Source organism: Strix aluco, chromosome Z (genome assembly GCF_031877795.1).
Source record: "Strix aluco isolate bStrAlu1 chromosome Z, bStrAlu1.hap1, whole genome shotgun sequence".
In the NCBI taxonomy this organism is placed as follows: Eukaryota; Metazoa; Chordata; class Aves; order Strigiformes; family Strigidae; genus Strix; species Strix aluco.
In genome coordinates, this window is record NC_133971.1 from 64,111,458 (window position 1) to 64,233,353 (window position 121,896).

Here is a 121,896-nt window from a genome sequence, read left to right on the forward strand (position 1 = left end):
CCACCGCCATCAAGATATATGCACATACTCATACTAATGAAAGGCTATAACCTGCAACTTCATTTGATGGATGTTGTACTGATTTCACTGGGAGTCTTGAATAACTATGACCCAAAGTAAGTGAAATGTACAGAGCAAACAGATCTTTACATTTCTACGTACTTTACAAAGACCAGCAAGCATTAAGATTCTCACTGGGCAGATCCAAAAAGATTATGACTTTCAGTAAAGTTACAGAGGCAGACAAGCAGTTATGAAGCTGGGGGAAGAGCTCTGTTCTGACATGCTCTGAAAGCCCTGTCTTCCACGTTTCCCATCAGAAATTATGCAACTGTAGGAGGGTTGAGGAACTGTTCAGAACAGCCTCTGTCTGATTTTTGTACAGCATACCTATAAAAATCCCAAAGTGCAATATTTTTGACTTTTAGAACGACTGGATTATTGCTGGTTATCCCCTAGGTCCTGACAAAGCAAAGAGCTTAAGCATCATTGTTAACCCCTTTGACTTCAATGAGCTTTGAGTCAGTTGCTTTTTTGTATGCATACCCTTTATTGTAAATGTTTTCTGATGCAAAACAGAGTCTAAGCTGGTTGCATTGCCTACTTGCATACAAATTCTGTAGTTGTTTTTTCTTCATGGTTAGTTACCAAATCCAGAAGCATGGGACCTGTTCAAAGTATCCAAGGCAGCATCTTATCAGCTAGCACCCCATGTATGCGATATAATATAAGTGATGATGTGATCCTGTGAGGAATATGGTACCCTTACACATCACCTCTTCTTTGGAGATAAACATTGAATATCTTTGGAGCGGTTATATGAAAGAAATGCCCTACTTAAATGCAAAAAATGTTCATTCTGTTAAAGTTCTTCCTGTGATTTAGAAACAAAATGTATGAGTTTGTGACTGTAATTGCTTCTGCAATAGAGTATAGTGTAGTATTTGCTTTATTTAAGAAAATTTCAGCAGGGTAAGCTAAATGTTTAGTTAACATGTACAGTTAAAACCCCCCACAAAATAAACCCTTTCATTTGTACTGTACCTATAGAAAACATAAACTTCAATCAAGTATTCATGAGGAATTCAGCTTAAAAGTTAAGCTGACCACTTCCGCAAGTCTACCACTATTTTATTTCACAGCTATAAATAGCTGAACACATGACAAGATGTTGTTTCTATTTAGGATAAGCAATCGTTCTGATTTCACTCTACTCCTAATCATTTAGTTCCTTTTTTATATCACTTTGCCTCAGAAATGTTTAGTGTGAGAGGAGATCATCCCGTATGTACAGACATGCTAATAACTAGTTTCAACATTTGATGAAAGAAAATCTCAAATAAAAATATTGCACAAACAGAAAAGGCTTTGCCAGTAGGTCTTATCTACAGCAATGTAGGTATGAATGTATTTTGGAGGAAAAAATACTTTTCATCAATACTTGACTTATGATTGTAATGTTTTTCACATTAATTTCATTCCAAGTTGTATACAAGGGAGTGAGAACGGAATGAGATTGAGAGCGTTTTACCAGTGACCTTGGAAATAAATTAGAGTACTCACGGAAACTATTTCTCTTGAATTAAACATAGTAAAAAAGCACTATTTCCCAAAGATGTAACCAAATAAACAGTATGCAGAGGGGATACATGAGAAAAGCAGTTGAGACAGACAAGCAAGTAAAAGAAATACAGATGATGTATGTCCCTGAAACTTAGAAGATGTCTGAGTTGAAAAGTGAGCATTGTCGTTAATACTAAAGTCATAAAACAGGTTGTCAGATATGTGTGAGGACTATGGAAAAAGTAAATTATTAAACTTTTCCTAAGCCTTGAATGAAAAAAATTGTTAATTTTTAATGAATATATCACTGAAAGAATGTTTGTACGAGGATGCAAATAACTTTGCACTTTACTGTGTTTTGGTTCCTTCTAAAGAATGGTATAATGAGTATATACCAGTTGTGAGAAAACAGAACAAAACCAACATAGGAAGGAAGAAAAAGGGCCTTGAATACAGTCTCTCTCCCAGACCATTTCCAACTTGTTTTAGGAGCAGGAATGCTCTTCTGGATGAAAGCGTTTGCAATAATTTTCTGTAAGTGTAACCCACTCACTCTTGTATCTACAAAAGTAAGCATCTCTTGTGGAACTGTCAGCTGAATAGTCAATGAAATAGCTTAAATCACCCGGATTTTAGCCAGCTTTATTGCTGGTTTTCCTTCAAGGCTATTGTCACTTAAGGATGTTACAGTTAGCCTGCTGTCCCCATGCCCCTCCCCTCTGCCCCCTGCTTTCATGGAAAGCATCAGGGTGGCACAGTGTGAAGCCAGCAGCTGCCACATGATGAATTCTGTATGTAGCTCTGAGTGCTCCATATTGAAAAGCAGTAGGATAAGAAAAGGTTCGTATAATCCAAACAAAGCAGATGATCCACCAGCAGAAGTGGCATGGAGGCAGGAACATGTACCCTGGAGCTCCTCACTTTGGAAAAGTCTGACAGTGGTCCATAAAAGTCAGAAAGGACAGGGAAAAGGCAAGTAGGCAATGACTGTTGATTGCCTCTTCAAATACAAGAATTAGGAACCATCTAACAAAACTATGGTCTGACAGGTTCAGCTAAAACAAAAGTGAGGTAGATTAGGTAACTTCTTGCCCAGGAAGCAGGGAGGGCTGAAAATTTTCATGTATTCAAAAAGTGACCATAAAAACTTAACAGAAGAAAAATCCAGCAAGGCCTATTAAATATATGGGAGGAGTCCTTGGAGTGGCAGTTACCGGAGGCTGTGACTTTTCTTGGAAAGTATTATTACTAAGTGATGTTTCTGTCCTTTGTTCTTATTTTAGGCATCCAATGTTGGTGGCCATTTTCTGCACACTCTCCACTACTCCAGTTGTTTCTGTTGTTCAGCTACTCCAGTTGTTTCTGAAGATTTTGAAACTACAAGACTGATACTGCTTGTTGCTGTCATTTTCTTAAATTTTTGCAAGTATCACTGCATCTGTCATGATGATTGCAGCGCTCTGCCACTGAAGGTATAGCAAATATCTAACTCTTTTCCAAACAGGACGGATTCACAGAATCACAGAATCAGCTAGGTTGGAAAAGACCTTGAAGATCATCCAGTCCAACCATCAACCCAACACTGACAGTTCCCAACTACACCATATCCCTCAGCGCTACATCGACCCGACTCTTAAACACCTCCAGGGATGGGGACTCCACCACCTCCCTGGGCAGCCCATTCCAATGACCAACAACCTGTTCTGTAAAGAAATACTTCCTAATATCCAGTCTAAACCTTCTCTGGCACAACCTGAGGCCATTCCCTCTTGTCCTATCGCTTGTTCCTTGGTTCAAAAGACTCATCCCCAGCTCTCTGCGACCTCCTGTCAGGGAGTTGTAGAGGGCGATGAGGTCTCCCCTCAGCCTCCTCTTCTCCACACTAAACAACCCCAGTTCCCTCAGCCGCTCCTCGTACGACCTGTGCTCCAGACCCTTCACCAGCTTCGTTGCCCTTCTCTGGACACGCTCAAGTCATTCAATGTCCTTTTTGTAGTGAGGGGCCCAAAACTGAACCCAGGAATCGAGGTGCAACCTCACCAGTGCCGAGTACAGGGGTAAGATCACTTCCCTGTCCCTGCTGGCCACGCTATTTCTGATACAGGCCAGGATGCCATTGGCCTTCTTGGCCACCTGGGCACACTGCTGGCTCATGTTCAGCCGGCTGTCAATCAACACCCCCAGGTCCCTCTCTGACTGGCAGCTCTCCAGCCACTCCTCCCCAAGCCTGTAGCGCTGCTGGGGGTTGTTGTGGCCCAAGTGCAGCACCCGGCATTTGGCCTTATTGAAACTCCTCCAGTTGGCCTGAGCCCATCGCTCCAGCCTGTTCAGGTCTCTCTGCAGAGCCTCCCTACCCTCGAGCAGATCAACACTCCCACCCAACTTGGTGTCATCTGCAAACTTACTGAGGGTGCACTCGATCCCCTCATCTAGATCATCAATAAAGATGTTAAACAGGAGTGGCCCCAAAACCGAGCCCTGGGGGACACCACTGATTCCCAAGAGTGCAGGTTTGATTCACTGTAGCCTTTTGGCAATAGCTGTCCTTATCCCTCAGGATAATTTGGAAGTCCCCATTTCTCTCGTCCATTTTGGTACACTGAAGTGATACTCTAAATTTGACTGCTTTATGCTTAATTAGCAAAATCAGTGAGCCTCGCAGATAAGAACTGTCATTTATGTAATAGTTTTCCTTCACAATAAATCAAGTTGAATTTCTTTAGCATATTTATTCTTACACTTTTTAGGGATTATTTAAAAGATTCCATGCAAGTAGCCATTTCTTTGTACGCATTAGATAGTGGTTTTCCTCCCATTTGCAGGTAGGGTGCAGCCAGAACTTGGCTCCTTGTGCCTTGCTGGCAGCCTCCTCTCCTCACGCACTGGAGGACCACAGCTTGAGAGGCTACCATGGAATTCAGCCCAACTAAACTTGGTATTTATTGTGATGCTACTAATTTATTATGCCAAGAAGGTTAAGTGAGCAGCTTTACAATGAGGTAGGAGGAGGGCTGTGTGACAGAGCAACTGTAAGTAGAAAATACTGCTTATTGCTGGTACTGACTTCAGCTGAGTGCTTACATGCAGCCCTGGATCCAATGGAAAGAGGAAGGCCCCAAGAGTTGGATTAAATAGGGCAGCAGCTGCCAAAATAAGCAAGTCAGGTAGCTTACCTGGTGGAGCCTTGAGCACTTCCCATATACAGACATCAAAAACTAGTGAGTTTCACAACTCAATCAGATGGATCACAGATCACAATCAATATCACAAACAGGAGACACACAGATTTGTTTTGAACTTCCCTGCAAAAGACTAAGAGGAAGTTTCTGAAACTGTCTGAGGTGTCTGAAGAGGGTCTAGATATTTCAAGCACAACATGCACATGTCAGCATCTGTGCTAACATGTGGTATATACAGTATTGTAGCCTAACTATATGTAGCCCTGGAAATTTTCTTGCCTGAAGATCAGTGCTTTGATCTTTTGGAACAGAAGTGAATCCTACATTTAATACTATGTAACTACATTTAATATTACGCAACTCCTCAGTTGCTATTTTCCCATTTTTCAAATTTTCTTTGCCATCTATGAAAATGGTAATCAAGCTGATCACATTGTATTTGTGCTTTTTGCATCTCCTGAGCATATGAGGAAAAAATGCACCAGCTAACTGAGTTAAAAGAGTGAACCATTCACTTTAGTTGCCAGGGGGAAAGTCAGAAAAGGCTCCTCAAACTTTTTGTTTTTTAAAGGGAGGAGTTATTTTTCCACATTCCTGTAGGTAGAGACTAATAGCACTCTCTTACACATTTAATAGAGGGGCACAAAGAAATTTCCAAGCACCACTGAGAACAAGCACCAGAGTTTTGACTGACTTGACAACCCTGTTCAAACTAACAGGAAACACTGAAAAAACTTCTCGCATACAGATTATTCTGTTCCTTTGATAAATACAAATATAAATAAATATAGTAAAACCACCACCATTTATATAGGCGCAGTTTTATGATTCCAAAAGTAGCTGTAAACAGATCCTCTAGAGCAGGCATATTCCCTACAGGACTGAAGCAAAATTCCTACCATGTGATCACAAATTATCTTGTGCCTCAGAATAACCTCATTTACTGTGGAACTCTTTTTTTCAGCCTTGTTCCGTTGTTGAGACAGCCAGTCATGGGAAACAGCAGTTAAAACACTCCTCCTAACACGTTGTGGGAAGAGTCTTTTCAGTTGCTACCATGACTACAAGATATAAGCCAGAGTCATTGTTTGTTATGATTGTAGCTGTGCTGAGCCTGTTCGGTTTTTTGGTTTTTGTTTTTTGGGTTTGGGATTTTGGGTTTTTTTGGTTTGTTTTTTTTTTTTTTTTTTAAATCAACAGCTGTTGCATATGAGTGAAATTAAATCATGTGTGAGGCAGATATAAAGTGTAGGATTTTTCTAATTCAGGAGTATCATGCTGATATTTCTATCTTGTCTGTGGTCCAATCTCTGATCTTTGTTATCACCATACTCTAAATACAGAGTAACACCTCTAATTGTCCTGCATCATTAAAAAGGATATCAGAATGTGTAACTTCATATGGATAATTTGAATTATACTGGGAATTACAGAAGTGAGTTAAGTCTTAACACTTGCAAACTTTGCCTTGGTTTAGAGATGCATTTTCTAAAACTAATGACATTTCTGGCAATCTGTATTTGTGCTTTATTTAAGTCATATTATCCTCTGAATTAATCAGATTTATCAGATTTATTCTGTGTGGATTTGGTATCAGTCATTCACAAGCAATTTCCAAAATAAGATCAACAAAGAGATGTGGTGTAAAAAATAAGGACCTTTCTCTTTTTAACTATAAGGTTGATTTGGGTATCTTTGTTGATATTTCTAGTTTGAAGAAGTTACTTTTAAGTATCTGGACTATAAGAAAATCTGTCATGTATTTGAAGTGAGGCCTCTGTACCAATGACTACTTCCATATATCTGGTTAAACCATAGCATAGGATGCAAGAAGTTGGTCCAATGCTACCTTCTCTTTTTTCGGCCCCATTTGGGCAACAACAGAGGTAAACCCAGTTCCTAGGGTAAGTTAAAGCAGATCCAGTATTCCTTTATTGTATATGAACTGAGATTATTTCCTCAAATAGTTCTCAAGTGACTTAATGCTTATGTTGGTTAATACTGCTGTTAATACAGTCTAGCAAGGGTTTTGATCCAGAGCAGAAGCCAAGGCAGTAAATGTGATATGGTGTGATATTGGATAAGACAGTAACTTCTTTGAGGTAGCTTTTCCTGAATGTAACACAGAGAACTGAATTATAAAAAGTACTATCAGGTAATATTTTGCTTTTTATTTTCTTCCCATTTCTAAAAGCTGTTTTTCATGGGTACATTTTCAAAATACACGTAACGATAGTTCTGACAGGTATTTATCACAAAAAAAAAAATATGGCCAGTATGTGTATTCCTCTCCAGAGAATTTTCCATATTTCTGCATTCTCCTTTAAAAATGGTGTAAAACAACATGCTTGGCATCCCTAGATCAAATATGATTAGTCTCTAAACATCCACTTCCTTAAAAAAAGAAAAAAATCAAAACTCTGTTTATCTTCCATTTCATGTGAACAGTCATGTAATACATGTTCTTAAATGCATCCATGACCTTAGTTAAACTTTACAGTGCAGGCTCTTATTTTCCATTGTTTCCTTTCTGACAGTGCTGACAGTAAGCCAAGTGAGCAGAGAGAATCCCTATCTTGATATTTACTGAAAGGTTCATTAAGCACATCACTTTTCCAGAACTGAATTATTCAGTTTCACAAAAGCATATGGAACAGAATACTTCTGAAAGAATCTCCAAATATCAGTTATCTATTTACTCGCAAGCCTTAGCATATTTCTGAATGTAAACAGACTGAAGATTTGTTAGTAGGGAGAATACTGGATGACAAATTCTTGGGTAAAATTATTTACAGGAAGATAGGAAATGAGTCAGAAATCGCAGGAAAAAATAGCTATCTTACAGACATCTGAATAAATGTCCAAAACCCTTTTTTTTTTTCCAGATAGAGAAAGGAAGGGGAAATGTATCAATAGGAGTTACAAATCACAAATTCCTAACTTCCTTCTTAGCTGCATACCAGCTTTGTCTTAAACTTCTAGTGCTAGGCACCAATGGGTAAAACAGGCAAAGGAGAAAAATTTGCTTTATTTTGTATATTAAAGACTCCTTGATGCAGACACTGAATAGAACTTGAATAAGTAATTTGCTCTGCGTCTGAAATTCTTTGGAAGTTTCAATAACACTGTACAGAAAAGGTTTTTGAAAGCTGCTTCAGGAGCTTTTGATATGCTATGCAGAATGCATTTTCATATGCTAAGCAGAATATCAGAACAGTTGGTATGTAGTGACTACAGTTTTACATGTTAAGAGGAATCCAAAAGGTTCATGAAGAGAATATTTACTTATTTCTAGGTTTTATCTTGGTAAATAAAATGTAGAAAATAAGGAGAGTTAAAAGTGTGGAGGCAAGCTTGAAGACTAAAAAAAAAACCAACTTTATGCTCTTCCATTTGCTCTAAGAAAGATATCGGGGCACACAATCCCTAAGTAACATTCTTTAAATTTACATATTTCAATAAAATGTCTTTCTAGTTGAGGGAAAGAAGATTTTAATAGCATCATCCAGTACATTCTTTTGGGATGACTTGCTGTTCACATGAGGCAATACATGAGATGGATGTCTTCCTGTGTTCTCAACTCTCTCCCTCTCCTTGGTATCCAAGAGATACTAAAAAGTCTGTGAGACTCTTGATTAGGTCAAGGGGAGAAAGTTCCTTTCTAGTCAGAAATTTCAAGTGTGTAAAGGACAGGGGAATACTGAGGATACCTTTGATGATACATTTTTCTTTTTCTAAACAGGTGAGAGGGACTCTTGCTTCTAAGATGTAAGTTTGCAAACAACATCAAGTTGGGTGGGAGTGTTGATGTGCTTGAGAGTAGGAAGGCTCTACAGAGGGATCTGGACAGGCTGGATCAATGGGCCAAGACCAACTGTATGAGGTTCAACAAGGCTCAGTGCCGGGTCCTGTACTTGGGTCACAACAACCCCATGCAGTACTACAGGCTTGTGGAAGAGTAGCTGGAATGCTGCCCGGCAGAAAAGGACCTGGGGGTGTTGGTTGACAGGCAACTGAGTATGAGCCAGCAGTGTGCCCAGGTGGCCAAGAAGGCCAATGGCATCCTGGCTTGTATCAGAAACAGTGTGGCCAGCAGGACTAGGGAAGTGATCATCCCCTTGTACTCGGCACTGGTGAGGCTGCACCTCAAATACTGTGTTCAGATTTGGGCCTCTCACTAAAAGAAAGACATTCAGGTGCTGGAGCATGTCCAAAGAAGGGTAATGAATCTGGTGAAGGGTCTAGAGCACAAGTCTTATTAGGAGCAGCTGAGGGAACTGGGGTTGTTTAGCCTGGAGAAAAGGAGACTGAGGAGAGACCTTGTTGCTCTCTACAACTACCTGAAAGGAGGTTGTAGTGAGGTGGGTGTTGGTCTCTTTTCCCAGGTAACAAGTGATAGGATGAGAGGGAATGGCCTCAAGTTGTGCCAGGGGAGGTTTAGACTGGATATTAGGAAAAACTGCTTCTCTGAAAAGGTTGTCAAGCACTGGAACAGGCTGCCTATAGGGAAAAGGTTGAGTCACCATCCCTGAAGGTATTTAAAAGACATGCAGATGTGGCACTTAGTGACATGGTTTAGTGGTGGACTTGTCAGTGTTAGGTTTACAGTTGGACTCAATCATCTTAAGGGTCTTTTCCAACTTAAGTGATTCTATGATTCTATGTTTCTATGAACATGAACACAGAAAGAAAGGGCTTGCTTCTCCAGATAGTATAATTAAGTAAAAAAAAAAAAAAAAAAAAAAAAAACAAAAAACCAACGCATTTGTTCATACAGTCAAGTTTTACTGGCATAGTATAGTAGAGTTCTTATTGCCCTTACAGAAAAATTGGTCAGTTCCACCATGTAGAGGAGCTTCCATGCTGCAGAGAGGACCTATTTTTAAGGTCTTTTCCCAGATTTGGAAGATAGGAGGGGTGTGGATCTTTTTCAATTGAACTGTTGTAATTTGTTTTAATAATCAGCCCTTTAACAGTAATTAGATCCACTCTGACATCTTTATTTCCATTTTAGCAGGTCAGCTTATAGTGTCACAGTCCACAGATCCATTCTATTAAAACAACCGAGGAACATCTCTTTCTCTTAGCCCCAAGAGAGCACCTACATCCACAGCTCTAAACCATTACTCTCAACAAAGCAAGCTCTTTGAAAAGATGCTGATTCCCTGACCACTCCATTATCAGGAGTAATGGAGCAAGGCAATCTGACTGTAAATTAATTCACACAGATTGAGAATAGATTGAGATATATTTGGAAAAAGAAGTACATGTCAATCAAATCTCACTTAGAGAGACCTTTTTCCCCAGAGTACCTATAACTTATTTTTATTGTAATCCTCAGGTACACATACGTCAGCAGTAAAAAAATCCAGCACAAATGGCAGTACAGGCTTTAAAGAACAAAACCTGCTTATAAACTAAGAAAAAACATACACAGATGAGTAATGAAGTCTGGTGGTTTTTTTAACATAGGCCTGCTTAGGTTAAATTACTAAGATTATATTTGTTGCTGCTCCCCAAAAGCAGCATCAATAATTGAGTTACATGCATATTTAAATGCAGAGATGCTCTTGCCTAAAATTAACTCCAACTTTGACTGTGGCAGAATAACTATCTTCCATTGTGTGATGGTCCCGGACTGTGATTTGGCAAAACAAGCAGAAAATTACCTAATTGATTCTCTGTACTCTTCTTCGTTTATTTCAGTCTTCCCAAAACTGCAGAAAAGTATTTCAGGTATGTAACCTATACTTTAGACAGTCTGTGTTCCCTTAGAAATATTACTCACTGAAAATAAGTACTTAGAGTATTTTCATATCAGAACAGCTCAAGCCCTTCTTTTATAGTTCCCAGAATGGATGATCACAAAATGAATAGCCAGGCAGTATTGTTATGGTATCACCTGATGTTAGACCTTGTGCATTATTTACTGTCCATCACTGCAATTATATTGCACATACAGAAAGATCCTAGATCTTCCTCTAACAGTCTCATATTTTAGGACTTCTTTTAATGTGATTTAATCACCTTCCAAGGTCCTCTGTGTATTTGGTCTTGCAACTTTCTAATATGACTATTTCATCTTTGAGTACTTATTAGCATTAATGACCTGCCTCTTGGTTGTTTATAAATGTTGTTAAATAATGTCTGGTGAAGTTAGTTAGTAGTTTTCCTAACTGAGGAGGAGGGTAGGAAAAATTTAACTTAAAATTAATTCAGAATTGACAGTTTTATAATATTCAACAGGCAATTTTTTTCAGAATATTTAGGATGTAATAGATCATTGAGAAGTCAGACTCTTCATTTCAACTGCCGCAGTCATTGTCCAAGTCTGCTGCAGATCAGACCCTAAGTATTTTAAGTTCAGCTCCCAGAATGCAGAAATGCATAGCATCTGAGAAAATGTGACTTGGCCAGCATTGCATATCATGTTTTTATTCAAGGTGACATTCAAGTACCATGAACATGAAACTGTTTTTTTTTTTTTTCCCCCTGGATTTTATTTTGCTTGATTTGTTACCTACTTTTGCTTACATGCAGCAAGTTACACAGCAAGACTCTAGATTTCTTATAACTTGAAAGGCTAACACAAGTATATGATATTAGGTATGTAATGTATGCATTATGTATTCTGGTACAGATTTACTATTTGTTGAATAAACATTTCAGATGTTAGAATTTTTAACTTTGAATAAAATTTACAAATTAGTTCTGCTATTAGGTTAGTTATTAATTATTGGAATGCATTTGAAAAGTTTGAGAGTCCAGTCACTGCCTATGGATTCCTAGCAATGCATATTATTTTGATAATGTAGTTTGAATACACTTACTTAAGCTTGCACCTCTAATTCTGTGATGTATGATTCCTAAATACTGAAAGTGAGTTAATGTACGTATGTGTGTACATCTGGACACAAATGCAATTGTATGGAACCAAAGTTCTGGTGTCTGAAATACCAGTTTAAGCCAAGTATTTCACAAACTCTCCTCCTAAAATTAATGTAATGGATTATGCTGTTCTTCCAGACATATAGCTGAAACAACAGTAGGCTTCATTAATTAATGAGAAGGAAAAGAGAGAAAAGAATCAGCTTATCAACAAATACATTCAAGAGTTTAGTCATAATAAGGTGCTCTTACCACCATGTGAAATTTCAGGATACAGGATTGAGCAAAATGGGGTACAGCTTTCATTTTAAAGGCTGGGTACTGTTGAAATTTCTCTTCCACAGAGAAGAGAATTTAGTTTACCTTCTGAATTCTCACCAGGCTGAAACTTGCCAGCCAAATCCAGTTCAAATATCTGATTTTCAGGTCCCATTAGTCCAATATGTATGCCTTTTTAGCTGTTCATTGGTGAAAATCTATGGAGTTTTAGAGTAATTTCTCTAAATTGGATAACTTCCATGTGTAATCATAGTTCAGTCTTAATTGCTATAGGTGCCAGCCTTCTCTTTCCACCTTTGAATCGAGTGCATGTTCTGTTTTACAGTTTAATTTAAAAGCCAGAAAGCCATTTAAAACATCTGATAATCCCAACAACTGTATACAGTTTAAAGAGGTGGTGAGGAGGGAGGGGTTGTAGAGCTATATTGTAGTTTTAATGATATAAATAAGCACTAGTACAGTTTCTTGATTCATCTTTGCTTATAGTGATGGGGTTTTTAATATTATAACAGCATTTGAGGACTTCAAGCAGGACTGAGTTCTCATTCTGTAACACCTTGTGCAAACAGTAAGAAACTGTCTACTGAAAAACCTCTGGTCTAAACTGAGACAATAGTAGAATCATGAAGAGAAGATAAGAAGTCATAGAAAAACTGTGATATCTAATTGTTATATAGCCAACTGTTGATTATCTTAATGTGTTTGTATACTTCTGATTAGCTTTATTTTTATTTATTACACCTTTCTGACAACATATAATACATGTTTGAGTATTATATACACAAAATTTGCCAATATGATAATATATACACAGACTTTGCCAATACACACAGAAGCCCAGACTGCATCGTCTATATTACAGACCATCTCTTGTCATCAACGACCACCAAACTAAGCTGTTTTACAGATAAATCATTGAAAGATGCTTATCCATGCTTCTTACAAAAAAGCCTGAAAATATTAAGAGCAAGTTTAAAAGCTTATCTTAATAAGAGTAGTACTGTATGAGTTCTGCAACATGCCTTAGCAGCTAACTCTCACATTACTGCAGCATGTTGACTGGAGCATGACAGTTCAATTTCTCATACAACGTAAACCAAGCAGATCTGTGCAGCTGGTAAAAATTATAAAAAATAAGAGAAGTGAAAATCCCTTAGGTTGTCTTTGGCCTTCTGTCCAGCAAAATAAAGAGAACCCATGATTGACAAAAGATGTAGCTTCATGTTTTATTATGCTTGTGGAATTAAGACACTCTTGTCTCAAAAAAGAAAATGTGATATTCTTCTTGATCCCCTGCACAGGGAGTTACTAGAGGTATTTGTTTTCAGTGACTAAGCACTGGGTTAGCAGAGCAAATCATCTGTTCTGGTTGAAAGTGTTTGGCTTTAGCCTGTAAATAACCAAGCACATTTTCAACACATAAGAATCCTGAATTGCATTAATTAATTCAGGAGACATCACAGTTAAAGAAAATGTGTCCTATTGATTAAGTTCTTGGATGGGAATCAATGGCTTCATTGCTTGGACGTATTAATTCCTAAATATCATCACTGTGGCTTTCATTACAGGGAAATTAATAGATTGCACATGGCTGAGTGAGATATACCCAGGAAACCAGTCACTTAGAATGAATGTACAGTCCTTCATGACTTCAGCTGTCCTGCTGGTGTTCTGCAAAATGGGGGAAAAGAACATACCTGAAGGCCCTGATTCACAACTGACATTCAGTCTGACCTCTCTTCCACACAGCATGAAATGAATATGACAGGCTGTGTGTTTGTATGGCTTTAGAATATATGCTACTGTGATAAATTGACAGACAAGATGATCAAACCGAGGGGAGGAAACAAGGAGATGCAGTTTTGGTAGTTTTAGGGAAATCAGATGGTTTGACAAAAACTTTTTTCACTGAAAAATGGGAGATTTTTGAAACTTAACTAGAAATGAGTTGTCAGATATATTTTCCTGCTCTCTTTTCTTCTTTCTGTTTCATCCCATTATTCTTTTTCACCCACTGAAGACAATGTAATGTAGTATTTAGGGTTTTTTTCCCCCTGTTTCCATTTGAATGTTTTTCCAAGTGAGGAAAGATTGGCGAAAGAGAAACAGATTACTTGTATTTTTAACTCAAATTTTCATATTTTTATAGCTTGGGAGTTACCTATTCTGCCACACGCAGTTGCAAAAGAGAAAGAAAAGAGGAGAAAACTTAATTTGCATTAAAAAAATCATAGTGTTCTGGAATGAAAATCAGAAAATGTTTTTACTGAAAACCATTCCCTTTCTTTTCTTTCTAAGCACTCCAGTTACAGGAGGTGTGGAGTTTCTAGAATGTAACATAAGTATGAACTATGCAAAATCTTGAGACACTGGACTAGAACTAAATGTTGCCTTCATCTACAAAGAGGAGAGCTCTTTGGTGATGTCCCTAAACATGGTGGTAACACTGATGGGGGCACTTGTCAAGTGGGCTGTTATTGTGGAATTGCAGTGTGTTTGGGATGCTTCAAAGCTACAGTGTATTAGCATACCACACTACCTTGTTTTGTTTAATGAGTTCCTTGGGTTTGTTTTTCTTTTCCTATCTCTTCTGTTCCAAAAACTTAATTGCCTCATGTTTTTATTCCTTCTTTCAGTGCTTTTCTTCTAAATTTTTGTTCTGTAAGGAGCAAAAAAATCTTTCTGAAATAAAGATGAAACTGGTCAATAGTTACCATTCAGGAAATATGACTGACTCACGATACAATCACCTATGCAGCGGCTACTGCCATCCTATTCAGTATAAACTCAGTGACAGAAATTCTATGTTGTTTAAGCTGGTAACGGCTTCAAATGACCATGCAGGGGCTTGCAAGCTCCTGAACTATTCCCCAGAATGACCTCTCTTGGTGCACCACTGGGTTAAAGTACAGGCTTCCTTGGAGCAACAGCCTACCTGCATCAGATCTTGCTTCACTCTGTGGTGGGTGTAGTATGCAGTGGACCCAAGAGCTAGCACTACCTTAAAAATGTAAGCATTGCAGGCAGATTCTTTCCTCAAACACTCTGCAAGCACAGTGTACCTTTTTTACTGTTTTGTGCATCAAGAGTAAAAATTAGAAGAGCAAAGATAACATTATATATTTCCTAAAGTATTTAAAATTCCGAAGACTGTCATTTCTATATCATCCTATATAGCCTCCAGTTTCCAGAGTTAGAAACAGTTATTCTACTTGACATCATTATTTGGTAGCATCGATGAACACATGGTTGAAAATGTTTTTTCTCCAACTAACAGGGAGCTGGATTCCTGATGTTCAGAGTATGCAGACTGTTGAAAAGATAAATAGCGCTGCTCTATTAACATCTCAATGAACTTACTGAAAAGCCCATCAGATGTCTTAAATTCACATTTCACATGTGCTGAACAGTTTTGTTTCTTTTACATTCCTTTGAAGTCCTTATATGCAAAAGATCATCACAGAATTTTTTTTTTAATCTCAAATATTAAGAGCAGTTGCATGTCTGACTCAAGGCATGTTACTGACTGCTGATATATGGCATACCAGAGAGAAAAAAAAAGTACCAGGCCTTTATCATAAACACCACCTGTTTCAGAAACTGTCAGTCACCAGCTTTTTGAACTTCTCATTTCATTACAGACATGGCATTGAGAAGGAGGAAAGGGAGCTGGGGAAGGACAGAAAGATTTCAAGACAAAAGCTCCAAAAACAAACTGCAGTTTCCTTCCAGCCTGGGGTGTACACCAGAAATATCCCTGCCTGAAACAAAGGAGGGAGGAAGGGTGACGTTGAATTTTGTGTTTTAAAGTCTGTCTCGATTCCACATGAGCATTTATTATAGATCAGGCCTGAAACATAGTTATTTCTGCACCAGCACAGATGAGACCAACTTGTTTCAACATTTGTTTCATAAAATAATTTCGCAGTTTCAGAGGCACACCCTTAGATGGACCATTTCTATGGTCCATTTAATCTGTGGGATTTATGACAAATATGAAGGAACTCAGTTTTCAATCTAAGTCCCTTTGACAGGGATTTTGGTAATACCTTAAAAAACTGTGTGGGAACTGAGTATTTAACTCAGATTTTCAAAAATTCTGTCCTTATATTGTAGTTTCAGGAACTGAATTCAAAACTCCATAACTCCGTCAGACTCACTGATTAATAAAGTGAGATGAAGGCATTTAATTTTTCATGGTAGCTGTTCAGATGGGATAATTATCTCTAAAATGATGTTAAAGAAATAGCTCCTTCATGATGTCAGTGCAGAAGGCTAAGAATATTTTATGGAAATTTTATCTTATCACACCAAGTTATGGATCCTGGAAATATTAATACTGTGGATTGGCATTTTTGTTCACAGAACTTCCCATGGGTCAAGCTTGAGAGCCATAAGCAATATTATTACTTACTCTTGATTTTTTTCTGGAGCAACTTAAGTGGTGTACATGGGTTGGAATACTTCTCAGATGGTTTTTTGCCCTCTCATTCTGGATATATGGATGGAGAGGCATTTACTGAAGAGTTCTTTAAAAAAGGACCTTATGAGCTGAGAGCAATCTCTGCACCTTCAGAAAGTCCAATGAACTGGGGTGCTAGAATTCTGGGACAAGAAATAGGAGTGATTTAATCGCTTGTATCACTGTTTTCAGTGTGCAAACAAGCTTTATGACCAAAGACTGTCATATCACTAAACTGTTTAATAATATAAGAAATAGTATCTTAAGGACACTTGTGCTGCTTAAGAGGAAGTAAGCACTGTAAGGCACATTGAAGGCCTTAAAAAGCAACATTGGTTTGTTATGATTATAATGCATATTTATGTCACTTTAGTTGTTATAGACTCAGAAAATCCAGACAAAATGAGTCATCCTGGATAATATTCAAAACCTCCCACATACAACTTGGAAAAACCTGTACTTTATAAATATATATCTATATTTATATTTTAAATATTCTACCCATTTTGTAGAGTTACTGTTTGATATCCTGTTGCCTTCATGTTGCAAGAGCCTCAAAATGGGTAGGAGTACCTTCCTATTAATATATACATTACTGAGAAAACTAAAAAATTCATAGGAAATCACTGGTATTCTAGTACATGGTGCAGACTGGAATTCAACTTCTGATGATATAAGCCCTAAGTGAACAGGAATGAAATATTCTAAAGTACTTAATACATCCCAGAACTGCCACAGAGCTACAACCAGTAACTCCCCGTGAAAAGTGGGTACAGTGACATAGGCTCAAGCTGAACTCAAAGAACTCTATGGACATCCAGTAAAAATTACTTACATCTGTATCAGATATTGAATCATACTAAAAAAGCATCATTTAGTTTTTTGGATCAAAGCTGGAGAACCCTATGCTCTGCTACATCTTTACTGTTCTTGGCAATGTTCCTTTAGTCGATTTTTCTAGAATCAGGAATAGATGCTTTATTTGTATGTTTCCCCTGTGCATATCATGGATGATAAAACCTTCACTTGAAATCATCTGATAGTTAGCTGATTTGTATAGTATCTAAGACAGTGAGCTTTGTAGCTATACCACTTATTGCTCCCTCATTAGGTACTACTGACTGCCAGTCTAACTTGTGACTAAAGGAATTTTAGTTTAAAGGTCACAGTGTTTGGATTTGTTTTGTTGATAATCAGAGGGAATCCTGTGTCCAAATATAATACTGGGACCTTGGTAAAACTGTCACATCTAACCTTATCACCACTGTACCAGTTTTCACATGTTATTTCTGGTTCTGAACGCTGAATAAAATGTGCTGTTATGGTATCTAACAGACAATGGAACCTCACAGCAGATTATGAACTGCTGGATTCTTTTAAAAATTATGCTGGCAAATATTTAAGTGTGGAGGGTGCCCTTTTTAGAAACTTGTTTACCCACCTACTAGGTTCTCATAATCTGTCTTTTAATTTCTGTATATTTATTGGATTCTGACAGAAAGTTGCAAAACATGCCTCTGACAATTGCATACATTCAAACACATTTAGATTGCACTTGCCTTAAGCAATTCAGTGCTGTGAAGTTATGTAAAAGACGAGAAAAAAACCTGTAAACTAAAAAAAGAGACAATGTTCTGTCAACTTCAGAAACACACAGTCAGTCAAACACTAATGCCAAATATGCTAAAGCAGTGGAAAGACCCCGAGCTTTATACGTCAGCATTCCAGTATCTTTCACAAATGGTTCTTGCAGCTTTGGACTCATGGAACAAGAAGACACAAGACATCAATATTCTCCCTAACTATAACAATAAAATCATATGTCACTTGGAATATGAATTTATTTTCTCTGTTTTATATGCCGGATAAGTATTTCCTAATGCATTAAAATGTTTGGAAATATATGTGGAGCAGTGCTGTGTCAGTGAAAAATATATTGGAATAGTATCATAATCATATTGATCTAAACGTAAGTGAGAAGTAAGGTATGTAAGGTTTCTCTCATATTTTATTTAGTCAGCTGGAAAAAGATCTGCACAGAATTTTCTAGCATTTAAATAGTTGACTTGATTGGCTTAACAGGTCATCATTTCCTTTTTTCTACAAGAAGATAACCAGCATTCACATATCACCTTGCCATGATAATTAGTATTGGCACCTGGTTCCTTCTTACTCTAACAGTAGAAGGCATAAAAGAGGTGCCAGTTATGCCAAGAGGGAAAGATAGAGTATGACAGAAATTGTAATTTTAAGGAAAAGCGGGTGGAAGTCCCTAATATGATTAAAACAAGGAATTACTTAACAAAAGAAAGTACAGTGACCTATTTCTATCATAAGTATTAATTATGACACTGGTGTTTCTCAAGCAGAGCACTTCCAGTGCACAGAAGATTCTCCTTGCAAAATCCATTGAATAAAAGAATGAGAAAGTGTGGAACTGGCTACCCAATAATTTGAACACGTGTGCCTTTTCTCTGCATGCTGGCATGGCTTCTTGCTTGAATTTAGTAATGCAGAAGATTTAAGCTGTCAGTTACATGTAAGGGTTAAGAACTCCAAAAGGATTTATGATCTCTGTGCAGTCTCCAGGGAGAATAAGCGGACTGTTCCCTGCCAAAACACTCCTAAGCTGCCCTGCAGTGAGGAGTGTTACAAGAAAAGTACTAGAGTTCGACAGGGGGAGGGGGAATACCAAAGGAATAGGGAAATGCAACTGTCAGCATCTTACCTGTTATGTCTATTCTCCATTTTCCAGTGTACTTCCTTGTTTCTTTCAGGAAATGTATTGTAAAATTGACTAAAATTTAATGTTATGTTTACTTAATTCAAGTTAGAGAGTATCAGTATATCTTCTGCTGCATACAGAAACTTCCTTAGAATAATGAACTTGAACTTAGAAATAATGAACCACTATATTACAGTCTTTCAGTGTCTGAAAATCTGCAAATACAATTTGGTTTCAGCTTCTATCATTTCGGTATTAACTAAAGAAAAAGCTTCTGGAATTATCACTGTCTAGTCTCTTGTCAAAATATAATCATACTGTCTGCTTCCCCTCAGCCCCAGTAACGTTTGCACAAATTTATCAATCAGCAAAGGTCTTTCAATCACTAATTTCTCAAAGGCTTTGTGAATGGGTTGCTGAGAGGACAGAAACCCCAGCAGAGGAAAAAACCTGTGATTTGATTACAGATTTGCAGTTGAGACAAACTTTTTATGTGCCCCAGCTGTGTGAAGCCTCCAGCTGGAAGAATACATATCTTTTTAAACATCAAAATCAAGCACTAACCATAGTTCATTCATCCTATTGCTTGCTGAGCAGTTTGCTTTTCTACAGCTGCATTCAGATTGTGGCAAAGGTGAGGGTGATGATAAAGGTTTACAAGAGTTTAAGCTAACCCATATGTTTATTCGTGCAATTCATATGATTTGGGTTAGCTCTTTAAAAACAGTCCACTCAGCATTGAATCTGCTGCAATAAGAGTATGTTCAGTAGGGGTCAACCCAGCCTTGAAAGTAAAGGGGGTGTTGTTTCTCTTTGCACAGTTCTTCCCCATTAGTGATGATGAAGCAGTGTTTTGTCAGTCCCAGAAAGAGAGGAAAGCAAGCCAAAGGGAGGGTTTCACTATCTGGTGCAGGGAAGGGCCAGGAGGACTTCACCTGAATAGCCTTTTCAAGCATGATGTTGCGTGTCCTCACTTGTGTAGCAGTTTATATCTTGTTTGCATAAGGTGTGTGAACGAGATGCATCTTTCCTATGAAACAGGAGCATTTCTGTACAGTTATGTAATAAAGGTATTGGCATGTCTGTCTGCATGCCTAATGCCAAAGGAAAAGGAGAATTGTGTCTGAAACTGGAGGAAATGAAAAAGCATAAAACTCCTCTATAACTCCACATTAAATTTCTGTGCATCTTTGGTCAAAACCGTTTCACATTATAAAACATTGGCAATAGGAAATGCAGTCTGGTGCAAGTTATGCACAAACAACCTGACTGTGACTTTGGATATGCTATGCAGCCCTGAGTACTGCTAAAATTGGGTAAGCAGGGAAAGAATTTGATACCTCTGTACGTTAAATTGGCTCCAAAACACATCTTAGTATATCTGTGAAGTAATTTTCTTATTATTTCATTGGGTGTTTTAAGAAAACAAGCATCCATGTGTAACAATTCATAAATAGGGTAAAAAAAAATGATCACAGATTACCTAGAGACTCAGTTTTACCTGAACTCTGTGATCTGGCACGGTTTGGGTTAAATTAGCTGTCCAAATGACTCATTTAACCTGGACCATTACATTGCAAAAGAACTGTCCTAGAAGGAAATTAATGTGTTGAAGGTACGATTTAGCAAGACCCAGGATGCTTGTTCCAAGCAAATAGGCGGTTTCTTTATGGAACACATGTATTTTTGGATAGACAGTGCCATAAGGAACTGTAGGAGGATAGCAGATTACAAGCCAGGATCTCAGAGAAAGTCAGAGGCGGGAAACAAGCAGAAGAATTCATGGGGAATCTGTCTATATCCAAAAGCCTCTTTGGAATGCCTCTGAAGTTAAAAACTGAGAAGATAGAGAAGAAGAGAGACAAGCTAATATATTTTCAAATTACATGATATTTTTATTGTTATCCCCATCCCTTCCATGTCAGAGGTAACAGCTTCATAAATTTTACAACTGTTTTTGTCAGGAAATTAACTGAAGCAGTACTGCAGCATTCCCTTTTTCTTTTAGTTCCAGTGCTGAGCCTCAGTGTCAGTCCTGTCACCCTTCAACATCTGACTCAGCTCCTCTTCCAGGCAATGCAGGATTTTTTAGCCTTGTCTGAATCCCTTTATAGCATGGTTCCTCCTGTAAGTGGGCCAGAAGTCCACGGCAGATGGCTGATAGCAGCTGACTGCATTGTGTCTCTAGTCACTGATGGAATATGCATAAAATTTAAACTAAGAATATGAAATATGAAACAGTAAAGCAATCACAAAATTATGATGAATACAGTTCCTTCCAGCATTTCACTGATAGACACTGATATCAGGGTATTTATTAAAGAAAGATGGAAAAGCATCTTAATATTTCTTCTTTCCTCAAAGATACTCTCAGGATTTGTTTTTTAATCTAGTGCTTTAGTTTTGTCATCTCAAAATCAGATGACAGTAATTTTCCTGTATTTCCTGACAAATTCTCCTATAGTTTTCCTGTTCTGGAGTATGGCATTTCTTGGGATTTCTTTTCAACTATTTTTACCTTTTGAAAGTTAGATGTCTTGTATAAATGAATCATCTAGGTGATGGAAAGACAGGCACTTTCCATCTAAGATTTCTTCTTAAAGTGACAATCATCCACTTTCAGCACTTAACTCTCTCCATTAGCTTAGTGTGAGAATAGACAAGTAATTTAAACTTGATTAAATTTGGATGGTTTAAATTTGGATGGCTAAAGTTAGGGGTCATAAATCCCATCCTTAGAGACTTTAACAGCAACTTAAGTGACAATTCTCTCTCTCTTATTTCCAAATGACTACGGTTTAGGAGTATTTCTAATTGCTGATGCCATACACTTCTTGTAAATGATCCCAAAGCAATCAGATGTGAAACCAGTTCATAAATATTTGTTGAGAATAGAAAAAGCAAGCCAAACTTTTTTGTTCCCTTGAAGATTTTAATGGTGTTCATGGATAGAAGGGAAATTTGTTACTAATTTGCGGCAATTTCTTGTAACAGAGGAGGATACTTTAATCTTCATTGGCATTGTTTTGTAGATTGAATCTCTTAATAAAATTTAGCAGACCTGATTGCTGTGTTACAGAAGAGGCCGTGTTTTCAAGCTGCAGTCACTAAATCTATAGTAGTTTAGTGTCAAAGAAGTATGTGTTTAGAGCTTTGGTTAGAACTCAGTTTTGCTGAAGTTAATTATGGGAGAGCAAGCCTAATTTACAAACATATTATAATATTGAATTATCAGCAATTCAGATAAATCAGTCTGTAAGTGGATAGCTTTTGTGATCTCTCAAACAAACCATTGTGGTCAAACACTGTTTCTTAAAGGTATTTATCATTATACATTAATGTCCAGAAGATGTTCAGAACACGCAAACTGACCTCACAATATTTTTTTCTGGTCAGTATTAGGATATTCTAAATATTCTGCCTACATTGGCAAGAGTTAGAAAGGGGAATATAAGAATTTTTTAATCAAAGCTCTGTTTAATGGTAGAGCTCAGTTTGAGATGCATGCCATTTAATTTTCCTAAGCTGAGTTCTGATACTGCTACTGAAGTGCAACGGGAGTCTCGATTATCACAGGAAAATCTGTTCCTAGATATCTTTAATTGACTTTGGAGGATCGGGGGATGCTCTTGAAAGCTCTGATATGAATGGTTATTTGAAGTTACCCTCAAAGACAGCAGCAAATCTAGAAACAAAGCCTACTTATTCTCAAGATGCCGTTTCAAGTATTTTTTCTGGTTTCTAGGATTAGCTTTGTACCACAAAATTGGGGCAATTATAATTACAAAATACCAACATCTTGTGCCTTAAATGCATTGTGTATTCAAGGGAGTCCTGGATGCATAGATGAAATTCCCAGAGACATTCACAAATCAGTGTAACACTTAAGTTTTGTTTACTTCCATAGTTCTCTTTTTTGTAAATCACTAACTGAAATAACCGATTTCTTACCAGTAATGAAAAAAAGCAAACATTATTTGATCATGACTTTGATTCATGACCTTGCTCAGAGAACAAAACAAAAGCTTAGAACTACTTAGCTAAAACATGTACTCAAAGAAAAGAAAGCTTCACAGAGCTTTCTTCATTTCTCTTTAGAAAGTGGCTGGCAGGCAAAATGTATAAGGAAGAGCCTCAGCAGTGAGTTCTGCAGTATGGCCTTTCAGTCCATCTAAAAGCATGTGCTTGACACAGGTTTCCCCACATTTTATAAGGCAAGAGCAAGAGAAAGGCCAATTCCTTGAGCTTAGCTGATCCAGAGATTGCAGCAATGTTTTTCTTCTTGCAGCTGGGAGGATGCTACTATCATTTGATCCCTAAAAGTGTACCTAGTGAGAAAGCACTATAACATTTAGGAAATGTCTTTCTTTAACAGTTTTGTTTGTATTACTTCGGAGATATCTTCCATCTTGCTAAACAGTGACTTCATCTGAGAAGCTTGCAACAAGTCACAGCCAAGTGTCAAAGAATACAAACAATAAGACAGAGAGTGTAGAAGTTCAATATTTACTTAGTGCTTTAAAATAGAACATCTATTCCAACATACGTAGGGTTTAGATGACACAGAAAAGGCAGAGCACTCATCTGAGAATCAGTGCACTATGCAGCTATCATTACCCTGTAGCTTTCCCCTTTCTGCTTTAATGAGATTTCACAAGCAATTGTGTTTTCAGGTCTACACATTGCCTTATACTTGTCAGAGTCATGTTTTGGTCTGGAATGTTATTGAGAGGAGAAATAACTGGAGGATGTGTGTAACATCAAACATTGCAGATTTGTATAAAGTTAATTGATTTATTTTTTATGTTTCCCATGACTGACTTACAGAATTTGGAAACGAGTCCAAATCAATACAGTTAAATATATGTATTGTGTAAATATGGCCACATCCCAAAGAGAAGCATTAAGTGGGATGGCACTGGGCACTAAATAGATTTTTGCTGATGTTCTGTACATCAGTACATCCTGTAAAAAGGAAAGATAATTATATATGTGGGTACTTTTATGGCCCGTTTTTCAGAAATTAGAATACTAACAGCTAGTATGTTTCTAGTTAATCTACTTGAGTGCAGGTTTAGAGCTTTGCTTTAGTCTTTTATTGTTCAAAATCTTGGCCACAGATATTCAGACGCTGTTTTCTAAATCCATGCCTTTATGTTCCAGGCTGCAGTTCAGAAAAAGGATAGCCCAAGCCTGCACCACAAACTCCAGGTGGTCCCACAGCCACTGGTGTTTCAGCATTTTGCTGGGAGGTTCCTATACACTACTTGGGAGAGCTGGTTCTCAAAGGAATGGCATTTCAGAAGATAAGTGAGCACGAGCTTGAAAAAAAAGCTTAGAAGGGTAGCTTATGACTAATCTGATTCAGGCAGCTGATAGGCATGTCTCTTTCCCAAGATAATCAGCCTTCAATCCTTTCCTGGTGGTAATAATCATTCAAGAAGCTTAGTCTGGACCTGCTAAACCCCCATACCTAACATTCACTCACATTGGCTTTCTCCCATGTATTCTTTAAATTACAAGTGTTTTCTGCAAGAGTCCTCTGTTATCTCTCACCTATTAGAGACCTGTCTTCTCTCATGATACAGTTAAGTTATAGTTACCAGGCATGTTTTAAGAGTGCCAATGGTAAGAAAAGGCTGCCTGGGGCTCATGTTGCAAATAGTTAAACTGTGGCACCCGTAACAGTCTATCTCACATGGCCCTTTATGCTACAGTGAAAGCTCCTGGGTAGTCCTAATCCTCAGGTGTGCCAGGAACTATTTTATTGTGAGACCCAGCTGCAGAGTCAGCCACATCCAGTCCAGCCAACACCCTAACTAAATCTATTGGAAGCTCCTGCCATCTGCCTGTAAACTCCCAGTGCTCTTTCTTTTAGCACCTCCATGTGTTTTCTGATGTCCAAACTTTGCAAACAATTTGACGGATGGTTCATAATATCAGGAAGATTGACTTACAGAACTGTGCATTTTCATCCTAAATAATCCACTTCAGGGGCCTTGGGACTTTTTGAAGTTCAGTTCTGCATAACGTTTTAGCCCTGGGGAGGCACACAGTGGTTTCTAAATATGAAAAGGCAGAAAAAAAAAAAAAGTGGTAGCAGACAGTCATCTGAGTAATTATGAGGTTTTGTGCTGGATCATGGTGGGAACGAAACCTGAAATTGCTATCATAACTTGCATGTCAGCTTCTCTTCATCTTTTTATTAATTGTGTTTGTTCCAGTAATGACTAAAGAGCAAACATGAACAGGGCCTCACTTATCATTGTACAAAGTTAAATACATAGAATTGTATATTGTTGCTTTTTTAGTGGTTTATATCTAAAGTTCATTTGGAGGCTCTCTGAAGTACATGTTGTCCTGCTTGCAGCCAGCCAGTCAGCAAGCTGAACAAGCATTCTGTGCTATGCAAAACTGATATTCTGGTAACATTGCACCTCTAAACATTAGGCTGAAAGCAATTTACCTGTGTACAAACCTGCCTGTCCTCAAATATGAAAGCTCATGTCAATGTGGAAGTAAAATGATAAGAAAACTGGGACAAAGTCAAAATTACTAGAATCATTCTATTCAACACAGGTCAGCATAATTCAAATAAATATAAAGTTTAAAAATGCTCAGCAACACCTTGTGTGATATGATTCTCCAGATCCACCTTGTTCATATCAACACTTGATTGATCCTCTTGGGAAGGGTCCCTGCAACAGGAATAAAAAATCCACTCACTTCTGCTCAGGCAAATTTTCAGAATACTTGTTTCTACTTCTGCTTCATCTATTAGTTTGTAGGCCTGCCATAAGTATTTGAGTGGCCCTGTCCATGTGCACGTAGTGAGAATGGATTCATGGTGCTCGAAAAGCAGACAGTTACACAAGTACAGAAATGTTGATATTGGCAACTGTCTGCAAGGGAACCATCTGTCCAAGGGGGCAAGACTCTAAGACCGTTTTATTGTTAATAACACTACCAAAATATGAGTGTTGTTTCCAACTCCCCCACTATTGGATGTCTTCTGAATAGTTCAGTACCCTCAATATTACTACACATATGGCTTCAAAAGATCTCAGCCTAAGGTACATTCTTCTGTCTCCCTCTGTAAATGTTTAATTACTGGCTCACAGCATAACATCCAGTTGACAGAAGTATGCACACATCCTGGTGTCCACATCTCCATTACCTTATAGTCACACGATATTTCATGAATGCTGAGTTAGAAGACATTTAAACGTTTTGTATCACAGGTAAATCACTGTGTAGCATATTGGGTATTTTCACAAAGATATGCAAAAATTCACACAATTATCACAATCTTTTAGTGTCTGATAATTAAAATTCCATTTAATAATACTGTAAATATATTGATATTCATAAAAATAATGTAAAAAATAAACTTTCAAAATTCAGTGATCCACTTTATAGAAATGTGACATACAGAAAAGATATTCCTGCATTATAAAATGTAACAATGCATGGAAATATTTATACTGCATTTACCTTAGACAACGTAACTCTAAGTTCTGCTGAAGCATGTAAGATTTTATCAAGATATGTCAAGTAAATTGTTCATATTTGGATCACAGTAATACAGCAAATCTAACCCAATATTAAAACCACAGCAGAACGCATATAAAATCTTAACAATTCTGCCTGACAGATATTTGTAAGTGGTTTGTTTGGATGTGTGATAGTTTGCTGCATTTTTAACATTTTTAGTAGAAAACAAAGAAGCTCTACACTCCAGAGGTCAAAAGAAATGTGAAAGCGCTTATCAGTTCATGAACGTTTGGAAAAGACGGCACCGTCTCTAGCTTTGTTATTATTAAAATCAGTGTTTCTGTAGAGAGTCACTTAGCCGCTTGTTCAACAAAGTGCTTTAGCATATGTCAACATTTTAGCACCAACTAATTCTATTCCTTCTCACCAAAACATCTATACAGTTTTAACAAAATTTAAATACGTATAAAAATTATAAGTTGAAATGTTTTGCTCAAAGCAACTCTTCTGACAGAGAGTTTTACATCACCTGAATGGACATGTCATAAATTGAACAGAAGCAGACTTCTTTCACTCTGGGGATATTTTTGATATATCAGTTTTAAAATAATTTAACTTTACTCATACAGCATTTAGTTTGATGTTACGCTACTTCAATTAATCAGTTTTGCTATCAGTTATTCATGAGGGTTAGATTTATATTTTAAATTTAAAAAAGAATAAAAATCATACTTCAGTCCACGTCACAGTGAATGCTACACTAAAAAAACAGGTTTTGTCTGATGCATATTTCTATCTTTCAACAATGTAGATTCTAATATTTTAATCTGATTTCCACCAAAACTTAATAAGTAGCACATTTCAAGCTCCAAGGAAAATCCTGTATTCCCCAAAATGCAAGTTATCAAAGTACTTCATAGACCTAACAATAGCCTTCTGGCATTAACAACCTAAAATGCAAACGACATCCGTTGGCTATTTGTTAATTATGTTTTTGAATTGCTTATGGCTCCACTGGAGTACATATTCCAGGCTCTGATTTCTATTAATAGATGCCTGCTTTGGAAAGCATAAAAAACCCTCTGTACTATCCAGCCTTTTTATACTTAAGACAGCAAGCCCCCTTCTTTTAGATCATCTACTATCAGTACAGTACAGCAAACTGCAGCTTTCCTGTCATATGTATGGAATATCCCTGTGAATGCACAATGTGTAGTCCTCTAAGCATTGTGAAATCATTTGTGAGCACTTCAGAAATGTGGAAGACTGATTAATTTGAGACAGCAGTTATATTTAATGCTTTCATAGACTTCAGTGTTCTGTAATCCTTCAAGAATAGGTTAGGTGCAGTTCACAGGGATGTTTATCGTAGCTATCTAAATGTCTTGAGATTAGACTAGAAGGTAAATAACATAAAGCGAGCTTTCTTACTAGGCATCTATTAATTTCTCTTTTGATCACTCAGAAACAATTCAAGTGCAATCAGAGTCTGAGCCAAAACCTGCAACTGTGGAGCTATAACATTTACACAATGTTTTGATAACGAGTATTGAATTTCAGAGAGTTCTGACAAAAGCTCAGGTCTGCTTTTGTTTTACCTCTTCAGCTTTACTGAACTGACTGAATCAAAGAAGGGCCATAAGTATCTAAGTTTTCTCCTCAGTTTTAGGACCACTAGGAATGTAACAGCTAGTCCATATTACAGGAGCTCATATTCTGTCCCACCATCACTGTTAAGTCCCTGTCTATTTCTACATTCAGGGGAAGGAAGAGAGACAATGAAGTACCTACTTCCCCATGAATGTTTCCAATAGAAAATGTAACATATATTTTGAAAAGTAAGAAGATGAGAGCAACAATGGTTTAATCCTGAAAATGCTGTGGAATGATCTCTTTAGGAGATGGAATATTGCTACGATAAAACCAGATATTTTAAAAATTACAGTAGTTATTCATAAACTATTATTATTGTGGTGTAAGAAATAATATTAAATTAATTTCTCTTTTTGCGTAACTAGGAGATAGTCCCTTAAGAAGTCTTATCATGTATTTCAAAAAATGTCCTTGAAAAGTATATACTCACTGCAGACACAAACATTTACATGTTGCAACTCGTGGTACAGATTAAAAAAAATTCCATAAAAACATATTACGTACATATTGACAAGTCGGATAAGAATGTAAAGACCAATCCAGGAATATGTATCTGCTACTTTTGGCATGGAATAAGCCTGAAATTACACCTGCCCTGGCTAGGTGAAAGATTGTCTAGGTATGAAAAGGCAGAGCAAACACTAACAAAGAAGCTTTCATGTGAGGAGCTAGTGAACTATGTGGTATGAGGGTAGGGCAGATAGAAACATCTGCCCAAATGAGCTCTCCAAGGGCAGAGCATCAAAGCTGGTTAAACACTAGAAGAGAGCGAGCCGGTGGAAAGTCTACCGTTGCTGGTTTTATTATATTAGACAAACATGTACCATGAATGTCATTGGTGCAGCTGATTTGTCTTACTCCAAAGCAACAATTACACACCTTCTCAAAATCTATTTTCCTTCCTCCCCACCCTGCCCATTATTGTTCTCATGATCATAGTCCACTGCATTATTTTCTTGGTCAAATTTAGCTCCCTAGGTCATCTTCAGTCGCTGGAACTCAGGGCTATAATAGCTCTACTGCTTTCTTCCAAGAGAGAAAAAGAATCAAGAAGAAACCTGGACACACTAACTCCAGAGGCAAAAGTTTCATTCTCCATTGGTAGAATTCTGTGTAAAACAGCTCTCTTCTCACAAACTGGGTAACAAAAACGTGCCCTCTCCTATCCTTGCCTGACAGGCTCTGCAATCCTGAGTCTTGATCCAAGCACCAACGTAACTCTTCGGTTTGTGTGCCAGCTACCTAATTTTACAAACTTTAGAACTTAGCTGGCCTATGTGCTCTCCATAGCTAGTAGAAGGAGTCAGGACCCTCTGGGGGTGATTAGACCTTGGCTAGGCCAATTGCCTTCTAGAAGTGCTCTCCCCACCAGTTTCAGGCTGACTCTGGGAAGACAAGACGCCTCAGCTGAATGGATTCATTCATTTCATGTGAATTGAGGCTTCTGTGCAGTAAAATAAACGAATTTCCTCAGAGAATGGGATTGCAAAACTAAAGGGCTCTTGGAGTTAACCTTTAACTTGAATAGCTAATCCAGTGTTTTGTATACTGGGGATAGGCAAGTTCCTAGTGTTCCCAGGAGAAGGAGAAGGTGCTTTGGCACAGCCAGGATGTAGGATGTTGACAGTGGGAGGCAGTTCAGATGGGAACTCTGGAAGAGGCTTTTCTGTTGCTGTCTTTGGGCAATTCCCACACAGACTACTCCTGCAATGTAGACTACCCACAAGGATAAACAAGGAATAAAAGCAGTAAATCTATACACAGAGAATGGCTCTTTGCGTGCTAAAAGTTATGTTTATGATGATGGCTTGGTAAGCCTGGTGGTGGGGAGCAAAAGAAAGACCTGACTCTTACTGACTGTGGGGAGGGAGAGAGGAAGCAAAGAAAGAAAAGGGACCACCTTATCCTGGCAGGAAAACAGTGGGATTTTCCCTGCATCTTTTCCCAAGTCAGAACATCACTGAGGAAGTGTCTGTTTAATGTAGTTCTCTGAAGGTCGTCTGCACCCTGGAATCTTTGATGTACAAGGTGGTTACACCTGTATTTACCAGGCATGAAAAACCAAAGTACAGCATTTCTTTTGTGAAATTAAGAAGGTAACAAATGACCAAGACTCAATTAGCCACGCAGCTTATAACATTTTTGGCAAATATATATGTGTACATGTGTAATTTTCTAATACTGTACTGCCTAAAACAGAGTAACTGACATAATTAATTCATATTTAACTAAAGATTCCCTACCTTTCTGCATAATATATTTTTTTTTCAATTTGCATTTCCAGCAAAGTTTTAATGCAAAAGTGCCGATGTTTTATGCTCCTTATTTATCCATAGTGTTGATGAATTGCTGGGATATATTTCAGTTAGTGTATTGTTATGATGAACCTCTACAACTATTTCTGAAAAATCATTATTTTGAAAAAATGCTAGTTTGTATTTAGAAAATAAATCTGGCATAAAGATATCAACTTACAGACCCACTAACCAGATTCAGAACAAGGCAAAATGATATATACTACTGAACCAGTCTCCAAACCTGACAAGAACTTGAATAGAGGTTATAAAACTTCACAGAGAGGGCAGGACTAAATTAAACAGATTGATAATAAATTTTGACCTTAGGTTTTGGTTTTTTTAAAATAATAAATTAGCCAAGGATTTCAGCACTATTCAATTTTTATAAATTGGATTAAAAAAAGTGGTACAACATAAATGTAGGTTAGAACTGAGATAATCTCACTACAGAATAACGGAAAAAATAGTCAGCAGAATCTATGTTTTATCTCAGCACTCTGTTTTTGACAATATCTCCAAAATTACTCCACTGGTAACAATAGTTCTGAAATTTGACCCATGTCCAAGTCAGAATGCAGGTGAAGAAATCAAGAGTGCCTTCAACTGTGTGTGCGAAATGTTTAATGTCCAATACGACATTAGCCAGACTAAGAACATGAATTTTAGTACATCTGGATAGTACAGAAAGAGGGACAGCACAGCTGCAAAAAATTAAAACGTATTATGTATTGTAACTTTTTGTCCTGGATTGCTAAACTTTCTGCCTTTGGCCCTGACCTTTCCTTCCTGTGCATACTGGATAAACAAAAACCAAAATTTGTACTGCAGAACTCTCAGCGGATCATATTCGTATTTATAAGTCAGTTATCTTAAAGGAATCTTTATTCATCCACCAAATGAATATTTTTTATCAAAAGAATAATTTTTTTTCCAGAAATGTAAGGGCTACATTATGCAAAGCATTCACAGCTTTCACAACAGTTTTAATGTAAATTTGTTTTCTAATTTCATTGTCCTCAGTGCTAAAATCATTACATTATATAATGTTTTAAAATCACTCTGGTTTCTTTGAGAAAAGTTATCACTTTTCCTTGAGAACAAATTGATATATTGGGGTTTTTTAATTGAAAAAAAAAAATATCATGAGAAATCTGATTAAAGAGAAGATGTGCATGCATGCAAAATGATTAGATTATGGAGTCAAAGTTGCAGTTTTCACAGAGTATTGCTAGAAAAATAAATCCAGGGAAATTCAGTGTGTCATTACTCAATTCTATAGCAACTAAATAAATAACCTTAGTGAAAACATTTAAACATGTCCAGTGAGAAATGAAATATTTCAATCCGGAACTCTAAACCTCCTTGTTAGGTTCCTTTTTTTCCATGTACCAAACGGCAAAGTAATGTTTAATGAGGGATTTCTTTTAACAATCTACCTCTGTTTGCCACAGCTCTTAAACAAACTGCTTGACCTTAGTGGGCCTGGACAAGTTTAATGCTAAATACACTCTACACTCTTCAGTGCCTTGCTGAATAGCAAAGGAGATGAACACATGCTTACATAATTTGCTAAACTGGGTGTTGAGCTATGTATATAATATAGCCATTCAATTGAGCAGATATATTATACATCCATTGATTTCAATACAGTACAGGTCATTAAGCAGTTTTAAAATTCAGTGGCCTAGAGGAGTACTGAAAACTATAACCTGGGATCCGATAGCTTTCAGCCTGCTAAGACCCAACCGGTAATACTGGACAAAGACCAAGAAGAAAGACAGAAGCAAAACAAGATAAGAAATATAAACCAGAATACTAACAATAGCTTTAGGAGAAACAATCAGACAGGGATTCAAAATTTCGCTTGTAAATGAGACAAGACAGTGGCAGAATGGAGGCAAATTCTCTTCTAAGGTGTGTCTTTGCTATGGAAGGTAGCTGGTCACACAAGAACAACCTTGTGAGGTTTGTCATTATGGGGCCAACCCGTAATGTTGGCCAAAAAGTAATGAAATGTCGGCCAAAGTTGAACAAAAAGTAATGAAGAATCAGTTATCATTTCCATTACAAAACAAAACAAAAGACAAATTTAGATATTTTTGCATTTTGACGTTCTAGTTGAGAAGGATAACCAGATCTCACAATTAGAGGATGTGCAGAGACAGCTGCAGGAAAGTATTTCTAATGCATTTCCTTCCAGCCCATTCTGAAGATTAAGGAGTGCCTATGATATTAATTCCTTTTGACATAAATGGGTGATGACAAGACTGCAATGTGTAAGGGTGATGCTTGCCATATGTTTTTTGACACAGTTAAAGTAGCTATTTTTGAAACTGGATAAAACAAATTTTACAATATTACATGTGGGGTAGAAATGAGCTATAGTTATAGCAGAAGTTCTTCCTCTTGGTCTAAATGAACTGTTTACAGGATGCTTTGAAAATATGTACCGGTTAACTGATCAAAGCAGGAGCAAGTTGGTATCTGTTTTGCTGGAGTTTTATGTACCTTTCATCAAGGAGGAAGAAAATCAAAAGAGTACATTCTGTTTTGAACATTCCTACCAGAATTTGCATCAGATTTTGTGCCTCCAGTTTAGTTTTCCAGTATTTATAAAGGTACCTGATGACCACTTTTGCCACCAGCTGCCTCTGAACAAGGGTGTTTTCCTAGGAGCAAAAGCACTATATAAAGTAAGATAGTGCAATGTTTTTATTGGTCATTTGAATGGCTACTCCTTTCTTCCCACCTACCTTAGTCTATGACATCTACATCAACAAATTAATTATGCTGTATTTATGGTATATAAATATAATTACTTTTTAACTTAACTGATTCTCCCACTCTAGTAGAAAAGTAGACTGTAGCTCCCTATTTTCCCTCTTCCATTGCCTTCCAGCATTTTGCACACGTCTACTAAGTCCCTTTCTACCTGACCTCTATAAAGAACCACAGCCTTTTGAGACTCTCATTTCCCCTCTTCTAAGTACTTTTATTCCTCTAAAACTGGAAACCTGTGTCTATTGTTGAGTTTTTTTTAATGCAGACTAATCAGTTAGAGCTGTCTGTGTGATTTCAAATGGAGATGAGTGACAGACTGAATATTATAACAACTTGCTGGGTTTTTATCCCTTTTTTAACTGATGCTGCACCATGACAGGGGTTTTCATTAGCTATGTTAACATAATTTGGTTTTTTTCCCTTTGAATCATTCATGTTTATTTAGAAGTACCATGTACATGCTATCTTTTCCAGTGAATTTTCATCAATGTTAAATTTCCTTAGCTGTCCCAGGGACCAGGGACCCAGGTTCACTCAGGTCACCCTGAACTTATCCTAGGAAAAAAGTTCAAAAGTCATTTTAAGGATAGGAAAAAAAAAAAAAGTTTGGATTCTACCCCATTTAAAGACACGGGGCTACATTTTTTTCTAAAACTTTGATGTAATGATTTTCAGAGGTTAGCAATAAACTCTTTGAAAGGATGCAGGTGAGTCACTATCTAAGCATTTAAAAACTTCAAGAACACATACAAAAATACCCCAAGAAAAAAGAACACTTGACCACAATATTTATCATTGTTCAAGAATACAATAAATTATACAGCAATTTATCCTGCCAACATATCTTAAAAAGCTACACAAAGGATCTACGACTAATGTCTGTATTGCAAATTGTAGTTCTGAGATAAGTTCTAAGACTGAAAGCAAGGGAAAAACAAGTGCATTACTACAAACCTGTGCTTTCAGCTCCCACTACTTATAAGATTATAATGGATTTGACTACCTTTGGTATTAGTAATTTCCTCAATGAATCTGTGGGTGGAACAAAAATGTGGAAATGAAAACTGAGAGGGTATTGTATGTTCAAAATATCCACCTCCACTCACACACAGTAGATTTGATTCAAGACATCTTCTTTTCATGCCTCATTTTTCCCATTTGTAAAGTGATTCAAGTCAGAATATGCTCCTTTACCACTATTAAGCCTCTTCTCCCACCTTAGTTCCCTTGTGTTTCTATATGCATTTCCTCTTCTGAGAATGAAAGGAGAGAAATCACTATTAAAACTGCTTATGAGCAAACTTACTTGATTCCCTCCCAGAGGCTCTGCTCCTAGTTGCTATCACTCTGAAGGCCAGATATGTGCTGGGTGGGACACAAGTCCCCTATGCAGCCATCCTCAGTGATATGGTAAAGGTCTATCTTCCTTGATTAGTCACCCAGGATCTTATCCTCTGCTGCCCACAAAACATCATAAACATCACAATTAGATACCATCCCTCCCCAATTATTTGAATATGAATTAATGTTAAATGAGTAAGGGAGGATATTTGTGACATACAACAGAAGTAGTGTAATCTTCCCTTCCCATAACCTTAACTTCCCAAACATGCAAACCCCTTAAAACAACATGAAAAAAATATATAATGAGAGGATAAATAATATTTTATGCTGTTGGCATATGGGAGACGTTTAGTTTGTCATATCAGAAGAGGGTATAAAGATTTCCATTCAAACAATTAGACTTCTCCCTCCAGCCTGAACTACTCAGTTTTAAGCATTTATTTTACTCTACTTTGACAAATACCTTTGTGGCATATACCAGCAAGAGCCTGGAGCAAAATTCTGCTTAGATTTCTAACCATCTTAAATAGTACCCTAGAATTAATTGGTATCCATTTTCCTGACATAAATTTGGTAGTAGAAAGGAATGAAAAATTCTTGCATTGCAGAAACATGTAGCGCACACATGAACCTCTTTGGCAGTGCCTACTCAAGTTCCCACTCTCGTTAAAATGCATGTTAGAACTTCTGTTGATGAGTGGTAGATCTGAAATCTAACTCAATTTGACTTAACTTCTGTAAGGTCAGTATACAAGACTTGGCAAGTTTAAGCTGCTGAAGTCCTACATATAAGGAGTCTATTGATTCCACATTAGTATAATGCAAAGAAAGTATCATTGAGATATGACTGGGATCAAGTAACATCAGGCAGTAACCATGAAAACCTCTTTAAGAAACACTCAAGCTAGTAGTTACACTTTAAAGGCAAATGATGACAGTTTCAAACATGAGAAGTAGTAAAATTGTCAGAACAGCCATAGTCAAAAGGCATGGAAATAAGTCTACACAAACCTGTCAGCATCACTTGGACTACAGAGGCTGTGAACACAAAATGTCATCCTGTTAATTTCTATACTTTTCATTAGTTCTGGATTATTTTCAAGGATAATCTTATTTTGGAATACTCAGATTTTCTTGTTTTCCTGAGAAAACCGTTACAATCATACAGATGTACAACAGTTGATCAATATTTAAATCATGTATTTGACTTATTTTTGATCTGATGAAATAAAAATCAAATCATTTTGGACTGATGGGGGTTGATGACCAGGGCTGGGGGACATGTTGTGGGTGCAAGGGAAGAGCAGCTTGGGATCCCATAGGATTTATTATGGGATGTTTGGGGACAAACCAAAGGTGTGAAAAGGGGGTTGAGGTGACCTGTGGAGGACCAGGAGTGGGAAAACGAGGGGCAAGGGGTCAAAAAGGGCCAGTGGCAGGTAAGTAGTTGGCTGATGGGTACACTTGTCAGCCATGCCCTGCACCCAGCCAGCGCAGCCTGTCCCAGCTGCTCACAACAGTCCTTCCTCACTCTGTCCTGTGTGTGTGTGCACGGGTGTGGGTGTGGGTGTGTGTGCATGCGTGCCCTCAAACACGTAATGGTCTGTTGCAGCAGCTGGCATGGGGCTGCAGCCTCAGGGGCTGCATGTCCTGGTGCCAGCAACTGGGGAGATGGATCAAGGGGCAGCTGCTGGGCAGGCTGAGGGTCTCAGACAGTTACCAGAAGGACCTACCTCATTCACTTGTGTGCATGTTGCCACTTGTGGACCCCCACCCTGCTCTGCCAGAGAGAGGAGCAGAATGAGGCCTTTGGTGCTGTCTGAGTCCGTGTGAGTGCTCTGGGTGTCTGTGTGATCTGTGTGTCCAGATATGTGTACAGGTATGTGTGTGGTGTGTACATGTGCTCTACGTGCATCGACCTGCTGGGAAAGTGTCTCCAGCCACGCTGCTGGTTGGACCTGGGGACGTGGAGCTGAGCAGCCTCTCCTCTTCTGGGCTCTTGGATCCAGCAGGATGTATTTGTTCACATACTTTTTTTCCTACATTTTTTTTTTTAACTTCTGTCACTTCACCAACCAGTTGCTAAACAGTAAGTACAAACAGTGCCGAGATATCTCTTGGAAATATTAGAGGGTTTCCCGTAAGAAAAACTCAGAAGAAAAAAATTCTGAAATAATAGATTATAATAAGGCAGAACAAAATCTAAGAGTTTTCCAAACACTGAATGAAGTAGACAAGGTGAAAAAAAAAAAAAAAAAAGGATGACTGCAGCATAAATGATTGGTAACATCCACTCAATTTTGATAATAAGGGTTTATAGAACATGAAAGAAAAAAGAAAGAAAAATAATTTAATGGGCTGACTGTCATAATGCAAGTAGAATTAAAAGGACTGGAAATTAATTGTATGAATAGAATGTAGTTAACTGGCTTGAGCTTCAGGATATATAGACATCCTGTCTGTGGGCACTGGTGCGCTGCTGGCCAACCCATTTAGGCTTCTTTATACAGTGTGTGTCTGCTCCAAAGGACATCTGTTTCAGAAGCTAATGAATGGGATACAAAGATGTGTAAGTTATTTTATCTTCAAGAAACATGATTAAGTAATCAAACAAAAAAAATATCACTTTGAAAAGGAAAAATGAGAAACAGGAATCACTTAGATTCACCCCTGAAGGGTAAGGCAGTTACTCTTCCCTGTATTCTGGCTATCTCACGTCTATGTATGGAGAACAATCTCCAGCAGTTTAATGCTTGAGACGACTTCTTGCACATAGTTCTAGAGAGAAAAGAGATGAAGAAGGAACTGAATCATGCAAAATGGACTTAGTTCATGCAGAGATGTCAGGAAGGAAGTATCAGAACAGGTTCCTTGCTTGCAGAGAAATTAAATAGGAGGCTCTCTGCTGACAGCGGCTGTGTGAGCTCTGTCCTGAGCTACTTGGCTGCAATCTGCATGCAAGGTTTGGAATCAAAATTAGTACTCTGTGATCTGGACTGAACAGTTACTGAGCACTCAGGCTGTCCACTTTACATTTCAGCAGCGCCTCGGTGCTACCCTGCAGCTTCGTCTACTACAAAATTCCTTGGAGACTAAGACACATAGAAATGACTAAAACCAGAAACGTAAAAAAAACAAATTCATGAAGAGTATAATTTTGCTTTGAAGATACATTGGACTGAACAACAATCCTGTTTGTTTGCTTGCTTATTTATTTCCATTTCCAGAATTGTTGCAGTATGTTAATCTATATTCTCAAATTATTCTTAACGCAACTGCCTATAACCACAGCAATTTAAGATTACAAATTCCATCTCCCCTTTGAATAATTTCTTCTTCCTCACGCACGTATGTACACACTGCAATTTTTCAAATGCTGGGCAAAAAAAGGAATGAGTCAGACGTTAAGTGCTTTAGATTATATGTGATAATTAAAGTTCATAATTATAAGGTCTTCACATTTAATCTCACTTTGTCACACATAGACCTTGGCAGTGATTTCTAGAGCCTGTGGGGGCTTCGCTGGTCTTGACTGGATGGATATGGGCACAGGATGAAAGGCAGTCTCTTGGATACTAAGAACAACCAGAACTTTAAAGATAAACCAGCACCCTAAAACTAGATATGAAATTCACAAACTCAGGGCAGGGAGCAGGTGCTGAATGTCCTTCCTCCAGCTACCAAAAAAGCACAGCATCTTGCAAAACTTTCCACTTCTGGATGGACATGAGATTACCCTCTACCTTACTCCTAAGTAACTGCATGCTAAGAAGAGTATTAAAAATTGAAGTCCTTTGAAAAAGCTATCCAAAAGCTACCTTACATGCCAGTCTTCAGACTGAGAATGTTAGAAATACTCAAATATTAGAAATAACTAGAATCAATTATGGAGGTACTCTCATTACCACTGGGTCAATAAAAACAAGGCACTGTGTGTTAGGGCAGTGAAATATTAAAGACACACACGGACACATCAAAAGCATGGTTGGAACAAGAAAGGCCCCTGAAACAGATTGTTCCACAACCACATTCAGCTGCCAGCAAACGGGTTTTATTTCTGAGTGTCTTAATCATAGGATTTATCTGGCAGCCTTTCAGAAGTGTTGCTGAAATTACCTTTTTTTCTTGTAAGCTAGGATTAGTATAATACAAATACAGGTAAGTTGCCACATGACAATACAGTATTTGTTAGGACTTCATCCAGATTTCTGGGAAAAGAAAGACAGTATTACTTAAACATTGATTTGGATGAACACCTGCAATAATTACAAAGGGCACAATAAACAGCACAGAAGTAGAATACAAATATTAACTGTGCCTCTATTTGTTACAGAACAGGAAGGAAAAAAGGAGGAAGGAAAGAATATAAAAGAAGAAACAAATAAAGGAAAAGAAGGAAAGAAGAATCAGGCTGTGTGCTGTCTGGGAAAATGTGACACGGGATCATGATGCAGAAACAACATTTTTAGATGCTAATGATGACTGTATCAAGGAGCAACTAGGTAAGTGGTATACAGAGGGGCAATAACCCTCACTGTGGTTCAAGAAATGCACACACGGGACCTGTTCCAAAATTTTAGCACTGAAGAACTGCATTGCAACGGTGACTGTAGCTTGCCCTGCAGAAACAAAAAGTGTGCAAAACCCCCAAATCCACCATACCTATGCTCAACAGAAAAAAAAAATACAAAATGAGGAAGCTGATCAAAGCCAAAGTTGGAGAGGAGACCAAAAAGAGTTAGGTTCTTACAGATGTTGACTGCTGAAAAATATAATTTTGGAGAGACAGAGCAAACTTATACCACCAATCAAGAATAACTTGAGGGGAAGCTGGTGCAACTAAACATCAGGAATAAGGCAAGTTACTAGAAGAAAGAAGTAATCCTTTGAAAAGCTGAAGTTGTGTCCAAATATATTAAATCAAAAAGAAAACAGATCATAGACATGACATGACTGTCCAAATAGAATATGCACCAAAAAAAAAAAAAAAAAAAAAAAAGAGTAAGAAAATGTCCCTTACATGTATCTGGAACAGCAAGCCACTCAAGAGTCTGAACAGTAACAAGGCACTAAGCTCCAGAGGACCTCAAGGACCAAACTGCTGAATTAACTCTGATGCACAGCATCTTAAAAAGAGCTTTGCGACTGAGGACATGAACTTTGGAGATACCTATTTTTGACGATTTGAGGGGAGATATGTCGATCTACAGGCTTATAAGTCTGGTGCCTGTCATGATGCAAACCATGAGAAACTATAACAAAACATAGAATCAGTGGACACATAGGCAAATATGATTTTTGGAGTGTCAGCATAGCTTTTGTATATTATGAGTGTGCCAGAGTTCTCTGAAGGTGTTCAAAAGCAAGTAGATAAGATTTAGTTGAAACTCTTTACATGGTTTTCTGAAACACTTTTGACAACATCTCTTGCCAAAGGATTTCAAGGAAACTAAGGATCAATGAAGTAAGAGGGAAGGTCTGTGTTTTGATAAATAGCTGATTTAAACACAGGAAAAAGAATAGGACTAAATGGTCTGTTCACACACTAAAAAGAGATCTACAGCGCACTCACGAACTGAACACTGTGTGCGCATCTCAAAAAGGATCTGGTGGAACCAAGAGAGGAGCAAGGATGTGTGGAACCGTGGCTACAGGAGCAAGTTATTCTGCTAGGAAAAGAGGCAAATGGGAGAGAGATCTAGTCAAGGTCTTAACAGCCATGATAGTCACAATGTCATAAAGTGGCTGCATTTTCCAGTGTTTCATATTGGGTATCAAATGAGCACTATGGAGTATCCAGTGAAGCTGACAAATAGCAAGGTCAAAGCAGAAAAAGATGGCAGTTCCTCCATACCACATTTACATGTGGAAGTCCGTCACATGGCATAGGGGAAGCTGCATAATGTCAGGGACAAAACAAGTTAATGGAAGAGAAAGCCCCTCTGGTTTGCTTAGTCACACCCTAGCTGCAAAATGTTGGAGGCTGGGAAAGTACTTGTAAGACCTGTGCTTGCCATGTTCTTAGGCAGACTTTCCTTGGTGGCCACTGCTGCAGGCTCGTTACTGGACTAAACAAATTCTTCATCTGACCCAGAAGAGCTGTTCTGTTCTTATCTTCTTACCATGGAGGTTTGTAAAGATCTTAAACTCCTTTAACCAATGCTGACAGTCATTCTCAGAGACCCTTCTGATGCACTCCAGTGCCAAAAGGATAAGTCTCGTGATGAAAGGTACCTCTGGTAATGGTAAGCCATCGAGCCAACTACATCTGATATTTTCTCTGGTAAGTGTATGTATCATAAATGTATAAATAAATCTTAATCCAATGTTCCCTAGTTTTTAAACTACCAAAACCAAATTTGGGATTTTCAGTACTGCTTTTGCATCTCTGACAGGACACTGAAACTCACCACAGCAACTCCCTCCACACTTTGCAAAGAAAAAAATTTGTTAACGCTCTGTGGTAAATAATCTTAGCTAGAATTTATTGCTTGCTTCTATTACATTTTTGTTTTGTTCACCAACACCCAGACTCTACTGTGTTAAAGCAGTGGTATGTCAGAAACCATTTAACTAAGAGCTTAAAGTGAATTTTTTTTTTTTTTTTGGTCTTCAATGTGTATTTTTTAGTATCAATGGCATTTTACTTGGCAGTTAATGGGAGTTTGTGTGGTTTTTATTCTCCTTTACTGTTACAGATTCTCTCACCCTTCTCACAGGCCAAGTGAAGTCCCAGGACCTTTATGAAGACTTGGTCCATTTTCCTCTTACTCTTGTCAGTTTCCCATGCAGTGTTATTTCTTAATCTCCTTGATCTTTTTGGTTCTGAGAGGCCTTCATTTTCCTCCTCCATCTTCTTATTCATAGAGTCCTCTATCTCCTTGTCTTTCATGGGCTCTGTGGTAGCATCCTCAGTTCTTTGCTTTCTTCAAAGTCAGTATTTAGCATTATCTCACATTACATTAGATGGATGTACATCACAAAATATATTTGCTACAAATGCCACACCTTGTCTTTTTCTTTCATTTCCATAAGGTTCTCCCTTGTGTGGAATCATATGCCCCTACCGTCTTTCCACTAGGATGATGTACTCTCCTGTCTTAGGGCTCTTCTGTGCCCCATTTTCTTTCCATTAGCATACTCTTCCCACCCAGTTCCCTTTTCCTTCTTCTAAGAAGGATCCTCTTCTTGAAGCCTGAAGTGCAAGGGCTCCATCTGCCACCTGTTTGGCTCAGACTGGTGCTTTGGCCGTATGAGCGAGGCCAACCTGATCACTTATTGTAGAATTGCAGGACAGGTTAAACGTTTGAGCATTGCACTGCAATAATATAAACAAAGACAAAAAAGGAACTGACATCAGGCAGGTTGTGGGCCTCGCAGATGTAGCCAATACATGTCTAGCCACACATATAGAATGCTGTTTGATTTAAAATACCTAAACACCATAATACAATCCCACCCTCACCAACTGTACCATGGGCATAGAATTTCACAGGCTGCTTCCAGAAAACTGACAGAAATGACCATTTCCAAATATAAATTGCTTTCAAAGACCTTGCTATATGACATTCTATGCAGGTGTTGACCATGCAGTGTTTATGTCTCTTTATGCAAAATGTACAGTGGAGGATTTTCTTTGCACATCATCTGCTGTTCTAGTGCTGTTTGCTTTCAATTCTGAACCAAAATCTTTTATTCTGACTTGTTCTCTTTATCATCCACTGTTTTTCAAGTCCTCGCTCTCTGGCAAAATTAAAATTTTCACCATGGTTTAATCTTTTATTTTCCAGCTCACTCATAGATTTTTGTTTATTCTTTACATTCTAAACATTTACTGAATCCTGTCTTTTTTAATGCTACTCTTGGAAGTTTTGGAGTCCATCAACAAATTTCTCAAAATTTTGAAATATATGATTTTTGTTCTTTTTCTAGAACAGTGTTTGAACAGGAAAGGATCAGTGAACCGATCTTTTCCATCTACTGAAGTGTCCTCAGGTATTTTATGCATATATACATCCTTAAAATTGAAATATTCTTCCTGTAATTGTTAAGAAAAAGCAAGCTTTCAACTCCAGTCCTCCTCTGTTGGATTATGTCACTGCGTTTCTTGTTAATTAAAACAGTAGAGATGTGGTCAGCTAGAAAACAGATGTTGGCACTCAGTTTGCTAGACAGAGGGGAAAAAAACCTGCTCATCTTTAGGAAAAAAGATTCGGAATGAGAAAGTACCAACCAAAGTGTTTTTGAAATAAAGAGATGCCATTGCCTGACAGGACTAATGAATGTTTGCTTGATGATTTCTAGCAATAAGGTAAAATTGTTTTAGCAGCTGCTGCCCAACTCTCCCGCTATTCTGTAAGCTACTACCTTCACGTGTAAAGACAATAAAAATACATCATGACAAAGTGATGGTGGATCCTTTTCTAATTTCTTACTATGGAAGCAGAGGGATTTTACGTTATGTGAGGTTTCTTTTTCACTGCCTCAGAGCTAACCTCCCATGCTTTAATGCTTTAATCCTGCCACTTATCCTCCACTAGGAGAGGGGAGGCAAAACGACCACGTTTTTTAAATTAATGAACCACGTATATTTTTGGAGAAAGAATACGATTTAAGAGAACAGGGATGAAGAGCTGCAACACAGGACACAGAAAAAGTCTTATTACTGACACTAGATCTATTAGGCAAGGAGAAAATGATTTTTACAGCACACTCCGAAGAGATCGGGAGGCTGGAAGATGAGAACGGCGCTCCTCGTTTTTCTCTCCTTCAAGGTCACCGTGGGCACACTTTGCCGTGCATCCCCGGCACCGGCGGGCCCACGCTCCCCCGCAGGCACACCCCTCACGGCTACACTCCCTCACCCAGGCAGCGCATCCCGGCCCTTTCCTTGCTCCGGGAGCTGCGGCGGAGCAACCCGGTGCCGTGCGGCGCAGACCGAGCGCAGGCGCCTCACAGCGGGGCTGGGCGCTGGTTTCGCAGGGCCGTGAGCCGGCCAGGGGCCGCCGGGCAGCGCAGAGCCAGAGCCAGAGCCAGCGGCCGCGGCCCCCGAGCGGCCCCGAGGCTGCCCGGGCCTCGGAGCCCCGCGGCCGCCGAGCCTCCCTCCCGCGGAGCGCTTCGGGCAGTGGCCGGAGGCGAGGATGAGGAGGGAGAAAGAGAGCGAGCAGCCGCTTCACCCGCCACGTGCTGCGGGACCGCTCCGCCTACCGCGGCGCCGCCGGGGGCCGCGCAAGTCTCCGCGCATCCCCCGCCGGCGGCGCTGCTCTCGCGAGATGTGGCGGCGGCCGGCGGGCTAAGAGGCTTTGACAGACGGGCGAACGCCCGGCGCTGCGGCCCCCCCCCCTCCCCCGGCCCCGGCCAGGCGCGGCAGCCTCCCCGCCCCTCCCTGCAGGGCGGATGCAGCGGCCGCCATAGCTTGGGCCGGGAGGAGCCGCCGCCGCCCTGTCCGCAAGCGCCGCCGGCGGGCCGGGGAGCCGCTGCCGCCGGGAGCGGGCGGGGCCTGGGGAGCGGGCGGCGCCGGCGGTCCCCCGCATCTCGCCTCCGCCCGAGCGGGGAAGCGAGCGGGCGCGGCGAGGTGACGCCGGCCGGTTCCCGCCCGGGCTCCTGTGTCCGCCGAGGGGGGATCAGGTGGAGCGGCCGGAGGGCGGGGGCGGGGAGGCGAGGGCACCGGGGGCCGTTTCTTTCCCGGCTCCGTCGCCCCACGCCGGCCGCGGGCCCCGCGCCGCTCCCTCCCGCTGAAGCCCCGGTGGGCTCGCCCGGCGCGGCCGCTCCTCCCCGCGTGGCGCTGTCAGAGCGGCGGGCGGCGCCTTCGCATAGCGGGCGCGCCTGGGGGCAGGCGAGCGGCGGCAGGAAGGCGGCAGGGGCGGGGGGGGGGGGGGGCAGAGCGGCCAGCGCGGGGCGAGGGGGCGGCGGCGGGGCCGGGTGCCGCGGCGCGGGGGCGCGAGGCGGGGGAAGGGGGCGGCGGCCGCTCCGGCGGCATCATCACCTGGCGCTGCGGCGGCGGGCGGGGCGGGGCGCCTGGTGTTGTCTGCGGCGCGCGGCAGCCGCGGGCGCTGGTTGGCGGTTTAAAGCGGCGGAGCCGCCGCCGCTGCCGCGAGGGGCGTTCAGAGCCGCTGGGGCCGTCGCCGCGCGCAGTGCTCGGTCGGCGAGGGGCAGCATGGAGGGCAAGGAGCGGCAGCAGCAGCCGCCGCCGCCCGTCCCCGCAGCGCTGGGAGCCGCAGGCGAGGAGCGGCGCTCGGAGGAGGGGAAGGATGCGGCGGCGGGCGGCGGCGCGCTGGGCAGACCGCTGGGTCCCACGCCGAGCCAGAGCCGCTTCCAGGTGGACCTGGTGGCCGAGGGCGCCGGCCGCCCGGCCGAGGAGCCCCGCAAGGCGAGCGCGGAAGGCGGCGCGACGGGGAAGGGCGGCGAGGAGGCGAAGGGCAGGTTTCGGGTGAACTTCGTGGACCCGTCGGCTGGCGACGAGAGCCCCGGCGAGCCGGGTGGTGGCAGCTCGGAGGGCGGCAACGTCAGTTTCCAGAACGGCGGCGACACGGTGCTGAGCGAGGGCAGCCTCCACTCCGGCGGGCACCACCATTACTACTACGACACCCACACCAACACCTACTACCTGCGCACCTTCGGCCACAATACGATGGATGCCGTGCCCCGCATCGACCACTACCGCCACACGGCCGCCGACCTGGGCGAGAAGCTGATCCGGCCCAGCCTGGCCGAGCTGCACGATGAGCTGGACAAGGTGAGGGGCCCCGGCCCTCGCGTGGTGCCCCGCAGGGGCCGCGCTCCGCGCTCGTGCGCCGCGGGGCGGGTGCTCGGAGCGCCTCGACAGCGGTGGGAGGAAAAAGCGAAAAGCTCCCTGAGCCTCGAGGAGGCGCAAATAATGCAAATGCATCGGGTGGCTTGCGTCTATGTCTCTTTTTTTTTGTTTTGTTTTTCCTTCCCTTCATGACGCAGTGGGGTTTTTCCCCCCTATACTTTTATGAGGCGGTCCCCGTGGTGGTGCCCCGTAGTTACAGCTGTAGGTTAGCGGGGCAAATGTTTTCTTCATATCCGAGAGAGGATCCGTTACAAACGCAGTGTTTTTCCACTTCTGGTCTATATCGCCTTCAACAGATAGGGAATTCGGGGTCTGCGAGAGGTATTAGTCAGGGAAGAGAAACGAAAATGTTTGGAAGATATGCTGGGGGGGGCGGGGGAAGGAAGGGTACGTTGGCTTTTAACGGCGACTAGAGGTTTGTCTCCCAACCAGCGGGAAACGCGTGCCTCTCCCTGCGCAGGCAGAGCCGGGCCGAGCCGCCTCCTGGCGTGATGCTGGCGGCTGCTCAGACACAGCCGCGGCTCCTGCTCCTGCGGGAGCCTTCCCAGCCGTGCTGAGTAGCCCTGCCTGTGAGGGCGTCGTGATCAAGGCTTCAAAAATTTGAAGCTGTGCATGTCAAGCTTTTTCTATTTTGGACTAGTCGGTATGTTACTGGAAACGAGTTAGAGTGAAAATTTATTTGCATTATTTGCGTTGTAGGCTTTTTTATAAAAAGGCAAGCTTTAGCTGAACCTGGATCTATTTGATGTATATTTTAGATCATGGTTAAACTATCATGACTAAACTAAAGCCACGTCGAACTATCGCAATGCTCTTTTCTTGCAGTCTGAAAATTGCCTCTTGTTATTTGACTGTGCTCTAAGAGGTCCAATTCTAGGGGTTTTTTCTGCTGGTTTAGGGAAGTAAAGGAAGTCGTGGGCCACATCCTAATGAAGTAAAGAATATTCTGTTTCCAGAACTTTTTTCATCCCCCCTTTCACTCCTTATAGGTGAAGTTCCATGAGGAAACGTTTGCTCTTTTGAGACTGTCCTGTTTCACAGCATTATTAGGCAGCTCAGTGCATCTGCACTGATCTGTGGGGTTTTTTGGGGGGTGTGGTGATTCTTTAAGTGTGTGGTTTTTTGAAACTGACTCTTCATTTGTTCTGACAGAAATAATTGTTTGGTGTGCTATAGAGATACTTCCTTGCAACATCTAAGATTAGATATCAAAATAATTGCTAACCATAACAGCAAATTACTCTTGCCTTTCAGGTTCCTTCTTGATGGAGTTAAAGGATGTTCTGTAGTCTGATTCTAAATTAGTAAGGAATGGAAGTTGGCAATTACTGTCTCATGCCTGGAGTTAGACATGCTATAAATAAACCGTGTAATATATGGGTAACCACACAGATTTTTTTCTTTCCGCCCTGCACCCCCTGTTTCTGACTACTGGTCCATAATGGGATGACCAGGTTGTTAGATACTCTGTTCTATAAGCAGAACAATTTCTAAGCCTGGCAGAAAGGTTTTTGTTGTGTTTATATTTCAACAGTCAAGAAAGCTCTTTATGACACCATTAAGACATTTCAATGTGGAATCTAACTACTTACTCTGGAACTATAGTTTCTAGAAGCAAGCAATTTTCCTGGTATGCTGTGGCATACAGAGGCTGTAGACATCCTAATTACAGGATCATTATCAGAACAGTTTCATTGTGAGCATTAACTCAAATTATTAATTTCTCAAACGTCATTTATTTGTTCTGCAATGTGGATAGGTGTCTATGTGAAGGTTTTTTAAAAGTCATGTCCTGTCTGTTGTGCTGCCCCCCCTCGCAAAAAAGGGGGCAGGGTGGCCTATGCAATTTCAGTTATATTTGATATTATACTTCAGTATTAATTTTTAAAATTGTCATGGTATAAACTTTGGAAGTTAAGTTGAAGTTCTACATAGTATTTTAGCTGTTCTGCTGCAGGATTATTTCCAATGCAGTTAACATGTTTGCAAGCATTTAGGCTTATATGAAGAAGGACAGCAATTATTTTTGCTTTGGACTTATCAAAACAGTTTGAAAGATAAAGTTGAGAGCACAAAAGCTTTTAATAAGGGTGTGTCATGCATACTAATAGCATTGGATACCTATATTTCTCCCAATCTCTGGAGTATAAAATATACCGCATCTGTGATTATGTACTTGATTTCTGGTCACAGAGTGCTGATAACTTTTAAATCATGATGGCGCTGTACTTTCATATAAAGGATGTTCACAAAGCTATAGTGCTTTTTTTCACTGTGTTTCCAGAGGGCTTATTGTCTCCATTCCCAAAGTGACTTCAGTTCCTGCTGACTAACAGTAACAGTCTCGAGTGTTGGATAATACCATGCATTAGATAGTTCACTGACTTTTACAAACTTGTAAAATTAAGCTGGCTCTTTAGCTGTGGTTTTTATACTAAATTTATACAGAGTATATGCCAAAGACTTAGTAGGGCAGCTGGTATAAACATTCTAGTACCATTACAAAAAATTCATGCTACGTGAAGACCTATTGTTGTGCCCCTGCTTCTTGACCCAGTGCATCAATGTTGGCAGTTACTTTGTTCTAAGACTCGGGCAAAAATATGTTCACCAACAATGTGGTTTGCTGCTTTGAATGTAGCAGTTTCATCTTGAAGTTGAAGTTGGTGATATTCTTTTTTCCTTTTAAAAGATGAAGGTTTTGAGGCAGTATTATAGTAATGTTGATGCTAGTACCAATTATAGAACAGGGTGGGTTTTTTTCTTAGTTTTGTTTATGAGCTTCATATGTCTAATTCTTCCACTGAATCTGTTCTCACAGAATAGCACTGTTGGAGGAAGATGCACATACATGTACAAAAGGGGTACCTTTTGACAAGGGTTCGTTGTACTGTCCTGGTAGGATAGGTGTCTAACCACCTCAGGTTTCATGTGGTTATTCCAACAGTGTCTTTCCTAGTAGAAAAGAAAGGGATTGTGCTTGAAACTGGATGTGGAAACGCACTTGGGTGATGCCTCAGTACTCTGAAGTGGGTGAATTGCATACTACTGATGTTGGTCTGTCCTGTTAAATTCAAGAGAGGGGTCTTGTCTACGTATATCGTTGGCTGTAGATAGCCAAGGTGATCAATCTGTTGCTTAACAAATTGGTGTGCATTAATCTTACTCTGCTTTAGAGAGATGATAGAGGAAATTTGGTGATGCTGTTACAGTTGCTAATCTCGTAGATAAGGTGATGCTTTGTAGGAGCATTAGTCTCCAGAGATATAGAAGTGAGAGGATGGATATTAACGAAGAAGTGTGAGGAAAACAGCATACATAGGTTTTTGTTGCAGTGGTGTCTCCCACCCTCTTGAGGCGTCCCCCGCCTTCAGACAGTAGGAAGATTAAGTGTCCTAGCTTTTCTTAGTATTTTGTTTTTCTATCTTACAGTTTAGGAATGTGTTTTGCCTAGGTCAGCTACATCTGTAAGTAAAGCTCTAGCCTACAGAAGACATTCTATCTGCCTTTGTGTCTTCCTGAATGTAAAAATGACTATACTATAATGTCATAGACCTTATGGTTTAAAGTATTCAGAATTGGACTGTGTTTTAGTATTCCACTACTATGCATTAATTTGCAGTTTTTCTGGATAACGTTGCCTTAATTGGGGAGCTTATTTTTTTTTTTTAGAATGAACTCACACAGTACATGAGTGGTTCTGGTAAGTCTTTTGTGCAGTCCTTTACCGCTGTGGTAAGTAGATGTTATGTGAGCAAAGCCCTCTACTGGTAGCTTTGTTCTGTTTGTTAAATACTCATTGAGAGTACTAGTTGGTTCCCTTGACAGACCAGAAGGTAGGGATCTCAGAGGAAGACTTTTACACCACCTCTTCTCCCCCAGCCGAAATGAAAAAACGAAACAAAAAAACCCCAAAGACATTTAAAAACACAAGTGTGCCTTGCATCTTCCCACACAGAAATCCATGCACCTGTCCTCTGAATTTGGAGACAGAAGTAAGAAGGAAGACATTACTGTTAGTCTTGATGCAGAATGAAGGGGTTTCTGTTTGTTTTTACTCAAGATGGATGACTAATATTTGTAAACTATCTTTCTGGCTTTGATTTGTGACTTTGCATTTTTTTCTCTTACGTGATAGGTTAAAATGTTTAACTTAAGCGCAGTGAAAAGGCTGGATATGGCACTGCTTTTTAGCAAAGAATGTATTCTCTATTGAAAATGTTAAATGACTGCTACACCTCTAACATTTGTTTACAATTTTTTTTTTTCAGTTCTTGGTTTGTGTCTCCTTAGCCTGTAGAGAAAACAGAGCTCAGCTGAAGATGCATAAAAGGCCAAAAGATGATTCTGATTCATTCTAGGCTATCAAGTTAGCTGACCATGTTACGTAAGGTCTATCTTTAAAAACTCCTTCCTCCCCCTCTCCCTTTGCTGGAAGGCTGAGACCTTCTTGCAGATAGTTTTTTATTGTACTACCTTGCTGAATCTTGGTTACAGTCAGTAGGTCTCTTAGTTCTTGAGTCAGTGTGGTTTAATTTGGATAGCTGCTTCTCCTTCTTGCTCTCCTTTGTGTTTGTAAGCGGAACTTAAATTTTCTTTCTGAGCTTCATCGTACTAAAAGAAACAAGATAAACTCTTTAGTCTCCGTGCTCTCAGACATCCTAGAAGCCTTTAATTTGTAACTGTTCTCATTCATCGCTTCTGAAAAACAGTGAGGTCAATGCACCTGTACTCAGATGAGACTTCAGCATCATGCAAAGTGGTGTTTTTATGCTTTTTCAATCTGTGTGGAGAATCTTTACTTTGCTTATCCAGATACCCCATTTAATTACCACCATCTTTATCAAGGGGAAAAAAATTAATGTACTGCTCTGTTTGCAGCAGTAAATCATATTAGTCCGTCAGGGTTTGTATTTTATAAGGACCATGTGTGTTTTGTAATTTTACATTGCTTGATGCTTGAATCTCTCTTACCTAATCTTTGTGGTAAGTCTTTAGTCCAAAACACCTATGGAATACTGAAGTCCTTGAACTGCCTTCAAATTGCTAATATTGCTCTCACTACTTTGTTTTTGTTTTGTTTTGGAGAAGCTGGAGATAACAGCACTCTTAAGTTGTAGTTTGACAGCGCAAGTGGGGACTGCTGCTGAAAGGTCTAAACTTTTCTGTCTCGTGTGGTGATGTTTGTATTTTTAAATTGGATCTGGGAACTGATCTGGTTTACAGAAAGCAAACACTCCCCCCACCCAACTACAGAATCTTGCATTGGATGTGGCGAATCAGTTCCCTGATCCAATACACCAGTGATCTCCACAATCTTTTGACTCCACTCTTGTATCAATAAAAAAATTTTCGAGCATGCACCCCTAATAGACATTTATTTATTTACTTACAAATTGTATACCTGTACTATGTATTGTACAAAATAAAAATTAAAGGATGACAAAAGATGAAATAAACACTTTCAGAAACTTTTTCAGAAACACTTTTGTACTTTATTAACATTACACAAAGTATTTTCTTCCCATGCTCCCAATGGTGCGTCCCTTGGAGACTGCTGCAGTGCACTATGAACCCCTTGAGTGCTCATGTCAGAAGAAAAGGCATTGTAATTTGCCAGAAGAGTACAACTAAGGGAGAAAGGAAGGAGGGAGTGCCTGTTTGGAGGAGCTTGGTTTTTTTAATAAACCGATCTTAGAGGACATTTTGTCAGTGGGAGTGACTAGTTCAAGACCAGAACCTGAAAGAATAGCAGTAACTTCTCTCTATCTGGGCAGATTTTCTTTAAGCATAAGCTACTTCAGAACTGGTTTAAGAGGAAGATGCTGCAGAATTAATCTTCATCTTCAGATTAACTTTTTTACTTTTGGTGCTGCATTTGATTAGACCTCAGATAATTTTCATTCCTGAAGAACATTCTTGCAGAGGAAGAGGTTGGCAAGATCAATATCTAGGAGTAATTCAAACCAGTGTGCTACATCTTCTGTTGTAGCCTTCAGATTTTTTCCTAAAGCCCCATATAATATTCATACGTGAGCAACCACAAAACCATTTTCTCCTCCTTTTTGATATAGGTAATAGCAATCACAATATGTTCATTTGCCCACTACTGAGAATTTTTAAAAAATATTTGACTTAGAATTGCTTGCCTTTCAGTATGTTGGAAGCTGTCCAGTTCTTGCAGCTTGAGTGCATGGAACATCTTTGATATGCTTCAGCATGTTGGTTGGGCCTGATAAACTTAATAAAATTTCTTTTTATGCATAAAAACTAACTAAGATGGGTTATCTGTGTCTGATAAATCTAACTGACTTAAGGATGGGGTAATTAAAAAAAGTGAAAAATTCCTAAAATTCCATTCTAATAAGGAAGCTTATCTCTTGCATCTTCATTTTGCTAGTTAACTTTCCTCCTTCAAATGAACTGCTTCTATTTCAGATTATTCAGGTTTTTTTAAATTCAAAGAAAATAGCAGTCTCTGTTTCAGCTGTACAGAAACTGTCATGCTAGGTTAATGTTTCAACTTATTCTGAGGGTTTACATTGTAGAGGGACTCCTAAGACTATTCTGAATAATACTGCTCTTGAGCTGTAAGCAGTTTGACAGCTTTGGCTTGGATGTAGTGCTGTGCCAGTACAGGTGAGTGCTGTGCTGCATGACTGTAACAGCTCTGCTCAGTGCTGGCTCAAGGGCTGTGCCTGTAGCTGTATCCACCACTGCATGGTATGATATTAAAAATTCAGGCAGTACTTAATTGACTTTTAATATTATTTCAATGGGCTGTTAAGTATGTTGTAAGACATTAGGTTAAATGTAATTTTTCATGAATTTACTACACTTAGAGCTAGACTTCTAATTAAAATGCAAAGCCTTATTAAGGTTACTGCTGCATAGTGTGGTATACTTGCTCCCCATCCCCCACCTCTTGAACGGAAAGTGCATCATTCTGTTTTGCAGAAGCAGATGCAAACTGAAAGGTGTCAGGAGCAAGAATGTTTCAAATTAATCTCTTTTAGGGGGTGGAGTATAGAAGAAGACTTGGGAATTTGCTGTGTTGAAAACGTTCATGAGCAGGACTGAAGTGAATTCTCTTTTGTACTTAACCAAACGTTGTATTTCTTGGACTATACTGGAATGTGCAAAACTGCTATGCAAGAGGCTTGCTAATAGGATTTAATTCAGCTCTTATGCAATCAAATGTTGCATCTGCTTCATTTTGGAGAACAAGAAAATTATATGAAATACTTAAAAGGTCTCTAACATTAGAGATGTATCAGGATTATGTTTGTCAGGTAATCAAGTGAAAACTACCTGTGTTCAGAGCCTGGATCTGTTTTCCTGAGAAGTGTTACTTCTATTTTCATGCCAATGGATATCAAAAGGAATATGATGGTCAGTGTGCAGTAATGAATAATTACTTTGATAATCATTTACAGTACAATGGTTCTTCTGGAAAGGATCTAATACATTGGTGCACTAGGGAAACTCGCAGTTTGGTTCTGGAGAGGGTGGGGAAGGACCAGTGAATCAAAACCAGAACTGATGTGTATTCTTGAGGTGTGAATGTATTTCTTCCTCTTAAACTGGATGGCTTGGTTGCCCCTTGTGCAGCAAGTCATGCCTCCTTTTTTGTGACCAGATGTTAATGGCACAATTTCCTGTTAACTACAAGTAGAGAGACTGGCAAAGGAGGTTTGTGGGTTTTTGTGGTGGCACACCATGCTGACTATTCCTTGACAGGAAAGACTTTGTCTCCCATGTTTCTGGGAGTGCAGACCATAAGTGTTGTGGGTCTGCCGTGGGGTAGCTACAGTGCATTAGCTGCTGAACAGAGGTCTTTTCTCATTTACCTGATTCTCATCAACTTTCCCAAACTATTCATATCATCCTGTGCTTATGGAGGCATGTATGAATCAAGATGTCAAGATGTAGAGAGTTTTCTTCATCTTGATGCTTCTGCAAAATGCTCTTGTTCTTTAAGTAATGTTTTTGGTATGGAGAGAAGAAATACTACTTTTATTTCAGATAGGACACTGCTCTTGCATACCTGCAGATGTCAACAAAACTTTGCTGCCATGTCACATGTAAAAACTACTTGAAAGGATTCTGTCTAGTCACACCATACTGGCTGCAAGCTTTCAGATCTCAGCCTCTGCATGTCTCTCAAGACTTTACTGCTTTCCTCTGGAACTTTTCTGTAAATATGGCTAGTCCTTCTCTGTTAGGAATGCAAAGATTTGAATCTGAACTTCCTATGCTGATGTTGTGACAACTAGATCAAATGGTGTTGGCACTATCACTGTTTCCAGAGGCACTGATTAGTAATCTACCTTGAGAGAGACTTTATTTTGATGTTATGCTTAGGAAAGCATTGAAACTTTTTTGCTTATAAAGGGCTGAAATCTCAAAATTCCTGGTTATTCAGTAGAGAAAGCAGGTAGAGGAAGGGATGAGATCACCCTTGGAATATTATGCAATGTTTTAATGCCTGGATTACTTAAGTGACATGACATTTGGTAGCTGTGGACTACTGCTATGACAGTCAAGTTCATCAAGATCAGTTAAGGACCAGACTCTGCCTATTTTCACCAGTTAAAGTACTCTGAAGTATGGGCATTTTTACTGTTTCTTTATTTCTGAATTGATTCCAGACCTTTTCCTTCAAGCAAAATTCTACTAGATTATAATTTGTATCCATCCTGTATTAGGAGGGGAGGAACATTGTCACCTACTTTAAAGAGAAAAGTCCATAGCCTTCACGTGGTTAGTAAGCTTAGAGGTCAGTCAAAAAAACTGTATGCATGTAAGACATTAAGTGGTGGTGAGCTTTATAAACAAGGCTCCTATCTATCCTTTGTAAGTATACCACCTTGCAAGACAACAATCGATTCCTAAGCTGAAGTCAATTACCTGAGTAAGTTTCCTGATTAACAGTCTTGCTAGCCTGGTTAATGCATCATACTGGTAAAGCTGGGAGGAAGAATACATGATTCTGTATCTCTTTAAAAGAATTAAAGTAAAAATGCCTTTGAAAATCAGTGTATATATATATATATACACACAGAGAGAATATGACTTAATGTTTCTCTGTTAAAGGCAGTATTGAGTTACAAGACACTGATGGCAGACACATGTAGTTGGCTAATTCTTCAGTTGACATGTTAATTGTAACTATAAATTTCTTCTGTTTAAAATTGTTCTGCTGTAATCGAGGTACAACAGACTTTAATTTCAGCTTAAGATAACATTAATGTTCTGTGTTTGATGCAGTCTCTTAAAATATTTGGAAGTGGATGGTGAAAGCATTTGCTGCTATATTTGAAATTTGTAATTGTAGAGAAGGTAGTAGAGCCAAAGCACTTAAATTTTGGTCTCTTGGCTGCAAACCTGAAAAGGATTTCCTTTGATTGAGGCAAATAACCAGTGGTTAAAGCTGTTCATGTTTGATTCCAAGGAATCCTGGGTTTTAAGAACAGGTCATGTTTTATCTGGGTAAATTATCGCCTGTTGCTGTAGGTAACTGCTTGGTGCCATTTAATGGGTTAGTAGACTTTTTTTAGGTTATGACTGTAAAGATAATGGAACTACAGTACAGTAGCAGCATTTTACATGTGCTTCAAGCAAGGAGTGGGAATTGTAAATTCTATTAGCAAATTTGCTGTAATTCATTTCTGGTTTAAAACTAAGCAATCAGCTACCTAGTATGACTGCTGAATTTTCTGAACTGCTGTTAATGACCAGCAATGTTCCCTGAAAGTATGTGGGTTTTGAGTTTGTTTTTTAAAGAAAATGCTAAGAAGGTGTTCAGGCAGACTGAGATAGATGTCTTGAACATGTCTTCTGCCACTTTTTTTTTTTTTATGTGCTACCTGACTGGGTTTTTTCCACTGGTAGCAATACTAATCACTCAAGCTTCCCATCTCACTCTTGAAAAACCTGAACACTTGAATCTGTTTTGCTGACTTGGCAAGTTTGTTTTTAACTAATGAATTATCAGGAATTTGTAGTCTGTTCTAGGTGTCTGTGGAAGCTACTGGCTTTATGAGTAGCAATCTTTAAGTGAAAGGTAACTGTTCACTTGGATTATCACCCTGTTTGAAGTACCAGAGATTCAGACTATTACATCTATTGGTAAGATGTAAATTAGTGATGTAATTAAGATGTAGAAAGTGATAACCTACTTTCAGTTTTAGAATATGCACTTTCACTGCTCTTTCATCAGAATGAGGGCTATTATGAAGCATTAACTGGGAGTTGGGCACACTAGTTCTTAGTTTCCATACTGACTCGTGATTATGCTATCACCATCCTTACCCCAGCAGATGACTGTTGAGAAAGAACTAGAACTGCATGCAATATTCAAAGTTCAGCTGTACCACAGATTTATTTTTTTCTTGATTTACTCATTACAGAATTACTTTTCTGATTTTGTAATCTTTCCTCTTCAGCTGTTAGTGTGTAACAAGGTGATAAGTTTTCTGAAAGTATTTAGGGTAGGCAGGAAAAAGAGTTCTTTCAAGGGTAGACAGAGATGTAGACAGCATATGGGTTTTTTTTCCTTATTGCTTTGCTTTTGTGGGCATTGAGTTTCAGTTGTGTTAATTCCAGCTCCTAGGTCTAACAAGATTATTCTACATCATTTGATAGGTCTAAATGGGCAAATTACCTTTCTTAAGAACTGTTTCAGTCAGGTTTGGATATTGACATTTACTGTATAGTTCTAGGGTTTTAGTGGGAGGGAGGCTTAGATAAGTTCATTGTGGCATAAATAAAAGCTATGAGGATATCTAACAAAGCTTTAGGGTTAGCAGTTCTGAAACTGATCAGTATAGAGAAGAAAATAGCTGTTTGTCAACAGCAATGTTGCTAGTGTTACTAGTTTACAAAATAGACTGTCCATGCCAGTACTGACCTTTAAGAGAGTGTTACATATTTTAAAAGTAATTACCTACTGCCTTTTAGAGCAGTTTATTTTCCTTACAAAAAACACTTGAAAACTGTCAGACCTGTCAGAGGTGTTTTTCAAACTTAGTATTAAAAACTCGCTGTGTTAGTCTACAGAGCAAAGTTAACAATAGTATCTCAGCCATTTTGAACAGTGGTTGTTTGAAAAAATGGTTGCAAACAATAGTCAGTGTCACCAGAACAAGTCAAAGACTGGTGAGAACTTATTTTTCTTCTTGTATGTTTAAGTACTGAAATACTTTGTACTGTCAGTCAGACAATCAAATTTGAGACTTTTCTCGATAAAGTGTTGATCACAAGACGATCACAAGACTCTTGTGTCCCTAGACAGCAATACGCTTAAAACCATTTAGACATTTTGGAAAGGAAACTCGGTGCTCTTGGTTCTTTCACCACTGGTCAGATAAAAGCATTAAAACATAAAAACAGCTTATCAAAGACCCTTAGGCACAAACTGGGGATTGTGTGACTGTAAGCATTAGCATACTGCAAAAGCAGTGTTTAAAGAACAGATGTATTTGGTACAGTTCAGTGTCCTACAGTCAATGTTCAAATGCTGGTTTATTCTTTGTTAGTAGAGTATCACCCTTAAATATATTTGTACCAGTACAAATGCAAAAGTTGTCACTGTTGCATCAGAGATAAACACCTATGACAGGAGGATTATTCTGTGCAGTTATTCTATGCATACAATATGTCTAGCACTTTCTAAACCTTTTATTCAGATCATGAGAAATGTCACAGGTGAGGTGGAAGGAGGAATCCAAAAGTTCATTCCAGAAGGGAAAGTGGAAGGCTTGCTCATCCAAGGAGAGATCTGTAGTCTTTAAAATTCATGCAAAGTGTTACCATCTTTTGGGGCAAAAAGTTTACTAATTCTGCTGCTGTTTGATAACTTTCTGTCATCTGTCATTTTTATCCACACTCAGGCTAAAGTGTGCTTGAATTAGAAAAGCAAGACCAAATGTTTAGAAGCTTTTCTTCTATGTCTGTTTTGAGCTGTGTTAACTCTGAAGATCTTCTATACTGTCAAGTTTTGTGCTTGAGTAACCATAGTCTTAACTGTATGCAGCTATAGAGTTGGGCTATTTAGGAGTATAGTCTCTACAAGTTAATGATTCTTCCACTGTTGAGACAGTTGGCTTGCTACGCCTGGATCAGTACATTTTAGCATCTGCTTCCTTACACAAAAAGGAATTTCTTAAAAACGGCGATGCCTATAAAGTTATCCTTTGGGAGGTGGAAACAAGAAATTTGTATGGTAAGCTGCAGTAAACAGCTTGGCAGTAACACTGGAAGGTGCAGTGAAGGAGTGCAGATGTGTGCAAGTCTCTTGCTCTTGTGAAGGGTTCCACTGTCTGTGATGACTGGTACAAACATCTCTAACCCCAAGGCTCCTAGCAGGTAAAAGCCTGATCCCGTTGTTGAGGCTTTGACTGTAGCTGGTGAGGACAGAAACCTACTACTGTATAGAATTGTTCTGTCGGTGCCTTTGCTGGTGACACATGTTTCTCAGGTGGCTTCCCTTATTTCCTGTCTTCAGTAAGCATCTTAAATGATGAGAGCACCATGCTCAGTTTCAGAATATGTAAGTACAAGGCAGTTTTAAATATAAGCAGCTATTCTCTAGGTTAAATGTAGTAGAATGCCATTTTTATATTTCCTTTCAGAAATTTGAGCTTGAAAAGATGAGGCTCTTGATTTTCTTAAACTTTTTGATAGTATTAGCTATTTAAACCAGCTTCACTATTGTATCCTACTAAGACAAGAAAAAACTAGTGTTATGAATCATTTCTAAGGAATTTGTATTTGTATGGCATGTGCTAAACTCGTAACTAGTCAAACTTGAGGGATGGAAAACGAACAGTTAAAGGCTCTAGTCTCAAGTGCTTCTTTGGCCGCCTGTCTTTGCACAAGAGTAATGGCAATAGGAAGTATTACCTGAAGAAGTTACTACTTGGGACATGCCAAATCAGACAGACTGCAAAGAAAGCAGTCTGCCTGAAGATAAACCATGGAGTCTTAGATACAAACTTGCTGGTTGTCTCATCCTTTACTCGGGTCTTCCATGTTGTGATACTTGAAAAGAAGCAAGAGCAGAAGAATTCATGTGCATTTATTCTGGTACCACCTCATACAGTTCAACACAGCTTAAGTATGTTGCCTTTAAGATGGGATCTAGATAAGTTCACCACAAATAAATGTGCAGCTTGACACACCATTCTCAAGAACTCTCAGTAAAACTAAATAGCAATTTTTACCAATGAGAAACTTCTCCATGCACCATTGTATTTCAAACTCTGTGTGAAAAATCTCAGATCTGTTCTGGCTAACAAGTCTTTTCTCATTTCTAATCCACTTCTAATAAATGTGAAGGCTATTCACAATTGGCACAAATAACTTATTGTTGTGATCCAGTACTGGAGATGAAATAGTAGATTATCTGTGCTTTTCAGTGCACTGTGATACAGCAGTGGAAATTTCTGTGTAGGAACAGAATTTAACTGTTTCTTGCCTAAATTTCTATCAGTGTCTGATAGAGTTGTTAACAGGTAAATGTATCTTATTTTTCCTTTAACAGTGCAAGTGAACATCGTAAGTCTGAGTATTCTTTAGACTGGTTAGATAAAAGACACTATTTGGATTAAAAAGTTGTGCTAATAAAAGTATTTCTGATCTGAAATGCTAAAACTTTCTCTTTTCTTTCCCCTTTTGTTACACCTCCTCCAAATCCCCAGTATGTTAATGCTTTTTACTGTTTACAGAGATCTTATCGTACGTGCATTGCTGTTCTAAAATAGTGCTAGTGTGTTTTTTTTCCATTCAGTATGTGGCTTGAGTAGAAGCATTGTTTCCTCATGAGCACAAGCATGAAAAATACTACGCCTGCTTTATTTACAGCTGAGACCACAGTGGAGCTTTCTTAATCTCACATTGGAGGGCTGAACTTGAAGCCTTGTGTAGTGGAATTCTTTTGTGCCCACACTCTGTAATGTCTGTTCTCACTGGTGCTTTACTGGGCACCCACTAGCACTGATAACCAGCAGTAACCTTTCAGTTATTACATTTTGTGTGTGCTTCAAAATATTTTCCTAAGGAATATTGCATAGTGTGGAGAGATGAGACATACAGAACAAAACTTTCTTGTGTTCATAGTGTGCATATCTTGAAGCTGATCTGGTAACTGATAACTCAAAATACCAGTTGTGAGCCATTATCTCCTTCACAACAGGCTGAGCTATGGGCTTGTTTGAGCACTATAGTAAAATACATAGCTATCACATGATGGTTGAGGTTGGAAGTGGCCTCTGGAGGTCATCTTGTCAGTGTATACAGGTTCTACCAATACCTGGCCAGCCATGATCATATGCTGAAGTATATAATTGTCTCTTATACTAGATACAAGGATATTCTCCACCTTCTCTTAAAACCTCAATGTGCAGTAAATGAAAACTTCTAGCTTGTTTAAAAGAAAAAAGAAAAAAAGTGTTGTGACTCATTAACAGCATTAACTACTTTAGTTGCATATAATGTTTCAATATTTTAGTACTCCTCACAGGAGTGATACAGATTTCTTCTAGCCCTTCCCTGGTCCTCCCTGACCAGTATTTTCAAAGAACAATTTTATTATTTCTTATTGGAGACATGACATGCCTTTTTGTAATACCAGAAGATGTTATCAAATGTTGGCAGTTTTCTTGGCCAAAGTATAAAAACTACTTACATAATATAAATGTGACTCCCTTTAAAATTCAGTTTGTTTCAAGTATAATGTGATGTTTTTCTGTGAGAAATAAGAATGGATTTTATGTGAAGGAATACTAGTAGACAGTCAATAGTTGCATACTTGATTGGAGGTTTTGTTGTCATGGTGGTGAAGATGTTTATTAACCTATCCTTGGTTTTAATGTATCTTTTTTTCTTTTTTCCTCCCCACTTCTGAAGATGGGTAGGGGAGAAGTAGAGAGAAACTTCTGGTAAGTGCTTCTGGAAACAGCAGAATCTGATGAGGGAGACAGTAATACCTAGAATGAGTTTTGAGGTTTATTCCTGCATTTCTAGGAAAGTCATCTGAAGGACGAGTGCTCAAGGGTGTTGGGGCAAGGCAGTAGTTAGGCTCATTCTTTTATGTCATGAGCTTCAGGTGTGTCTGAGTTGGGTGAGGAGCCTGATTAGAGGGCTTTCCATTTCCTCAGTTCTGGTTTAGGCAGGTCAGCATAGGCTCAGCAAATGGGTGGCTTGTAGCTGTACATATTAAATTAAAACTAGTTAATATTACTGTGCTTGATACAGAGATGCTAGAGCTAATTCTGTGTAAAAGCTTAAATGTAGCAGCATGGTAATTCTCTTTTTCGGTCCTCACTGTTCATCTTGCCGTTCTAAATGGATCACACACCTTGCTTGATTTGGTTTACGTTTGGGTGCCTCAACACAAATAATAGATTGATCTGGTCAAAGGCTGTGCAAATCTCCCAAGAAGTTACAGCCATTAGTTCTCTTCTGTCCAGAAGAGCTGCTGTTCAGCAAGTTGGGTAATTCCCAGTTATGTTCCTTTTGGTTCTCTGTTTAATATATATAACACATTATATATATATACACACACATACATATTAAAAAAAATACTTAGATATCTATCTTACTTTTTTTAATCCGTTCTGGAGACAAGAAAACTGAATATTTAAGAAAGCTATCTGTTAAAGATAATGATCTGCAAACTGATCGTGATTCTGCCTACTGGTGGAAAGCTTATGCCATACAGAATCTCCAGATGTGTTGCAATACACCTGTTTTTGAGAACTTCATAATGCAGAGTGAGAGAAGCACTGACATGAGTCTGTGCTAATGGCTTTTGGATAAGGTTGACATAATCCGATTTTTTTTTTTTTAATCTGTTTGTATGTTTACTGCTGATTGTAAGGGGATATGTATGGCACCCTTCATAAGTGACAGTTCTATAAATATTTTCTCTGGACTCTGTGCTGATGGTGTCAGGCAGAGGAATTTATTAAAGTATCTCACATGAAACTTTCTTTCTTTGTCACTTCAGCATGTAACGTACTTCTTGAAAGTATAATTTTGGACCTCTTCATTTTATGTCTTATTTAGTGAATGGCAGTTTTGCTCTTTACCTCATTGGAATTGAACCTGTAATTGCCTAAATGTTTTCTAAGCCCTCTGGGATGCAGGCTCCTTCTCAAATACTTCTTGAACTGATTTGTTGAATAGTATTCTCTGAATGGTGTGGTGTTCAGGGTCTTTCTAGTATATTCATTCTTTGTACTTGTTGCCTTGGATAACTAACATACTTTGCTTAGAGTGCTTCTGGCAGATTTCTTACAGCAAGTATGGGGAAATACTTGTGTTTAAATGTTTAGGTGTTTGCCTGGCTTGGCAAAACAAAACTGCCTCTTGAAAAGTGAGCATAGAACAAGTATCTGATTGTAGACAAATTTTTTTTTAATATATAGCAAACGTTAAGATTTCTGCATTGTAAGGCTGACAGTTGAATTGTAAAGAAAAGCCACAAGTTGGTCTTTGTCCATGGGACTAATGTTTTCTGCATCTGTCATCCTTCCCTTTTAAACAGGGAAGAATGTTTGGGAAGAGACTTCTCTTCCCTCCTTCTCCCTGAAATGCCACTCTCCCACCCTCTTTTCTAGCAGCATTACCTTACAATGAATAGTAGAATAGTTTGCAGGGAAATGAATTATTTATTTCCTGAAAAATTGATCAAATGACAGCTAAGCCTAAACTACAGGAAATGCTATAGCGAAGACCAGCGACTTGTGGTAGAACAGTATACGCTTTTATACAGGTTAAGAAGTAAAACTTCGGTGATGTAGAAGTCACTGCATTTGAAATATTGTAGCTCTTTTTCTAAAAGACCAGATGTTTGCTTCTTATTTATTATTTATTACTCTGACTGCTAACAGTTTGCTTTAACTGAAGCAGAATACCGAAGTTGTCTGTGTATATTTTATATTCCTTGAAATCTGAGATGTGCCTCATGCAAGGAACAGAAAGGAAAAACTTAAAACTTCTGCCATGTCATTCTTTCATTTTATGTTTGCACAAGTAGATGGTTTTTTCTTTTTTTTTTTTTTACAACGTGAGTATCAAATGCCCCTTCTACTCTGTTAATCACATAAAAAAAAGATAAACTTTTTTTTTTTCCAAGGAGCCCTTTGAAGATGGCTATGCAAATGGTGAGGAAGGCACACCAGCTGGGGAAGCAGCTGCCACTTACACACCTGATAGCAAAGGGGTGGTGAAATTTGGCTGGATAAAAGGTGTATTGGTAAGTTTGATGTATTGTACTTCTGTTTCTTACAGATATGATCTTTCTAATAACCTTCTTTTTTGAGAGGAATTGTGATAGCACTGTATAAAGAAAAGTTTATATGAGGTGTGAAAAATTTTAGGAAGTGTTGCTCTTACTTGTACTGAATTTTAAGGAAGTAAATACTTCAGGATTTCAAGGTTTGAAGGGATCATGCTGTCTTAGCACAGGTTTTACAGTTTTGAAGTTGCGTACTTTCCAAGAAGAAAAAAGATTATGTAAGTATTCCTATGTAGTAGAAAAACTGCATGTGAATCTTAAGTGACAAAGACAAATGCAAATGGAGAGAATACACTTAATGTGTTTTCCCTATGGATCTGTAAAGTTTTGGTCTGAAGTGCTAGGAAACTTGAGTTTTATTTATTTATTTATTTATTTTTAGAGGAGAAAAAAATAATGTGTTGAGGAGAGTACCTACCCGTATATGGCAAAACTTGAGCAGGATTAGATATTTAAATTGTGTTGAACCTGTTATAAAAGTCATCTTCTCCTAAGCTGTGGAAGTCTTAACACTAAATACAATGTAGTCATGGTGGAAAAAACTGAGTCTGTCCTCATTTGGCATAGTGAAAAATTAAGGGTGACATGGGGAATGTTATTATAAGCACATACTCATTTATTTTTAATATTTTAGCAAAGAGAAACCATGATTAATATGTACTCTCCAAAGCTAAAAGAATTTATAGTCGAGGCTGCAGATGCAACAGTTGGTTAAAACATGCTGAACTTGAGCATTCAGAATACCTACCTTTAGTGTTCAGCAAGCTTCCACTCTGTGTAGCAACTTTCTTACAAGTCTTGAATCGGCCATATTCTCTACCTTGGGAGAAGGAGAGTACCTGTGGTAGCAGGTATTATGGACTTCTGTTGATATACCCCAACCAAGGACAGAGTTGTTCATTTTAGGTCATGAAGCTGACTTTGAATTTCTCCAAACCCATATTCTATATTGGACTATTTCTCTAAGCAGCAATTCTAAGTATTAAAGAGTTACAAGATAAACGTTGCTGACCATTTTTGTCCAAAGTCTATTTAATAAAGTTTCAAGGAGCACGGTCCCCTCCTTTCCAGTGGTTTGAAAGTTGCAGTTAGTATTTCCTAGTAGGCATAAGCCACCTGGGTGAATATTTCCAGCTCAGGTGATTTACATTTTGCAAAAGACTTTTTAAATCTTGGAGAGGTCCTTGTCTCCCTTGTAGTACTAATGACTAGCTAAACTTTTCGTAGGATTGATATCGTACTCTTTGGGTAAGAGAGAGACCTAAGACCTTCTGTTAGTCTTCTGTCTAAATTCTGTACATTGCAAACTATTTTACTGAGGACTAAGAGTTTAAAATAACAAGGATGAAAAAATAAACACCCCCCGTCCTGTTAGTGTGAAGCCGTGTTGTAAGATACAAAAGTTACAGGACTGGGAAATTGTGGGGTGGTTGGTTTTTTTAAAAAAATAAATTATTTAGTAGGGTATTGCTTTAGTGCATTTTTTTGGGAGATTTGTGGGAGATCTGAATGGGAGTTGTAGACCTCACAATCACTGTAGACCTTACAATCTTACTTTTAGTCATGTATTCTGTAGTTGAATTTCGGATCCTAAAGGTTCGGGTAAAAATTGTTTTTATTGTTTGGTCAAAACATACTACAGGTGTCAGATACTGAAGTACTGAAACTTTATCTATGTTCAAGATAGTAAATTTTTATTCATATTTAGGTTCCCTTTTGTTATTTTAAATCAAACCTAGACTTACCTAATGAAAAAATCTATTCTTGTGAAATAATTTCAAAAGTGGTGAGGAAAGACTGAAAGATAATTTTGACAACGTTAAAAACTGAAGTGAAGAATTAGTGGAAATGACTGCAGATGTAAGACCTAATCTGTGTAAAATTTGTTTTATCTTAGGTACGATGTATGTTAAATATTTGGGGTGTGATGCTCTTCATCAGACTATCATGGATTGTAGGACAAGCTGGGATAGGTATGTGTACTAATGCTATAATTTTATTTCAGTGACTTTCAAATGTGATCCAAAGGAAGTGTGATTCTGAACTTGCACTTTAATCAGGGGTAGAAAATGACTTAATATTGCCAGTTTTTTAAGGTAACTTACCCTTCTCAAAACTTTAAGCAGTATGAAGTTACTTAGACTTCTCATTTAGCTATAAGATACGTAATTTGAAATTGATATTTGTAAGTCTTCAGTCAACTGTAGAGGTAAACTTTTGATCTCTGGTTATTAAAATCTACATATAGACTGCGTAGTATAAAAAAAATTTTCTTCAAAGGCTTAACCTAGTACTGGGCTGCAGAAAATCTGCAAAAGGCACGTGTTTCCTTGAAGCTCTAGGATACAGCTTTTACCCTGCTGATTAAAGAGAACATTTACCCAGTTTTGTTTGTATCCTGGAAACTTCTCTGTACAAAAGGGGAGTGAAGAAGCCTTTTTGTGAATTTGTGTTGTATTTGCAAGACTTAATTCTTTAAACAAAGTTAAGTTGAAGATTTGTACATTTTAATAGTGCTACACTTACACCTTTTTTCTCCTCTTTTTCCAAAAGGTCTGTCTGTCTTGGTTATTGGAATGGCCACTGTTGTGACAACTATTACAGGCCTGTCTACTTCAGCAATAGCCACAAACGGGTTTGTAAGAGGAGGTAAACCTACTTTCATAAAGCTTTTAAAGCTTTCGCCACTCTGAAGTGTACACTTTAAGGCTGGAACCTCTAATTTATTTTCCATTTTTTTAGCATTAGGGAAAAAACAGTATGGATGAAATGGAGGGAAGAGTTAGTTTTTGGAGGAGCAGAGACTTCCTTATGTTCTGTATTTGACTAAGCAATCATGTATTTAATGAAAAGTTAATAATTAGCCCACTAATTTGATTTTACTAGTGGCTTGCTTTTCCACTCTGAAAGAAACATTATCTATTCGTAAGTTTTGGAATACAAACATTTTTAGAGATACATACCCAGGAATGAATAGGGTCTTAATATTCTACTCCATCTGCACTTGTTGATTAAGTGTGTACATGTGTTCTTGCATGTGTTCAGTCCTGAAATAAAAAACTTAATGAAAAAATGCATCCTGTAAAAGGATAAGCTATACCTATATGAGAGCATACAAATGGGCATGTTCTTGTTCTGTTTCTTTTTAATATACAAAAATAAATTCTCCAAACTTTTGATTATCTCCAGCTTCCCTGAGGGTGATGGTTTTCATTCTCTTTCACAGTTTGTGTTCTGTTGTCAGCAATTCCTACAAATTATTTTGTAAGTGGCTGATGCCTTTGACATACTCTTAATTGCTTCATGATATTACAAGACTGCTGCTAGTAGAAAACGTGGTGTAATTAAAATAGAAGATTACAAAATTCTCTTGATTTAAGAATTAAGCAAAAAACCTCACTATCACAAAGTAAACAGTCTCAACTGGAAGGATCAGCTATGAATCTTAGCATTATGTCAAGCCTAGTTTCTAAATGCCCTTTCTTTTTTTTTTTAAATTGCATTATATGTACCGGATTTTCCTGTTCTTATGAGAGCCTTTTTCTATTTTAAGAATCATTGCAAAATAATACTTCATTAGAAAAGCTGAATGGGAAAAACTGTGGAGTAAAATCGGAGTTGTTCTATGAAAATCTTACTATGAACTATGCACAGATGTTTTGAGTAGCTTGAAGTAAAAAGCCCAGTAATACTGCTGCTTGTGTTTTACAATTTGTTTTTTAACCACAGAATTGGTTGCATAGCTGAGTAATACAATGTGGTGCATGAGTCAGGTGATATTTTCAACTGGTGTCTCTTCTTAAAAATTGAAATGTATTCCTGCAAATTCCATGCCTGTCCCTAAAATGCAGAATTTTTGCTGTTTTCTAATACATCAAGGAAGATGCAAGAATAAATAGCATCTTGTCCATGTAAACTTTAAATTGCTGATGACTGTCTGTTCTTAGACTCCTTCATGTAGTGTTTTTTTTGTCTTTTCTACTTTTTTTTTCTTTCAGGAGGAGCATATTACTTAATTTCCAGAAGTCTGGGGCCAGAGTTTGGTGGCGCCATAGGTCTGATTTTTGCCTTTGCCAATGCTGTTGCAGTAGCGATGTATGTTGTTGGCTTTGCAGAGACAGTTGTGGAGCTGCTCAAGGTATATGGACGGTAGTGGTTATATTGATTACACTGTCCTTTGATCTGTCGTCTAATCATAGAGTCACAGAATGGTTTGGATTGGAATGGACCTTTAAAGGTTATCTAGTCCAACCGCCATGTAATGTGCAAGGATATCTTCAACTCAGTGAAGTTGCTCAAAGCCCTGTCCTACCCAACTTTGAATGTTTCCAGGGATGAGGCATCTACAGCCTCCTTGGGGCAATCTGTTCCAGTGTTTCACCACCCTCATGGTAAAAAAAGTCTTCATTATATCTAGTCTGAATCTACCCTCTCTTAGTTCAAAACTGTTACCCCTTGTCCTATCCCTACAGGCCCTATTAAAAAGTCTGTCCCCATCTTTCTTATAAGTGCCCTATAAATATTGAAAGGCCACAGCAAGGTCTCCCCAGAGCCTTCTCTTCTCCAGGTTGATCAATCTCAACTCTTTCAGCCTTTCCTCAAAGGAGAGGTGGTCCATCCCTGTGATCATTTTTGTAGCCCTCCTCTGCCTCTGGACTTGCTCCAACAGGTCCATGTCTTTCCTGTACTGAGGACTCCAGAGCTGGACACAGCACTCCAGGTGGGCTTTCACCAGAGCAGAGGGGAAGAATCACCTTCCTTGACCTGCTGACCCTGCTTCTTGTTACGCAGCCCAGAATATGGTTGGCTTTCTGGGCTGCAAGCACACATTGCTGCCTCATGTCCAGCTTTTCATCCGCCAGTACCCCCAAGTCCTCCTCTGCAGGGCTGCTCTCAATCCCTTCATCCCCCAGCCTGTACTGATTCTGGGGGTTGCCCTTACTAGTCCAAAGACATGGAATGAGGTACAAGGTTACTACTGGTGTCAAATGGAAACTTACCATATTGTTTATCTCCCTGTGAAAATAAATTACATAATTTTTGGTAAGGTCCAAGATAGCTGTTGAGAAGAAGAGTAGCAGTACATATACATGATGCAGAATCATAAGTTTTTAATGCTGAGATTCTTACTGGTGAACTGTTTCTTGTAAGTGATAGTCATTTATATTAAGCTAATTTTCAAAGGAGTTCTGCTTATTAAAAACAATCCCTTAAGTACAACCAAGTATTATTTGTGTGTTGAATTTTTTTGATTAAATGTAATACTGAAAAGAACTCAACCATACTTTTTGTAGATGGGAAAAAGTTTGGCATACACTAAAAGCATTAATAGTAATAGTGAACAAGAAGTAAAATACATATATAGGTGCAAGATGGTAGCAGTTGCTTTGCTGATTAATTCTCTGGCAGTTGAAGACAGGCCATTCTCTCTGGGGATGACCTATGAATAGGAATGATCATTTGCATTTAGAAGATTCGGTGATGTAAAACAAGGCAAAAAACAAATTACTTGTGTCCATACAGGGAATTTAGGAAATGAGTAAATTTGTGCTATAGAGGTTAACTCTAATAATAAATTATAGTCAATAAAATGCTATTCTGCAGTAGGGAAGAAGCTGTTGATAAAAATGTATGACTTTTTTGTTTGTTTGTTTTGTCAGGAAAATGGAACGTTGATGGTTGATGAAATGAATGATATCAGAATCATAGGGGCTATCACAGTGGTTATATTGCTGGGTATTTCTGTTGCTGGAATGGAATGGGAAGCAAAAGTAAGGAACTATCTCCTTTTCTTCTCTGTTTCATAATCTTGATTCCATTTTACACCTCAGCTGTTTGATTTATCTTTAACATATTTAGTGCACTCAGAATAGCATGCATGGTATGTTAGAAGTCGGTCGGTGGGCAGTTTTTATGTAATAGTTCTGTCTAGCACTAGCATATGCGGTCTGGACAGCATTTCAGACCTTAGACCACTTTGCACCACTGGTAGTTTAAGCATCTGTGAGAACCTAAAAACCGGCATAATCTACTCTTAATGACGCTGTCAGGTGGGTTAATGGTATTATCCTCTTCTGGGCAACTACAGCACAACAAGAAAAGGTAAGAGCATTAGCATGGGAATTTTCCCTCCCTGGGAACTTCAGATGAGCTCTGTGGATGGAAAACAGAGGGCTGGAGCTGAAGCCAATCTAAAGCCATGTAGTTTCTTCTAACTCAAAGCCAGTATTGTCACCTTCCCTTCCACTGTTTTCTGGTTTTGTTTTGACTTGGAAACAGCCAGCCAGTCTGAAGTCACTAGGCCCAGCATTGAGGAAGGCTGTGAACATTGGTGGTGATGAATATGTTGGAGAGGGGGAACCTACTTTCCTCATGTTGTTGTGGCTGCATGGTCTTAGGTCAACTCTGATTGTGGAAACAAACACGTACAGATCCTAGGATACCTTAATATAGAGGTTGCCTTATTAGTTTTCTGTTCTGTGTTAGTAGGCAGTGTAGTTTGCTCACTGTTTCCTGCACCTGGTAAGCTTTTTCAGAATATCCATCCAGTGTGCTCAAACATAATTGAGAAGAGCCTCACTTGGTCTCCCTTCCCATTTGATATTTGCTTCACAATAGCACCTGTTTTCTGCAGTGAGAGGCAACTGAAGGAGCTTCTTCACGTAAGTGTTATAAACTGTTATAAAACAGTATCTTATGCTCCTGCATCAAGGTGATGATACACATAACCAAAATGAGAGTTTTTTCTCATTGTTGCTTCCAGCCCTAGAAGTAGGGATCGTAGAAAAGGTAAGAGAGGATCAAGTGCGTTACTTGGATCTACCACAGGGAGAAAAGAATCTACAGAAATTGACTTTGGCGTGTACTTTTAAATTGAACAGTGCACTTCTGTAAAAATTGTTTACCTTCCTCAAGTAGTCCTTCACTGTAACTTCAATCAGTAATAGTATCTTTATGCATCTGACGTCAAACAGTACTGTCCTCCTTAATCTCAACTGTTTAGTTTTTCTTCTGAATGAGTTAGTTATTATTAACCCTCTGGCCACTGTCACTTAAAGTCACAAGAAATACCTTGCTTTTGCTCTGTAGCATGAGCAATTCTGTAACAATAGTTTGCATAAAAATACCCCTTTTATTTAATGTTTCTGTATCAAACCTTAAGTGTGGTATCACTGCAGCATCATCCTTATTAAGAAATAGGTAGCTTTCAAAAATCCCATGCTCAGTGCAGAAATCAAGGCTTGTTGCCTCGCTTTCTGAATCACAGAAGGCGGCAGGTAGGAGTGATAGTAAGCAACTGAACTTGTCAAACAAGCACTTCATGTGGGTTGACATACAACTTAGCATAGCAAAACACTAATACTTCCCCTTGATTAAAGTATCTATGATGTTCTCCTGTGCCTTCCACATGACTTAGAGAATGCCATGGAAAATGGGACAAGGGGAATCTAAAATAACGCGTTTGAAGTAGATCTGAAAGTTAAGAGAGACTGGGATTCCAAAGAAGCCTGCTTAAAAAATTGCTTTTCAGAGTTTGTGATCTCTTGCCACTCAGTCATGTTGTTGTGTTAAAGTCTTAGAAGCCCATTCTTTGAGACTTTTGAATATAAGGAAGATACTCAGAAAATGCTCTTAGCTTCAGGGAGAAGCCTACGTTTGTTACTGGATAAATCCACTTGTGGCAATTGCTCTGTTATAACTCAACACTGAATTCTCTGGGCTTACTGAAGACTTTTGTAAGCACCCAATTGCATCCTTACATCTGTCATCTATTCTCTAGGCTTGGCCAAAGAGGGATCTAAATAATAATGCACAAAGTGGTTTCTTCAGGTGGTCTTCTAACTCTGCTCTTGTCTGTCATGCTATTTATCACTGTACTACCGTGTTTTGCGAGACTGTGTGAACTGAAAACTTTTACATATTAAGTTCTGATCCTAGGCCTGAAAAAAAAGTCAAACTACGAATAACTTCCCCTGAGCCACTGGCATATGGCTCTATAAGGAAACATAACACAAAAGATAACAGGGCAGTTGTGGTAGCTTATTTAAATGCAAAACCTGAACCATTTCCTCAGTGCTTAGATTTATCTTTACTCACACTTTTGAGGCATTGAATGCCTCAGGTGTGCATTGGATTGTTCCAAGTGTAGGGTTTTGAATGGTTTTATTGAACAGTCACTAAAAATCTAGGTTGTAATGAAAAAAGTCTCAAGAAAGCTAGAAATTAACAAGTAATTGTGGTAGTCTGCAATTTAATTTCATAAATAAGGGTTGAGAACAGGAGAATGTAACAAAATGATCTAGTCCGTTACATAAAGTAGCGAATAAAAGCTTTTTGATTCCTGATGTAATAAAATTCTTAGTAAAGTAAATATCACGTACTAAAGTATACGACAGAGTATTATGATTGTGGTTAATAAGGCAATACGTTTGTGTGCATTTAGCTGTGTTTTTTTTTTTTTTTTGTGAATGTCTTCAGTCTATTCAAATCCATTCCTTCTTGAAAGGCTTATAAAGAAAATAGTTCTTAAGTATTTTGTCTTTAGAAGTATGACTTCGAGGGGCATGGTAATAACATTCTCTTTTGAATGGATGTTAAACTTACAAATTATTCCTATTTCTTTGTTAAAAATCTTGGTACATGTTCTCTCCAGCTTGCCTTATTTGTGGAAAACAAACTGAGAACACTAAGCTGAATTTGGAATCAAATATTTACATTTTAGAACATAACATTGAAGCTTCAAACTGTGAAAGAGCAAATTCTTCTGTTTGACTGCAATCATTATGTTTCAGGCACAAATAGTCTTACTGGTGATCCTCATACTTGCTATTGGAGACTTTGTCATAGGAACATTTATTCCTTTGGATAGCAAGAAGCCTAAAGGTTTCTTTGGTTATAAAGGTATGTTGGAACAATTAATATTGTAAACAATATCTTTGCAAAGAGGAGACATGCTGTCATAATTAAGTTAAATGTTTAAAATAGCTTATAGTCCTATTTAAGTATAGAGATTTTTTTTGTCCTGAAGTTTGTTCCTTAAAGCTATTGGGCCAAAACTTGGTCCTGCCTGCTTAATATCCAATATATTCAAGTTTAAAAAGCCAGATGATACTGTAAGTACTTTTTCTGTTTCTAAAGGCTATTTAAGTTTACTGTGTTGACTTTTATTTTGAGTAGAAGTGATGAATCAGGCCTTAAATGTTGTATGCTTAATTTTAGGAAGGTTGTACAGCTGTTGATTTTCAGCTTTTTCATGGAGCTGATAGTGGCTGGAATGGGCTAACACTGTAGATTCTATATGAATATTGATAGATTTAAATCTTTTTCTACAGCTGAGATATTTATGGAGAATTTTGGACCAGATTTCCGACAGGAGGAAACTTTCTTTTCTGTATTTGCTATTTTCTTCCCTGCTGCAACTGGCATACTTGCTGGTGCAAATATCTCAGGTGATCTTGCGGTAAGTAGTGAATTAGCAAATGTTGTTCACAAACACTGGGTGTACATTTATGCCTCTCATCAGTGTCCACTTGACATTTTTCTTTCAGGATCCTCAGTCAGCCATACCCAAAGGAACGCTGCTGGCCATCTTAATTACTACATTGGTTTACGCAGGAATTGCAGTATCTGTAGGTAAATAGAGAATGCTTTTTAACTTCATCATTTCACATTCATTCTGAGGGTGTGTTTTGATATGGTTTATGTAATTCATCGTGTAAAGTCATTATGTAATTGACTTTCAAGCATGGGAACGTAATAGCCAGAGATTCCTAATTTTTATTGGTTGGAGGTGCAATTTTCAGCTGGTTTTTATAATTTCCTAAAATTAGTGATATTTTTCTAAGGCTAGTGACTGCCTCAGACGAAAGATGACAATAGAGTTCATATGGATGTTTCCTCATTTGTTGCAGTAATTTATGTTAAAAGATTTACAATTTAGCAGTGGGATAATCCCTGGATTAGAAAAATGTGGTTTCAGGAAATACTCACTGAACAAACACCTGTATTGGTTTGAAGATGATGGTAGTCAGCTACTTATCTGAATTGAATCATGGGATGATCAAACAGCTCTTTGGTGAGGATGCAAAAGCAGTAATTCCCCAGTGGAGGGAGGATAGGGAGTAGTACCTTCATCTGGCCAGCCCACTTTCAGAAGTGTTGTCATGTTCAGAAATGTTGTCTGTAGTTTTATTTTCATGTGGAAAGAGGAGAAACAGTCAGAGACTGATATGAGTATAACCTTTCTTCCTGGTTTTCCCCACCCCTGTGACTGGAAATGTTTTTATTTGTGTCACACAAATTAGTTTCTGGCAGCAGTAGTCAAGTTTTCTTACATGAAAAACCTTGCCTTATCTTAGCTCTGCTGCCTTTTGAATGAAATTCTTATTTGTAAGAGTACCATTGAGCTTACCACTAATGATACTTCCTTTCCAAAGATACCAGTCTTGCTAGTCTGCCTCTGTTGGCTAACATTTTACTGTAGCTCTGCCAAATAGTTGCTCTGTAGTGATCGTGCTTTATGCAGCATAACGACCTACACTTATTTCCTAATTAAACTGACCGCATAGACCTCTGCTACCAAATTTGAATGCCTTAGAATTTGAACCCACATGAGAGGAAAATGCTCGTTAATATTAATTTGTTAATGGAATACTCTGATCATCTTCCAAATGTGAAAAACCTCATTTTTCACATTGCGAAAGCAACAGTTTGCAAAACTAACTGAACATGAAATTGTTTGATGCATCAGAAATGTCCTACCTTAGTTGTCTCCTATAACTTACACTTAGAATTCTGCTGGTTAGAAAACACGAGTGCTATTGCAGAAGTCAGAGATTGTGATATGAGTGAAATTTGGGTCTTTTTGAGGCATTGAATAAGTTTCTAGAGTAGTAATAAGCCATTAAAACTTTGAAGGGGCTAGTAAATGTCACTGAGCAGTCATGCCTGAAGGGGAAGATGATGTTTTGAATTTAGCTCAGTATTTGCACACTCTGTGGTAAGAAGGTTATGAAACTAAGTAGAGGAGGATTGGAAGAGGAAAATTGCTAGTCCTACTGCTAGAGCTAGGCAGCCTATTTCAAAAAGCTGTGTGAAGAAAGTGTGCAGTTTCATATTTTAGCAAGGGACTAATGCAGATGTGCATCAGGATGAAGACAGGATGGCAGGATGAAGATTGTATAAGCAACTTTTATATCAAAATTTTTGAAAGACATATTTCAAAGAACAGTATTTATTGCTTTAAAACCAAGGGAAGCTCTAACAAAAAACTTCTGAGTAGGGTTAAGACATGCTTTCTGTAAACAGGGCAGTAAAACTAATTAATGAGAGCCTAATTGTGGCTACATATAACACTGGAGAAATTAAGCATTCTCAGCTGCAATCTGAAGCATTTAGGGTAGTGCCTCTGGAATTCTTGCTGATTGCATGTAGTTAGGAGATAACTTGATATAGATGGTCTGCTAAATTTAGGCTTATAACATGGCAAAACTTATATATACGACTTTGGCAGGAACGCCCTTATAAATGCCTATGAAAAGGTAAAATCCTGTTTTTACAGGAAAGAAGACCTATAGGTCTTCCCTATTTCTTAGGGAAAATATTGCCAGAATATTATAAATAAATAAAACTTTTCTGAATGAGGGTTAAATAAAATGTCTGGACTCCTACTTATATCTGAGTATCTTCTGCTGAGAATGGAGCCTGCCCAGCTGGCTTCTGTTCTGCATTTTCTCACAGTAAGGCTCACATTAAGTTTGTTCATAGCGCTGTTGTCCCTTTCTGTCATACTTTGACTCTGTGTGTGAAAGACCTGCCAGCCAGTTGGATCTGAACTATGAAAAAAGGAATGAGGAAGAGGAAGGCTGTGATAGTGCATTGTAGCTATTTAATGGATTGCTTGACTTAATGGGTCTGCCACTGCAATCCATTACCAACAAAATGTTATTTACAAATAGTTCAACTAGTAAGTATATTGTTGCATCCATTATATACTGCATGAATGGCTGGGGCAAATACGTTGTGGAAGAGAAGAACCTTTGTCTCAGACAGAGCTTTTAATCCCATTTAAGAGTGAATAACAACAACAGAAAAACCCAGCCCCTCCACATTCCCACAGGAAAAGCATAAGACAGGTGATCAATATAGGAAATTTACTGAAATTTAACCAGTTGGGCTTAATAAGCAACTGAAAAATAAATCTGAAAAGTGGAAAGATTAAGTGATGTCCACCTACCAGGACCAGCTGTTATTGTGGACTGTTAATCAAGTTCTAATGGCTCAGAAGCAATCTAAACATAATACAGGTATTTAGGAATTCATTTTGCCAATGAGACACAAATTACGTAGATAACAGGGATTGTTGTTGGAGAAACTTAAGCTTGCAGCACATGTATGCCCTCCTTACTTGCAAGTAGTTTAGGTCCTCCATAGTTACATGGTTCTGTTCCCAGGACCTCCTTGCCTTTTAAGTTCCTAAAAGACCAAATTAAGGGAATTCTATTGGCTACTGCTCTATAGACTTCCCTCGTCTCTTCCCCACTCTTTATTTAATTCCTCTTCCTGCAAGTATTTGCTGGTATCCAAACAGTTCGACTTCCTCAACTGTTAAACCATAGAGTGTTAAATAATACTTAGTCTGCTCTAGTTTGTTTTGTCCTTTATGAGACAAAAAGCCTTGAAATAGAAGACTTGCGGGCTTTTCAGTACTTCCTAGTTTTTCTTAGTACTTAAGGGCTGCAGTGCTGTGTCTTCAGCATTTTCGTGACCAGTGAAATTACAAATAATCATAGATTAACTGACAACAGCAGTTTAAGTTATAAAATTAGTTATAAAAAATGTGGTAGGAATGGGACCGTGTGGCTTTGTTTTTCACCAAGAAACCAACTTAAAATATCACATAGGAGGTGGCTTGTTTAAGTGTTGGAAACTGCCTTGCAACAGGTTTTCATGACAAACTATTTTTTCTCATGTCTGAGCCATATTGACTGGAAAAGAAATAACAGCAACGCTATGCACACCTGTCTACATACGTACATCTATATATACACTACAAAAATGCATTTCTCTAAGAAAATTGACAAAAAGAGAAATTATAAAATCAGTGGTGCATAATACTAACTTAAATTAAAGAGCTGTGTGGAAACTTACGATTCAGAGAAATACGTTGAGCTAAAATTGTGCTGTTAAACTTTTGCAAGTCTGTTGACGTTGTTTTCCTCTGTACTAAAATTTTCCTGTTCTTACTAGACTCAGATTTATTAAAAAACTGAAGATCATCTCAGACAAGAAAGCAGTTAGTTTGCTTGTTTGTATTTGTTCTTCATAGTGAAGATGTGCTTAATGTTGAAATGCTTTAAAAATGTAAATGACATATTTTAATGTTGCTGTGGGAGAGTATGCTTACATTAAAAGGGAATTGAGCTTGATATGTGTCCTGAAATTCAGGTTCGGTCTGTTAATGACTTTTTTTATGATTGTGTCCACTCTAGGTTCTTGTGTTGTGCGAGATGCCACAGGGAACTTCAATAACACCATTGTCACCGAGCTGACAAATTGCACTACTGCAGCTTGCAAATTAAACTATGATTTCTCATCCTGTCAGGCAGGGTGTCAGTATGGGCTGATGAATAATTTCCAGGTATAAAACTTCCTCCTAAATTCATTGGCTTTTGTGTTTATTCTTTTTTTGAATTGTGTATTAAGAAAAATCATAGGCTAAAAATGCTCATCTTCATAAATAGAAGGTTTATCTGCAGTAGTTAAATTGTACACTCTAGCTAGTATGTTCAAGAGTAATGTAACTATGTTAAACTTTTGGGTGTTTATACACAGGTGGTATAAATATTTACTCTTCTTCCAAGTAAACTGCTTAAGTTTGGTGGTGGAACTGCAACTTTCTCTGTTTACATATATGAATGTCATCATTCAGTGATGTGGATAGTTCAGTAGTAGCCTCTCTCAATAACTTGTTCCTTAATTTTTTAAATTTCTCAGAAAATATGATGACTTCTTAAGAATGTTTTACATGTTTGTCACAGTATCCTCTTCAATGGCAAGAATGTTGTGAATTTTCATAAAACCTGATGTTACTGTATTTAAAAATCCTCTAGAAGTCATGAGGTAATTCAGTCTTCCACTTATACTTCACAGGTAATTGGAATGTCCATGAGCTATTGGTAAGGGTTTGGAAGAAACCAAGGAAAATATACTTATTGATGATTAACTTAAAATTGCTCTGTGGTAGTCCATTTTTTCCCTAAGTTTTTCTAATAGGTGTACAAAAAGTTGGCTAGATATTAAGCTGAAATCCAGTAATGAAAAAAGGGTCTGGCTTGTGGGTTTTGATCAGAAGTACATGTAGTACACGTAGTCCTTACATGTACTATTTACTACTTAGGCTGACAGCCTCACTTGAAAAGCTGGGTGCAGAAATTGTTTTGTATGTGCTGAAATAATGTTGCAGTGCAGACTGGTCTATGAAGAGTAAAATGTAATTTGAGTGTCTGTGTGGCGTTACTTTGTTCTGGTTTAGAAAAAGTCTCTATTTAGAAACACTTTAAGAATTGCTCATGGGAGAATAATTTTCTAAAAAAACTGATTATGTTCTCATTTGTTTAAGCTCAAAAGAACCAGTATATCATCAAACGTACAGCTGAGACTAGCATAGAGCTGGTTTCCTCTTAAGTCATAACTTTGGTAAGGTTGCTTACTGTGTTGCTTGAACTTCTAAGTTGTCAGTCATTAATGTTCTAGTTCCTACCATTTGGTCTAAAGAGTACTTCTATCTCCCAGATTATTCTTGCTTCTCTCTGTGGAAAAACTCATGTGTTCCAAATACAAAAAGTCACTTTCAAGACCAGGGGCTGCACAGAGAAAGCAGTGCCCCTTATGCCCCCTTTCTGTTAGGGTTTTGAAAACTTTGTCATGGATACTGCAAAACATCTCCGGGCAACCTGCTGCAGTGCTTAGCCACCTTCTCTGTGGAATTTTGTTTTTCTAATACCGAGTTGGTCTTTCCCTTGCTGTTTGCTTTTTCTCTTTTCTGCATAGCTTTTGCAGAGTCTGATTTCAGCCTTTTCAGAAGATGTCAGAAGGAAGTAGTTTGCAAGAGGGGCTGTCTACCTCTAGATACATGTTGTCAATTTTCTAACTGAACTGCCCTCAACTCGGTAGCTTTGAGTGGTAGCTGTAAAGAGATTTCTTCTTTTATATGCAAGTCTCGGGGGAGGGAGCGGGGGGGCTACCAAGCTTGTGTGCCTCTCAAACTCTTCAGACAAACATAACTTCTTTCTGTAGGTTAAATAACTGAGAACAAATAACTTCACAAACATAAATTAATCCCTAAAGTGAGCAAAGATTGTTGTATTTGCCTTAGAGTTTGTAAGCATGCAGATTCAGATGTTGGAAGTGCCATTTTACTCATGTGCACAGCTGACTTCATCACTTCAGTATAATTTGTGCTGTATTCGGTTCTTCTGGCAAAGAATTGTTTTGAAGTTAGTGCTTAGGTAGCTCAGGTTTTGAGTGTTTTGGGGCAGCATGTAGATGACTTGCAGTACCTGCGGAAAGCTTAGATGATACTAAAAAACTTAAAATGAGAACAGTTGGTGAGACAGGCTTGGTCAGACTTGCACAGAAAGATCATCTTTAGTTTCTGCTGTAGTTAATGCAAATGAATTACGTGTCCTCACAGGCTTCAGACAATTCTCTGCTCAGTGTCAGTGACATTTCTGTGCCCAGGCTGTCACCTGGTAGAAGAGTAACTTCAAAAACTTGTTTTGGGCTCTCTAGCCTCAGCCTGGAACTTCCCTAGAATAAATAACAGCTTTGGGTAATTTAAATGCAGAATTTGGTCAACTTTGGATGACAGTTGAAAGTAGCATGAAACTCCATTCCAGAAACAATATAAAAGTTCTGCTAAAACATTCCTCCTACGAAGGAGGGCAGCTGTAAAATATTTGAAGAAAGTTAGGGGAAGGGGGAGTTGAACAATGCTTCCTCCATATTCATTATAAAAATCTAACTTTAAAGAAGCTGCTGCTTGTTTTCATTGTGGCACTTTTTTCTGCTCCACAATGGCTGGAACAAAGAACTGAAACTGTAGTCAAAATATGATATTTCATTATCCCAAATGTTTGAAGTTTAAGAAACTGTCTAAACAGTAAATGCCAAGCAAACATGAGTCCTGTATCAGCAGTAACTATGTATCTGTCTCAACACACCAGTGGTAAGAGGACAATTCTTATTGAGGTATCTGTCTTTCTGATTCTGTGTGTTCTTTCAAGGATGAAAACTTTATTGCTATAGTTAACTGCATATGGGGGCTTCTTGGTTTTGTGGTCATGACATTTGGATTATGGTGTGTATGTTGGGGGGTGAGGAGGGGATGTTTAACACTGTGGCATACGAGTTCTACTGGAACTGGTTCCCCTTTTGTTCCTCCAGTTTAGAAGAAGTTTTCTTACTCAGTTTTCTCTCAAAAACAGGTCTAATATTCAAAAACAGATAGTGTAAATAAATGGAGACAATGAACAAAACCTAGAAAGAGAATGTAAAATCTGAGTAGACTGTAAGAACTAAATTGCAAGAAGTCAATGCAAGTGTAGTAAAGTGAAGGCCTCGAAATAACAGTTTTAAATTGGATGGGAAGAAAAGTGATGGAGAGTTGTACATAGATTCTTTGTCCTTCCAGTAAAGATTGATCAAGCCATCCTTGCAGGGAAGACAATTTTTTTCATACTGCTTCTACAAAGATAACTCTATGCTTGTTCATTATGTTGCTACAGAAAGGGTTTCTTTCTAAAACATTTGTCAGTAAAGCATTTACACCCTTGATTTCTCTTTTAGAAATATAGTGTAGGGTTATTATAAACTGGCATTTACAACTGTAACTTTTTCTGTTGACTGTAAAACTAACTTGAACCTGAGCGTAGGAGGGAGAGTTTAATGCATGTGTCATTAGTTTTATTTAGCTATGAATAAAGTCCTAACTTTTTTTGTTGTCAACTACGAATATGCATCAGGAAATTCTCTCCTTCATTCGTTACACTACTATGACAGCTACTTCACTCTCATCTTACACACCTGCAATTATTTAATTTCTCTTTTTAGGCACGGCATGCCTTGAACTGACCAGTGAAACCTCATGTAGAGGCAAGATTCAGCTGACTGTTTGAGAGACCCAGCAGTTTTTGTCAGTCTGATCTGGAGAAAAATGCTAAATTTTGTCATTACTTTACCCCTAAGAATATAAATAAAACTTCATCACTGACCCATGTCCTACCTAGTAAGATTGCTTTAGACAGCTAGATTTTACAACTTCAGGTGACAGTAACTTAAAAACTGGACACTTATGCATGATCTTTCTTGCCTTCCTTTAGTCCCTTTCTTGATACTCTCGGTGATGAGGATGAAAAAGGCAAGTAATCAGTGCAAATGATGCAGAACCTCATTCTGACACACTGTGCTTGAAAGGCACCATGCTGGGTTTGGTCCATTGACTTAAAACAAGCTTTTTCAAGGTGGTATTAAATTCTTAAACACTGGCTATCTTCAAGCAGCTTAGGCTTTTGTTTCATAAAGAAAAGTACTCTATTAAACCATGATTGTTTTTTAAATACATAGTTCTGTATCTTAATTTACTTGACACATGCAAAGCTGGATGCAGCTATGGTACAGAAGTAGAAGAGGGTCTTTAGGCCATACGGCCATTAGACAGAAACTGCTTTGGTTCTAATGTGGATTTTTTTTTTTAATGTCTTATCAACATTGTTCTTTTACACTTAGCTTACTGAGCATTTACCATTTATCCAGTTTACCAAGAGTTGCATATTGTATTTCACTCACTGGGGTTACAAAGATGTTCTAGAATGTTATCTTGGGGAGATAGGAAGCAAGTTTGCCCTGTCCTTTTAGTTTTAACTGGGAAACAAGCCTAACTTAGAGTGTTGGAGATGGTGAGAAAGACAGTCAGCTTTCCCAAGGTGTTCCCCGATTTCAGTTGTTTTGTCATTTGGGCTTTCTGAGAAGATTGTTATTCAATGGTAGGCTAGTCAAAATATGTAACAAATTCCAATGTATTTTTCTTCCATGACTTATTTTTAATCCTTCTATGAACCCGAGGAGACTTTCACCATTAATTGTTTTGACCTGAGAATTACATGGTTGGACTATATATTGTGTGGAAAAACCAGCTTCGCTTGTTCTGAAATTTGTATCACCTAATTTGTCCCTACTTTGTTCATTGATATGAATATATGATATTCAAACAGCTTTTAAGTGGAGGGTACACAGTATTTAATTTTTCTGCTTGTGGAGTTAATGTTGCCATCCAATTGCATAGTATACTTTTTCATATTCTTTTAAAACATAATTACTTTGCTTTCAGGTCATGAGCATGGTATCAGGATTTGCACCACTGATTTCTGCAGGTATTTTTTCAGCCACCCTGTCTTCTGCATTAGCATCTCTTGTGAGTGCACCTAAGATCTTCCAGGTAAGTATGGAAGCAAAACCATGATCTTTTAAAGAATAATTTCAATTAACTTTTGAATCAGAATTTTTGGAAGGAGACTCTGACATACTGCCATCATGATTCATATCAGTTCACATCAGTAATTGATCTAATATTTACCTGTTGCTTAGAATGTTATTGTTACTAAAGACAGCTAGACTATAATTTGTTCCAGATCTCATGTGTTTCCAGTTAGTTTAGAGATTAGTTGTGGTGGAACTAATGTTACAGGAGTCTACAGTTTCCTTTAGATGTTTTTTTTTATTGCAAGTAACAGTGGAGTACGTACAAAGAGAACAGATTCGTTCATTTCTCAAAGTAATCTCAAAGAAGGAGACATCATGAAGTAGAACCTGTAGCTGTGGAGCCTTAATCCTTGCAGAATACATTGTCACAGAATCACAGAATTGTCTAGGTTGGAAAAGACCTTGAAGATCATCCAGTCCAACCATTAACCCAACACTGACAGTTCCCAACTACACCATATGCCTCAGCGCTACGTCGACCCGACTCTTAAACACCTCCAGGGATGGGGACTCCACCACCTCCCTGGGCAGCCCATTCCAACGCCTAACAATCCGTTCTGTAAAGAAATGTTTCCTAATATCCAGTCTAAACCTCCCCTGGCACAACTTCAGGCCATTACCTCTTGCCATATTGCTTATTACTTGATTAAAGAGACTCATCCCCAGCTCTCTGCAACCTCCTGTCAGGTAGTTGTAGAGGGCGATGAGGTCTCCCCTCAGCCTCCTCTTCTCCACACTAAACAACCCCAGTTCCCTCAGCCGCTTCTCGTACGACCTGTGCTCCAGACCCTTCACCAGCTTCGTTGCCCTTCTCTGGACACACTCGAGCAATTCAATGTCCTTTTTGTAGTGAGGGGCCCAAAACTGAACCCAGGAATCGAGGTGCGGCCTCACCAGTGCCGAGTACAGGGGGAAGATCACTTCCCTGTCCCTGCTGGCCATGCTATTTCTGATACAAGCCAGGATGCCATTGGCCTTCTTGGCCACCTGGGCACACTGCTGGCTCATGTACAGGTGGCTGTCAATCAACACCCCCAGGTCCCTCTCTGACTGGCAGCTCTCCAGCCACTGCTCCCCAAGCCTGTAGCGCTGATGGGGGTTGTTGTGGCTGAAGTGCAGCACCCGGCATTTGGCCTTATTGAAACTCCTACTGTTGTCCTGAGCCCATCGCTCCAGCCTGTCCAGCTCTCTCTGCAGAGCCTCCCTACCCTCGAGCAGATCAACACTCCCACCCAACTTGGTGCCATCTGCAAACTTACTGAGGGTGCACTCAATCCCCTCGTCTAGATCATCAATAAAGATGTTAAACAGGAGTGGCCCCAAAACCGAGCCCTGGGGGACACCACTCGTGACCGGCCGCCAACTGGATTTAACTCCCTTCACCACAACTCTTTGGGCCCAGCCATCCAGACAGTTTTTTACCCAGCAAAGCGTGTGCCCATCCAAGCCTCGAGCAGCCAGTTTCACCAGGAGAATGCTGTGGGAAATGGTGTCAAAGGCCTTACTGAAGTCAAGGTAGACAACATCCACAGCCTTTCCCTCATCCAATAAGCAGGTCACCCTGTTGTAGAAGGAGATCAGGTTTGTCAAGCAGGACCTACCTTTCATAAACCCATGCTGACTGGGCCTGATCATCTGGTTGGTCCCGCATGTGTTGTGGGATTGTACTCAGGATGAGCTGCTCCATCAGCATCCTGGGCACCAAAGTCAAGGTGATAGGCCTGTAATTTCCCTGATCATCCTTCTGACCCTTCTTGTATATGGGCGTCACATTGGCCAATTTCCAATCTGTCAGGACCTCCCCGGTCAGCCAGGACTGCTGGTAAGTGATGGAAAGCGGCTTGGCGAGCACCCCAGCCAGCTCCTTCAGCACCCTCGGGTGTATCCCATCCGGTCCCATAGACTTGTGTGTGTCTGTGTGATGCAGTAGGTCGCTGACTATCTCCTCCTGGAATGCGGGGCGGTCGTTCTCCCAGTCTCTGTCTTCTGGATGAGGAGGCTGGATTCCCTCAGTACAACTAGTCTTGCTATTAAGGCAAGAAGGCATTAAGCACCTCAGCCTTTTCCTCATCACTTGTTACCATGTTTCCTCCTGCGTGTAGCAGGGCATGGAGGCTCTCCCTGGTCTTTCTTTTGCTGCTCACATACTTATAGAAACATTTCTTGTTGTCCTTGATTGCTGAAGCCAGACTAATTTCCAGCTGGGCTTTAGATCTCCTGATTTCCGCCCTGCATAGCCTCACAGCCTCTTTGTAATCATTGTGAGCAGCTAGCCCCTTCTTCCAAAGGCTGTAAACTCTCCTTTTCTCCCTGAGTTGCAGCTAAAGCTCCCTGTTTAGCCAGGGTGGTCTTCTCTGTTACCAGCTTCTCTTACAGCACCTGGGGACTGCCTGCTCCTGTGCCATTAAAACTTCCTTCTTAAAGAGTGCCCAGCCTTCCTGAACCCCTGTACCCTTCAGGATCGTCTCCCATGGGTCAAGCAGTTGCCCAAACAAGTCAAAGTCAGCCCTTTGGAAGTCCAGGATGTCAGTTCTGCTGCCCTGTCTCCTGGCCTCTCTAAGAATAGAGAACTCTATTATTTCATGATTGCTGTGCCCTAGTCGTCCTCCAACCATCACATCATCCACCAGTCCTTCTCTGTTCACAAAGAGGAGATCCAGCAGGGCACCTTCTCTAGTCGGTTCACTCACCAGCTGTATCAGGAAGTTATCTCCCACACATTCCAGGAATCTCCGGGACTGGTCCCGCTCTGCTGTGTTGTATTTCCAGCAGATGTCTGGGAAGTTAAAGTCTCCCACAAGAACAAGGGCAAGCGATCATGAGATTTCTCCTAAATGCCTATAGAATATTTCATCCACCTCTCTGTCCTGGGTGGGTGGCCTATAGTAGACTCCTACTACAACATCTGCCCTGTTGGCCTTCCCCCTGATTCTAACACAAAGACACTCCACCCTGTCTTCACTACACTTGTACTCAAAGCAATCATAACAGTCCCTGACATACAGCGCCACCCCACCACCTCTCCTTCCTTGTCTGTCCCTCCTAAAGAGTTTGTAGCCATCAACTGGCGCACTCCAGTCAAAATAATTGTGTACCAGTTCTTGCTTAAATTATTTACATTGATTTGGTTGATGTTCCTGAATGTGTTTTGCTTTACCTTCTTTTTAACCATTTAACCAAATTCTTTGTCTTGCAAGTTCTCTTCATTGGGTAAAACTTTTGGGTCCTCTAATGCCCTTCTTTCCCTAAAGTTCAGTAGGATGTCAAACATAGAAGGGATTTTGTTCAAGAATAGAAGCACAAGTATTGATGCAGAAAACTACTATATACATTGGGCAGACTTTCCACTTCCTGAGAAAATATCATCTCTAAAGAAAGACTCTTTGTGATTGTAAGACACCAGTAAATTAAAACAGTCACTTACAGAAAAGCAAAGCTTGTTCTTAAAATAGAAATTACTGAAGGATAGAATACTGGAAATGGAAAATGTCAAGATACAAAGACAATTGAAAATAAAATTAAATACATGGTCACTTCTTTTAGGAAGATAATATGGAATGGAAGACAGCATTAGTAAGGATACATTTTGCAAAAAATGCTTGCTGACTCTTGAATTTTATTTTTTGTTAGGCTTTATGCAAGGACAACATTTATCCAGGATTTCAGATGTTTGCTAAAGGCTATGGGAAGAACAATGAACCACTGAGAGGATATCTTCTAACATTTTTAATTGCTCTTGGATTCATACTAATCGGTTAGTTTGAAATTATTATAAATCTCAATATCCCTTTGTCCTCTACAAAGTGTTCTATTCCATATCATGACTTGGTGGTAGTGTCCTAGAGGTCACAGTTTAATTCTAAGCAAGCATTCTAAATCTGTTTGAGGGTTACTTTCTACTATCTTATAAATATAACTGTCTAGAACGGCAATAAATTTGAACTGAACTGTAGAGTACTGCAGTAACTGCAGGTATCTGTCTTGAGCTATCAATAAAAAAATACATCTTTTGCTTGAGGTAGAGAGATGTTGTATCTTGTAAATATGAAAGTTTATTTCAGATTTTTAATAATTACAAATGACTTCAGTAAATGGCAAACTTGCATGAACACTTTTTAGTGTGTTTTCTGTTAAGTTACAAACACTACAGATGAGTGCTGATGCTGCTGTTGCTAAAGGTAAAGATAGTCTAGGTAGAATTACATGTGTTCGGTGTAGATGGCAGGCTAATTGTGCTGTGTCCACCTATGAGTCCTGTACCAGTGCATTTAAACTTCTTTTCCAGTTTGCTTTTTCATCCTTCCCCCAAATCTGCTTAAGGTACAGGTATACCCATGATGTCCCTACTGTAGCATGCTGACTGGAAGCTTGATTACAAGAAGTAGAAAGTGACAGACTAACATGGCACATTCTACATTTTGATCGCTTCTTTTTCTGATGGTGAGAGTACACATATAAATGTTTTGTACCATGCTGCCTCAAGGAAAGGAGAGCATCAGGTACTACCATCTCTTTCACTAAAGAAGGTGTACTCATCACTGCTGTGGTGGTATTGGTCTGTAATAATGCACTACACTAGTACCATTGATGCAACTTTTCTTTTAACATGCAGGCAGATGAACGTGTTTGTCACATTGCTCACACTAACTTTGTCTGCTGTTGCTATTTGCCATAGTTGATTGTATCTTAAACTTATTACTACCTTGTTCTTTGAGAACTGAGCTAGAGATTTACTACAGATGTATTAACACTCTGTCTGCTCTTTCTGACATTCTTCAGAACCCAGTGTATTGGGGCACTGTTTAATCAAGCCATGGTGGGAAAGAAATATTCTCAATTATTTTGAGAAAGTACATAGTGCTTCAAAAGTGAAACACTCAGTAGTGTGGAAAAATGTTTGTATTTTTAAAACTGAAAGTTATACTTCCTGAGTTAGTAAATAAGAGACTGTTAAAATTATAGCTCTGTGTTGAACAGAAAGGACAAACTCCTTCTCCTTAGAGTACATCAGAAAATAAAGTTATTTGTAGCAGATTTTTTTATTCTGGAATCTACAAAGCCATTTGATACTATCTTTCATAACAACCTGCTTTGTTTTTGGTTTTACAGCTGAACTGAACGTCATTGCTCCAATTATTTCTAACTTCTTCTTGGCCTCATATGCCTTGATTAACTTCTCTGTATTTCATGCTTCTCTTGCAAAATCTCCAGGTAGGAACTACGTTTTGGGGGTGAGAATTTAACCTGCAATTTCTTTATGCATAAATACAATTTAAAAGGTATTAATATAAATGAATGCTTAGTTTAATTTAGTTAATAAATAATCTATTTGAGTCTCTTGATGCATCTGAGTTGCAAGCATAATATGGTGTGTATTTGGGTCTTCTGAAATTGTGAGGACTGAGTGATCCAGTAGAGCCTGGAAGCTTCTAATTTTGTCATCTTTGCTGAGGGCACACAAGATATTTCAGTATTTATTCAGAAATTCTTGAAGAAAGCTTTCTTGCTAATTCAGTATCTGGTGTTCAAGTACCACCCTTTTGTCTTCTTTGGATTTCTCTGTTAATATATTTCATCTTGCAGTCCAGAAGAAACGGGAATTGCAGGTGGTATTGCCACATTTTTATAGCTTTTACTGCGGGAGGCTAGTTAGATTATAGGAATAAGCCAAAACCCAGTACTTGCAGAACAGATGTATATAATATCCAGTCCACTATGCATTTGTACTGAAATAATGCCCTTAAAAGCCTCTTAAGTTTATGAACTAGTAGATATCATTATTTTGCCAGAGCATGTGCATAATTCTGTTTACACCACAGTTCTATGTCTAATGCACTTGTTAATCTTGGGTGTCTTAGTGGGGTGTGTGTATGTATTTACCTGATTTTGGATAAACTTGTGACAGATAAGGATGTAAAACAGTGAGAGTCCAGTATTTTGACATATTCAAGTTCTGCTTGAATATTCAATATACATATTCAAGGTGTACTTGAATATATCTGTCCTTTTCATGTGGTGAAAATTTCTGGCCATGTGAAAATAGTAAAAATACACAACTAGAAACAGTGAGAGAGAGTCACGAGCTGATGATTCATGTTATACTATGTTTGAAAGCAAAAATCTATTGTCAGGCAGGCTATTGGCAAAGGTTCCTGTGGCCTGATTCAGTAGACATAACTGGCACAAGCATCTTTAGACTTTCTTTTTGAGGTATACTTTTAAAGGGCAAAATTAGGAGCATTTACATCTCTAGATAAGAAAGATGCACTCAAAATTAATTTGAAAGGTGTTGGAAAAGTGAAAGCATAAATGTGCCAAAGTCTTTATTTTATACATAACTGAAACTGTCACACATTCACATGAAATGTGATGTACAACACTAGGGAAGGAAAAGAGGAATAGTGCCTTCCTTATCTTAGGGTAGTGATTAAATTAATTTCCCCCCTTTTCTGTCTTCCAAATTATATTTTGACTAGGTTGGCGCCCTGCTTTCAAATATTACAATATGTGGATTTCTCTTGTTGGAGCTATTCTGTGCTGCATTGTGATGTTTGTCATTAATTGGTGGGCAGCACTTCTAACCTATGTCATAGTACTTGGACTCTACATTTATGTTACTTACAAGAAACCAGGTATGTATAGGGGATTCTTTTGGCTGTGGTGGGGGGAAGAGGGATGTAGAAGTGAAAAAATAATGGCCTTTAGGATAAAAAAAAGGTTACTTCCATTTGGCCAACTAGTTCAAACTTTTGTTTCAGGCTTTTTAGTTGTAGTGAAATGTAATTATGTATAGTCACTGTATAGTCACTGCTGTTGTTCCCCCCTCCTCCCAAATTATCAAGATGCATGCCTTGCATGTAGACATAAACATTTGAATGAAAACTTGAGGAAAAAGTGTATATAGAAAGAGCTTGGGTTGCAACAACAAAGGCACTAGGAAAGCATGTTATGTTTTAACAGGAAGTGAAAGAGGATGCTCCCTTACCTTTCCAAATTGAAAAGGCATTTGAGTGGTGGGGTTTTTTTTCAGTAAACCTTTCTAAAACTTTTACAGAAATGTTATCTTTAGATAGAATAGCTGTAGGGTTTGTTGACTAGTATTGTGTAGAATAAGCTACATCTTGGTACATATCTTCTGTGTTTTCAGTTGGTATTCAACATTCATTTTGTGATCATGTAGTTTTACAATGGACAGCTTTAAATAAAATATTGGAATTTCAAATCTTCCAACAGATGTGAACTGGGGATCCTCAACGCAAGCTTTGACTTACTTGAATGCACTACAGCATTCTATTCGGCTCTCGGGAGTGGAAGATCACGTGAAAAATTTTAGGTAACAGTTAACATTAAAGACAGGAAATTAATTCTATGTATTCAGTAGGGTACTGTCTTGATGTTGGCTGTCATGGTTTCTGTTAAATGCTTGTTCATCTCCTGTGGGTTATAACACCATTTCAGCACCAATTTCACCACCATGCATGTCTTCTGGACATATTTACATTAGCATTGTATTTCTGATGGAGAGTGCACTTCAGAAGCAAGTCTGTGGATGATGCCTGTTTATTGTTAGATGCCTCATGGTTTGCATCGTGAACTGTGAATTGTGTTCCTCTTTGATGACAAACTCATTTGGAAGATGTGCTTCAAACTGCTAATGAGCATTCAGTCCACATGTTTGGGATAAAACTAATCTAACCTAAAATCCCCAAGATGTGTATAATGTGGATGTTGTCCTCACCACCAGCTATTTCACATTAGACATGTTCTCTCATTTGCACTTCAGTAATAGCAAACAGGCTACACGAGTGTTTTTCACAGAACTGAAGAAGAGGACTGGTTTGTTGTCTGCCAGCATGCTACCCAGGAAAGTCCTACTCAAGGAGGCAGTTTTCTATTCTGTAGTATTTATGCCACTTTTCTGGAATAAGCTATTGTAGAAGAAAGATGCTTCAAAAAGTTTTAACAAAAAGTATTGACTTAAACTAATTCCTCCAAATAAACAGAATCATAGATTGAACATGACTTTACCATGTGGTCTTGTCCAATTCCCAATTCAACTGACTTACCACAGATCTGGCTGCACAGTTAGATCTAACTTTGATGTTACATCAGACTGCGTAGGGCCATATCCAGTCAAGTTTTGAGTATTTCCAGGGGTGAAGGTTCTGTTGACCTGTCTCTTTTCAAATAGAGCAGTTGCCTCCTGCATGCTGCCTATGCCCAGCACAGGATTTATAGTGATGACACTTAGTCTAGCAAATCTATCATCCCTTGCAGTAAGTGTATTATTCTGTTATGCTTAGCAAGATAATATGACTACTAAAATCTTCTGTTGTGCATGAAGGGAGACTTAGGGCAGAATTTGATAATGAGTGAGTTCAGGGAGAGATTCTTGATACAGATACCATTCTTTGAGGATATGTCCAGAATGCAGAACCTGGCAGCAGCACTGTTTTTCAAAGAAAAGATCCATGGTGTTCCTGTCAGTTGGAAAAGTACTCCAATTCAGACCCTTAGCCTCTCTTGGAAGCGACTAAATTTTCTTGAACTACAGAATAGGTGCTTAAAATGTCTGTGTTGCATACATACAAACAGTTGAAGTTAGATGTCAACCCATCGTGATAGGTACCAGCACAACCTCAAAGAATATGACAGTAAAATTAAATTACAAATGTATTAATATGAGTATTAATGGGCTTTCCACTTCCAAACTCTTTTCAGATTTGGCTGTTGTAAGTATAAAGCACAAAATTTGCAGTTTAATTATGAAACAGCTCTTCCTTCCAAAGTCCTAAGGCCTAATGTGACATTAAAATCCCTCATTTATTTACAAACATTGTATTACCTATTACATGAGACTGCATTGTTAATAGGAAAAAACAGTCTACATTCAGAAACTTGTTTGTTGCTTAGGTATCAAGAGCAGCAATTTTCAAACTTTTCCTTAATGTAAATCTAAAGGCTGGCATTAAATAATTTGCAATACCTAACTATGATTAGTATTGCAACCTCACTTCTGTCTGCTGTGAGTCTATTTGGATTGCAAACTTCAAAGTAGAAACAAGCTTTATAGGAAAATTCTTACAAAGTGTAACTTTTTGCTTGTAAATACAGTAAATAAATGTTCTGCTAATCAGTATGTATTTAGAATTGAATTGAAAGTACTTAAGCTATTTTGGTTGGGAAGCTAGTATATAGTTTCTTGAGTTTTAAACTTCTTTAATTGTTATCCTAAGGAGATACAGATCTTAATGTAAGCCAGTTTTGAGCATAGTGACTTTAGGAGAACTATTTTTGGCCTGATACTGTTTGCTAACCTATGGCAAAAAATGTTTTGAGTTCTAGAAATACATTCTAAACCAGATAAGTTCAGTATTTATTTATTATTTATTAGTTTGCAGATGACACCAAGCTGGGTGGGAGTGTTGAAGCGCTTGATGGTAGGAGGCTCTACAGAGGGGCCTTGGACAGGCTGGATCAATGGTCTGAGACCAACTGTATGTGGTTCAACTAGGGAAGCGATTGTCCCCCTGTACTCAGCACTGGTGAGGCCACATCTTGAATACTGTGTTCAGTTTTGGGCCCCTCACTTAGGCGGTTGGAGCGTGTCCAACAGACACTGAGGTGCTGGAGCGTGTCCAGAGAAGGGCAACGAAGCTGGTGAAGGGTCTGGAGCACAGGTCGTACGAGGAGCGGCTGAGGGAACTGGGGTTGTTTCGTCTGGAGAAAAGGAGACTGAGGAGAGACCTTATTGCTCTCTACAACTACCTGAAAGGAGGTTGTAGTGAGGTGGGTGTTGGTCTCTTTTCCCAGGTAACAAGTGATAGGATGAGAGGGAATGGCCTCAAGTTGTGCCAGGGGAGGTTTAGACTGGATATTAGGAAAAACTGCTTCTCTGAGAAGGTTGTCAAGCACTGGAACAGGCTGCCTATAGGGAAAAGGTTGAGTCACCATCCCTGAAGGTATTTAAAAGATGTGTAGATGTGGCACTTAATGACATGGTTTAGTGGTGGACTTGTCAGTGTTAGGTTTACAGTTGGACTCAATCATGTTAAGGGTCTTTTCCAACCTAAGTGATTCTATGATTCTGTTCTATGATTCTAATTATGGAAAATGAACTGGAGCCGCTATAGAGAGCAAGCGAGATGACTTTAGGTGGTTCTTATGATACGGAAGATGATCTCCTGAAATTAATTCCGAAATCTGGACACTTCAGCTTTTAAAACTGGTTAGAAAGTTTTCTAGAATAACTTGCAGTTGTTTAGCTCCACCTTCTGAATGGTAGTAATTTTTAAAAAAGCATATGATTCCAGTTTTTCTGTTGGGCACAGAAAAATCTAAGCTGGAAAATGCAAAGGGATATGTCTTTACAAATGGGGAGGGAAAAAATAATGCCTCTGACCTAGTCTTGTCTAAAATCTGTTTCTGATTTTTTAAATGTGGAACTCTTCAGATTTAGTGGGATTACCAAATTTGGAAGTAATTAATCATAGGTCTGCTGACAGTTGTGGAAAAATTGATCTTTACTTAATTTAACATAGTCTTGTAAAAGTAGACGAGATTACTATCTCTCCAGTGATGATTATGTTCTTATGGCCCATATTTGGAAGAAACTTCTTTATGTTAATAAAAAAAACCCCACAACTCCAGAGGAAATGAATTCCAACCTTTTTTTTTTTTTCTCCTTATTTCTTCACAATTCTAGACCTCAGTGCTTAATTATGACAGGTGCTCCAAATGCACGTCCAGCTTTGCTTCACCTTGTCCATGCTTTCACCAAGAATGTGGGCTTGATGATCTGTGGCCACATACATATGGTAAGTGTATTCTATCTTCTCTTTAAAGTTACCTTGTTTACTTGGTTTGTTTTTTCTTTTTTTTTTTTAACCTATTTGCTTTTTGTTTGTGGTTCTTGTTTGTGTGGGGTTTTTTTGTTGGTGTGTTTTGTTTGCTGTTCTTTTTATTGAAAGCATCATTAGACATTGAGAATTGCAAAGAAGATTTACTGGTAGGATCCACTCACGTATGGATCGTCATTATGCCAGTTAGGTATACTACAGGGGAAACTGCAAAATTAGTACCTTTGATAATTTGATGCTTAAATGCTGAGGAAACTTTGTAGGAGTAAAGTGAACATTGGATTACAGGGTGGGTCTTTTTCTGTCCTTGTGTCATACAGTCTCATGAACTCTTTCATGCTTTGGTCAGAGCAGCTGATCAAAATGATGCACAATATACAGCTGGATTTCTTCAGTGTTATTGTTTCAGGGAGACTGATTTCTGTGTAGATTTGTTGCAATGTTTGGGCTAAAATAAACCTCCTTGAGCAGTAAATTCGATATCAGTTTAGTCAGTCGTTAAAAACTGCTCTTAACCTTTCAAGCAGTTTTTTATTCCTTCAGTTATTGGATTCATTTCATTGGCAGGTGAAACAGTAATGTGAACAGGTATTTACTTTGCTATTTCCTTTCTGCCCAGCCCCTAGTATTTCACTAACTTTCCCTGATTTTTGTCGGGATGAGGTGTGGGTTTTTTTGGAGTTGGAGGTGTGTGAGGGCTGTTCTGCAAGGACATAATTTCAGCAGTTATTACTTTTTTTTTTTTTTAAAGTAGTATCCTGTATGGCAGACCTGTAAAGGTTTTAGGGTGGGGGGAAGGAAGCAAGCTTCAAGTAACTGTTCTTCAAAATCATGCTTGTCATGAGTTGTCTTAACCGTGATATAAGGTGGGTGTCATACTATTGTCTGTACCAGAACTTTAGTTAGCTACAGAGAGGCTATTGCATCTCTGATAAGCATTGGTAAATATGTTTTAGCATATTGGGATTGTGTAGTTTAGCTTCATATTTTAAGGCCAACCTTTTTCTGTGACATCACTAAGAACATTTAAGCAAGTGTAACTTTAAATGTGAAAATTAATTAGTCTTAAATATGTTTAAATTTACCACATTCAATATGTCTTGCTTCTGATCAAAGGAACAGATCAAGAGCAAGTTAAGTTAATGCAATGCATGGAACATATATTTGTTAAAAAAATATTGGCCAGTTTTGTCTTCAGAAACTTCAGTTCTATTAATTTCTGTCTATACAAACTTAAAATTTCAGTGAGTGTGAAGGACAGAAACTGAGTAATACTAGAGAGGTGAGATATCACAGATGGAATTACTTTCAGAAGTACGGCTGCACTGAAAAGAATGAGGTGGTGTCACCCTTCTTGGTAAGAAAGCAGTTCTGATTAGAGATTTTCTGGGAGCATATCTGGTGCATTTAAGGTGACAAATTAATTTCGTAAGAGATAAATCCCCTTGCGTTCTAGCCAATCCTCAGAGATTAGAGGGGCTAGAGGCGGCTGGACTTATCTCTTAATAGGTATGCCAATTGGGGCCATGCCTATAGGCCTGACACCAGATGCACAAACAGCCCGTATGCTGTAGGTCCGGTTGCATTCAAGAGAAGCAGTCAGGTTCATGAATAGTCCAGTTTATTCTTATGCCACATCTACAGATTCTTTGAGATTGCCTACGATAAATGCACAGACTGCAGGTTGGCTATATAGCACTGCACACAAAAGAAAAAGGATTGCAATCACACACACACTTAACTCCCGGGTAATCACTTGGTGTAGCCAAGGGCTCAAATCTTACCAAAAGGTGTTCCTTCTGGGGGCGGGTGAGGAGCACAAACCCATTGATCTGTCCCTCCAACTTGGTATCGGATTATCGTCCCTCCGAGTTAGATACAAACTCAGGGTAGTATTTATCTAAGTACGTATGTGTGAGTGGGTGGGACTGTGGCCAAGCCATTGTTTCTTGAGTAATGACACAGCACATTCCTTGGTGCAAGGTGTGCGCTGGTTTTGTGGGAAAAGAGGAAGAATGAGAGATAAGGTCTGCAGAGTACTGCAAAACAGTCCTTGAGAGAAGAGGAAGAGTAGGAGATAAATCTGTATAGTCATGTCAAATGTTCCTTGAGAAAAGGGGAAGAACGGGACCGTGTGGCCTCCACCTCGCTTTGCATTCCTCCTTGGTACTACAGCAACACAAATCACTGGATCTCCATGACGTCCTGTGTTTGTTCTGGGCACCATCAGTTTTTTCGCTGATTTGCTTTTTCCATGCTTCCAACAATATCCTATCTGTATTTAAAATTGCTTTCCTACAAGAACGATGACACTATCTTATTCTTCACTAATTCTGATCGTTTGGTCAGAGTCTGTATTCTATTGCAAACTGTATCCTTTTGCAAAAGCTAGGCTACTGTGTTCTTGATTATACCTTGTCCTGTATTCTGCATTTTGATGTCTAGGAGGAACACAATGATTCGTCCTGATGGAAGTAATAAAAAAAAATAAAAAGGTATTTAAAGAGGAGATGACTTTGACTGTAGCATAAAACTGCAGAAGTGACACTACTGTGACAAAGGCTTTCTGATTAGGATTATCTACACACAAAAGCACACTTGTACAGCTTGAAACAAATATTCCCATAAAGCCTAATACTAAGTCATCCTATATCTGTGTATGTTTCATTACAAAGCCCTTTACTTTTAAAACTACATTATGCTTTGGAGGACAAGCTTGAGCAACCCTCTTGCTAAAAATGAGAATCTGGTCCGCTCTTTGCTGCTCATAATGCCTGGTATTTTGTTGTTTTGGATTTTTTTTGATAGTGTGGAAGCATGTTTTTAGGTTCTTCAAGTTTGAATTGGATTCTAGCAGTGAAATTAAAAAAAAAAAAGGGAGAGTGGCGCTTTATTATTACTTGTACTCATAATTCTTGTTCCCTCTCCTCTTTTTATTTCCTTATTTTGAAAGGGTCCTCGGAGGCAAGCCATGAAAGAACTGTCAACTGATTTGGCTAAATATCAGCGATGGCTAATTAAAAACAAGATGAAAGCTTTCTATGCACCAGTACATGCAGAAGACTTAAGGGATGGAGGGCAATATTTAATGCAGGTACAGGTCTCAGGTTGTTTTGCTTTTTTTAATGAAAGGAGTGAAGATGAACATCAAAATTTGAAGTGTTTTTATACTTTGAAGTATTTTCATTTTGCAAAGCTATCTTAAAACTTTGATGAAAAAGACACTGTTTTCTGCTTAAGAAAATAGTAGAACCTTTATTTATGTTTTTAAAAAAATGTTTTTTGTTCTTCTTAGGCTGCTGGTCTGGGTAGAATGAGACCTAACACCCTTGTTGTTGGATTTAAGAAAAACTGGAGACAAGTTGACATGAGAGATGTTGAAACCTATATCAATTTATTCCAGTAAGTAAAAAGTGCGGAGGTGTAGCTCTTAGGTTCCATTTCAGTATATTTGGTAATAAGTCAAGAAGATCTTAGTCACGTGAATCCTCTTTCAGATAGACTCAGATTTTGCTGGTCCAGCAGCCTTCAATATCTTGTTTTTTCTGATATGGAAATTAATAAACAAGTCTTTATAGTTTAAACAGAATAGGTTTCTATATAATAACTTCTGTGTATAGAAAGAGTTATGGCAGAGGTCTGAGGTTTAAGAGTTACTGTCTTTAGAGATGGAACTAGTGTCATATGTGACAGTCTGCTGAATTCTTGAAAGCATAGTTTCTGTTGAAAGCAGGGTTTTTCCTACACTACTTCTGTACAGATTAAGTGTAGTAGAGAATGAATCAACTCTTATGCTGAAGACTTCTTAACCTTTGTTAAACCTTGCTCTCACAAGAAATATTCACTTACCAGATACACAGCACTGACACCCAAAGTAATATAGTAGCCAAAAAGGAGATGGGAAAGGAAATCCCAGTGTAATTTCACAGTACTGAAAGGCAGACCAGTTCTGACTGAAAAATTTAATAGAATAACTTGTGCTACAAACACTTAAGAAAACCAAAAATTGCTTCTTGTGTTAGGCAGAGTGGTTTTTATTTTCCTGATGTGCTGCTTAACCTGCTTCACTTGTGCTTTACATTTTCCATTTACTGTACACTTAAATGAAAGAGAGGATGGGGGATTACAGGCAGACATTAGAAAAGGAAAAAAATCATACCCTCCCACTCTCTCAGTTCCTTAAGAGAAAAGCAGGAGCACCAAATGCACTGAAAAATAAGGAAACATGTTGGTTCTTGGTTTTTCTTTTTCCTATTTTATTTTGGAATGACTTCAGCTGGAAGATCTGTCAAGGCCTACAAGTCATGTGGTTCTCCACATCCCAAAAGAGAAACCTCAGGAGGTAGTAACTGTAGGTCAAGTGTATTTCTGGAAAATCTCTAGAAAATTGAAAGCTTCTGAAGCATGCAATAGAAATACATCTAATCTGCACAGATTGAACAAATTAAATAATGAATTAAGAATATTTACAAATGGACAAAATGTTTTCTTCTTAAATCAACCTCAATTTTTCTTGCATTTATTAAAGAATATGTTGATACTTTGAACATTTCTAATCAAGTTTTACTGCTTCTAAAGAGAACTGTTTAATGAGTGAAATTTTGAGAAATTTCTGTCTGTGGAAATGACATGGGAGGGAGTTCTCTGATTTATGGTTGTTTGTAATGAGATATTTATATTTAAAGGACTGATGATTAATGGCTAATGCAAACTGTATGATGTCGTTAAGCTCATGTTTTTCTGTCTTAGATCTTTCAGGATTTTTGTCCTTCATTTTACTCCACTTTTACTCAGCCATTTATTCAGGCTTTTTGCTTGCTTCTGCAATAATAATTTTTTTTTTAAAGGAGCAAGTTCCTTCCCCATCAGATGTAATGGGAATAAGCATGTTACAGCTAACTTACAGCTAATTTGATTCTAAATTGCAACTTCATAGTTGTTTTTAATACCCAAATGTTTTGGAAAGACGTCAGAAATTTTTAGGTCTCAGATCAAGATCTACTCAAATCCCTTTACTGATGGAGGGAGATAAAAATATAGATTTCTAAGTGTATCTTGTCATCATGTCTGTAAAACTTGACTGACCTGTTCATGTTTCTCTTATTTAATCACTGTTTACATAGGGAATAGAAGGGAGGAAAGGGAATAGATATCCTTTCTATGTGTTGTTTTTCATTTCACTGAGGCAGTTGATAGTTTGGAATTGAAACTGAAATTGTAATACAAATTTATGATTTGGGTGTTTAAATGGCAGTGTTTAATCACTGGACTTTGCTCAAAGAGGGTGTGTAAAGTAGGTCCTTTGAGAAAGAAAAAGTTGTAAAATATTTTATTTTTGTTCCTTTTGTTTAGTGATGCCTTTGACATTCAGTATGGTGTAGTTGTCATCCGCCTAAAGGAGGGCCTGGACATTTCTCACCTTCAGGGCCAAGGTAAGATTTGTTTTGTTTCATATGGTTCTAATTCCCTTTTAATGCTTACTTTCTTAAAATATTAAATGAAGAGAACTTATTAAAGAAACCCAAAACAAAACACCACTCTTCTTTTAGAATAAAAATCACTGAAATGAGCAAGTCTGAAATGTAAAATAACCCATGTTCAGCAACAGAACTTGGTTTTCTGTGTGTTTATACTTTCTGTATTTTGTAAGATGTATATAGTTGCTTCTCAAGTATTTACTATTTTACTGAAACAAATTAAAGAGGCTGCCAAATTGGTATCAAGTACTTGGGATCCAAGTCCAGAAATCATGAAAATCACAACAAATGTTGCATGATCCAAGAATGCTATGGGTCTGGTGTGCGTTGCTAACCCCTACATGCAGTAGTTTAGAGACCTCTGCAGTAGTCTGTCTCAAGTTTGGAAAGGTTTTCTATTCAATATAGAAGACTTGGTTATGCTTAGTAGGCAGTGATCTTAAGCCGAATACTGTAATTTTAGTTAAATTTCAAGCAGAATAATGAAGAAAGTCTGTGAGCTTTGGTGGCCACTATCTACTGAATTGATAATGTCTAATTTGTTTATAGCTTGCTTCATACAATGTTGCTACAACGAGGAAGTATGCTTGGGACACAAGCTCTGTAGGGAGGCATCCTCCTGAAAGAGGAGAGGGTTTTTCCTTCACTGGAAGCATATGAATGTTTTAGGATTTGCAGAGAGGCAGAGTGCCTATCAGTGTGTGCAAGAGGGCAGAGGAATATGAGAAACAACAAGGAGCGAGCCTGCAGTGTGAAAACAGCACTGCTAAGACTGGGAAATAAAACACCAAGGTGTCAGAAGAGTCTTGATATCCACTGGAGACTGAGTTTGCTTTAATTCTGACAGCTACCAAGTAGCTCCACTGAAGCCAGTCCTGGGAAGAAAACTTGGCTGTGAGACATACTTGATCTGGGCCTTGTCTAAGGCTCATCTTCCTCTTGGAATTAGAGTAGAAACGGCAAATGTTTCACCAAGCAATTTTTTTTCCTTCTGGTGGTACTTTCTCAGTATTAGCTAGCTCTGTTTTATGTTTAGCCTATAGTAATGCAATCAACACCCAAAATCTGGGAAGGAAGTGGCAGGAAGTTACAGCTCAGCTCAGAGGAGGAGGCTCTTTGTACTCTGAAGCAGTTCATACAAGAGTGGGTTTTTTTGTTGTTTTCTGCTTTTTTCCCCCCCTCTCTCTGCCATAGCATAACAGTTGCAGTAGAGTTTAACCAACTGTGAACTATCTCAGTATATTTACATATCTCTGTTGATACCATTTGGAACATTTAAGTGGTTTATGATGTGTTTCTTTGCTTTCTCAAAGAAGAGTTACTGTCATCCCAAGAAAAATCTCCATGTACCAAGGATGTCATAGTAAAAGTGGATTATAGCAAGAAGGCTGAGACAGACACTTCTATAGCTTTTGCTCCATCATCTAGTGAAAGAACTCCCACTTTACATAAAGGTAACTTGCTAATTAGCGATGAAATTTGAGTTCGCTCTCTCATTCCCTCTTCAGTTCCTCTCTCCCTTCACCAAGGAATTATTTAAGGGATTTTTGTGTCTGTGGAACAGAAATGTGTCATACTTTTCTAGCTGTTGTGTCTAATCACTTAAATATTTTGATTTAGAGCTTAGCAGTATCTAAAATAAATCTTCCATGTCTAGTCCCCTAAATAAAACAGGTGATAGACAATAACCTACAATGGATTTTCTTTGTTAATGAGTTTGACAGGCATTAAAAATTACTTGAGAATTGTGTCACATATCTATATATTAAGTGTGATTTGAAGGCTGCTAAATTTATGAAGGTTTTTTCACCTCAGACGAGAATATTATATGCATGTTAACACACACAAATCATTCAGGATACTTTGACATCACAATAACCAACCTTCCTCTTATTCTTAAAGTAAAAGCTTGGAGTGACTTAATAATTAAATGACCAATGTGATTTTTTTTTTTTTTTTTTTTAAAGCACAAGTAAATCTCAGGATCTGGTAGACTGCATTTGTGTGCTTTTCTTTGTATGAAAATCCATTTCATTTTACATCTTTATTTTCTAATTTTTTTTATATACACTAGTAGTGTTTTTATTTAACATCACAAAGGAAATTAACCTTTTTATTTTGTATCTTTAAAAATCTTCCAGAGGAGGACGAGGATGGAAAGACTCCAACACAACCACTGTTGAAAAAAGGCAGGCATTTTCCACCTTTTTATGTTAAATCATTCTTTTGCATTGTTTCATTTTTCCTTTTGTGATCCTTTCTACACATATACATGAGAGAAAAATATCAACCATGGAATGTTAATTTGTTTCTTCATATGTGCTGTATCTTTAGGCATTAGGCTATGGAAAAATGCAACTGTGTGGAAATTCCCAGAACAAGTTGCTACTGAGAAAGGATTGTGCATGTGACTAAGATATGAATGTTGGATATATTGGTTTTTAACTCTTGTTCTTAAGTAACATTTGAAATGTGTTCAGGAGCTTGATTAGTTCTGTGTCTCAGGTATCTGTCTGGGTCCTTACTTGATTTAGGAATAAGGGAAATATTATCTAATGTACAAGTGCTCCATCAGACTATTCAGTAGGTCTTCCAAAGCCATAGTTGTTGCTCTGTTATTTGAAATTGTTCAACAGCTTTCAATTTAAGGCATAATACAGCCATTCAGTGAGATTAACATCTGAAATAATGTGAAGTAGTCATTCAAATAAACAGCATTTTAAGAAATTAACTGAGCAGTTTGCACTCACTGGTTTATTTCAGACTTTGAGTTAACCAGTTATTTTTGTCTTAAGTAAGATTCATCTTTTTTGACATTTTCTTCATTATTTCAACAGCTAGAAGCTGTTGTGTTTTAATAATGGAAAGTGAGATTACATCTTGAAGCACAGCACGGCAGTTTGGAAGAAGTCCCACTATGCAGTAAAGTAGTATATTAATGTAAAACAGTTGCAGATGTTCTCTAAATTTAAAAATTCCTAATCAAGTAAGGGCTGAGATGAATATCAAACTCCTGGTTCTTGTTCACATGAGGTTTTAGTTAAGGGAATGGGGTTAGTTTTTTCTGTATTCTTAAAAAAATACACTTACCTGTATTAATTAATCTAAATGCCATTGTTGTCCTGTTCTCAGCAAATCCACTCAGTTTGTCACACAAAATACTCTATATTGTGCTTCAGAGCCTTGCACATGCAAAACAGTACTTGTTGCAAAAGATAGAATTCCAGTACGTAGAACTAGCTTTTATTTTCACCAGATGTTTAAAGAAAAATGGATTTAAGTAAAGAAGAAAAGTGCTTAGGAAATGGTATTTACTTGTAAATTAGCATCTATATGTTTTTAGGGAAGTTTTATTATATGCAAGAGGTAGCAACTGTACATGACGTAATGCTCTGAAGTATGTATGCAAGGTTAGTTAAATTGTCCAGGCAAATGACTGTATAAAAATCTTACAGATCCTTGACTTGTGAAATGTCTGCTAATTGACTCTGAGATTTAAATCTTTAACTGCTGAAGTTATGAGTTTGCAGACTCCCTAAGTATAACTCAGTTTATATCCATTCAATCAAAATCTGGAGTCGAGTTGGGATGGAAGAAACAATTTTTATTTTAACTTAGAGGTATCACAAAATATTAAGAAGTTGCATTTGACGAATTTCAGGGTGAATAAGCATAACATTTCAAAAATGAAATTTCATCATGCCTTTTTCCAGATACAAAGAGCCAATCTCCTTTAAACTTGGCTGACCAAAGGCTTCTTGATGCTAGTACTCAGTTTCAGAAGAAACAAGGCAAAAGCAATATTGATGTCTGGTGGCTCTTTGACGATGGAGGTAATGTGCTTTATACTTCAAAAATAAATGTTCAAACAAAATTATTGACATAATTTTGAATTAATTGTTAATAGATATCTTTCAAATTTGTACTATTAAACTCTAACATGATGCTATGTTCTCTGAATCATTCCCAAATTCTGGTCAAAATGTAGGTTTGACACTGTTGATTCCGTATCTCCTTACAACCAAGAAGAAGTGGAAAGACTGTAAGATCAGAGTGTTCATTGGTGGAAAAATAAACAGGATTGATCATGACAGAAGAGCGTAAGTTTACCTTTAAAAATTTCATATCAAATGCTAATAGAGCATGTTACACAGTAGATGACTTTCTCTTCTTAGTAGCCTTCTTTCAGTTGTTCTTTGGTTGAGTTGTAATCATATTCTATGCCATTTCTCAAAAAAAAGTTCCGTTTTCCCCAGGTTGTTTTGGATGAGATACCTCAAGTTAAACTAACTTTACTGCAGCATTGTCCGACACTAACGTTTTCTTTTGCAATTATTTTCTGAGGTTGTCTTTAAGGGAGAGTTCTCTTAGTTTTATGGTTTTAAATTTTTGTTTTTCCAATGAATGTTGTTGATTTATAGCTGTATGCCAGATCAATTTGAATTTTTTTTTTTTCCTACCACATTCAAGTTGCCTTTTTTTTTTTCTTAAAGTAGTGTCTTTATTACCAAACATCTATCTGTTTATCCTGTGAAATAATTAAAAATGATCATGCATAAAGACTTCTTTTTCTGATACAGGATGGCTACTTTACTCAGCAAATTTCGGATAGACTTCTCAGACATTATGGTTCTTGGGGATATTAATACTAAGCCAAAGAAAGAAAAGTAAGTCTCAAAAAAATGCATCTTGTTTGCTAGTTGAATTCTTGCTGTCTTTCATGAATTTAGAATACTTCATTCTTTCTTACATGACATTTTGATAGAGTAGTTCCTATGAAATCCAGTGTTTCACGAAAATGCAGGAAACAAATTAAGCAATAACTCCTATATCCAAGAACACAGAATTTTATATTTTTAAAATCTCTGGCCCTTAAGCTGTAATATTAATTTTAGAAAAATACAGTTTAAAAAAATCCAATTTGCCTGGAGCAATCCTCTTTAAAGAGAGAAATGCTTATAAAAGCTTAAGTATCATATTTGGAGTCTTAGTTTAATGTAACAAAGCTTGGTCTTCAAATAGCCTGATCTATTTTTTTTTTTTTTTTAAATTGCTTGGATTTTTGATTTACACAGCAATAATCATACCTCTGATATTTCTGATTTTCAAGTTTAAAAAATATTAATTGTAGAGGCTTTCAGTACAAATTTGTAACAGAATGTGTAAGATCTAAAAATAGAAGTCTTTAGTATGTTGAAGTTGCAAAAATACCTTTTACATGGATATGCATATATCTGAATAATTTGACACGTCATGCAAATTAGGATATATTATTTTACAACATACATAAATGGTAAATGCTAATATGCATTCTTTTATACCTGCTTTTTAATCACCTTTTCTTAAATGTGTAGAATATGTCAAGTAACTAAAACGGTAGAGTACTTTTGGCACTCTGATGCTTTTGGATGTCTTTGCTCTTAGGAGCCTGCTAGTGTAAAATGTGTAAATGTAGAAGTAGCACACATTTATGCATAAAAAGTTGAGATTGTAGAATTACATGGAATTATTTTTATTTTGTAGAAGTGATCCATGAGTTATTTCTTCTGAGAGCATTTTTTCTATCTCTGTGAATACTTTACCCACAATATACCCAAAACTTTTCTAAGATACCAGTTGGCATTAACAATAGCTGTAAACTAAGTGGAGAAAGATGATTTATTTTTAACAGTTGCTGTGCTGTATAATAGAATATTGTTAATACTTCTCCTTTTTGTTCAGCCAAAAAATAGCAGATCACATCTGGTTTTTCCCTTTTGATGAAGGTGAAGTCATTGTATGTGTTGGACGTGTAAACTTCTTGCCTTTCAGATTTAATTCTGAAGAAGCTACTGTTAGTTACTATACATTTACTGAGGTAGTACTCTTCAACTTCCAAACAATTGTAATAAAACTCTAGCAAAAGGTGCTTGTTTCTTTTTTGTTTTTAAACTGGCTAAAACTTTGTATTTAGTTGCATGATGAACAGTGAAAGCTCCTACAGATGTTCCTGATTGTTGAACTCTAATGCCTGCATATACAAGTAGCTGATTTGATGTTCTAAGTGCAATTGGCAGTGAAATAAATTCAGTTCATTTTATTTACATGGTAATAAAACATTCTGATACCATCAAAGTAATTGCTGACATATTGACTTGTACCTGTTTTAATATGGGTGTTCGCTTAATCGTTCCAGTATTGCAAGTTTTGAAGAAATGATAGAGCCTTTCCGTCTTCATGAAGATGATAAAGAACAAGAAGTTGCAGATAAAATGAAGGAGGATGAACCATGGAGGATAACAGATAATGAACTTGAGCTTTACAAAACAAAGGTTCTGTATTCTTTAGGATGTTATATGTTAAACTTTTTTCTCCTACTGCATTTGTGGATGTAGACCATTTAGATGATGCACCAAATAAAGAAATGTTTCTGCACTTGGGGGGTGGGGGGAGGGCAGGGGGGGCTAAACTGCCTTCCTACAGCGTTCAGCAGTTTATTTAGAATAATACAGTCTCTATTCAGCTGCTTGACTTTTAACCCCAACAAACAAAACACACCACATCTAATTGTGGTGTAAAGGAGCAATTAAAGGTTTGACATTTTTCCCAAGCAGTTGTGCACTATAGAGACATCAGAGGTATTCTTTCTTAATTGGGTCTATGGAGGAGACTCAGGTAGCATCCTTATAACAAGAAGCAGATACAGACAAGTATCTGAAGAAAGCCTGGTTAAAGTTTTAGTGATCTGAAGTTCTTTAAGATGGTACTGAGTATATACCACCCTTATCTTCTTTTTCCTGTCTGGGTTTTTACAACTTCTGTGAGGATTGTGCAGTAGAGAAGAAATAGGAATGTTAGGTCATTCTGCATTCTAAGTGTGGGGAAAAAAAAAAAGGGGGGTGGGGTGGGGGGGGGAAGGAATTTGATAGACAGGTAGATACAGATTAACTGGCAGCTGCTGCTGAGATCTCTTAACTGCTCTTACCAAGGGGCTAGGGGGAAAGATTTTATAAAGTACAGTTACTTTATAGTTAATGAACTGCTTGATGCCTTGCTGTTCCTCATGCCTACAAACACTTTGAAAACTCATTTCAGTGAGATAACTAAAGTGATTTATTCTTTGTCTGCTGATAGCTTAATTGTTTGTGCAGACACTAGCCCTAAGGCTAACCAGACTTCAGCTCATCTGAGAACAACAGAACTGTTTAAGAAGTGGTTAACACAAAATGTTTGCTTGAAAGTTAGTTGATATAAAACAGAATTCAAATTACTGAGGAAGTTACCACAGATGTTAAGACAGGATCGCGTAGTAAAAAAAAGGAGGCCCATTATGGAGATAGGCTTAGCAAATGAAGATGGGGCTTCACTTCTTTAAGACCTGCTCACCATGAGCTTATAGGATATAGTTAAAAGAACCTGGAAGAGAGAATAAGGGGCTCTTGCTTTCAGGAGGTGAGGAGGAGGGTATCATTATTAGAGTAACTCTCTTAAATTTAGTTTTCGTAGTACTTGGTTTATTTGCACATTTTAAGCTTACTGCTTGGTTCTCTCCCAGCCTTGCAACCAGACATATTTTGGAAAAGTGAGTAAGTTGCCAAAGTGAGGCGTGGAAGTACATGTTTTCTATAAATGACTCATACCAATTAATCATAACTGGTTTTCATTTTTGTTGAATAAATGAACTTTTTGTAGTTTTATGTAAAAGATCTTCCTAACTGTCATTTTAATTACAGACTTATCGCCAGATTAGGCTAAATGAGTTGCTGAAGGAACATTCAAGTACAGCTAACATAATTGTCATGTAAGTAAATTATTTGTACTGTTATCCTAATTGGTATAGAAATGTAATTTGAAATATAAATACATGCAAATACAGGTTAGGAAAAAGCCTGTGCATTGGCATTAAAGTATAGAAATACTGGAAATATGCTGCCGCTGTACTGATGAATGAAAAATGGCCAGCGTAGTTTCGTGCTTCTGATACAATGCTTTAGGTGATTAACTCCACATTTATAGGAGCTCAGGACTCACATTCCTTCCACTCCTGCATGCCAACTATTTTCCTCTCTTTCAGGTCCTTCCTTTCTAGGTCCTTTCTTTTTCTAGGAAATCTCTCTAGATAAAGTTAGATCATCATCCCACTGTGGATCTCCATGGAATTACTTTGGTGTAAACAAGCAGAATGCAGATTGTAGGTTTCTTCGCTTTGTTTTTCTTTAGGAGCCTCCTTCAGAGCTCCATGAAGTAGTACTGCAAGTAAAGTTTGAGTAGGGCAAATAGAGTAGTTATTTCAAAAGAAAGGAGCATGGCATGTTTTGGAAAGATTATGAGAAGGAATATTAGATCACACCAGCCTGACATCATAAGAAAAAGCTGTATTTTAAAATCTTGAAGAATCTTTCAAGAAACTGTCTTCAACTGAGGAGAATCCTCCATGAAGCTACCTGCATACAAAATGGTGTAAGAGGCCAAAAGCGAGGGGTGAATAGATGTAGAGTCTTGTACAGTCATGTGGTGCTTAAGATACGAACTCTCAACTCATTAACTGAATTTTGATGAAAAAAACAAAAACTAAAAAGGTTAGGAAATTTGACTTAATATCTACCTCTTTGCAGAATCATGTTTTCATATTTTTGTGATGTGACTTGTACTCCACCAAGTTTTTTTAATTGTTGAATGCTTTTTTTCCTTGTGAATTGCAGGAGTTTGCCAGTTGCACGGAAAGGTGCGGTTTCTAGTGCACTCTACATGGCCTGGTTAGAAGCTCTTTCTAAAGATCTGCCACCAATTCTCCTTGTCCGTGGGAATCATCAGAGTGTTCTTACCTTCTATTCCTAAGAGTACTGCACATGGGACAGCGATGGTGAAATGGTACTTCAGTGCCCAGGGGAGAGTGGCTGACATGGTCTATAGTTTATTAACATCACAAAGGCAAAAAGTGACTCTTCTTTCACTATTTCACTGACTTGAAAGCACACAAGGAAAGTCACTGTATTTCTAAAGTTGTGACATCTTCAGTTTTATTCTGTATTTTCTGTAATTTAATCTTGCTTAATGGGGGAGGATTCCTTGTTAGATGGAAGAACAAGACAAGCTTTTTGTTTGCTATTTGAATAGCAGCAATAAAATGTTTTATTTTTGATCAATGAAAGGATTATAGATTTATAAAAGCCTTTTAGCCTTGAGGTGCCTTCTGAAATTAACCAAATCTCATCCATACATCCTATTTTGTAAATTTATATAGAATGTCAAAATTTGCCTTCAACTAAGAGTTTAGATCAGACGTCCTTTAGTTTCTAGTCTCTTCCATATTACAATAAAAATGAATGCTGCTTTTCAGTCTTCCATTGAGTTATTAGTTCTTAGTACTGTATGTTTTGTATTGTCAGAAAGTTTTTGGTTTTTGATTATTATATCTGTTAGATTTAAAGGTGAGAATTGGGGCAGGTCAGTTGAACTAAAACAAATTCCTTGTTATTTTCAAGACATCGTGCTACTAAATTTTGTAACAGTTAAAACTAATTCTACTAGCAGAGAGGATCCTCTTCTCAAATTTGGTACTAGTCTGATATATAGAGCTAACATTAGCCACCTTGGCAAAGGATACTAGCCAATCTCTGCTCTGTAGCTCTAATATGAAACCGAATTCCTCTTGCTGGCTGAGGCTTTTTATCTTACTGCAAACTAGAAGACCTGTCCTAGTTCTTGGCCTGTTATGCTTTGGTGTCACTTTCAACTTATTTTGAAACAAAACTCAACTTAAGGCTTGAATGGGGATAATATAAGCAATGTGATGCTATCTAACAGAAAACAGTAAACACTATGTGGAATCTTGCTATCCAATATGAAATGTTGAAATGAAAAAGCTACAGTTCTCTCGCATTTTTCAACAAATGGTTAAAAGGACCACTAGTTACTAGGGGAGGTGTTTTTAGGTTAATTCACTCAGTTGTCAGAAAATACATTTAGTCTTACTAAATAATGCTCAGGTTTGATTGTCTAGCAATTTAGATCTATTCCATACATCCTAGTTTATACATTTTCTATGTTCAATAAAGAAACTGCCAATCTTGTGTGTCCTTCCATTGTATATTTTGAGAACTTCATAATTTAGTCTATGATGAACACCTACACAAGAAATTTCACTTGAGCCTTTGTATAAAGGTTAGTAATGTGAACTGTTTTTTAGATTCCTGATATATTTTGGATAGAAAGGATTGCCTAAAAACATTTCACAGGCTTTTGATATTAGCATTGGACATGCTACTGGATCAGTTTACCAGTGATTTAGTGACTTTCATTTAAGGATGCACAGAAAAGGTGTATTTTTATGCTAAATACAAGATCAAATTGAAATGTAACTGTTGCTTTTGAAGGACAAAGCATAATCATTGTGTGGCAAGGTAGAGCTTCAAATTGTTGTTAATAAAAATATTCTACACAGTGCAGTATACACTGTTATCAAGTTCTTGGTAAACTGCAAAACATCTTTTTTTGCTGTTTCTGTCAATTGGATTTGAGACTGTTGAATCATTTCACTTAAAAAAAAATAAGAAAAACAAACATGCATGTTTTGCTGCTAAGTGTGAGATAACTGATGCCAGCATGAACCCAGCTTGTTATGATAAACATTATAAAACAAGACAGTTTGCAGTAAAAGTGCAGTTTCCTTCCAGGTGAGGGGGTGGGGATCAAACTTACCAACATATCTATTACAGGTTTTACAGTGGTTTTTAGGGGATAAGGATGTCACATAGTGAATATGGACTCATTGCCATGTTTCTTCTTATTTTGTGGGTTACATTATTTTGAACAAATGGACAGTAGGACATTGACTTAGTGCTGCTATCTTAAAAAAAAAAAAAAAAAGAATAAAATGTGCACAGGTACACTTAGAAGGTTTTTTGCCCATTCAGGAAACCATTGCTTGTGATCTGTAACACAGAAACCAAATGAAGTGTGTGTATACGTGCATATATGTGTATAAAATTATATAAAATATATCTAAATATGCATATGGGGATAGTTAAGGTAATGTCTGTGAAATAACATAGGATGCTTTTCACATGCACTCTCAAGTCCACTAACGCTAGGCATGAGGTCAAGTTTCAAGATTATTTGCTACACTAAAACTTCAACAGTGAATGGTAATTGTTTGCAACAGATGTCAGTTAGTGGCAGTCACTCCAACTTCTGCTTTGATTTTGGCGCCAAATTTAGTTATGTTCCAATCATTATTAATTACTTGAAAAATGAAATCACTTACACATGGCAATTCATACCTTCTATAGATTAGGTTTCTTTGTATGGGTTTAGAAAGACAGTAATAGCTGGAGAAAATCAATTATTTATTTGTTCACTTTTATTTGTATTTAGGTTTCCTTTTACATACATTCTTTTTATATGCTTTTTCTGACATTACATATTTAAAAATAACTGAAAATAATTTAAAGATTTGAATGTTAGTGGGTAAAGGCCCACTTGGTTTGAAGATGTAAAATTTGATACTGTACTGTAACTGTCACACACAAATGCTTTTCTAATGTTTTAACGTAATTATTGCAGTTAATACTTTGTACCAGGGGGATGTCACTGCAATAAAAGGAAGTGAATTCAATACAATTGCCTTGTCTAACAAAGCCTTTTTTATTGGTGGGGGACAGGAATTAATGTGCATAGTTTAACAGATTAATGCTGAGAATAGTTCCTGATATGTGAATATGCTTATTGCATGCATCTGATACTTACCTTTATTGTGGAATTTGGATAGGACCATGAGTAGAACTTAGTCATCCAGGTGTTTTGTATAAGGAGACGAATGTTTTGTTCTTGGAGGAAAAATTTGTTGCTACTGGGTTAGGAACAGTGGTGGTCGTCACAACATAGTTTTTATTTTTAAGAAGAATAAACTTTGTTTCGCACTCTGAAATTTGTCATGACTTGCCAGATGATGCAGACCAATCCACAATATGTGTTATGTTTAAGCTGCAACATGAGTATCTGAAAATGTGTTCCTATTATATTTGCAACTTGTTTTGCCACTAAATACGGTGAAGGATTGTTTAACTTAGTTCAGAATAGTAGTCCACTGTGATATGAGGAACTGTGTTGGGAGAATAACTTGTAAGAGGCAGTTGCAAAACCATTTGTAAGCAAGACATGTTTGGCCTTAACTTCACTAATGTACATTCAACTAGAAACTGGTTGAAAAATCTTAAGAGCATAATGAGAAATAGCAAGTTTTTTTCTCATATCAAATTATACTTAGAACCCTTGAAGAACTTTAACCTCATCGATTTTGGTGCTTCCCGGTGTAGCTGGGTGACTGAGAATTTTTATTTGAAAATTAACCTCTAACAAATTCAGACCTTTACTATGTATCATTAATTTACTAAATACTTGTTGATTTAAGTCTTTCCATGCATTTAAATCTAGGCCTTGAGAGTGAGGTTCAGAGGCCAGTGGAAAAAGAACACTTGTTAAAAGTATACTGCTAATTTCTATGGCATTGGCTCTAACCTGTTTCAGTATGTAAAGAGGTAGAGAAGGTATGTAGCGGTTTTTCCAGATCTCCATATTTGCTGGAGAAGTGGTTGATCTAAGTAATGACACAGTATACTACTAGCTGAATTCACAGATAAATGACTTCATGTTTTTGAAGCTAAAAATTGAAAATTGGATCAAGGTTGATGGCATCACTTTGCTACACAGTGAAGATTCACTGCACGGCAACCCATTTTGGTTTTGAAACAGGAAAGCAGGACTCTTCATCTTGGTGAATGTTCCTCATTAGTCTAGTTACACTTCTCATATAACCCCTGTAGGATCCTGTAAATCTTGCCTCTACACCTAAAACCTGGTTTATGTTCAGCTGGACTGGGAGCTAGGCTTCAGGTCTTTGAGACTACAGAGGCACTGAATGGTGTTCTTCAGTACCACTGCCTTGCTTCCATTTGGTGCAGAGTGAAAACTTCTGCTACTCTGCCTCTCGACGATATGGTGTAGCTGTGGGTTAGGCTGATGGAGGCTGATGCCTGCATTTAGGAGAGGGTGAAACAAGCAGGTGGAAATTATGACTTCCTGAACTTTTGAACTGAAAGAGGAAATACTGAAATACCTTCCCCAAACAGAAGCAGGGAAAACCTTCCTCTTCAAACAAGGTGCCTCATATGCCCAGAGGTCTATCTCACAATGACAAAGAAACTGTAATCTATCCTTTGGGCTGTATACATCAAACTCCCTGACAAGGTGCACAACCTGTGTGACCGGGCCTAAGTCAAGCCCCTGCTGAGTGCTGACATCCCTGTTCTTACTGGTATCAGTAGGCACAGAATTGAGAGCAGAAAAAGGAATGTGAGGACAGTTTCCATGCCGGTCTCACCTTTGATGTGCTTGCTTTCCCTTCCAGAAAAGGCTGGCTTTGTAGCTCCAGGAATCTGCTTTCCACCCTGCCCTCTGCTAGCCTGCCTCCCTTCCCTGCTTGTGTGGGCCCAGGGGTGCTCAGGTGCCATCACACAGCCTGTGCAGACATGTTTACCTACATGTCACAATGTATATGGGGAGAGGGAAAATGGATTCGTTCAGGATTTAAAACGTCAGGCAATGCCAAATAGAACTTTTCAACCACGCTCCCTCCAAAGAGCCCCATCCCGCTCCCCCTATAGCCCTTCCGTCCCTCGCTCCGCGCCATCGCACCCCCACGGCGGCACCGCCCCATCCGGCAGCCCCGCGCTCCTGTTGGCTGCAGGCTCCTCACCTCGTTCTCTTATTGGCTGCTGCGGTGGGCTTGCCCTGTCGCTCGCAACGGCCGTTAAACCGTCGGCCGGCTGCGGGGCTGCGGCGGGCCGTGTGGGGCCTGGAGCACCCCTGGCACTGCGGGGTGAACAGCTGCCCTCGGTGGTTTGTCGTAAGCCTGCCCTTCTGTAAAGTGCTCTGATGTTTGTTTATGCATGGTGTTGTGTGCTGAAAATATATTTTTGTTGTGCTTCAGTGAAATCTTGCAAAATATCCTGTCAACAGGAATCTAATGGCAGTAGCGCCTGGACGTGAGAGAAGAAGGGCCCCACAACTCCGCTCCAACCCTGTGGGGGTCTGGGGAAGACTGACCCTCATGAGCTGTAGCCAAAACAAATTCTAGTGGGAGGTTCTGGGTCTAGGTAGCTCGTCTTCATAGTCCCTCAGTTCCCGTCCACAGTAACAATTACAAAATCCTGCTAATACAACATGATTTTTAGTGAAAGAAATAGGAAACACTTTTTTCCGATCAGTTTTCTAGTATTCCAAAATACAACAGTAACGCCAGGTGGCACTATTGTCTTTCAACATTTCAGGTGATGCCTTAAACTGCCCTATCAAATACACTTTTCTTGCAGTATTACTTCGGTTTCATGGGCGAAACGACTTAGTGCTTTGAATAAACGCGTGTCAGCATAAAAGTATTATTTTGCATGAAATTTTCAATAATTTTGACTCTGGCTTGGAGAAAAGTTTAGTATTCTGCCCCACTCCCTTTGTGGGAAAAGTACTCTTGTTTTGTTCCAAAGAACGAAGGAATCTCCATGCAGATGCTGCCTTTTGAGTTGAAACAGCCTTTTTACCACCAAGTAACCATCATTTCATAAAGCACTGAGTGATGCTAGCTTTTCTCAGTGGCTATTTCCAGCTGTGTTAACTGTAGAGAGCAGAAGAATAAACACTTCAGGCAGAGAGAGATGTTAGAAAACAAAACAGACTGACATGTCCCATCTAGTGTCAGAATGATCCATAACATTTCAACAAGGCATTTTTGCTTCATAAATAGCAAACAGTACAAACATCTACCACCTTCTGCAAGTACAGAGGTAGGAGCAAGATGATAAAATCTTAATGTCATCCCGAAATATTCAGGTACTGGCTGTTTAAGGTATTGGAGGAAATTGAATAGTGTAGCACTAGCCATTTCCAAGCTTCTTAAGCCTGAGAATAACTTCATCACTCTGTTGAAGAGTTTTACAATTAATAACTAAATCTTGGAACATGTCTCTGCAATTAAATTTGTCTCTGCAAAACAGATAGTGAAATGGAGTCACAAGAAAAGGATTTCCACAGACTCTGCTTGAAAATTAGAGAGCTGGGATTAGCCTTGAAACATCCTCACTCCTGGTCCTGTATGGTCATTCATTCATTCTTTCAGAGGAAACTGCCTGGCTGGCTGGTTCAGCTACAATGTTGCAAATTATAGGGTCTCTTGTACAATTCCTTTATGCTACTGTTACCAATTACAAAGATTAACATTTAGAACAGTATTAAAAAAATTAATACATGAAGGAGCAGATGGCATATATGTACAAAAGAATATGCCAGACAATCCAACGTTAGCGTGTGTGTTCTGTAAACATTTTGGTCAATTTAATGCAACTCATCTCTGATGAGCAGTGGGGGTAAAGCAAAAAAAACCCAACAGATGTAAAATATAAGCACAAAAGATAAGCATTGCTGCTTGTGGTAAAACATAGTAGTTTTAAGCACTGGTAACCTAGAAATCATAGCAGGTCAAAGCAGAGTGACTGCCAAGAGGAGCTTGCACCTCAAAGGAAATGACATTTTATGGAGTCAACCAACAACAGCCATTCACAGTATTACAATATGAAATCAAGGCTAACCACAGAATAGTGTGGGCTTTCACATGGGATTTTGGCTAACCTCATATAGAATTTCATTTTACTTTTGATAGCACCATTGAGTGTTGTTAATTTTAAGAGTCTTTATTCTCAATAAAATGTTTCTGTATCCTTCAACTAACAATAGTAGTGTTTCAGACATGGCAGGATTTATTAGGAAAGTTCACGCTTTGGCAAACACATGCCAAACCTTACAAAGCACACTTTATCATTGATATTTTTATTTGAATTGTATTGCAGGGTTTGGGTGTTGCTGCTTTCTTGTTCTTGCCATGTTTGTAAGCACCTAGAAAAATAAGGCTTGATTCTCAGCTGGGACTTGGGAGTCACTGGGATACAAATAATTCCAATGGGTAAAAACAAAAAGAGGTTATTATTACTTGTCAACTCTGGAAACTAGGTCTCCTCTCTAGCCAGAAAACAGACCTGACTTTTTCCATCTTGTGCTATTGGCCAACCCTGAAACTCTTAGGTCATTCTAGAAACTCATTCTGTCCCAGACACAAACCATTCCAGTATTAATTTATGATTTGGAGTCTGTCTGTGCAAATGTATCTGTGTGCCATTGCTCTAAATGCTTCATAATCAAGAAATTTTCACTTTACCAGGATTAGGCAAGGTTAGTAATAAAAAGCATCTTCTACTACAGCTTTGACTATAGGTAGTCAGCCTCTAAATAAAGGGCAATAGGTTCTGAGTTTGTAGTCCTATCCTTGTTCTGACAGTAGTTAACCATATTCTATGGCAGTTTTTATGCCAGGAGGTGACTTAGTGGCAGATTTGGAATTCAGATAAAATTCTGATTTCTAGGTTTTGCTGTGAATACAAGGAATATTCTCTTTACACTATAACAAGAAACACTTTTAAATGATTTCTTTGTATTACTTCTGACTTAAAAAAATTCCTGTGTTGTGGGATAATTGTTACTCATAAAGAAAAATCAAATATATACCACAGCTTGTTCATTCAGTCCTTAAACACAAGGAAAGATCCAAGCTATCTACTTCCCAAATCTAACCAAAAGGAGGAAAACATGTTACGTAGTTTCACTGGCTTCACTACAATATATGTATGGATCTTTGAAATTCGTCTGTGGTATATGGAGCTTGAAGGAATGACAAGGTTCTTCCTAAGACTTAAGATTTTCATGATAGCAGTAGTAATGGTGGGGCTGGTCAGGTCACGTCGGCTAACAGATTTTTGAAGCTTGTATTGTTTGTCCTCCAGGTGAGCCACTAGTTAGTTATGGGTAGGGTAAATTTATTTTTCTTATATTTAAAAAGCTTTAGAGAAATTCTTTTATGCTCCCACCTGCCCTCCTGGCCCTGCTTTAGTAAGAAAGCTGTGATCTTAAGAAATGTATGTGCATTGTTTGTTCTTGCTGTTTATTTAAGAACTGTTTATAAAACAAGTCACCAAGTTCTTTTCCAGGAGTCAGTAACACACAGAAGGTTTTAAGATGTTTGGCTCTATTTTGGGGGAGTTTTCATATTTGTAAAATACATTGTTTTGGGAGAGACCTGTGGAGGTTGTCTAACCCAACACCCTTCTCAAAGCAGCTCCAGGTATATCAGATTGCTCAGGACATTGTCAGGCTGGTTTTAGTGTCTCCAGGCCTCTCTGGGTATCTGTTCTTGAGTTCAAATTACAAGTTTCCATCATAAGGATGGTCAAATCAAACTTTCCTGTGTTGCCTCTCATCCTATTGTGCACCAGGAAGAATGCATTCCCCTTAGGTTACTGAAGACATGAATAAGATCTCCCTACTGCCTTCTCTTCTTAAGCTGAAAAAACTCAGTTTTCTGAATCTCCTCTTACATGTTGCATGCTCCAGCCCAGTCACCAGTCGTCTGGGTGACTATGATGGACTTGCTTATTTCCTTAGCATTTTGCTGCAAGTGAACTGAAGCCCATTTTATTGTTCTTCACATCTCTCAATTTTCAAGTCGAACTAAGCTGTGGATTTCCAAACTTCATCCCCATACATGTGATCAATATACTGGTATTCTTCACAGGCAGCCAGTCCCTGCATCCACCTTTTGTGTACTTGCGTTTTGTTGCATGCAGAGGTTGTTTCATCTGTGCTGGCCTTCTGCCATGCTTGCTCAATTTCCTACACATCTGATTGGAAGGTTCTTGTGCTTTTAAGAGGTTGTAGTTGAAGATCAGCTGGCTTTTCTGGGTCTCTTTGCCCTGCAGAGCAAGAGAAATAAGCCAAAGTCTGCTCTCCTGAAGTCCAGGGCTGTAAATCTAGCTTTTGTCTTGCTTACTTCTCTCAGGATTTTAAACTCTGCTCTTTGTTGTAGTCACTGCAGGGAAGACTGATCTTGGCCTTCAAATCCCCAGCCAATTCCTTCTTGTGGGAAAACAGATTCAGCAGAGATTGTGTCCTAGGTTGCTTTTTGAGCAGCTGCATTAAGAAATTATCACCGAGATGCTCAAGAAATCTCTTGAATTGCTTTCCCAGCTGTATTGCCCCTCCATCAGATATTGCTGTGTTTAAAATACCCTGTAAGTACCAGAGCCTGTGATCAGGTGGCTTCTTCCAGTTGTCTATTTCAAGTATGTTCTGAGACATTTATACATATGCTCTTAGGAGAGTAGAAAGGAATATGAGGTCACCTGCAAAAATGGTAGAGGCATCCCATGTCTCAATTTAGGAGTTCAGGGTTGAAAAAATTTAGATCAGTCTGCCACCACAATAGCTGTGAAATTATATGTTGAAGCCAACTGGTAGAAGATGAATGCCTGTGAATGAGACACTATGGTTCTGAGTCTTGTTTTGGAGGGGACATCATAAATGTCATAAGGGACTTTTAAGAGGATGGGAATTCAAATGGAAATCATTAACTGGCCACATGCAATTCACCTAAGGATGAAAGAAAGAACATGGATTAGAGAGATTAGTGGAGTACATGTTTTAGGTGTGAGAAGAAAACTGGGAACTCAAGAGAGTAAAGACCCAAGGGATAGACTGAGCAGATGCATGAACCATGGACTAGAACTGATGGTAAATAGAGTGCTGAAAAGAGGAGGAAGGCCACAGTTTTTCTCTCACTCTCTGGAGAAAAATTAAGGTCTTGTGTGGAAAGGTAGGTTGACATAAAAAGGCATTGGAGAAATGTTATAAGATACCTGCAAGTGCAGATGTGGGGTGTTAATCAAGTAACGATGCATTTGAAGGAAAAACTTGATAGTGGAGGTAATCAGCTTAACATTTTGAATTATTTTGTTATTTCCATTTTCTATCAAAGCTGGTGTGTAGAGTGTATGAGTGCCCTCTGTGCATGCTAGATTTTTTTTTTGAGAAAGCACAGTGTACTATGGAAATGCTTAAAGCATTTTGCTATTTTTTTCCATTTTTCATATCTTTTCTTCATAATTAACCATTTAGTTTTTGAATACTTGATATTACTTGCATCATTGAAAATTTTGGGTTTTGACAGTTTATGTGGACCATATTCTGCTTTCTCTTGCTTTTTAACAAATCTTGCTTTTTGTCTTGGTCACTTTAGAATATTTGTTCTTGGTTTCTTTCATAACCAGCTTTCATCCTTGTATGCTTGTTTGGTGTAGACTGCATTCTGTGTGTGAATGCATAGTTCTTTGATATGCTAGTACAGTAGCATGTGACAGTCTCTGTGTATTTATGAGGATTGGTGATGAGTGTTCTGCTTTTGGAGATGAGACTCGAGAATGTTATGGAGAAAAATATGGGAGAAATCATGACACTAAGAAATTAAGAGGGAATTTTTTAAAAAAATTATGGCTGAAAGTGAAAATTTAAGAAAGAGTGGTTAATTAGGTAGCAACACTAAACAAAAGCAAAACTAAGCAGTTTTCTTAACCAGCTGATGGTTATTTCACAAAATTTATATAGTATTAACTGATGCTATTGTTAGTCTGAACAGAGATAAAGGACTGAGAGAATTAAGAGTGGTTCCTTCTCATGTCTAGAAGACATTTTTATTATATTCATTTTGGAAAGTATCGTCTGAGCAATAGAGAAGGTAAATCAGGCACTCTGTAACATTTTTGCATGTTCTGTGGATAAATAGGTATGAACAAATTTTCTGTGGATGTTGGTCTTGAAACTTCAGAAATATTTTAAAAAATGCTGCTTTCCACAAAAGATGGGTTTGTTGTGTTTGGTTTTGGTTTTGTTTGGGTTTTTTTTTTTTTTTAAATTAACCATACCAAGTTATATACAGATTTGAGGCCCATTTCTTGTTCTTTTACTGACTTTTTGTCTCAAGCAGCAATGTTTTGGTGGGTTTTTAATGTAAATTTATGGGAACAGAGCATTTCAATTATTTGCTTTGCTGGTGCTCAATTCAAGCGTTGGTTACTGTGGTTTGTTTTTCTTGGCTATTTCCTCTGGACTGTGCTTTCCTTAAGAACGCATGCTCTGATGAAGGGTAGCTTAGTTTCCCTTTCACTGAAAGAAGCTGGGGAACATACAGGAGTAGACATGTTAAATACAAGCACAAATACAAATACAAAAGAGCTAGTTCAGTCCCTTTAAAAAGGAAAGGATAGAGTCGGAAGACACTGAAGTGCCTTACAGCATGTTGAAGTCACATCAACAACGTGACTGAGTAATGCTATCATATTCTGTTCAGTGTTGCATGAAGCAAGTGTTGCTGCTCTTCTCAGGAGAGGAGACTAGACTGAGTAAGTGGTGGATGTAACTCACTCCATTCAGAAGGAAACAAGACTCATTTGTGGTTAGCTCCATATTCCACAAACTCATGTATTTTGAAGTGGGCACATTTATAAAATTTACATCTGTGTTCTCAGCAGCTGAAAAATGACTTATAACTCTCAAATTTCCTTTCAAACAGACGTCTTCTACTTTCATCTTGGCTTTAAAACTGGATTCCAGGACAGCTACCATTTAGTCAAAAAACAGCTGTTTTGAGACAGAATGGATCTTATTATTCTGTGGGATACTTAGAAATAGTGTTTCTTTGCATTATATGGTAAGCAGGCAAAGGAATTTCAATCCATTTAGCTATGTCTGGTATACTCAGTATTTTCCATGGAGGAATATTAATAGATGGAGCTATCCCAATGAAGCTCAGCTCTGTTTCAAGAACAGCAATTTAAGACCATCTCTGTGTGCTTGATCAGTGTAACAATAGTGCACATTGTAAGGATTTCACTGAGTTTTGGGTATACTGAAATCAAAGGCTTAAAATACTGTGCATTATGTGTCCAAGGATTCAATAGATTCTACTTCTACAAAGTTCAGAAGCCTGCTGAGAAACACATGGCGCTCTCCAGAGATGGGGCTACTGTTTACTAAACTGTTTGGTGATGTTAGTCTTACTGATCAAGAGTGAGAGACATAGAACTGACGTATCTCAGTAGTGAGTTTGGCCTTAAACATACTGTAGTTCTTTTTTTGTTTTTAATTTTCTTTTCTAAGCTCTGTGCACCAATTGATAAATTTAGTGACAGGCATTTCAAGCTGAATCTTGATTCTTAACTGTCAATTTTCAGTCTCTCAGATAACAAACATCAGATCTTCTCAGGCTTTTATATTTAATCTTTGGGTTATGAGTTAAAACTCCTGGAAGAGAAGAAAAACCCCTTTTTTACTTCTAATTGAATTAAATTAGTTTAGATAAATCTCTTAGCAGTATCATACATTATTAACTTTATACAGGGCTGGAAGATAATTTTGAAACATATATGTTGATCCAAAAATAGACAACTTTTGGCTATTTAAAAAATACTTTTTCTAAAACCTATTTTAAAAAAGAAGTTGGATCAACTGTGCTATCCAGTTTGGTTTCTTTTAAATTGATCTGTGTTTAAGTGCATTATTCATAAGTAAACTAGTTTACTTTTGTTCATGAACAATAAACATTTGATGAAATAATACACCTTCGGGAGTAACAAAGGGAAGAAGCACAGACGCTTCCACATCAGCCTTACACACTCACTTTGGAGCATTATTACAGATGTGTAACAAGACTGAACATGGGATTTTACTTGGGAAATATTGATAGGGTCTTCCATTGTGGTAGCAATGGTGCCATTATGACCTGTTGTCATCAACACTTGTATAAAGATACAGAGGCAATAAAAGCTGATGCCAGGAGTGAGCTGGTAAGTTCTAAATACTTTTTTAAACCCTCCCCTCCAAAGTGGGAATGACTGCATGAGTTTACATAATCACAGATGATATAAACCTTAAGTATTATTTTAACTGTAAAGAAAACAGTAAGCGATGGGCACATGCATGGAAATTATAGAGGGAACAAATTCAAAACAGATTCCAGTAAGAGTGATTTGTACATAAAAAAAAAATGTTGGGCAATTCAGCACAGAAGGTTGATGATACTAATGTACCTAGGTTTACAGTAGAAACAATTAGCAGAAACACCTGGTATGCTGGGAGATGTGACTGTCTACTAAAATACAAGTTCTGAAGGAAAGTGGGGTTTTTTTGTTTCTAACTTCCCCTTTCCTTTCTTCCACTCCTTGTTGGGACTTCATAAAAGGCTTTTAGACTAGATGAGATGTGGGCCATAGGGTAGGTTGTTTTGTTCAGTTAACGTTGCAAAATGGACAAAGATATGATTACAGTTTTCAACACAGTGTTTAATGTTATTGGCTGGATTTTAGATTCACCTTTACATGAGCTGTTAAGAATTCTTTGAGTTGAAGATACGAAGCCCAACACTGAAATAGGACATGTGGTGCTTATCGTATTTCAAGTTGTATGGAAGCTGAGTCTTTGTCTCACCTGTGTGCCTGCATGTTTTCTGAAGAAATTGAAACTTTGTGGCTCTTGTAGACTTATTGAAAAATGATGAAAGTTTAACTGAAAGAAACTGAAAATTTAACTGAAGATCATATGAATGCACTTATTTTCACAAAAATGTCAGGATTATGCTGTTAGTAGAGCTGGAATTTTCCTGCAGATTTATTAGTTGATTTGCTATCATAGTTTGACTATCCAGGTGAACAAACTTTAATTTAGAAAAAGTCTTCCTTGAAAGAAGTAATCTTAATATGTGCAGTGACCTTATCTGAAACTTAGACAGGGATTTGAGAAGACACACTAAGGGAAAATAAAGACCGCAGCAAACTCATGAATGAATAAATTAGGTTCTTCAGCTGTGTATTTGAATCAATGCCAGGAAAAGAAGGCATCCATCAACACTGTGACAAATAATAGCAGTCATTTTACAGTATAATGGCCTTCAAAAATGTGACACAGAAATTGTTAAGTTAGTGTTTGAATAATTTATGAGTAATTTAGATGGAAAAAGAAAGGAACTCTGTGACTGCCAGATAGTGTGGGACTGCAGACTTTGCTCCAGTACTGAAGCTGAAGATTGTGGTTGCCCATAAAACTAGGACCTGGAAACAAGTGTAGCTTGGATGTTGAGGATGCAGGAGCAGGCTAGGGCTATGCATTAGGCGGTGCTGAGTCAGTAGGGTTGAGAGGGAGACTGGTGCTGAGTTTAAGCATATAATATGATGTTTATATGATATTAAAAGTCAGTTTGGAGGAGGTAGGAGTTGGGTTTTGCCACAGTTCATCTGAAAATTCCCAAGTTTGATCACTTCATCACAGTTTAATCATGCATACACCCAGGTAAAAATACATGTGCAAAATAGTGATGTAAACTTCCTATCTCTATAGCATACCAGATGTGTTATATTTGTACTAAACAAGTTTTCCTCACTGATGTTAAACTGTTTACAGGTGACTCAGACCATAGATAATTTTTGCCTGTCAGTGTTGTGTGGGAGCCGTACTGCTCAAATGTTCTCATTGTTTCCTATATCTCATGTGCTCATAATTGCCTTTATTTCTGATTTTTAAGAATTTATGGCTTTCAGAAATGTCATATGAGTGAGGGAGAACAGTGCAATTACCTTTTAAGCTTGGGTGTGAACTACTTTGCAGGCTTTCTATTGAATTGGTAACTTTTTAGTTATTTCTTGCCTATTTTCAGCCTTCTGCTAGATGATTTTTCTGAAACAGACAAAACAGCAATGAAACTTGTGCCTTTTGGTGATATGATCTCTGTGTTGATTTTTATCTTAAAACTAACGTTTTTCAAAAAAATTGAGCATAGACTTGAAAGTTATGGCCTGGAGGTTATTTGACACTCCCACCCCCCCTTTCTTTTTTCTTAGCTATGAATGCAAGTCTAAAAGCATAGAGTAGAGAGGAGAACAATGAACTTCCATAAGATATCTGCACATTAAGAACAGTAAGACCTAGAGATATGGCAATTATTTTACAAAATTCAGAGATCCATGGTTAGGACCTTGTATTCGCATCACTTAGATATATAATGCATTATTTTTGCTAAATAAATATACTGGGATTGAGGTCCTGTCTTCCTGAATGCATATGTATTCTTTGACTTCAAACCACAAGCTGGACCTTGAGAACACTAGCTGGTATTCAGCTGTCAGTTTGGTGATCTGGCCTAAAATTCAAAATCTTTCCAAAATTCTGTTGTAGCAGACAGTAATTCAGTAGTTCTCTTCACTGCAGTGGAGCCTCTGTGTGGCTATCTGCATATGTGTGTTCTTTGTTTTGGAATTATTTTTTTTAGCAGCTTTT

General features: G+C 38.3%; 1 protein-coding gene across 3 annotated transcripts; it reads left to right on the top strand.

Moving 5' to 3' along the window:
- The first annotated feature begins 44,610 nt into the window (after nt 1-44,610).
- On the top strand, nt 44,611-109,260 carry SLC12A2 (solute carrier family 12 member 2). Of its 3 annotated transcripts, none has more exons than XM_074812026.1 (27): nt 44,611-45,400; nt 62,622-62,741; nt 64,681-64,756; nt 65,337-65,432; nt 66,782-66,921; nt 68,444-68,554; nt 71,576-71,684; nt 72,116-72,243; nt 72,332-72,416; nt 76,274-76,422; nt 81,172-81,279; nt 84,954-85,077; nt 86,433-86,534; nt 87,800-87,955; nt 88,557-88,656; nt 92,029-92,140; nt 95,136-95,276; nt 95,478-95,584; nt 97,535-97,614; nt 98,976-99,113; nt 99,801-99,848; nt 101,373-101,492; nt 101,648-101,759; nt 102,240-102,326; nt 103,835-103,970; nt 105,372-105,439; nt 106,341-109,260. In XM_074812026.1, exons 1-27 carry the CDS (start codon nt 44,822-44,824, stop codon nt 106,474-106,476), a joined length of 3,468 nt encoding a protein of 1,155 aa, XP_074668127.1. In that variant the 5' UTR covers nt 44,611-44,821; the 3' UTR covers nt 106,477-109,260. The 3 variants fall into 3 exon arrangements, with proteins under 3 accessions (XP_074668127.1, XP_074668128.1, XP_074668126.1); XM_074812025.1 differs by having other exon boundaries at nt 44,616-45,400; nt 98,973-99,113; XM_074812027.1 differs by lacking the exon at nt 99,801-99,848 and having other exon boundaries at nt 98,973-99,113.
- Nucleotides 109,261-121,896: the final 12,636 nt, after the last annotated feature.

What these genes read in the sequence shown, in the direction of transcription:
- SLC12A2 (XM_074812025.1), top strand. Translation starts at nt 44,822, where the DNA reads ATGGAGGGCAAGGAGCGGCAGCAGCAGCCGCCGCCGCCCGTCCCCGCA. An exon ending in TTCTCTTGCAAAATCTCCAG is followed by an intron (nt 86,535 to 87,799) that starts GTAGGAACTACG and finishes TATTTTGACTAG; the next exon opens with GTTGGCGCCCTGCTTTCAAA. An exon ending in TGTTACTTACAAGAAACCAG is followed by an intron (nt 87,956 to 88,556) that starts GTATGTATAGGG and finishes ATCTTCCAACAG; the next exon opens with ATGTGAACTGGGGATCCTCA.